The following is a 139,718-nucleotide window of genomic DNA, read 5'->3' as shown; positions in this document are numbered from 1 at the left end:
TTGTTTGATTTGTAACGATTTTTTTATTAGGTTTAGATTAATATCGAATATTAAATGTATATATTAAATTTGGATTGAATTTTAGATCGGAATATGAAAAAAAAAAAAAAATCGAATCGAATTAAATTATATATTTTTTAAATTTTTATAAAATAAAATAATTATTTATATATAAATTTATTTAAATATAATAAAATTTTTATTAAATTAATATATAAAAAATTAAAATTTAAAAATTGATAAACCGAATTGAATAGATAAATTTTGATTCAAATCAATTCGGATTTTAAAAATTCAAATATTATATATTATTTTGAATAATCGAATAGAATATAATTTAATCTAAACTATTATCAATTTTAAATATGAGTTTTTCTTTTTTTTTTTTTTGGGTGGTAATATGAGTTTTCCCTCTAATTAAAGCAATTTAATCTGAAAAATAAATGTTTGATTATGATTGATTATTTTCATAATTCATAATCTAGTTAATTTGTTAGGTAATTTTTTGTAACTTCTTCACTTTAGTTTCTTGATTAGTTTCACCATCACTAACGAAAATGCCATGTCTGACTGTCTTGCTCATGCATGCAATCAAGTAAAAGCTTTTTCACTGTCTGAGTACGTACTTAGTTCTGTACCAACGAGTTATTATGTTACATTAGATAAATATTCGTCACAGTAATTAACATGTTTAATTATTCAAGTGATCAGAGAGGGAGGAGGTCCGGAGATGGAGAGAAGGCAGCTGGGGTGGTGCAGATGGAGCAGCAGGAGACAAGGGCAGACATAGGTAGCAGGAAAAATGATTACATGGCGAAACTAGCAATCATATTCCATTTTTTTTTCCAAATGGGTTTTCTAGAATTTATGAAAAATCCCTTTGTGAAATCATAGTCCCTGTAAGAAGGATATGATTGTGTATGAGAGATAAAATAGTTGACCATGATTTTCTCATTTTCCTACCTGTGGCCATCAACAGAATCATCATGAAGAAGAGACTATTTACTTTGGAGTTTTTCATTTTCTTTTTCCTCATTGCCTGTCTGTCAAACTTATCTGACACTTTGACTGCTATATATATATATATATCCAACGGTCATTGATGCTATAGCTGATTTACTTTTTCTTTACCATGAGAGCCAACGGTATTTGAACAGATATTGAAGCGGATGATTAGAGCCCAAGAAATTTCTCTGGTCTCTTTATCTGAATTCCATATGAGTTTGTTACAAAATTTCCCTTATTATATGAGGTCCTGTCCTTAATGTCAAATATGGAGAAAATGCATACATCTTCATGCCCCAGGTGGTGGTTCAAATAAAATAACTTTTTGTGCGCGTGTGTGTGTGTGAAAATTCCCAGGCAAATAGGTTGTTTCAAGTCTCGGACTTACCCAGGTTAAGGGAAAACATGCAACTCAGAAAAGCATTATTATTTGCATTCATTATTAGCACTAAAGGAGACCATCGGTAAACTTAAATGAAATTCTTTATATGAAGTTCGAGAAAATTTCTACTAGGAATGATTAAATAAAAGTTAAAGTCGAAAATTAAAATTAATAAATTAAAATATCTCATTACATAGATTAAATGTGCATATTTTGATATATATATATATTTGATAATTATTTTTAGTAAAAATATTGACAAAATTTTTACTATTAATAAGCATTGATCAAATTTGAATTATAAATAATATTTTTAATAATTTTTTTTATATATTATTAATCTTCACATTAAACTCTATCAATTTATCAATTTAAATTTTTCATTAAAACTGATATTATATCATTTTTAAGAAGGAATTTTATAAATTTTACTTAAAAAATTTTATGCAAGTTTTGCCCCAAAAAACCATAGTGTTTGAACTCAAATCGACTCATAAGAACGTGAATCTTAATGGTAAATAAAACACATTTTTTTATATAAAAAATCATAGTTTGAAAATAAAAGAATAATTGTAAGTGTTGAAATTCAACCTCTAAATTTGAATGTCACATTTTAATCAAACACATATTTAATCACAAAGTGAATAAAAAAAACTTTTACATTTTTTGTGAAAATTTCAAGCTCTAAAAAAATTAAAAGGTTATCACATACTCTTTTAAGATGTATTAAAAGATAAAAAATAATATTATAAAAATAAAACAATCTTTTAATATCGCTTTTAAAATTTAAAAATTTTATCAAAATGAATAAAATAATAATATTAAAAAAATTACCTAATACATATGATTATCAAGAAAATAATTACATTCCCTTAGTTCTTTAGGTTACTTTTTCTTTTATCTCTTGAGAATGAAAAAAAAAAATCTATAATGGAATGAGCATGGTCAAAACAAACAATTTGTTTACAAATTTTAACTTTGATAATACAACAAAATGCCATTAATAGTAGTTGATCTTTGCTCAGTCCAATCAATCTTAGCCCAAAGATGATTAGGTCAAATCTTAACCCAACACCAAATATTAAGCAGATTCAGTCTTATAGTCCAAAGGCCGTAGCCCAGTTCACTATTGCTTCCAATTTTTATGTTTATATTTATTTATTTATATTTAAAGTATATCGAAAATAACCTCCAAAGGTTCCTATCATAAAGTAATTTCAACTATTATAAATATATTAATTAACATTTTTATTATAAATATATGACTTATCTCTCATCCTAGTAGATTGTATATTATACTGATTTCTTTGCTTTTAATTAACTTTTAAAAAGACACATTTATTATATGATTAACGAAAATTATATAAATTATTATTTTAAAAAATAATAATTAAATAAAAATTGTTATCATAATAATTATAAATCCCGTTACATAGCATGGGTATGGTTCGAGTTTATTTTGATTATTGCATGTTTATTCATTAATTAATAATTTTTAAGTACTACATTTCTCTTTTTTTTTTGGTTAATGAAATATGGTCAACGACGAGTCACCCGTCATTTTGGCCAAAAATAACGTAGATTGTCAAGAAAAGCGGTCAAAAACCAATTCTTTCCAATCGAAGGTTCCTGTTCGTGTTCCACCTATTTTAATTGTCGACGTCATATGTTTCGGTGCACCCTCGATCACCGAACATCTCCCCCATTGATTTTCTGAATGTTGCCCATGGTTTGAAACCGTAAAGAGGAGACAGAAAATAAAAACCATCAATAAAGAGACTAAACGCCCACAATTTTTTACACCGTCTTCATCGGCTTCTTGATCCCCTTTTCAAATTCAAGATTTTCAACCATTTTCAACACCAAAATCTTCTCTTTAAATATCACAACAGAAAAAGCCCAGTAATTCATCACCCTTTACGATTCTATTCTGGAAAAGTGCTGTCTGTTCCGAACTTGCTCTTGTTTTGTTTTCATTGCAGGACACAAACAAGGTTTTTCAGGGTTTTACCAATCTGGGTTTTTTTTTTTTTTTTGTATTTTGTTGAGAAGGTGGTAGGTGGTGGAATCAGAGGTAAAGAAGAGCAAGAAGAGTGAGAAAATGAGGTGGAGATGGGTGATCGGGGCTTTCATTACAATTGTTCTTGCTATTGCTTTGGCTTCAAGGAGTACACCAAAGATCTCTCTGTTTGGGCATACCAACAAGTCTTGTCATTGTTCTCAGGTTTCACTTCCTCTCTCTTTTTACTGTTTCGCTATTTTTAGGGGACTTCAGAAAAATGGAAGGCATCGTTGGAATGATATGAAAAAAGAAATCTTTTTTTACTTTGTTTTTTGTCCAATTGGCGCGAAATTCAACTACCCATTTCTGTATTATTGTGATCCTATCCTTTGGTTTGTAAATTTCTTGTTAGTGTTTAGATGAATTTGTTAAAAGGTGATGCGGTTTGTCTCGTTTTGTTTGGGCACTAAGAAAATGATGGAAACTTAAAATGAAATGAAGAGAAAGAATTTTTTTTTTACTTTCTGTGTTCAATTGATGCCAAAATCAAGTACCCTGTTTCACATTTATGTATGCTGGTGATCCTACTTTTCGACTTATGAACTTCTTAGCAGCTTTTATATGAATACATTGAAAAGTGTTGTCATTTGTGCTTTTGTTGAACCCCTCTTTTTCTTTTTTAGGTTGAATGATGAAATGGTTGACTTTTTGTTTGTATAGCAATGACTTTTTTCTTGAATTTGTGCAGGAACACAGGTATAGCGGGATCGTAGAGGATTGTTGTTGTGATTATGAGACTGTAGACCATCTTAATGTGGAAGTATTACATCCATCGCTTCAGGAACTCGTTAAAACTCCATTTTTTCGGTACTTCAAGGTTAGGTTATTGCCCAATGCCCATTTTACGATGGAATTATCATGTGAATGTCTTATTTTATTATTTTGGAGATAATTTTCACAATGTTGATGTGGGAACTGGAAAGTTTTCCAGTTTCCAATATTAATGGTTATTATTACAGATAATTTGGGGGATTACCAGATAAGTGGTACGGCAAATAGCCAGTTTAGCAGCCATAGCCTACCGTTCAGTAATTATATATTCTGTCTATGCATTTAGAGCTCCATTTCCATTTATCCAGTATATTTTTAATGCAATACTCATACTTGCATTACTTATAGAGTGAAAAGGAAGCATTTCGAAGATTTATGCATGGAATGAAAAATGTCACACTAGTTTAAGTTGTTGAGAAGTCTAGTTATTATGATGCTTATGTGGGACAAACTTAGGGCATAAGAATATGTTCTCATTTAAAACCTTTTATTTTAATGTATCTTAGCACGACAAGGTTATTTCATATGCTGTATTTGAAATTCATGCTCTATTTTAGGTCCCCACCTGATTTTCTTTGAAGCCTAGATTTTTCTATTGTCTTGGGCAGGTCAAATTGTGGTGTAACTGTCCATTTTGGCCTGATGATGGTATGTGCCGTTTGCGGGATTGTAGTGTTTGTGAATGTCCAGAAAGTGAATTCCCTGAATCATTTAAGAAGCCCTACCATCGTGGCCTTCCATCAGATGACTTTAAGTGCCAAGAAGGAAAGCCTCAGGCTGCTGTTGACCGCACGCTAGATAGTAAAGCTTTTAGAGGGTGGACGGAAACAGATAACCCCTGGACTTATGATGATGAGACAGATAATTGTGAGTCTGAATTTGTTCTTGGCAGTTCTGACATACTTCAGTTTTATTTTTGACCTGTTTTTATGTATTAGATGCTCTCAAGCTCAGTGCTTATGTCCTTCCGAATGATAATTAGAGTTCTTTGCAATAAGTTAAGATTCAGTGTTGCTTTCTTGGCAACGCTAGTTATGATAAGACTTGCAGTGAGAGCGGTGGTGTTTTAAACATTAATATTCCAAAAAAATGATCCTGCAAATTATTTTACAATTTCATTTTGCAGCTGAGATGACATATGTGAATCTTCAGCTGAACCCCGAGCGCTACACTGGCTACACCGGTCCATCAGCTAGAAGGATATGGGATGCTGTCTACTCAGAGAACTGTCCCAAATGTGAGTTCTCACTACTCCTTTTACATGCGTGTGTGAATGAAGGATGCCTAAGCATTTTTTGTATGTTTAGAGGCATTATGCCCTTATCTTCATAGCAATTGATTTAGGAGTAATAACTAAACGTGTCGAATATTCCTTTTTTTTTTTTTATTGTTGTGCTGCATTCTTTCCTTGTGTGCTAGATTCTACCTTATGACATGTTCATTAACCTTGCGGCTTATGGAGCTTGTACAGAGTTTTCTTCTCCTGATCAGAACTTGCTACATAAAATCTTTATTAATGTTGATATTTTTGGAACCAAGTTTAGCCGATGATACAAGTGTTTCAGGCTTTTGACTTAAATCTTCCTATTCTCTGTCTCTTCTCTGTCTCTCTCTCTCTGTCTCTCTCTCTCTCTTGTACACACTTGCACACTCACTTATGTACTGGGTTTTCTAATGCCTGGTAATGAACCTCCAATGAACAGAATTTAAATTGATTCTATTTCTATTTTGAGAACTTATTAATTACCGTGGTAGGCACGCTTGTTGTTCTTTGAGTCCGCTTAGTTACAATTGTCCTTACTGGAAGATAGGAATATTCTGATGAGTTCCCTTTTTTGTCACAAAAAATTTTTATTTATTTTTACTCTGATATGCAGATCCAGCTGAAGAGTTATGCCAAGAAGAAAAAATATTGTACAAATTAATTTCTGGTCTTCACTCATCTATTTCGATCCACATAGCTTCTGATTATCTACTTGATGAAACCACAAACTTGGTATAAATTCTCAATTTCTTGTAACTCAATACTTGTCTTTTGCTCATTTATAAACTTGATTAATAGGTGCACAATAATGTTACAAAGATCTAACATTGTTTCTTTATTTTTATTTTCCTTATCAGTGGGGCCATAATCTCAAATTAATGTATGATCGGGTTTTAAGATATCCAAATCGTGTTGAAAACTTGTACTTCACTTTCCTCTTTGTCCTTCGAGCTGTGACAAAGGTGAGTAGCAAGAGTACATAATGAATCTGTTTGTGTACTTAAAGAGCCTAGCATAAAAGTAGGCAAAAACAAAAATACATGTGGACCAAGTACTTGATAAATCTATATTTACTTGTCAAGTATTTATTTATTCTGGTGTTGTTTTACTAGAACTTGCTTGATGCATTTCAGGCAGCTGATTACTTGGAACAAGCTGAATATGATACTGGTAATCCAACTGAGGACCTAAAAACGCAGTCCCTGATGAGACAGCTACTTTATAATCCAAAATTGCAAGCTGCATGCCCGCTTCCATTTGATGAAGCTAAATTGTGGAAAGGACAAAAAGGACCTGAGCTGAAACAAAAAATACAAGCACAATTCAAAAATATCAGGTTTCTCTAATTTCCTCTTTGGCAATGCTTGTTAAAAGCTGCAGTTTCTTATTTCTGCATTACATTATTTAACATATAAACGAGAAACCATATTTACTTAAAACAAATTTGTGTTGGCACATTAAGACAAGTCTGAATTCATTCAAAACTCGACTTTCTCAAGAGAAAATGAACTATGAAATTGTGTTTTCACCTTCTCTCTAGGTTCTTAGTAAGCTCACTAGCAGAGAAGCTTTAACTAACTGTTTCTTCTTTCTCTTTGATTTTTGACCTTTGATATCTGTGCCACTAATTTAAGAGGCTTATTGCAATGGTGTAACAATTGTCATTGGTTTTGCAGTGCCTTGATGGACTGTGTAGGGTGTGAGAAATGTCGACTTTGGGGAAAGCTTCAGGTTCTTGGTCTTGGAACTGCATTGAAGATTCTGTTCTCTGTTAATGGAGAGGATCACTCGGGTCAGACAGTAAGTATCCTACTTTTGACTTTCAATTTTCAGCTCTAATTTCTTTCTATTGGATGATCAAACATTCAAAGTTGCTTTATTATCAAGGATCCTTTTCCAACTTTAGTAGCTAGAATTTTTGCTTATACGAAATGCTTTTTAAGTCTATGAAATTCCAGGGATTCTGACGTACAATATGGTATCATATATAACATGTGCGGTGAAGTCCTAGAAACATCTAAAGTAACTTCATTTTCTGTTGTTTTGCTAATTGTGCAATAACGCAAAATTCCTTTGTTGAGAATCATCTATTTGAATATACACACTAAAATATTTTCATATTGCTTTGAACTTGATGAGTCCAGGACAAATAGTAGCTATGAGCTTCTCAAAGTTGGTATATACATGGCTAGTTCAATCTACCAGTTCAATTGGAACTGGTTAAATTTGTCGCAGGAATGAATGCTATTTTGGGTTCACCGTTGTGGTTGATATGTTTTCCATCTTGTTTATTGTGCACAATTTATGTATATATTTTCAATAAAATGGCCTATGCGAATGCCATTGTTTGAACATGGAAAATGGTTTTGATCCCTACAAAGATCATTTTTTAAGTTATCTCTATGAAGCTGGTGCTTTTATCATCATATTGTGGAATATATCTAGGTTTCCGTTGGCAACTAGTTGTAAGTTTATTTGTCCAAAGTACATGTTATTTCTTCTTTTCATGGGTATAGAAGTTTTCATTCACACTGTTGTTCATTTTCTTGACCCTTAGTTGCAATTGCAACGGAATGAAGTGATTGCCCTGATGAATCTACTCAATCGACTATCGGAGTCTGTAAAATTTGTCCATGAAATGGGCCCGGCAGCTGAAAAACTCATTGAAGGAAAGATATCTTCTCCTACTAGGCTGAATAGCGTAGTGCAAAGGATATGGGCATCAATTGTTAAGATATAGGTAAGACCGTAAGACAAACTTTTTTTGACGTCCTGGTCTGTGCAACGGGTTTTGCCTTACTACATGTCTGTAATGTCTGTAATGTCCAAGTTATTGACGTCCTGGATTTTGATTTTGCCTTGCGGCATGCGTTTGTGCTGCTTTGCAGGTGATGATAACAAGAGTATGGCAATTCAACTGCAAAAATCCACATATTCCGTTCGAAAGATAGATTAGTGTGTTGGAGAAATATAAGCGTAGAAAGTGTACAATGAACTGTTTTGCTATATTTGCAGATTTTGAAATCTCATGCAAACAAAACTAGAAAAGTACTATAACAGAGAAATTGAAATTATCCTGAGCAACTGGTTTCGAGGTCATCATAATTTGTCTATTGTGATTATCTTCGTTTATTTTAAGATTTTTTACTAGAAGGTAAAATTCAGTGCATTGAGTAGTCTTCACAAGTATGATGTGTGAAAGTTAATTGTCTGTAATTTTACACAAGCTAGATCTCGGAAACTGTATTACAGATTATGATTTATGAACCGAGTTTATAAGGAAATAAACCCTTTTCTAAAAACCAAATATAAACACTGTTTTGAAAGTTGATGTTTTTGCACCCTTATATTTTGCTTCATGAATGGTACATGTATTTATCATTCAAAGAATAAACTTTCATCTCTTCTCTCTCAAATGTATAAAAGAAAAAAGAAAAAAGGTAAATCCTTTATTACCTTTTGGCTATGAAAGCAGAGTCCGTCCATTCCCAGAATGCTTGGGTTCAACCAATTCTATACATGATAATCGAATAGAGTAGAACATAGATGCTCTAGAGTTATGAGCCTTCTTTTTACTTTCTGTTCATTTTAAAAGGGAAATGAAAGATAGCCTCCTCGTTTCATTGAGATCAGCTTATGCTTTCAAGCAGACTATAACAAATCATCAAGAAAAACATGCTCTGCAATTCCAATTTGGATCTCACATGTTAGCAAATTTTGAAGCAGTAATCCATGTAAGACGGTGGATAATACCCTGTTATCAACTCTGGATGAAAGCACATCGACAGTTAAGAATGCTATTAGATCGACTGTGATACAAAGTGCCGACACCATAAATGTGATTGCGTTTTAGACAATGAAGTAAGACGTCCTTATGTTACATAAAATACAGAACATTGATGAAAATTGGAAATCCTGATTGGTCCCTGTTGTTTTTGGCCTCTGCTTGCTCATGCAGGCGTCTAGAGAGATATTTCTTATGTGGATGCAGGGAAGTAATAAAATCCCAGGGCCATCACATAATCTGCAAATAGGCATACGTAAATTGTAAATCTATTTGTCCACTTAAGAAAAATGAGGATGGGTATTGCTGACAACTCAACAAACTGTCAATTGGGCAACATGATGCATCTTGAACTTGCATTTATAAATTCAGCAGAGCTAAAAGCACAATGTTAACGGATATAACATTGTGTATAATAAGATTAGGTTCGAATCTTACCATTTGCTTAGCGAGACTTCTTTAGTCGTTTTGGGGGCCTCATTTTCTCTTTCTTCAAATCATCAGGACTTTTAACATCGATAAATGGCTGCAAACAGTGAGAAAATGATTATGATAGAGGAATACTACTATTACTATAAACATATAGCCACGAAAATCCTCATATTATAGAATGAAGGAAGAGGAATGCATGCTACAGTTGAACCTAGAGATCCAAAGACCAAAAAGCAACTAGAATAATTAATTGTAGTAAGGTGGAAGAAAATCATATGTTTAGAAGTTATGAATTTTGCTCTATATTTATCAAAATTGATGAGAAGAAAGTGTTGCTCAAAAGGTACATAAAGGATATACCTCGTCCCACTTTTTCTGAAGCTCCAGAAGTTCTTGACAGTATGCAAGGCATTCTGCATGGTATACAGCAGCTAACTCTTTTATTAAGGCCTTCCTCTTGATGATGCCAATCACTGCATAAACATATATATTTTTTGAGAGATAGTGAAACACAGAGAGTCAAGGTTCATAGAAGAAATTCATTAAAAGCCTATATCAAGGATAATCACGAAATACTAAAATCCTCCCTAGCCAAATAACCCTAAACCCATTAACAAAGCGACCACTCTGGTTGACTAAAGGTATGTTTACCGACAACCCTTGCTCTCATCAACACCATAATAGCTTTTATTTTCAACCATTGAAATTGAAGTAATTGAAATGCTTAAAATTAGCATAAATGCTTATGAATTTAAACCAATGTTAGCTTCCTTTTTTTTTTTTTTCATGAAGCAACTGGCTGAAAGAATTAATCAATCACTAGTCTTGAAAAGGCTCAGTCCTTAGCATAAAACTAAGGTCACTTCTCAAACAGATTAATACCTAGGTTAAAGCAGTAGAATTAAGCCAATCCAGATAGCACCAGTACACCAAGAGATAATTTCAACAAATAATTAGAGCTAAACTGCTATAAACACACTTCAGAATCGATTACTCAGCACTTTGAAACCAAAATTTAGAACTCTACCAACACAGCATCATAGAAAGCAGATACCAAAAAAAAAAAAAAAAATCATCACGATATCTTTTCTCAAAATTAAAAACCAAGCAATACCTATTAAAAATCACTCCTTTTAATCCAAATCGACTAACCAACAGAAAACCCAAATTAACAATGTAAACCCATAACAGAAAACATGAACCAAAGGAATCAAAACCCTTAAATGAAAAAACAAAGAAAATCCACAAAGCAAAAATAACAGGGAAAAAAAGTTACTTCGACTGGGATCGAATGGAGGAGGAGGCTGATCTGGCTGAGAAGCAGGAGCAGGAGAAGGCTGTTTCCGTTCTTGGCTCATAGCTTGGTGTTTGAAGATTGGTTTTTTGGTTTGCCCAGAAGAAAAGAAGTTTAAAAAGTTAACCCAGTCCAAGGTTTCTTCTGTTATTACTATGCAGAAGATGCCACATAGTTTCAGAGCTTTGCTTCTATTTATTTACTTTGTTTAGTGCTTTTTCTGTTACATAGTTGATGGAACAATAAGAAACCAAAACTGATGAACTGGGTTTTTGTTTTTGGATTCTCAATTTCGGCTTCGGCCTCTTTAACAAAGTCCACATTTTTTGCAACTCCATGCTCTGGTCTAGTCCCTGTTTGAGCCTGGAAATAACTACGACAGAGGTTTGGAATGTTAAAAAAAAAAAAGAATATTGAAAAGAAAATAAAAAAATATTTTAACCACAAAAAATTATAATATAGAGCTCAATGCCCCAATCACCTTTGCTTACGCCTTGTCATCAATATAAATGAAAAATTAAATATTCAAATAAATAATATCATTTTTATTATAAATATGAAAAATTATTTCATACTAAAACTTTTAAACTCTATCGTTCTTCTTTAAATTTTATTTATGAAGTTTGAAGTTCCACTTAGTATGAAAAATAAATTTATAAACATGTTGAAATTATTAAATAAAAATATATTATACGTACTTAATGACTAATCATTAGAAAATAATTCAAATATTATTTTTTAATAAATAAAAAATTATACATTAATCATTAAATTAAATATTTGATTGTATTAATAATTGATATTTTATATTCTTTGATTTGCAAAATTTGAGGTAAATAAAATTTTAAGTCTAAATAAAAATATATTATATTAGATAATTTAAAATAAATAATTATAAATTATATATGCGATAAAATTTTAATAAATAATCATCGATAAAATTTAAATTAAAATTTTTTTTATTGAAAAAAATAAATTTTAACTTACACCCAATCATTTATTGATATTAATATTTTATATTCAATAAAAAAGGTATTCACGTTTTGATGTTTTGATAATTAACGATACCTACTTAGGACTTTATGAAAATTGTTACTGTGATAACTAACAAACTATCTTTTTTATTTATTTATTTTTTTGCAACAACTATTGTTGTTAACTAAATGCAAATTTATTTTTTGTGTTACAGCAATTATAGTATTTTTTAATTAATTTTCAAATAATTTTAAAGAATTGACTTTACCCTATTACACATACTTAAACCCAAACTATAAACCCTTGCATCTCACTCTTCCTTCCGATCCAAAATCCCCAACGCCACCGCCATGTCCCTTATAGCAGGCTCCTACGAACGTTTCATTTGGGGTTTCAAACTAAAACCCTTAACCCATGACCCTTCTTCTCAATCCCTTGCTCTTACCCAACTCTTCTCCTACCCGTCCCACATCGCCCCCATAACCACCGTAGCCGCCGCCGGTCCAGCCGCTGCATCCGGCTCCTCCGATGATACCATCCACATCTACGACCTCTCCTCCGCCGCTTCCCTTGGTCCTCTTCACCACTTTTCCTCTTCCATCACTTCCCTCTCCTTCTACTCCCCTCCGAACCTGTCCTTCCCTCGTAACCTCATCTCGGCCTCTGCTGATGGCTCCATCTCCATCTTTGACACCGAACCCTTTGTTCTTCTCAAGTCCTTCAGGTCCCATAAAAAGGGTATCAATGATTTGGCTGTTCATCCTTCTGGGAAGCTTGCTTTGAGTGTTTCGCGTGATGGGTGTTTGGCTATGTCGAATTTGATGAGAGGGAAAAGGAGCTTTTGTTGTAGGTTGGGAAAAGAAGCGACGATCGTTAAATTTGATGGCAGTGGAGAGAGGTTTTTTATGGTTTCTGAGGAGAAAATTGGAGTTCATTTGGCTGAAGATGCTAGGTTGTTGTTTGAGTTGGAGAATGAAAAACGAGTTCTTTGTGCTGCTCCTGGAGAGGTTAATTTTTTTTTTAATTTTAATTTAAAACTAACCTTTTATATAGTTATTACAATTGTTGGTTCATGGGTGAGGAAATGGAGGAAAAGGATAAATTTTGGGTAGAAAATTTACTGCTTTAAAATGTCTAGAGAGTTATATACAAATGCAATTGTGTTAGGAATTGAATATTTTGGTGGTGGGCTGGTAGTGTTTAGGTGTTCTATTATTGGTTGATTGAATTGAGTACTTTTTGATGGTGTTCTGCATAAAAGTTGATAGAAGAAGAGGTAAAAGGTTAAAAGCTACAAGCTCAATTCATTCACCTTGTAGCTGAACCATTTTTTGGTACAAATCTACTGCTTTATATTAATTGGCAAATAAATTATGTTAGTAGCGTCTTAGAGGATTGAATAACGTGATTTTGATGGAGCATAGTTTTAGTTCAAAAAGGAGCTGTTTTTTGAGATGTCAGAATTTTTCCAAAGCTCAGTGAATTCACACGTAAAGGAAGAATGTTATAGTGGATGAACTTCTAAGATGCTGGTGTTGCTTAATCTATGATTCTGGCAAATTTCTCTCTTGTGCTGCTTGTTCCATACTTCCATGATGCATGTTTATTGTTCTTTGGTTATTTATAACTTGAATTCTAAAGGCATATTATGATTTTGCCAGAGTGGAATTTTATATACTGGTGGTGAGAGCCGTAGTATTACAGCATGGGACACAAACAGTGGTAAGGTTGCTTATTGCATCGAGGATGCACATTCTACCCGTGTAAAAGGAATTGTTGTGCTGACCAAAGATGGCGGTGTTGATGATGATCCATATTTAGTGGCATCTGCATCATCTGATGGGTTTATACGTGCTTGGGATGTTCGCATGGCCATCAAGGGGAAGCCAAAACCATTGGCTGAGGCTAATACAAAGTCCAGGCTGACTTGTCTTGCTGGATCATCTGTCAAATGTGAGTATCTGCTTGCTCTTATATTCTTATTTATCTTTTCATCTGTCTAGTAAAATTATGGCCTTGCTTATATCTTTCATTGCCATCAATGTAACCATTCTAATTGTATCTGTGTGCTGTTGAAAATGATGGAATAATCTAATCTGAAATTCTTATGGGAACTTATTTTGGTGTGATTTGCCTCCTGGGTTCTATTAACTGCATTTCGAGTGTAAATATATGCAGTATTTGTGGTTCTTTTACTTCATAGTAACTTGTTTATGTTGACAATGATAGAAGATTATGATAATGAATGAGTTCAATAATCTGACTTTTTCTCACATTATTATATAAAATTGTGGTTATTCTGAATCTCTTGCTTGCTTTACTATTTATTGCAATTGCTATTCAATGATTCAGTATATCTCTCTTTGTCAGCTTCTAAACGACCACAGATTGGGAATAGTGCTCCTAAGGAAGAGGAGGATGTGGCAGAAGAAGTATAACAAATTGTGCAAGTGAACTTGACCACATAGAGGGGGTTTAAGACAAGTTGTGCAAGTGAACTTGACCACACAGAAGGGGTTTAAGAGCTCTCTCATGGTTGCTGAAAAGCTCCTGTCAGTATTGGGCCTTTTTGATCCAACGAATTAATTTTGACAATTCATCATTCTGTTCATATTGATTTTGAATCTTATGTTGTATCATTTTAATTTTAGCTAAACCTTATAAGCAAATTTTCCATTATTTATATGCATATGATTGAATATGAAATCAAATTTAAGAAGTGGAGGTTAAAGTCTAATCACTTGGAGGAAAAGGGTAGCGAGAGAGAATCTTTAGGGTGGACTGTGAAGAACAATCAATATCGGTCCCCAAAATTTTGCATTTGGTCTTAAAACTGAAACGACACAAAGTAACCATATTTGGTTGTTCTAGGTATCAAATCATCATGAAAACAAATCCACAGCATCTATATAATCAAAACAGTGCGGCATTTATGTGGGAATTGCCATCTCTTACAAATATCTCCAATAAACACTATCAGCTCACTATGGATCTCGTTCCAATGATTTGGTTTCATTCATATGTGAATAGAAATGCTGTTTATGCAAAGGGGAAAAGCATCCAATGTTTCCCAGAAAGTTACATAGAAGAGAGAAGCCGCCTCTTATCTTATACTTGCTTACTACACCATGCCCAAAGCAAAGTACTCATCCAAAATCAATCAGCAACTCTGACCGAAACAGAAGAAAAGCTCAGCACATAACAAAATCAGGGAAACTAGCATCAGCGATTCAAAGCATTGAACTAGTGTTTTAAGGGCAGAATTTCACAAGAATCCTAGATACAATACACATGCCTTGTGAATTGTTGGTGGTATTTGGAGTAGAGATCTAAGATTAACCATTTACCATTGTACAAAGCACACTGTTTTGTACCCCAAAATGAATAAAATCCAATTATCAATGAAATACAGGCTCTCGGCTGTTCTCAGAATGGAGCTGGTCACCCCATTCAGCCAGGTTAAACCTGTAGTTATTCAATAAGGAAAGCAAACTAGTCCACTATTCAATATGGAAACCAAACTAGTACACTATTCAATCCCCTATCGATCTAACTCATTGAATGACCTCTACATGTAGGATACTCACAATTTTAGGCAGCATAATAAAATTTTGGAAAAGTAGGTACTTATAAAGGAATGAAAACCATAAATCAATACCAAAAGCTATCACTGAAGTTCTAAAAGAAAACACACCTCCTAGGCACATGATGCTAGGAACTTGGGAAGAGCTTCAGGCATGTAATTTCTCATTGTAGGTTCCCCTATGAAAATGATGAAAGGCTGCCAGATATGTCTGACATTTGAAGCAGCATCAATGACAGCAACGGATATCCTGAGTATTTCAAGTTGGCTTACATATTGAAGTGAAATCCATAAGAAACCATGGAGAAAATTTACTACAAATGAAAAAATCCTTATCTTAGATGGCTCATAACAAAATGCACCAAAAAATGCCAGCTGATGAGTTGAACTTGTTACTGCTTCATTTTCTTCCTTGCTCTAACCTGTTTTGTGGCAATATCTTCGGTGAAGATTTTCATGCAACATTATAAAAGTTAATTACTTGTGATCAGCACTTTCTAAAATCTATTATGAATACCATGGTGGACGAAATGAGCATTTAAGACACTTCCCCTTCACTGTGATCTCTGAACTCCTTGATTGAAAACTCCAGGATTCCTAATAAAGCATATATATCATTTGCTTTTGGATGGGATTGATCAGCAACACGAAACTCATGTACGTGTCCATTTACTTGTAGCCAGCTACAGCCAGGGGTTTTCTTTACTCCTTTCTCTTTAAGAAGTCTCCTCATTTTAGCAAATTTATCCCACTTGCCTGCAGCCGCATATATGTTTGAGAGTAAAACGTAATTTCCAGCATTTTCTGGTTCCATTGTTAATAGTTTCTCAGCAGCAGACTCCGCAAACTTGGTCTCGGAGTGCAGCTTACAGGCACTCAACAACGGGCCCCACACTCGAGTATCTGGTTTGAATGGCATTTCTTTAACAAGTTCTCTGGCTTCATTGATATGTCCAGCACGCCCTAGTAAATCCACCATGCAGGCATAGTGTTCTTGGTTTGGTTGGCAACCATACACTTCCCTCATCTCCTTAAAAAATTCCCGACCTTCTTTAACAAGGCCCGAATTGACACAAGCAGTCAGTAGCCCAAGAAAGGTAACTTGATCCAGTTTCAGATTCAAATGCTTCATCTGGTTATACAACTCACAACATTGTGACCAGTCCCCATGCTTAGCATGAGCACTGATCATCGAGTTCCATGTTATGATATCCTTACCATCAATTTTTTCTTCATCAAAAAGCTTTCTGGCCATAACTATGCATCCGCATTTTGCATAACTGATAAGAAGTGCTGAATTAACAGATGACAGCAAATTCAGACCAAACTTCAATGAGTATCCATGAAGGCATTTTACTTGTTCTAGTGACCCTATATTCACGAATGCAGGCAAGATGTTGATAACTGTTATGAAATCAGATTTAACTCCATCTGTTCTCATCCTGGAGAAAAGAGAAAGAGCATCAAGATTCTGATTATGGTTTACATATCCTTTGATCATTGAGCTCCATGAAACCACAGTTTTTATTGTTAGACTTTCAAAAATCTTTTCCGCATAAATCAAACAATCACATTCAAAATACATATCAATAAGAGAATTATGAACCGAAACTTGATAATCCGAACCGTTTCTCATCACATGAGCATGTATTTGTTTGCCCCATTCGATAGATTTCAACTGCCTAATCGAGGAAATAGCAGGAATAGCAGTAAACATATCAGCTCTAAACCCAGAGGTTGCCATGCACCTCAAGTTTTCAAGTGATTCCTTGGGTTTTCCATGTTGATAATAAGCAGAAATCATTATATTCCAGACAACAAGATCCTTATCTGGCATCTTCTCAAATAACAATCTTGCACTTTTCAAACTACCTAGTTTTGAATACATTGACAACAAAGCAGTATTCACATACAAATCGTTACTTAAATCACTAACTAGAACCAAACTATGAAGAGCTTTTCCTGCACCCAATGAACCTAAGTCAACACTTGCCCCCAACAAATTAATAATAGAGACCACACTTCCACTTTGAGAAGCCTCAAAAATCAAACCTTTCCAATAACCCAAATCCTTAACAGGTTTTTCATCAACCACCTTTTGCTCAAATCCACTAAAGCCACTGTAGAACTCCAACAAAGCATTACCCACAACCTCAAATGAATCAAAACCCAACTTTGCCAACTGCCCATGAACCATTTTTCCATACTCAACATCTAACAAACAAGAACAAGCTCTTAGAACAAAAGGGTAAGTCTTCTCATCAGGGAAAATGGATTTTTTTGGCACCATGTCCTTGTACACCAAAAGGGTCCTTTTATATTCGCCCAAAGTCGCTAAATTTCTTAAAATTGTGTTGTAAAGATGTGAACTTGGGTTGGTGATGGAATCAAAGAGTTGCAAACAGAGGTTAAGCATGCCAAAGTTGGCATAGGAATCAATGAGATGAGAGGAAACAGTTTGGTTCTGGTGGAGGCCATGGAGGATGAACCTTGCATGGATTTGTGGGAGATGGCGTGGTTTCTTGCATAGGTTTAATAGAGAGGAGAAGGTGCTGCTGAAAAGCCTTGTTTGAAAGGCGGAAAAGTGTGGGAATTGGTGGGTGAGAGAGCTGAGAAAATGCCTTGACCATTGAGCGGGAAGCATTGGAAATGGATTTTGGAGGCCATGGCTTTGCTTTTGTGTAATTTATAATTACTACTATAATTTTCCTCGCCAATATTTTTTTCTTTTATTTTCTTTATTTATTTATTTATTTATTATTTGGTTTGATAAATATAGAGAAAAAAGTATATGAAAAATACCAAAAGAAGGAAAATTTAAGAAAAAAAGTATAATATATAAAACAGCTTTTCTCTTTGCCTATGGGAAGATTAACTTACTTCAATATAAAATTAAAAAATTTTATATTTTTAATTATTAAATTTAATAAATTCAAAGGTAAGATAATTAAGCAAAAAAAAATTAATTTCATTTCTTGATATGTCAAAATCAATAATTAAAAAAATATGAAAATTTATTTTTAGTAAGTTGAACCTTCCTCTACAGTTCAAAAAGATTCCAATTTGCTTGTCCAAAGCAATCTTTCACTCCCGCTTCAATTAACGAATAAAAAACCCTAACTTTCCACCCATATTCAAATCTCTCTTCACATTAGGTGAAATTATCTTTTTTTTTTGTTTCATTTTTCGTTTAATTTGATTTTCCTCTCGTTTTCCAGTTCTTTTTAGCTGATCAGAGCTTTAGAGATCGACGCAAGTTCGACTTTCTCGGTACGATTCTTCGTATTCGTTGTTTGGTTAAACGATAAAATGGGAGAGAAAAGAAAGTGAAAACAAGTTTTATTTTTTTATCTTTTATTACTTAGATCATGAACACATTAATGTCAAAAAATAAAAAAAATACTGAATAAAGGTTATCAAATCAGATTTTTCTCTATTATTTTTTTATCTTTTACGCTAGGGTTTTAGATTCAGGATTGGTGAAATTATTATAGGTTTCGATTTGTAACTTTATGCTTTATTTGGTTGCTCGGAAATTGCAAAACAAGAGATGTTAGATTCGGAGCTAAGATTAATATCTATTTGATTTTAATTGGGGCTATACTTGGGGTTTTGTAACCTAGTAATTAGGGAAGAAAACTGAGAAAGGAAAGAAAATGGAATGTGGGAATTAATACTGTAAAAGGTATGTGTCCAGAGAAATGTTAGAAGTGAACTGAATAACGAAGATGATGAAATGTAGAATGTAGTTGAATTATCTTCCATCATAGTTGAGGTTTAATACTGATTTTTTAAGTAAAAGTGCACAACTAGAAATAAGGATTTTGTTTCTGGTTTGGCTTGTGTAAAGGGTTGTGCTTTATTGCTTTTATTATTGTGTTGTCATATAGGAACTCAGAGGTTGCTTGAAAGGATTGCGCTATTTAGTGGAGTGGTAGAACATCGCTGCTGAGATTCAGAAATGACGAATACAGATAGAGAGAGACACAGAGAAAGGGAAACAGGTTTTTTTTTTTATCTATTTTAACTCTTGTTTTCTTTCTGGTCTTTGAGGCTTTTAGCCTTTTACTTCATACATTTGTTGCGTATGGTTTTATTTAAATTCATACACCGATCCTCACACACTACCAACTAGACAGATGCAGAGTCATGAATACACATGCCTGCCAGTCTTTGATTCATGAGCTCAAGCTCCATGTACATGTGAAAACTTAAACAACAAACATAGCTGATACAAAATACAAGTCCTTTGTTCTTTACATATGTCTACTACTTGCATTTTGTCTTTGGGTGTGTTCATGCAAAAGTAAGTCAGTAAATTTGTTCATCCATGTGGCTGTGGCTGTGTCTGCACTTGCACTGCTTTCCTTGCATACAACCATGTAGTGTTGAGTCTTTTCTACTTGGGGAGTTGCGGCAGTGAGAGTAGTAGGTGGAATGAGGGTGTATTTTTTGAATTGGCTCTCAATAATCTCCATTAAGCAAAAAATTATCTGTTATATGTTGGACTAATCTTGGTTAAACTTAAAACTAATAAAATTGAAATGAATTGATTGTTGTGCTAACATAAGATGATTGGATGATATGTAGACAAGCATAAATACATATATGTAGATGGGTCTGCCTTTCATTGCACCTTTGGCCCCATATATTGGAAGTACTTTATTTTTGAAGTGGTAGCAAAGCTGTCTAGAATCATCTTCTATTTTATTTTGTTATCTAGGACTCTTTTTTGGTTTCTGTTTGCAACTTGCTATTTAGTCTGGTGAGCAAATAAACATTACCTCATTAATATTTTGTTGGTCTTGTTATGGTTGTTTTACAGCTTTTTATCTCTTTACTCAGCAAAGGCTTCCAGCTTGCAAACCTGTCCTTACTCCAGCATGGGTGAGAGCATGACAACACTCTTTAATACCTGAAATTTTCATTCATCTCTGGCTAGTATTTAGCTTGCAGTTTGGGATGTTGGCTGCTTTTAATGCTGATTATTATCTAATTTTATTGATGGATGTCATCTTCATTTCTGCAGGTTATTACAATATTTTTGTTTACGGGTTTCATTTTCATTCCTGTTGGCCTTGTTACTTTGCGTGCTTCTCGTAGTGTAATTGCCCATTCTATGGCTCTTTCATCTTATGTGGCTATTTATTATAATTCTTTTTCAAGCATCCATTTTTATATTTAGAACATACATGTGAATAACCATTTTTCTTTGATTGGTAGGTTGTTGAAATTGTGGAACGATATGATACTGAATGTGTACCTGAGCCATTTAGAATTGATAAAGTTTCATATGTCCAGGACGACTCAATTCCCAAGAATTGTTCTCTTTCCTTGAAGGTAATACTTCCTTTCTGCATTAACTATATCTTCAGTGTGAAAATTTTTGCTTCCTTTTCAAGTGTTCAAATATACCTTTAAGTTGGTGTGGTCATTTCAGTATATTCCCCCGACCACCTGGAGTTGCTATCATAAAGTGTCTTGCATTTCAATCTATGCCAAGCTATATCTTCAACTATTTCTTTCTCAGTCATTACAATGCATTACACTGCAGTAGAGACTGTCAGCAACTGAGTGTCTCTTTCTTTCTGGAAAAGTACAAATTCTTGTCACAAAGCTTTTAAATTTACTATGAACTAAAACCTCTTGTTACCTATAGAAGTGGAGTTTATTGGAATTTTGAAGGGTAATTGAACTAACATATAGCCTTAAAGCATTTTTTATTCCTAGCTTGACTTCTTGTTGCTCTGCTGTGCTGTGTCTATCAAACTCAAAATAGTTCATGAATTAAATTAACTTTCCTTCTTATGAAATTAAATTTACTTTTGAGGAAGCTTAAAACATTTTCCTTTTACTTTTTCCTTCTTTTAAAGTATCCAACTGTTTGACTTCTGGTCATTTCTGCACTTTTCTGTAGATAGTATTTCTTTCTATCCTTTTACCATATCCTTAGTAAGTGAATTTTATTTTATGGAATGCTGGGAGAAACAGCTACTCCCTTCTAGTATGGGTGCATTATTCTTAGTAGAATACCATTCGTTAATACACTTCATGTGACTGGTTTTGGTAACATTTCTTTGTTTATATACTTTTAAGGATTGTGTTGAAAACTTTGATTCAATGTTGAATGCTTGTTCCTTTGTTTTTCTTTTTCATATTTGTTTATTTTGCGACTATATCTTCTTTGTAGGTGAGCAAGTACATGAAAGCTCCAATTTACATTTACTATCAGCTCAATAATTATTATCAGAACCATCGACGGTGCGGGCTCTTTCACTTGATGAGTCTAATGCTTTAGCTTGATCAACATTAATAAATTGATCCATTGCCATTGAATTGTTTAAATGAACTATTAAGGGGTTGTTGCATTTCTTTTGCTTTTGGCAGTCCATTGACCTTAAAATAATTATTCATGTTTGAGGCCCTGCTTATGATTTATTTTCCTTTTGCCTTAGTAGTTTACTTATTTGTTATTTACAATTAAGCTAAATTCCAAAATTCTTGGTTTAATATCCTGTGTTTCTTCAATTTGCACTTCATTGGTTTAAATATTTCCCAGGTATGTCAAAAGCAGAAGTGATCGGCAACTCTTACATGGATGGAAGTATCCTGCTACAAGTTCCTGTCAACCTGTAGAGTTCAACAATAATCAACCTATTGTTCCTTGTGGGTTGATAGCATGGAGTTTATTTAATGATACATTTACATTTATTCGTGAGAGAGCAGAACTCAAGGTCAATAGGAAGAACATTGCCTGGAAGAGTGACCGGGATCACAAGTTTGGCAAGACTGTATATCCTTTCAATTTCCAAAATGGAACCTTGATTGGTGGTGGGAAGCTGAATCCAAGAATTCCTGTAAGTATTAGCTCTGTCTAGAGACTTTTTACTAATGTCTTTCTGATTCTTTTGTCTAGCAAAAAATTACTTATTCAATGCTCAAAATATGTTTCCGAAGTAACCAACTGGCAGATATCCTGAAATAACCACTTTTCTTCTTTTCATTATGTCAATACAGCCTTTTCATTTTTAGTTATGTATTCAGCTAAAGCTGGAGACATGCAATAATCTTTTGGGTTTGTTTCTCTTGCTTTTTGTATTTTGGGCACCGGTGAATGGATGCATTATAGCTAAGCGATCAGGAGGATCTTATTGTATGGATGCGTACATCTGCTCTCCCTAGCTTCCGAAAATTGTATGGGAGAATTGAAGAGGATTTGGATGCAGATGATGTTGTAGCAGTCCACCTAATGAACAACTACAACACTTACGGTTTTGGCGGTAAAAAGAAGCTTGTTCTTTCAACATCAAGCTGGTTGGGGGGAAAGAATGACTTCCTTGGTCTTGCATGTGTCTTTGTTGGTTCTTCTTCTCTTATCCTTGCCATTGTCTTCATGCTACTACATCTAAAATCTCGAAGGTAAAAATTCAAGAGGTAATACACAACAATTTTGAATTCTCTATGCTTTCATCCATAGACTTACCATTATCTGGAATTCTGTTTCATTTACAAAATGTTAAGAGTTGCAATATTCTCTGCCTGGATATTCCCTTGTTTTCAGGTTTCTGAAAATGTTGTATGACACATTGTTTTTATAATGTGTTAATTAGCCATAATCTTTCTTTTTGCAGGCCTTATGGGGACCCGAGTTATTTACCATGGAACAGGAAAAGCCTTTCAGGGTGATTCAAGAGATGAACTGCCATCTTACATTTAAACTTCAAGCCAGTGAGTTCAAACTGTAATTCGGATGAATAGTTAGGAACAAAGGCAAGAGAAAAATGCAGTGTCAGTCAGCTGGTTATTTATGTTAATAGCTCGACAAAGGAATCATTATCAGGCCAGTGATATACGTGACAAATCAATATCAGATAAAAACTCTTTGAATTTTCCTTTACGTTGCATACAATAATGTTAATAAATACCCCTTTTCTCTGCATATTAGGGCTGATGTTAGGTCTCCAGTCCAAGTGGCCCTGCAAAACATGATTGGCTTTTGTTTTTCTGATTTATTATCTTATCTTCTCTTATATAGTAAACCCAACTTGTGAAAGAGACCAGAATCTACCACAATGTGTAGACACGTGCCGTAGTGTCCACTGCACGTGCCTCTATCCCACCAAGAGAAAATGAAATTTCAAAAAATAAAAAACCAAAAAAATAGATGTACCCAAATACTTAGATCAGTGAAAGAGCTGAAGCAAAATAACAATCTTCACTGACTGAAGCCGCGCCTTCCAAGTGGCTGCTTTCTCAATTTCTGTCAAAAACGCGTTGAAACTTCAAAACAGCAGCCAGTCGTATTTGCTGACTTTTCGTCATGTTTGCTAGGGAAATTGTGGACCGAACATATTTGTATTGGTTGATGAAGGTTAAGAGCATTGCTAATTATTTGGCACTGTTGGCACTGTCCATGAACTCTAACCATATAATTTTGTTGCAAATTTCTGCGTCCCAGGGTCTCATTTATTTCTTCCCTAATCCTTATCCATAAAATTATAGGTTGAAATTTGGTTTGTTGAACCTTACAAGGATGGACCAGTAATCTTATGGAAGGCATCCAATTGCCTCTTCCTTGGGGAACTTTCCATTTCTTGTCTTGATCAAACTGATGATGTAAGAGCTAACCTATTCAAAGTAATTTAATATAGAAACATACCCACAAAATGGTGTTTGACAAAAATTGACATTGAATCCCCAGTGAATTAGAAGGGAAAGCTTATGGTTGTTAACTTGTTATCATAGGGACTAATTCTAAATTGCACCCTTAAGAAAGGGAAAAAAAAAACTACCCAATAAACGTCAATTGACATATAAAATGATCTAGAAGATTTTCTTCGACCAACGAAATCTTCTTAAAAGATAGGATCGTAGTCAGACAGATCCTATTTATATCCCATGAAAATCTGTTTTCATTTTTGAAGTGCATATGAACTTCTTTTACGTGTCGTTTGGAAAATTAGAAAACTGTTAGGTAAAATGAAAAATAAATAAAAAAAATAGAAAAGACAAAGTCAGAACCCAGATCATCGCTCACGTGGGTTAACCTCCATCTTTAAATATTCTTGTCTGTTGTAATCTGAATTGCCCAACAACTTCCAGTCTCTTTCCTTGATCTTTCCTTATTTTAAGCACTGTAACACTTCTTAATCTCGCTCTATATAAACGCTACTTTGATCTTCAAACACTCCCCAGCCAATTCCTCGAATATCAATATCTCCCTCTAGAGCCCCCCTAACAATCTCCTTTAACCACCAAAACTCATCATCAAAAAACCCAATCTTGATTAGCTTTTATCATCAGTTTTAAAGATGATGAAAGAGGTGGGATACAAGCAAAACTGGGGTGCAGTGGCACCTTCCCCTCTCATTTCCCCAAGAAAATGTTCAACTTGTCCAAGGCTAGAGACCATTCTTGAAGAAGGGTGTGAAAATCATACAGTTTTTTCAAAGAAAGTCTTCCTTTTTCTTCCCGTGGTCTTGTCTACCGTTTTCTATTTCTTGCTAAACGAAGATGTGTCTCTTTGTGCATGAACCTTCCAATGTTTTTGCTTGAAAGGGATTTGGAAAACAGTGGCTCTGTATGGATGATCTTCAAACAAAGGCTTGAAAGATAAAGAGTTTTGGGCTCATGATCAGAAGCATGGAAACGGACAAGCAAAAAATTCAATGCGAGATTAATGTTCAATAAGTTTATAGCATTGTAATCTGTGAGAGTATGAGATTCAGATGGGGTATATAGTGTTTGGTGGGTAAATTTTCTTTGGAATGTTGCAAGTTTGTAAATCGTGTTTTTTTATATCAATCCAAACATCTCCTAGTCTCTGGTTTTTGAAAATTTATTATTTTAAGAGCATTTACCCAAAGTTATTGTGATTACCTGTTAGGATGTTGAAGTATTGAATGACAATAATGGTTATCATCCATCAAAATTTTTTTTTTCTTGTATGTTTTAAAGGCATGCAGCCCACCAGCCATCAAATCATAAATCTAATTGAAAGCATAGTACCACATTTGTGGAAAAATTAAATGGAAGGTTATTTTTGGGATACTAAAAAATAAATGAACGAACAAATTTTGAACTTGGGGTCTTTTTGGATAAGTAATGTATTTAATTTTCTTTTGAAAAAATTAAATGGAAGGTTGTTTTCGGATACTCAAAAATAAACGAATGAACAACATTTGAACTTGGGGTTTCGCTGAATGAGAACCAAACAAAATACGCCAAGGTTAGAATTGTGTTTCTCCATCCCCTTTCCTGCTAAAGGTATGAAAACTTGGCCTAGATAAATTTAGTTATTCCAAAAATATACTGCAAAAATTGGGCATCTGAACTTCTGAAGTATATGTACAAAGCCAGGTTGAAGAATCCAGATTTTCACCATAGAATTGAGCTAATTCTTTTACTTGCTTTTATCTTCCCCTAGACTTCTCCATTTCAATCGTTTTTGACATTTAGAAAATTCCTTAGAGCTAAAAGATCATTTACTGACATGATCCAACTATACATTTTCTTATGGCGGCAGGCCCAGTGGTTGCTTCTAGATGCCACTTAAAAAATTTCAGCATTAGATCATTGTATGACGACTCTCTCTTGACCTGGTTTGCCAACCTTGGAGCCTTGGAGATTACTCCAAGTTACAATTAATTTCCGTTTCCCCTTTTTCATAGTTAAATCAGAAAGGAAACTTTTACTTTGAAACCTTTTTTTTATTATTGTCCACTATAGAATTTTCCTGTGCACAAGACAAGGAATCTCACATTATTTTGACACCAAAATCATTAATTTCGGAATGGAATTTCGTAGTTTTGTGAAGTATGACTTATAACCACTACCATCCTTTGGATATGATTTTTGAGATTAAAATTCCTTATGTTAGACATCTTGAATTGTTGTGTTTGATTCTAGTTCTCTCTTTTGCGGCATATTCCCTGCTTATGTCTTGGCTTTGGCTTTGTTGGCATTTCTTTCTCCTTTTTCTGCTTCCTTAGCTGCCCTGCTTTTGTGGCAGCAGGAGATTATCCTGCTCCTGTTGGATTGAAGACGTTCATTTATCCAATAAATAAATAACATGAAGAAAAGAAGTTATAGTATTCCAGGGTCAATTGGTTTCTAAAGGACTGATTACGAGAAAAAAGGATACAAAATCATGAAACCTGAAACTATTAACTTTGAAGTGTACAGAAAGGGAACTTAGCATAATTTGTGCTAGCAAGCTCTACACATCGGCTATTTCTTTGTCAATTGATTTCCATTTTTGTGTTCCCCATCTTTCAAATTCCTCCCACAGATGTTTTGATGTCAAGCAGTGTACCGATACAACAAAACATAGAAGGACAAAGAAAGCAATACAGGGAGAAGAATAAAGACCCTCTTTGGCACGCGTACACTGCCACATTCCTCTTCGACAATGGTCTCCAACCTTGGACAACTTGAAGGTTTCTGGTGAGATATCAGAAGGGCCGGTGCCATTTCACCCAAGTTTTGCATGTATCTAACGTCCTTCGCCATTCTTTGTATGCAACAAAAGCTTTTGACGACTCTTTCTTCTGATGCAAAAAGGCTTTGGAGAAAGAAAATGACTCTGATCAGGAAGCTTTTATTGAGCAATGGAAATGTTATTGCTCAAGAATTCCTTGGGAGAATCACTTGTGAAAAGCTAGCAATTATATAGTTTCATTAGGAGTTATCAAAACAGTAGGCGGTTGGTAACAACATTAGATTAATCTATAATGAGCGCAAAGGCCAGATAAGCTATGTCTTGAAATATAGGGACAGATAAAATTCAGACTGACAGAAAAGATAATTGGAGACAGCTGCTAAAATTAGGGCACCAGAATTTTAACTAAATGAATTAGAATAGGAAGAATCTGGTTTAATTAGAATATTACCTACCAAATTAGGACATGGACTTTAACCAAATGTGCTTGAGTATATTTTCCAAGGGACCCCATGTATAAACACAGCATGAGTCGTTGTCAAATAATAAAGTGGATGACTGTCTCAAGGGACTCCTTGCATATTATCAAATGAAAATGATAAGCAAATCTCAAATGGATGGTCTAATTTTTTTTTTATTAAATTTGTTTTTAGTTTAAAAAATGAAAGGTCTAACGACACCATCTTGTTGAAAGAAACTAGGACTTAAAGCAACCCTGATGATGGTCTAACAAAAAAAATCATGTTAGACCGGCAATTTTCTTTTGATGATTCATTTGATGAATGATTAATTGGAAAGAAAACAGGAACAAAAGTTCTAACAATCATTCTTTTCATAAAACTTTTTGTACTCTTAATAAATTGGAGAAAGTTAAAATTAGCATTGCAGGCAAACGACAAAAGTGCTTTTATATTGCTAAACAATTAATCAACTACCCGGTTTGCTTTCAAGAGCAATAAACATAGGCAGCTTAATTTCTAGCAGCCAAAATGAATTGGAATTTGAATCAATATTTTGATGAACTTGGAATGCGAATTGGTAGATAGGTATTAAGGTTAACCGTGCTCCTTTGAATGAAAATGTTCATTTAACCAATAAATAAATAACAAGAAGAAGAAAAGTTAAGAGTATTAAGGTAAATTGTTTTCTAAAGGAATAATAAGGAGAAAAAGGGATATATAATCATGAAAGCTGAAACTATTAACTTTAATATTAAGTGTACAGCTTGGGAACTTAACATAAAATTGTGCTAACATGATCCAATATAGGCTGTTTCTTTCCCAAATGATTCCTTTTTTGTGTTCCCCATCCTTCAAATTCCTCCCGCGGAGGTTTTGATGTCAAACAATGTACCTATACAACAAAACATAGAAGGACAAAGAGAGCAATACAGGGAGAAGAATAAAGACCCTCTTTGGCACTCGTACACTGCCACATTCATCTTCGGCGATCGTCTCCAATCTTGGACAACTTGAAGGTTTCTTGTGAGATATCAGAAGAGCTGGTGCCACTTCACCCAAGTTTTGCATGTATCTAATATTCTTCGCCATTTTTTGTATGCAACAAAAGCTTTTGACAACTCTTTCTTCGAAGGCAAAAAGTCTGTGGAGAGAGAAAATGATGCTGATCACTGATCAGGAAGCTTGTATTGAGCAATGGAGATGTTATTACTCAAGAATTCTTGTGGAGAATCATTTGTGAAAACTTCGAACTATATAAAGTTTCATGGGGAGATATCAAAACAGCAGGCAGTTGGTAACAATGTTAGACTAATCTATAATAAGCGCTAAGGCCAGATAAGCTATGTCTTGAAATGTATAGAGACAGTTAAATTTCAGACTGAGAGCTAAATTTAGAACATTAAATTTTAACTGAATGAGTTAGAATACGAAAGAATCTCCTAAAATCAGAACATTACTGACCAAATTACAACATGGATTTTAACCAACAGTGCCTGATCATATAGGATAAAAACAGCATAATTCGTTGTCCATGTATATCCAATGAAAATGATAAGCAATCCTAAATGGATGGTCCAAAATTTTTATGTTACATTTTGTTGTTAGTTTGAAAAATGAAACCCTTAACAATTGTTTTTGTTGTGGATGAATTAACAGGACATTATCTGGTTGAAAGAAATTAGTACTTAAACAGTGCAAGTTCATTGCTTTTGAACAAGAATCAATGCCATTCTTTTTGCAAGACTTTGATGTTGTTGTACCCTTATATATGGTCTCCAATTTAGGAAATGTAAAGCATTTCTGGTATCATTCTAATTATTTTTGAGAAGCTTTTCAGTGATAATTTCTTGTTTGGAGTTGTATATATAGTACAAATTGAGTTGAAAATGACTGAAAACATCTGGCTTGTAAAGTTAAAAGTCTTGAATGTCATCTTTGAAAGCGAATAAAGTTCATATAGCTAGAGGGTGTAAATCTTATAAAAATGGTGAAGAGAAGTGAAAGAAAGGGAGAATTTCATCAGACGAGGAATTAGTGGCCAAGAGACGTTTGAAAAAGTCTTGCGGACATAAGAACTTGCCTAAGAAGTGAGAACAAAACAATTACTCAATTAGGAAAGGCTGGTCTTAAAAACTAGAAAACCATTAGTTTTGGCTGGATTTTGATTCCCAGTTTTAGCACTTGTTGTTCACTAAACATTATCATTGATGAAAGATTAGTCATAGATGTAACTATTAGAAGATCTATTCTTGAGTAAAGGATTAATGTCATTGTAGTTGTAACCATGTCATGAGCTACATGAGTTCAGATTCCACCAGCACTTGTACTCAAAATTCACATGTAATTTACATTGTCCAGGTGTTCATAAAATTGTTTCCATTTTTTCTTTTATTGGATGAATGAAGGGAAAATGGAATTGAACTCATAAGTCATATTTGACCCTGTTTAGAACACCCTGCTTAAGTTTTGTAATGAAAAAAGCAATCAATCAACTGTATCTAAGAGAATTGGATTGCCATATTGCAGAACTCGTTGCATGCATTTTAATGGGGTATAGCTTTTGAGTTTAGTAGTTAAAGAATGGGGAAGATAGAATATTGCAAAATTAATCTGAAGTAAACCAATTAAACAGCTTTGCTCATTGTATTTATTTTATCACCTCAGGATTAGTAAAGTTTCAAGTCAATGTTGTCCTGTATCAAAATCAAAACCTTTTCTCACCAACAATCGGATTGAAGCACTCCAAGGAGGAATAAAGGGTTTTACCAATTTCATATTCTTTTTGTAATGATTCCAAAAGCAACCAAAATTAAAACATGTACAGAAGGAGAGTAAATGCAAACAGAATTAAATATGAAAATTTATTAAATTTTCCACATCAAGCAATGTCACTATACAACAAAACATAAGAGAGAATAGAGAGAGATACAGGAATTAGAAGAAAAAACAGAGTCTTCTGTCCAACCCCAAAGTTTAATTCAGACCCTTCTTCAAAAATAGTCTCTAATCTTGGACAAGTAGATGGTTTCTTGTGAGAAATAACAAGGGCTGGTGCCTTTTCACAGGTACTTTGCAAGTATCCCATACCGTTCACCATTCCTCCTGCAATTACCAATATTTTTCTGAATTCCCTGTTTTATGCTTGATTTCTGCTGCAACCAAAGCCTAGGAGTAGAACAAAATGATCAATCGTGGCAGCCAAGGATTATTTGTAGAAAAAAGTGTTGGAAAAATCTTAGAGAGGAAGAAAATTCTGGTTTTGGTTAGAGAAGTGGTAAATTGATGTGTTGGTATATATAGAGGAAGTTTTGGAGAGAAACAAGGAAATGTGAGAGAAGGTTCGTTGGTTCATGGATAGCAAATCAAAGGGCGGACCGAAAGCCAATGTGACGACCGTTTGAAAATGTCAAAAGACAAGACAAAATTTAGGAAAAAGGGCAGTTTTGGTTTGGGGCATTTTAATTTAACAAGTAACAGTTAATCTAGAATATCTCTTACCTAAATTTAACTTTTGTTTTTGGTAAAAGCAGTAATTATTAATTAAGGTCAATGCAAAAAAAAAAAAAAAAACACTGTACAATTAAAGTTTATTTAAATTAAAGAACTGGGCCAACTGGCTACATGTTTTTTTTTTTTCTTTTTTTTCATTTTGATGAAAAACTTTAGGTTTTTACAAATTCTTTTTGGTAAATGATGTATCGTTGGGAAAACAAACAATAATGAAAAAAATCTGAAAAAAAAAAAAGAAACAATGAAAAATAATGACTATGTTCAGGATTAAAATATTTTAATCTTTTTTAATTTTTTTCTTTTTTAAACAATTTATTAGAAAATATTATGATTTCAAATAATTAAAAAATTAACAAAAGATTTATATTTTGTCAATCAATTTTTTTATTAAGAAAATTCAAACTATACACTTATGTAAAATAAAATAAAAAAAAAAACAAGTAATATATATTTAAATAAAAAAAAAATTACCCAAGTCAAGCCAAGGAAATTTTCTAATTAATAAAATTGAGAAATTTTGGCATAATGTCTTTCAACTTTTCTTATTTCTTCCCCTGTTCTGTTATATTAAAATAAGATTTTGAATTAATCCTTCTGTTCTATTTTTTTTGTTTTTTTTTTTTTTTTGCATATATTAAAATTATTTTTTTTTTAACATCTAAAAATCTTATTTTTTATATTTTAAATTTATATTTTAAAATTCTTTTTACTTTTTGACATTAAAAATTATCAAACTTTAATTTTATAAAATAATTTAAAATTTAATATTAAATACATTAAAATCAATTTTTTTCTTAAATTTCATGAAATTTAATATATGACAAATAATATGAGACAAAGAAAATATTATTTTGAATATTATATAATAAGAAATAATTCTCCTACACGATAAATTCTATCTGACATGATTCAAATTCTCATACTGCGACAATATCATCTCAAATTTTTTAATGAAAGGGTGTCCCCTTGGAAACAAAATTAAAATCTTTGACCAATAGAGAAATAACATGAGTAGATGAAAATCCTTATTCTTCATTTTCTTTTTCCATGTAGCTTCTAGCAACATGAATTACATATGATCCTTCATTAGTCACGTTCCAATTAACAGCTATCATAGCTTTTTTTTTTTTTCCTTTTTTCTGAAAAAAAAATGATATAATTATTTATATGTACTTTTATAAAATTATTTTTGTGGCAGGCAGTCATGGGTTCGTGAGTATCTCAAAGAATTGGTAATAATATGTATGTACAAAAACTAAAAGTATTCGTGCTTGAAATCCTTCATAAAAATATAATCTACAGAAACAGGTTTTGCCACAAGCTAATTTATTAACATATTAAAATTTTAATTGATCACTAAATATAATTAAAAAAATTCGAAGAATATGTGTCATAATGCAATTGGTAATTTTTTCACCTTCTAAAATGTTATTTGAACTTAAAATATTTACCCAAAATTTATTCTATTCCTATCAGGAGAGTTAAACAGAAAGTTTCTAATATGGATAGAAAAATTCCCATGTTAAAAATTTATTTTAAGGTTAAGATAAAGGTAGCAATCCTTGACATTACCTTAAATTGAGGAAATTTAATTTGGAGATGTTCCAAATAATCAATAGAAGTGGATTCTTGCTTTCTCTTGGTTATGGATGAAAAGTGATTCACTAGCAGGGGACCATTATAAACTTGCCTTAGCAAAGAAAATTTGCTGCTATTCTTGAGTTCACTTGAAAATGAGCTACAGAGGACACCTTTTTTATATCTTCTTTGTCCTTTTGATTTAATCATATGCTAGGAAGAAATGATTTTTTCCTCTTTTCATCTCCATGTTCCTTAATCCTTCATACTTACAATAGGGCAAGCTTTAATCCTAAATTCATAATTCTCTTACCACTTGCGGGATTTATTCATGTGATTAAGTGGTTTAGGAATAAAATTTTCACTTCAAATCATAACCTTTTACTTCAGATGCACTCTTCAGAACATAAGAGGGTTAAATTGCATGACAGGACACCTTTAGCACGTTACAGTAGCACTCAATACTATGTTTTGTTGGAGACAAAGAATTTATGATCTCTGTAGACGTAGCAAGCATTAGCCAGTAGCTAGCTAGCTATGCTTTGCCCTTCCAGGAACAGTCTAGCTAGCTAGAGTCACTCGTCATGATGGGTTTCCAAGGGAAGGGCATGTCAGATGCTGACATCTTTTTGACCTTCGAATTGTAATCGGACATGTAACAATATTTATGGAGCATTGAAAATTTGCACCTAGAATTGTTTGGACATGAAACTGCCAATCATCATTGGTGGGATTGTCACTCTCATTATGATTAGCCTTTGGGTAAAAGAAGGAAAGAAAGTTGTTTTGTTGTCACATTATTCAATTTAATTTCTTTGGGTTAACTATCAGAAAAAAGAAAGTTACTACTAATTTTTTCCTTCTGTCCTTAATCTGGTTTGGAGTTTCTAACCATTAAAGAACAACATAAATTGAGGTGTTGGAGCCCTGTAATGTAGGCTGTAGGCTGTAGACTGCATATATTTATGTTGTTTGGTGACAGATGAAAAGAGCAACTGCATGCTCATTGAATTTCAAGATATTTCTGAACTTCTAAAAGGAGACACACTTCTATATCACTCTTCATTCCTTTTATTTGTTGGAAATTTTTGAAGAGTCAAGAGAAGTGGAAACTTTAATTATCAATATGTAATTTACAGGTGTCTTAAACTAAATGTGCACAAAAGAAACTAAGCAAAAGGCCATAATGCAGGGAAATGAAGACAGTAACAGTTGAAGACATCTGATTGCATCAGGCCTAACTTCAGTCTAACGAGGCTTTTCCCTTTTGAAGCTGGGGCCAGGGGAGTGCAAAGGTGCTATGAGGTATGGACTATCAACAAAATATGAATAGTCACTGTTGCTTTTGTAGTATCTGTCAAAACAGAAAAAAAAACACATTGGTTTAAATGGCATTTGCTTTTAGTCTAATTGTGAAAATATTTTCATTGGTTACAAATTCACATCCCCGGAATTGAATTTTCCATTATAAGCAATCTGTCTTTAATTCGTTGGGGTACTTTTATTTTCTGGGACAACATTGATTAGTCGAGATTACTGCAAGGAGTTCATGGAATCTTCAAAAAAAAAAAAAGAAACAATTGTTTGATCTTTCTTTAGGTTTAGTTCCTACTTCTCGTCTTTTTAGGCATAATTAAAAGAAAAGAATTTGGTCAACATCAACACAAACAAAAGAAAATATACCAAGTTCAATATTCCTCATTGTCTTAAAAGATCAACCTAATCCATTTTTGAGTGTGACTTTACTTAGCCTGTAAATTATAGGCCTTTGACTTCATGCTCAGGTTTTGAATAAACTCATGGTCTTACTTAAATTTCTGAGTTCTGACATTGGGACTTCATCATTTATGATGGTGTTTTTGTTCTTTTTGGACAAGTGAAACTTCCATATATTCATACAAATCAGGAAAATCTAGATTCTAGCAGCAAAAAGGCTACTAAAACTGAGTAAAACATGACGAACAACTAATGATAGCCATCTTTAATGCTGTGACAATCAATTAGTAGATAAAATCACTTTATTCGGTCCCCACTGCTGATAGAGTGTTCTGTTGACTGGTTTATCTGCAATATTAGCTAGCTAGACAATCAAGCTTTATCTTTACTGCATCAACCATCTGCCGTCCATAGCTCTAATAGATTTATTTTGCCAAATTTTTTGAATCATGACCTACTGTAAACCTGATTTCACATTCTGTAACTCTTTCTTGCATAAATTAAGATGTTACAGACAATAAGCTGGCTGAGTGTTCCTACATACTTAAAACAGATTTCATGAATTCGAAAACTTCTGCCCTTAAAAAACACCCTGCTTCACAAAAGAAAAGACTAGTTTTGAAGGGATCCCTCATGGCGGAACAAGAAGAAACTTTCTCTCGATGGTGCAGGGAATGCAACAGGATGAAGAGATATTGATTATCTAATATTTAGTTAAGACAACAGTCGTCGAAGAAGATTAGATGTTACAGCTGATAGATAACAAAAGTTCTAAAGAACAAGAACAAAGATCACTTACGGTACATTGTTTATTTAATAATACTTGGTTTTCCACAAGCATAAAAACGGCTAGCCAACAATTAACTAAAAGCAAAGTCACCTAATTCCTGAAAAAGCAGTATCACAAAAATTTCAACCCAACATAAACAATGATTTGAGATGGAAAAAAAAATTCATGGATTACATCAAATGTTTATGTTCAAGGCTATGAACATCACTAAGCACACTTGCAATTATGGCTGTATAAAGTCAAGGGCTTCTTGACTTCTATAAAACAAGTCGATAACAAAGATGTCGATGATGAATTTTGGGACACCTCCATGCTAATTTCCTCTTCATTTTCTTCTTCATGAATGGTTTCCAATGTTATGTGGATGTTGAGCCTCGGCACGGCAATAAAACGACCGGGCACGACGGCAGAGAAGGGAGTGAGAGGTGGAGTGAGTGCTGGAGTCCCAGCCTTGGGAAGGCAGAGTGTTTCTTGGAGAGTGGTGAGTGAGAAGATGTCAGCCATGAGGGAAATTTTTTGTACGGAGACTGTGCGAATTATGAACTTTGTTGGAGTAGAGGGAATGCAACAAACGCGGAAATTTATGCTTGAATTATATAGAAGTTGTAACGATTACATACCCCTTGATTTTTAGATAATAACATTAATGCCATTCAAAAAGGTGTTGGCTCTTTATTAATTACTTTATCTGTTGTCTTAGTATTTGATTCAATAATAGATGTATTTTTTTATTAAAATAATAATAAGAGTTGGTTGCAATTGAATCAAAGTGTGGTTGTGATCTTTAGCTATTAATGCAGCCAGACAGAGACAATGATAAGTTTGGATTCTTCCATTTTTTGCCGAGACGGAAAATGTGGGTAATTTCTTGTATAAAAAAAAAATGTGAGTAAAGATATATACACAACTCACATTCCCAAGTAAGATTCGGAATTGAAACTATATTATGTCAACAATTTCATAAAATTGAATACCAAATCAAACTCCTTTTTTTTCTAATTCCAATTAGACTTCCATATAAATTGGGAAAGTTATAGAAAATGAAAGACCTTTTTCTATTAGTTACATAATTGCAAGAAACATTCCCCTCCTTACATGTTTTGGTCGGAATTTACGTGGATGAGAAGAAGATTGACTTGTAAGTTCAAATCCATTTGCTCACTATTATACAAACAATTTTTTTTTTATATAAAAAAATTGTGTTGTGGATATAACAAAATAGATTATAAGTGTTAGAATTGAATCTCAAATTTATTTATTTTTTGGATAATTTTGATTTTATTTATTTATTGTTAATAACATCTCCTACACTTCGCTTTAACTCGTACAACCTATTCATAACTACTTCTTTCATTCTTTCTATCACTTGCTGTGACGTCTCCTCTACTTGCTTGAACATCCTTTGTTTCCTTTCTCTCCATATCAAGTAAAGACTAGCATTTTATGCCACACGTAAGATGATTGAAATCAGAGCCCTCCCCTTTAGCTTTTTTTTCAGCCCAATCTAGGTCGGCAGCCCAGCACTCAATTCTCCGGTTGATCCTACATATCTGCAGTATTTTCTTCCAGACTACTTTAGTATAGACACAGTCAAAAAAACATTTGATCCCTCGGCTCATCCTTTCCCTCACACAAGTAATATTTGCTCTCAATCCCCATACCCCATTTTCTCAACCCGTTCTTAGTTGGGAATCTGTTCTGAATAACCATCCAGATAATTAATGAATTCTTAGGAATATGGAATTTAAACCACAGAATCCAATGCCATCCAACCTCCTCCCGCTTTGATTTGATTGCATTCCAGATTACTTTTGTCGAGTAAATGGCCATACTACTACACCATTGTTTATTTTGATAACTTGTTGGGCAATTTGCTACAGTTAAAGAAACTCAAATTTATTAATATTACTTTCAAAGATGAATATATAATCTAATTGAGTTAAATTCGGATTTCATTACACAACCAACTTTCAAAAGGGTTGGCATTAATAATTGAGGATGGTTTTAGCCACGTTGGAAACAGGCGTCGGCAACTAAAAAGAAGAGTTTTGGAGTACTTGCTTTTTGAATTAAATGCTGATTTTGGAGTTATGCACTTTTTTTTTTTTTTTGAAGTTCACTTTTTGAAATAGGTCTTTGTCAAATTCTTAAGGCAGGCTTTCGATCTGATTGAAACATTTTTTTCGTCCCATTTTGCTTTCATGGTTTGCCCTGGTAAACACGGTGCATGTGATCGATGCGTGTTCAGAAGCATATATCAAGCCGTGATGGTGGTTGTCAATGGACGAGATGAGAAGGGTAGTGAAGTGGAGCCCGGATTTTGTTTCTTCTTTCTTCCATTTTGCTTGGAACATTTACATTGATCGAATTTTTTTAAATTGTTTTTTTATGTGTGATCATTGGCTTTAATTCCAATTAAAAAAAGGACATGAGAAGTGTTTCAGTTAGATTAATGTAAGTTTTGTATTTTTTTTATTTTTAAATCAAAATATTAAAATTAAACATATTATTTTGATATAAGTTAATTATGAATTTAATTTTAATCTAATGATAAAAATATATATAAAACTTACGCCAATATCAATAGATTTTTATTTCATATATATCTGCAGATATATATATATATATATTAATTGATACTAATGTGATTAATGCATATCACATAATTATTAAGGGTATTCAAAAATTAATTATTAATCTCGAGGCTCATGATTGTAACTTGTAAGTTTACTTGTATTTATAGTAAAAAAAAATTTTATATAAAAATATATCATTTACAATAATTGTATTATAATAATTAATCAAAATTCATAATTGTATATGATTTATTAAAATATTATATAAAATCTATATTTATAAATAATAAATTTTTATAAAATTTTTCATTGTAATTGAATAATCATAAATTTGTAGTAAACCCAAAAAAAAAAAAAAAAGATTGCAGAGGAAAGGTTCCCTATATTCGAGTACTCGAGATCAGAGGAATTGGAGTTCAACCTCTCCTTCGTAATAGAATTGGCATTAGTTTTTTTTAGTTTTTAATACTCTGTCTTTAATTTTCATTAAAAAAAATGTTTGAAGTTTAATTATCATATAATACTCTCTTAAGAGAACATCAATCACTGACGAATTTAATATTTTTTTAAGATCTCTACTTATAATTTGTATTATCTATAAAATTGTTTACAAATTTATCAATTTTTTTAATAAAAATAAGTATTCAAAAAACTTTTAAAGATGTCCAGAGAAAATTTTTTTATTTTTTGTTTTTCATCTTTGAATTTGTCCATTAACACCTTAACTACTAAATATGTGGATCCGCAGCTCTGGCAATAATATAATAGACATCCCTCGTCCATTTCTTCATTCTACCCTTCTTGTTTTCTGTTAGCATAACAATTTTTATTATTTCTTGACAAAAAGTTTTCTTTTTTCAGTCACACGTCTGAACTCCATTTACGTTTTATAGGACTCCATTAATCTTGAGAAGAAATAAAAAATTAATCTTTTTCCCATCATCTCTCATTAATTTGATTGAATCAATTATGAAAAACCCAAACTGGTCCTTCTGCTCCTTAATCAGTCAAAGAGAAACAAAAGTGGAAAAGTGGGAGTTGAACCTTTACTAAAAGGCCGAGAAGGTTACTCTTGTCGCCAGATACATCCTCATCGTTATCATCACTCATTATCATCATTATGTCCACCTACGTAGACTTTTTTCCAACATGCAAATACTAGGCTTGAGTTAGCCGCCTGAGGCCTTGCATCAATGCGTGTATCAAGTAACAAAATGCAGTATTCAAACTTGGTCTTTGAACAAGAGAATTCATGCACCGATTATTAAATACGTTTCATAAAAAACCAAGTTTATATAACTTACTAGTTCTTTTATGGTGTACTCAATTGAACGAATATTACAATTTCACCATTCAATTACTAGTATTTTTTTTTTTTTAATTTATGATCACAATCAATGATCAGACAACCCCTATCCAGTTAAGCACAATCACTTTCCATTCTTGCTGTCCTAGTATAATCTTCTTGGATCCATCTGTGTAGATCATACATCAATCCGACCGATGCCCCAAGTGAAAAAATGTTTTAAGTAAAAAAAAAAAAAAAAAGAAACAAGAAATGAAGACATACCCCACGAATGATGATTACAAATTAAAAGCTAATTCCAACCAGGCCTAGTTGTGGACCCTTAATTATTGCGAGCTGGAAAAGCGATGTGGCTGTTGATGCCATGGGTAAAAGGCTGTAACTTGTCAAGACTTTAGACTCCTAAGAAATAGATGGGTTTGTCTCAAGAAAAAGCATCAAATTTATGCTATAATTTAAATGATTGTAATGTGGCATCCGTTTTTAAAATTCGCTTTTAGGTTCAACGCATGTGAACTGTTTGGACCACAAGAAAATTCATTGGTAAGAATGACTTTGAATCAATTTTAAGTATATAAGCAATTCCTTCAATCTTTCTCTTCAATGCAACTATCTTCATGTCTACAATCTACATAAGTAGAAATTAAGAATGTTCAGCAAATAAAGCCCCTATTTTTGCTTTATATTCGACATAAACTGAGTGTAAATTAGAAGGAAATTCTTTTATATATTTAAGTACACATGATTTTAGTAGCTTTGAATGGTTAGGGTTTAATGGCATATAGATCAAGACCAGAAGATAAACTTTTAGTCGTGTGCTACTAACCAACGAGTTTTTAAGGGTCAAGGTAACCTTAGCTGTATTCGCTGGCTCTGTCACGCTATGCTCTGGGTCTTAAATGCAAAACTTGGAGTCATGTTTTCGACGTCTCTATTTGAAACTCTTTTTTGCAAATTCCTGATAATTGATAGGGTGGGCGGCTGCTCTTACCCTGACAGGTTGCAGCCCTTTTTGCCCTTTTTGGTACGGATCAAGATCAGCCCCAAAAGTCTGCATTTGGTGTATTCTCCAAGTGGACATATGAGGCGCTTTGCTTTCAGTTGTTGCCGTGATAGATAGGGTACAAGTGAGACAATACAGTGATGGCTGGCTGTACTGCATTTGGTGGCGTTTTGTTCAAACAACAGTAGCAGAAGAGAAAAGTGGGCTTTTGTTAAGGATCCATCAGCTATCAGGCTCTGTCGTTGGAATATGCTGCTGGCGCGTATGGTGGAGAATTCTTCTTGAGCCTCTCAAATTTAAGATTCCATGAGATGAAACTACGTAGTTCAACCCAAAACCATGAGAAGAAACCAGTGATTCACCGTCCAAACAATCCTTTAGCAAATATTTTGAAATCTGCTTTCCATGTATCAAATCAAATTACCTTGTACGTAAGAAACGCATCTTATTTAAACCAAAAATAATATTAAATCCAATAAGAATTACTTTATTCTCAGCACTTTTGATTCGGGTGACACATTTCTCTTCAGTTAAAGAAGAGACCTAGATATGCCTAATGATTTTTATATCGTTATGATGAAGCATTTCCGATAACCCCAAAACATTTTTATACAATATGTGCAGCACTTCATAATAAAACTAAAAAGTTTCAAGATAAAAAATTCTTTTAATATCCTTCCTCCTAGTTGCCATATATTTTGACATGGAATACGAAACATGATTAGACATACTTAACTGAAACCTCGGTCCCATGGCTTAAACCACTTCTACTTTTAATGCAATTTCAGTGAGACTGCCCGTCTAAAAGATGTTTAGATGCACTAACCAAACTGGCATCTTTGAAAATCACAAATTCAGCACATGAATAAAAACAAACAATAATGTTGGAACAAAACGTAATATTGGATTCAAATACTTGAGATTCTCTTACAAGCAGACATTAAACTGTTTGTAGTTTTAAATAGTCATCCTAAAAAGGCTCTGCTAGGAACTAAAAGGAAACTGCATCATTTTACAGACAGAGACACTCATTCGTACCCTAAAAATTAAAGCTTCATAAAAGCACAGCATGACATTACTAATCATTCAATATTTCGGAGGTGGCTGCTGGGTTGGCAACAAACCGAAACGTTTCTTCAAAAGAAATCTTTGTCTTGAATATTTGTCATCTGGGGAGAAACGAGCTGCACAAAAGTTCATAAAAGAAAAAAGGTCATTAGAAAACATAAAGTCCATGGCACTTTCCAATAAGATTTCTATGCAATTTTCCAAAAAAAAATAAATAAATAAATTATGCCTTGATCCTACTACAAACTTTGAAATAACCAGAAAAAAAAATTCATGTAACAGCCTAACATGCCAAGCTAATGTTATCAGCATTATAGTTAAGAGACATAGTCGATACGATTTGATACCAACTTGTCAATAAAAGGAAAAAAAACAGATAGCTAATGACAATGTGGTGAGAACAATACTAATTCTCTACCAAAATGGAACTTCTTTATTGATTTTCACACCAAAACAGACAAAATAAATATATACTGATCAAATCAGCTTACAGAAAGGAATTTATATAGGTAATGTTAAAGTAGCCATATGAATTTGTTTAGGTGCATCGATAGACCAAGTCAAACACAAAATGTATAAGAATTTCTAAAAAAGCGACACTTAATCAGGAAGACCATCAAGAAAACCAAAAAGACCGAAAAACTACTCCCCTTGTCCCATTTTCCTTGTCCATCTTTTCTTTTAGGGATGTGCCCAAATTATGTTCTATTTCCATTTTTGAACATCTAAAACTCTTATTTTTTATGATTTTTTTTTACTTTTTGACATTAAAATCATGGAACTTTAATTTTATGAAAAAATTTAAATATTAATATTAAATATATTAAAGTTAAAACTTTTTCTTAAACTCCGTAAAAGTCAATTCATGACAAATATTTTGGGACAGGGGAGTATAAAACTACTATTAATCAGTGTCTGTCAGAAATGATATAAATATATCAGGCCTTATTACCTGGATGAGCAGACTGAGTAGGCATCCCCAGTGGTGATTCTTTCTGCATACAAAATCCATACAAATGTAAATATAGAGAAATTACAGGTGAAATATTGATCATATATAAATTAGAAACCTAACATATCGCTAACAAGAAGATAATAAGATGACAGCCAGACATGATATGACTGCAGGAGAGAGATTAAAACCTAATCGTAGTGTCAACTTTCACATTTAAATGCATTTCTCAGGAGAGTGCAAGTTTATTCAGCCACCAACCAACTCAATTATTATGGAAAAGAAATCCTACCAAGAAGAAAAAGTCCTTGACATTCCACAGAATAAATCTCAGCTACAGTACAAGTTTAAGATCAAATTAAACTAAAAACTCAGCTTTGAATTTTTTTTTTTTTTAAGAAAGGGTTATAACTTATAAGTTCCAAGATTGCAAAAGGCTTTAGTTCATTACATGCAAGGTTGTGCTTCCCACAATCTCAATCGCCATAAACAAAACATACAAATTTAAGGAATTAACACAAACCTGAGATGATTTGAACTTTTAACTAATTATTATCAATAAAAAAAAAAAAGAAAAGAATGGGATTTTACCTTAGTGGTGTAAACTTTGTCACCATTCTCATTTATGTAGAACTGGAGATACATCTTATACAAACAAAACGAATAGCAACTGTAAAAAGAGAGAAAGATTAGAAGTTTCATGCAATTAAAAGAAAACCCAGAAAGAAAAACCAAGTATACGTAGGAAATTGTGAATTTGTTGATCGGAGCCGCACCTTCTCTGTTGGGGGTTGGAGAAGCAAACAAGGACAATGAAATGTGGTGAATTTGTTAGGGTTTTAGACTTTTAGTGAGGTGAGTGGTGATTCTGATGGGCCATTACAAGCTTAAGAACAGCTATCGATGAAATTGGGCCATTAGTATAAACAATCGAAACTCCTTCTATTAATTTAGGCTGGGCCGAATGCATTATTAACATTTTATTCGACGGTGGAGAATTGTAGTATATACAAAACCATTATCTGAACAATAATTATTAATTTAAAGAAAATGAAAGTTATTTCCCTACGTATAATTTGTACGTGGAATCAATGGTTAGAGCTAAGGGGTACCTAAATGCATCCAACTTTTTTTTTCTTCACACTTTTATTTTTTTATTTTTTAAGTACAATTATTTAATTATATTTCTCTTAAATTTTCAAATATTCATATCTAATAAATTTTATAACTTGATAGGGAATTTTTAAATGCATCTTATTTTTTTCACATCTTCATTTTTTTTTATTTTTTAAGTAAAATTATCAATTACCTTTCTCACAAGTTTTTTTATATTTATATTCAGTAAATTTTATAACTTATCAAAAATAAATTTTTGATAAATTTTATAACTTATTATAAATAAATTCTCATAAACTTTTTTGAAAAGTTTTGTAATAAAACTTTTCATAAATCTATTTTCATAAAGAAAACTTATAAAATTTTTAAGAAAAATTATAAAAAAAGGATTTTATTACAGATTTTTATTTATTGATGTAATAAAAAATTATTGTTGAAAAAATAATAAATTTTAAAATTAATAAAAAAATTGATTTTATTATTTTAATTTATAGAAAGAACAAAATCTTATGAAATTATAATTAAACATTTCATCTATTAATATTATGAGGGATGATGAATAAACTATAAGGTTTTATCAACATTTAAGAGCTAAAAATCTTTAAATTTGTATAAGTAATACTACTAAATACTATATAATTTTTTTAAAATATAATATGTTAATTGAAAAAACCTATCGTAATAAATAGATTGATAGATTGCTCCAAAAAATTTCAATTTAATTAAAACTATTACAAAATTTTACTAATCGATACAAAAAAAAAAAAAGAAATAATGAATTTTAAATTTATAAAAAATTATATTTATTATTTTATTTTTAATTTATTTAAAATTTCATAAGATATTTTTTTTCTAAAATCAAAATAGTAAAATTAAGTTTTTTCATTAATTTTAAAATTTATGATTTTTTTAATAATTACTTTTTTAATCACACCCAATTAATACAAATTTCTAATAGAATTCTCTATTTTTTTAATTTTTCTTAAAATTCTAATTTTAAAAAATAATTTTTGAAAAATTTTATAGCTTATTGAATATGAATATTCAAAAACTTTTGAGAAAAATAATTAATAATTTTACTTATAAATTTTTTTTAAAAAAAAGCAAAGTATGAAGGAAAAAAATTGAGATGCATTTATAAGTAGCCTTAGAATTATGAAAAGACAATTTGCTCATTTTTGGGGAAATCATTAGTTTTGACAGTTTGGTTTTCTTTACCCTGTTGCATCTTCACTTCATTTTATCAAGGAAGCATGAAGAATTGCAATGATGATAAGTGGAAGTGATTTAAGGTATAAATCAATAAAAAAAAATGATTTTTATTTTGCTGTTTCATGTATCGTTTTAAAAGTAAGTTTGACTTACGTGAAATCGTATTGGGGCATTTGGTGAGATATATATGAGAGTTCATGTAAATACGGTCGGCAAACTTAATTATCGAATTTGTTTTAAAAGTAATTATTTTGTTGTCTCATCTAAAGAATTTATATTAGGTTTAGGTTTCTAACTAATCGTACTGTCGTATAAAGTAAATAAAAAATTTATCTTGTGATTTATATATAAGATACAACAAATTAATAATATAAAGATTGTATATATAATATATAAGATTTTTTTTTACGATTAAAATTAGGGGAGATTTCAACAAAAATAAATAAATAAATGATAATTTTATAATCAGCTTTTTCCTCTCTTTGTCTCTTTCACCTTAGTCTTAGAAAACACTTTTGAACAAATACTTGATTTGAATTAATTTTATGAATTTGATTCGCTTACCTTTAAAATGAAGAAGCTAATATCGGCTAGCTTTCCATGTATGGTAAAAATAAATAAAAAAAAAAAAGTTGTTTAAATTATTCTCTTTTGTTAGTTGATATTTACGTTCAACTGATAATTTAAATTTATTTTTATTTATATATATTTAATGAGTATGAGTAATTTTGATATTTATAATTTTAAAAAATAAAATTTATTTTTTAATTTATTTTATTTTTATCTTACACATATATATAATTTTTATAAATATATATTAACATATTTTTTAAAATAAAATGTATATTAGTTCTAATTAATCAAATAATAATTTATATTATTTAATAAAAAAACTATTTATTAAATATATAGAATATATATATAGAGTATGAATATGGGATATATATTATATTATTTATCTTCATTTTTTATAAAATTTTTAAAATCATACACATCTTAACAACATCTCATAATATACTATACATTTTCATTTTTATTCAAAAGAAATTTAATTTTTTACTAAATATAGATAAAACTAATATCTCTAATTTTAATATGGATTTTGACTTTTAAGGATGCAATTAAATATAATTAAAATATAAGAGTTTATCTTAAGTTTTAAAAGAATACAAAAATTTTTTTAATATATAAACCTAATTTAAAAAAAAAAATCTCTTTTTCACCTTAAGATTCGTTGGATAAAGGCATGTATCCCTTGATGGTGTTGATTCATCTTTCTTCAAATAAAAAAAAAAAAAAGTATCATGATCTCTTTTTTTTTTTTCAAAAATAAAAATAATAATTTTAGCTGTAACTAATTAACTCAAGCGTTTAATATAGTCTATAGATAGATAATGTGAGGCAAAATGTCCTATCCATTTTAAAAGCAAGAAAGGCCTTTAAAACTACTAATCTCATGTAATAACGTGCTAAATCAAAACTTTAATAATATATAATAATTACGTGTTAAATCAAAACTTTAATAAAAAATAATAATTACCTGTGAAATAATAATTTTTTACGCCAATGGGCAATTGTAATTGTGCAGCCGACATTTGAAAGTAATTGACTACCGTATGCAAAACCGCTATGCCTGCATTAGAAGACACCAATCAGAATCTCAAATTGATTCCAGTTACCACATGGTTTAAACTTTTTCTTGTTGGTACTATGAATCTATGCCTTATCCCCACTTTTGATCCTCCACTTTCGGTGATTAATAATAATAATAATAATGACGACGACAACGATGACGAGAATGATGATTGTTTAAAAAAAAAAATAGGTTTTAATTTAGTGACAAGAAAAAATTTTAAAAATTTTGAGATTCTAAATTTAAATATCATTGTGTGATTTTTATTTAATTTTGTAAATTATAATTTATTATTTGATTTGATTAATTATTTAATGATTTTTTATATATAAATGTAATATTTATTATAATTATAATATTTTCATAAAAAATAAACCATTATCAATATTTATATTTTCCTATAAATAATACTCAGCTACATTGAGTTATAATTTTTTAAAATTTTTATACGTAATTATAAAATAATAAAATAATATTTTTTGTAATTATGATAAAAATGTATTATAATAAAAATGTTACTATTTGCAATTCAACAATTACTCAACACATTCCTCTATTTTTAACATTTAATTTTTTACTCAACACACCCCACATTCAAAACATAAAGTTTTCTAAAAAAACACCCCATCTCCCTTTCTCTCATACCCTATTTTTTCTCTCTCTTCCCAACCAAAAATCTAAAATGACTTTAAGTTCAATTAAACTAAATTCAAATGAAATTTCACCAATTTAAAGTTAAAAAGCACAAAACCAATGATAAATTATTTGTTCTTTCTACTTTGTTGTTTGATTTTGTATTTAATTTTATAAAATTTTATATTAAAATATTTGGATGTGATTCAAAACTTTCAAAAATAGATTTTCAAAAATTTTTAAAAGTTTTCAAAAATAGATATCAAAAAGTCTTTAAAAACTTTCGAAAATCCAAAGGTTTTATAAATGGATGTCAGGAAAAATGTATGAAAGGCAAAATGCTAATTTACTAATGGTTATTTAAGTAATTTTATTAAAGATTAAATTTGTAATATAATTTTTTTGAGTATATTGAAAAAAAGTTGAAATGCAAATAGAAGTACTTTTATAATAATTTTGATAAATTATAATACGAGGGATATTTTTATATTTATAGTATAAGAGATATTATAGTAATTTTGATAAATGATGATAGGAGGGTACTTATATAATTATGGTTGTAATAGTATTATATTAATCTTTGCCAATTATGATAAAATGGGTATTTTAATAAATATGTTAAGATGGATATTATAATAAAATTGTTAATTATAGGAAGAAGGGCATTACAGTCAATTTGGATGCATGTAATTTAATTGTCAAGTGATTAATAGGGTATTATAATTATTTCTAAAGAGATTAATTTATATTATTGTATGGATGTTAAAATTTAATACATAAATTATGAGGCAATCAAAAGAGTATTTTTATAATTATGCTTAAAAGGTATTATAGTAATTTTGATCAATTACAATATGAGGTATATTTTCATAACTGTGATAAGAGAGGCATTATATGAAGCAATTAAAATTTAATTTTTTGTAATTATTATTAAAGGGTGTTATAATAATTTTAGCAAATTATAACACTATGGGATATTTTCATAATTATAGTAAAAGAACATTTTCCTAATTTTAGTTAAAGGGAATCATAATAATTTGACAACTTATAATATTAGGGATATTTTCATAATTATGATAATAGGGCATTTCGTAGTTATGATTGTTGGGTATTATAATAATTTGATCAATTATGATTAGAGGAATATTTTAGTAATTATGTTAAGAGGGATATTATAATAATTTTTGTTAATCATAAAAATAGGGGTATTACAGTTAATTTGGATGTATGTAATTCAATTGTCAAGTAATTAAAAGTGCATTATGATAATTTCTAAGGAAATTCATTTTATATTGTTATATGATGTTAAAATTTAATGCATAATTATGAAGCAATTAAAAGGGTATTTTCATAATTATACTTAAAGGGTATTAGAAATTTTTTTATTGATAATAATATGAGAGATATTTTTATAATTATGTTTGGAGAGGTATTATATAAAACAATTAAAATGGGTTGTTTTGTAATTATGGTTAGAGGCCATTATAGTATTTTTTACCAATTATATTATAAGGTATATTTTTGTAATTACGATAAGATGGTATTTTCGTAATTATGATTAGAAGGTATGATAGTAATTTTGATAAATTATAACGTGAGGAGTGTTTTTGTAAATAAGATAAGATGGGCATTACAATAATTTTGATAAATGATGGTAAAATGACATTTTACCATTATAATTGTAAGGACATTATAATAATTTTGATCAATTATGATGAAATTTGAGTATTTTAGTAATTGTGTTAAGAGAAATATTATAATAATTTTAGTTAATTATAAAAAGAAAAGCCTTACAATTAATTTAGATACATATAATTCAATGAAAAGGGTAAAAAAAGAAAAGTAAAAAAGAAAATTTGGTGCAAATGGTTTCCGAATATAAAAATATAATTTTACAAATATTAATTTTTAAAATTTAACCAAATTTATTTATTTTTTTAAAAGAAAAATAGTGTTAAAAAAAAAAAGCAAAAAAGGTCAAGCACAGGTTAACACGCGGCACACTAATAGATGATAACTGTTCATCCATAAATTATCATCCATAAATTATCAAAATTAATGTTATGGAATTATCAAATAAAAAATAAATACCAAAAACAAAAAAAAAATGAAAAAGAGTGAAAAAAGAAAAATAAAAAAATAAAAATGAGAAAAAAGCCCACAAAGGGTATTACATTGACACCCCATACTGAATTTAAATATAAATTTATGAAATTAAGGTAAAAAAATAACTTTATTAATATAATATATATGTATAAAATTATATATATATATATCTTAAAACAGTTTAAGATAAAACATCTTAAATATGATTTTAACTTGAACTAATTTCTCTTTAAAAAACTCAACCTGTCTTAAAATAAAATATTATAAAAATTTATAAATATTAAAAAAAAGAAAGAAAAAGTAAATTAAAGAAATTTTAAAAAAGAAATGAAAAGGAAGAAAATAACTTGACATATATTGGTAAGACAACAAAAGAATTTAAATTTTTTAAAAATATTTACTAAATATAAAATAATAGAAAAAACAAATACGCAACATACCTAAATATCAAATGAATTTTATAAAAAATAAATTTAAAATCTTGAAAAAATAAAAAGAAAAGAAAAAATTAAAAAAAGTTTGGTGTAAAGTAGGTTCTGTTTTTAAAAAATAAAATTTATAAAAAATATTTATTAAATGTTTTAAAAAAATAAAAAAGAGAAAAAAATAAAAGAAAAAAATGGTGACATTGGATTTTGGTAATGTACTGTAAAATCTTAATTACTTTTTCATTTTAAAAAAATCCAAAAAGGTCAAAAAAGAAAAACAAAAGGAAAAGTTTGATCTAAGCGGGTCTCAAACATAAAAAATAAAATCTTAAAAATTATAATGTTTAAAAATATTTATTAAATAATGAAAAAACTAAAAAAAAAAAAAAAAAACTCTAAAAATAACATAGGATAGTAAAAGGAAACAAAACTACTGACCGTCTATCACGCAAGTATATAAATTTTTTTTTATTTTTTATTTAAAAATAAAAAAATTGAAAAGGATAAAAAATAAAAACAAAAATGAAAGTTTGATATAAGTCGATCCCATATATAAAAATACACTTTTTAAAATATATATTTATAATTTTAAAAAAATTACTACTTTTTAAAAATAAAAAAGAAAAAATATACAAAGAAAAAATGGAAAAAAAAACCAAAAAGCAAACAAGTGCCAACCATAGCTTGACATGTGGCATTCCTAAATAAAATATATATTTTTACAAGTTTAAAAAATATTTATTATTTTTTAAAAGAAAAAAGAAAAAAAAAAGAAGAAATGCAAAAAAAAAAAACCGACCATTGCTTGTCACGTGGCACCCTTAAATATGTAGCACTGTGTATCGTACATTTCCAAAATGTAATTTATGGATAGTAGTTATTAGTTTATTTTCCATAATTATACCTCTTAACGATTTAATACATTTTTTTTAAATTTAAAACAACAATTATCACACAAATATATTTTAAAAATCAAACAAATATTTATATGTAAGTAAAATTTTCACTAAAAGTACATCATGTAGCAAATAAGCAATCTTATGCTATTTTACATATAAATTGTTTGAATTCTTAAAACAGAATAAACATAATTTTTTTCACTTGAGCTTACATTTCGGTAGCACCAACAGGAAGTCATCGATTTTTTTTTAAAGGGAAATAATGAGCTTCATTAATCAAGTTTGGTTACAATCTTCACAAAACACTTCAGAAAACCGTGCTAGGGCAATCCTCCACCATGTATTCATCATTTGCAGTATGTAGGCCATAATGTGCTAGCTTATGGCCACCATATTCCAGATCTTAAAATATGCATTATATAACATTCTTGAAGTATGGACATCCTCCACCTAGCTTTTTCTATAATGGTTCCAATAGGAAATAGATTTTGCTCTGTTCCTTTGAGCTTTGTAATCACAATCAAGCCGTCTCGCTCGAACATGATTCTTGTGAAGCCCATGTCTTGTGCAAATGTTAGAGCTCTTACTGTTGAACTTGCTTCAGCCTAGAAATGATTGTTAACTTCATGCATATCATAACGTATAAATATAAATTTATAACTAGATAAAAATTTAAAGAGTCATCACTAATATTTTATTAAGATATAATTGATCATTTAATAAATCTATCGATTTAAAGAACTCCTAAATTTAATTAAAGATCCGTAAAAAAATATATTTTGATTTGCACTTCAAAATAAAATTTAAGAATTCGATTATGTATGAAAAATGTTATAATATCTTCATAACGCCTATCTTAAGATAGTGTCATTTTATTTTAAATTATCCTAATAATTATCTTGATTCTAATGATATTTTATTTAAATATTTAAATATTAGAAATAACTTATAAGATTTCTCCATCAATATATTAGAATTCTTAAAAATACTTCTCACATTCAAGAGTATTCAAGGATTTCATTTATTTTTTTGAAAGGGCTATTTTGTCGAAAAAATTTAATCATTTATTTATTTATTTATTGTTAAATTTTTGTTTTATTAAAAATATATTTAATTCTTTCACCTTTTGGGTCAAAATTAGAAAGATTTTTTCACTTAAAAATTTCTTAGATAATCATCAATTTGTAATTACTAAGAATTTCATATTTAGAATTTATTTTTTATTTTATGAGTTTTATTTTAAAATTTTTTATGATTTAAGCCTAATTTAGATATATCTTATAAGTTTCATTTATAACTTTTTCATCGTTTTGGCCAAATTTAGAAATATCTTTCTTAAAATTTAGTCACCATTTATTCATCATTTATCATTTAAAAGAGAAAAATAACATGACAATTATTTTTTGAAGTTTATTTTAAATCATTCCACAATTTAGGATGAATTTAGGAAAAATTTTTTACCTAAAAATCTTATGGAAATTTAATTATTTGTGATTTTTCTTAAGATTTCATCTTTGGATAATCATCATATATTTTCACACCAAAATTTTTTAAAGTCATATTTTTAATTTTTAATTTAAAAAGGAATACAATTATTTTTATTTAAATTTCATATAAATTATTTCACAATCTGGATTAAATTTAGAGAAATTCCTCACCTAAAATTCTTAAAAAATTTACAATTTAAAATTTCTAAGAATATTTTCATTGTAATAATTGTTAATTAATTTCCAAGAATTTTATTAAATTTATTTAAATTTGATAATAAATTATTATTATTATTATTATTGAAATTTTATCTAAAGTTTTCTTCTATTTGGATTAAATTTAAAGCAAAATTTCTCACATAGAAATTTTTTAGAAATTAAACATTTATAATTTTCAAACTTTCATCGTTGGATAATTATTATTTATTCTCAAAATCTTATTAAAATTTTATTTTATATTTATTATAATTTAAAATTAACTTCCCTTAACAAATTTTCTTAAAAAAAATCAAATGAAATATATTACAAACAAATAAATAATAAAAATGAAATAAACAAAACTCATAAAAAATAAATAAAATGAGAAAAAGAAAAAAAAATAATACCAAAATACCATAACTCGACTCGGTGACTGGAGCAGTGCTTGGCTGCAAGCATAAAACTAACTGAAAAAGCTTGGGAGAAGAGTCAGCTTGACTTAGACGTGGGTTGCTGGATTCTGAGATTGATAACCAAAATTTGGGTAATTATACTAGAATTTCGTCAGAAAATATGAACTTGATTGGAAAATTCAATCAATTTCTATAAATTTTTAGAAATTTTGCAGAAAATTCCTTTCTTGTGGACTTCAATTTTTCAAATCTGTTTGACCTACTATCTTCCGTGAATTAAACTCAAAACTACTCCTAAAACAAAATTAAAACAAAATTTTTACCTGAATCAAAATGCTTAATTATTGCCAAACTCTTGCTCTCACATTTTTTTTTTTTCTTTCTAGTTGCTTTTTGATTGTTGTGTCTTTTGTTATGTGATTTAAAAATCTATTTATAGGGCACAACAAGAAAAATTTTAGATTGATTTTAACTCTAAAAATTAAGATTATCATGAAAAATTAAAATTTATCTTTAAAAAATTTAAATTCAAATTTAATCATAATAAAACTACATTATCACTGGCCACTCCTCTTTAATTTATAGACATTCATTCTTTTTTTATTTTTTTTCTTGAAATAACTAGATAAATTTTAAAAAATTAGATAAATATAAAGAAATTAAATAAATACAATAAAACAAAACAACAAAAAAGTAAGGTAAAATAAGTAATAAAATAAAAAAAAATATATATAAACAAAATAAATACACAATTTTGACAATTAAGATTGTATCAAATCTGAACCCAATTGATTTGTGACTTTGACCCTAAAATTAAATTAGGCATTTAGACTATAACTAAATTGGGTATCTACAATTCATGCATATTGTTGCTGCCCTGAGAACTTCACATTCATGATCTCTAGTTACGATCCCTGTACCTCCTCGTCTTTGACTATTAAAGGCTCTATCAAAGTTTACACTTACCGTCCCAGCATTCGGTGCGGTCCACCGCCATGGTGAGGTCAAGTGGTTCTCTTTCCTTGCTTGCGCGTTGATGAATTCTATTACGTAACTTTGGATGAAGGGTGTAGTATCTTGTAGGGTTTTCCAGCGTCCTTCATGCATTTCTTTATTTCTCTCTATCCATATGGCCAAAAGGTTGTCATGAATAGTTCTAGCTGCACATTATTGAAAGAGTTGCACGCCTAATGAACCCATGTTGCAGCATCAGGTAAGTTACTCCAATCATCTAGGTTGAGCTTCAACTGCCTTCACACCCCGCTGGCGTGCGGGCATCTAAACCAGCATGTAGGGCTGATTCCTTTATTTCACCTCATCTGAAGCATGTTTTAATGACATTTAACTTTCAGCATAGTTGGTATAATCTCATGACAAAACCGCCACCCCATCACTTTGATTTTGGGATGAACTGCTAACACCCACAAATTTCTCCATGTTGACCAGCTACTATTGTTCATTTGCCCAGCACCGTTAGCTTGGAGCTATTCTTCTTCTAGAAGAAGTTTTTACCCGCTTTTGACGGCATATACTCATTTGTAGTCGTAATGCCAAACTAATGCATTAAGGCTTCCCACCTTACTGATCGACAATGCATAGATCGTAAACTAATGCATTAAGGCTTCCCACCTTACTGATCGACAATGCATAGATGGTTGTAGCTTCAGTTTGTGTGAAAGTTTTGTGAATCAGCTCTCTATTCCAATACATCAGGCGGCTATCAATTAGCTGGACAACTAAATTGTTTTCGTCCATCTCAACTCCTAGAGATTGTATCTTGAATGCATGGCCAAGTTGTAAGGAGCCATTTATTTCTCCATATTCGAATGCTGTGTCCATTTCTCACCCTCCTTCGCATTCATCTTTTTAACATATCCCTAACTCTTCGTACGCTCCTCCACGTTCAAATCAAAGAATTCTTGTTGTCTGCTCAAATGAATCTTCAATCTAATTCAAATCAACAATTTATTATATCTTCTAAAATAATTTTAAATATTTAAAATGTGTTTGATATATAAAATTATAATAGAATATGATAAAATAATATTATAAATATGATTTTATTAAATAATATTATTTAATCTTATATTTGATATATGAAGCATTATGATAAGATAATTTATTTATTGATAAAATTATCATTCCTAAAAATTTATATAATTTAAATTATTAATATAATTTTAAAATGTATTAAAGACAAATTTATTATCATAAATTAAATTTTTTTTTCACTTAAAAGAATTGAATCATTTCTTACTAAAATAGTGATTAATCTTTTAGAAATCTTAATTTTTTTTACAATATAAATAAAATATAATATAAGAATATTATCACTTTATCATATTCATTATTTTATCCATCTAATGCAATCATATCTGATTATTTTTAGATTAACGATGAATAGCATCAAGAAGAGAATTTTTTGTGAAATTCTTAACAACATTTGTGGTTATTGTTGAGTCTTGATGCATATTTTTCTTCCTACACGATGCTCTGACAAATGCATCTCAAATTTACTTCAAACACGTGCAACAAATAATTAGAAAGGAAAATGCTATGTGATTTTTTATGTTCAGAAAATATCATGACATGACTGTGGTTGAAGTTTCCTACTTGAATATTCGGTTCCATAATAAATGCTTGTAATATATTTACTCCTTGAATTAAATTAAAATGTTCCTTTTTAAAAAATAAAAATATAAAAATAAAGGAAAATAGCATTATCGTTGGTCACACCCGCTTTCTCTTTGTATTTATTGTGGGTCAATAGTCAACACCAAACATAGAACAATATTCCAAATAATAAATTATTAAAAAATTGAAAGGTATACGGTGGACTTGTAATTGTTAATGTTTAAGTTTTTAATATGCTTAATTGCTTAGTGCATTTGACAGTAATTTAGGAAAATTGTAAAATTTTTTTGGTTTAAAATAGAGATTTCAATTTTATTTATATTTAATAAAAAATTTGATTTTTACTCTCATGATGGGATGAACATTATATTATGAATGTGAAGATAAATATAATTTTAAATTTTTATTAGATATAAGATGAAGATGAATAATATAACATTTATTTTATATTTGTACTTTTATATATATTTATATATAATTATTAAATAAATTTTTTATAAAATAATATAAATTATTATTTTAGATTAATTAAAATTAATATATTTTTATTAAATCAAAATATATTAATATATATTTATAAAATATTACTTAAATATACAAGATAAAAATTAAAAAATTAAAAAAATAAAAATTTTAATTTTTTTTAGCTATAAAAATTATTTATACCTATTATTAAATATATATAAAAATAAAGATTGTAATAGATTTAAATACGCATTGAGTATCGATATAAAAATATGTATAATATAAAATTTTTAATGATGAAAATAAAAGATATTCTACTTTACCCATTAACATTTATAGTTTAAAACAATCATGAAAAAGGATTAAAGATAAAATACAAGTGTATGAATCACTTAAATTAAAAATAAAATTTACATTCAAAAATTATTTTTGACACATAAAAATAATAAAATATGATTTTCAATTTAAAAATCTGATTTATAAATATAGTTTAAAAATTAATAAGAAAATGCTTTGGTAATTCAATTGTCATTATTGTGGATAAAATAAATTTATTATTTTTGTATTTTAAATTTATCGCAATACTTTTTTTAATAAATCATTACATTAAATTCTTAAATCATATTTTTTTTTATCGTATTTGTTCAGACTCAAATTTTTTTAATCGCAATAATAATATTAAATTAGATTTACTTGTCAGGTTCGGAGATTTGTAATTTTTACCTCTCCAACTGGTCCGATAATTACACGATTATTAAAAGCGCCAAAACCTTGTAAAGACTGTGTCAACATCGTAAAGTCCAAAGATTACACTTTATATAAATTATTCTCCAAATGACCTTTATAATTTAGTCAATAATTTATTTCTCGACAAAACCTCCGTGGATCTACGTCCCTCATTCGATTTTTCCAACCTAATCTCCCTTGAATTTCTTGCAAATCAAAATCCTCCGAAAGAAAAAAAAAAAATTGAAGAGTTGTCTGGTACTATGATTAAAATTCTTTTTTCATCAATTTTACCCACGTGAAAATTTGCTAACGAATTCAAATCTCTACGTTCTTACTTCTAACCTTTCTCGAACCGATTTCTTCGCCGTTGATTTATCCGTTTTCATTGATACCATGTCTGATCCCACCGTCTTTGCTTCTACTTTCCCTCTCTCCAACATTTTCCCCTTAATCATCGAGCCATAAAAAAAATTTCCCGTTCTAATCTTTATAAATAGGATTTTATTTTCTTGAATTCGTTTTTTTTTTTTTTTTTGAGGAAAAAAATGAGGGTGGGTAAGTCTCAGGTATGGCAACCATGCAAGAAGAAGAGGTGTTTGATTAATTGCAAGCTTTAGAAGCAACAGAGCGAAAGGAGGATTTTTTTTTGTTTTTGAAAAAAAATAGGGAAAAGAAATTTACGAGAAATAGAAAGGAATCGCAGAGAAAGTGATGGCAACTCGCACGAGTGCAGGGAGCAGGACACGAGTGGGGAAGTACGAACTAGGGAGGACGCTGGGAGAAGGAACATTCGCAAAGGTGAAATTTGCGAGGAATATAGAGACCCAAGAGAACGTAGCAATCAAGATTCTCGATAAAGAGAAAGTTTTGAAGCATAAGATGATTGGTCAGGTATTTTTTTTAATTAGTCTAATAAATTGCTTTTGTAAAAGTAAATATTACTACACCAATTAACTGTTGATTTGATTTGGTGAAGTTTTTCTTGATGCCGAATCTTAATTCTATGTTAATTTGAATTTTCTTTTCTAATGGTTAACTGATTCGTTGATTTCCTGTTAATTGAACTATTTGCCTATTATCTGTTGCTTGAATGATTTTTCTGGTCTCTTTGTTTAGATTAATTGTTTTAGCTTTGGATTAATCAGGATGCTTAACATGGTTTGACTATGTAATTTCATTTTTTTGACAGTTTATTTTTATTTACTATTTTGTTTGGTTTTGATCCTCTTTTCTTTGGTTTTCTTATGACTTAATCAACAATTGTGAGAATATGATGATTTAGTGATTGGTTGGGGGACCAAATAGGGGGTAGTTAAGGATTAGCAAACAAATGGAGTTTTTATGTCCAAAAGTAAGAGTCAAACTTAATTTGTCAAGAAGAAATAATCTTAATAGTTTCTCATTTGACTAATTTTGGTCCTGCATAGTTTTTTTAGAATAAAAAGATGATCCAATGTTTCAAAATCTGCAATTTTTCTATGCTTTATGCGGAATAGGAATTAGCTTGTAAAAGAAGGTATAATTCAACTTAATAAGTCAATGAAAGACGATTAGTTTTTTCTACAGGGTTCAATTACCCTCCGGGCTCCAGGTTGTTGGAATTATACATGTATTATTTGTGAGCTTGACTTTACTGTGCAATCTAATGCTTTGAACTAAAATTAGCTTATTTGAATGTCTATCATTTGGTTACTCCATATTTTACCAAAAAAGAAATTATTCTTTGAAATGGTAATATAAGTTAACAGTAAAATAATAGTAACTTTTTTCCTTAAAAGAAATTTTTTCTTTTTTACTTTTTAAAAACTTATTTTTGAACTGTTACTACACCCCTTGATTTTTCTCCTTATTCACTGTGACGGTTAGATGGCTATGCAATTTATATTCTTTTTTACTTTCAAAAACTTTTTTTCCTTTGAATCTCATTTCTGTTTTACCTTGTCTATGCTACATTGTTCTTTTTCTTTGTCCTTTGCAGATTAAACGTGAAATTTCAACAATGAAACTCATTAGACACCCAAATGTCATCCGTATGTACGAGGTTTGGCAAAAAGTTTTTCTCTGTATAAACTTAATGTAGTTATTTTGTTTATCTTTATGCATTTCTTCCTTGTATCTTGTTTTTGCTCTTTTTAGAATCTGACTGGCAGTTTGTCAGAAGAGGACTCCACTTAGCTTTATAACTAGTATCAGTATGTCTATGCTTCTTGTTCACTTCCAGCAATTTTCTTGATGTAGGTGATGGCTAGCAAGACAAAAATATACATTGTTCTGGAATTCGTAACTGGTGGTGAACTTTTTGACAAAATTGTAAGATAACGCTTGTACAAATTCTGTGTTTTACTTTGGGAAAAGTAAAAGTGCTATTAGGAATCAAATCTCAGTTGTTCATCAGTGTTTGAATACTGTATATTAATCTGGCATTTTGTCCTGCTTATCTTCCTGTGCCAGGCTAGTAGAGGGAGGTTAAAGGAAGATGAAGCTAGAAAGTACTTTCAACAGCTTATTAATGCCGTTGATTATTGCCATAGCAGAAGTGTTTACCATCGAGACCTGAAGGTGAGGGTTCTTATTTTCATTAACTCTTTACCTTTAACAGTTAGATGTGTAAATTTCTTTGATATAGCATAACTGTATTTTGTAATTTACAGCCAGAGAATTTGCTGCTGGATGCTAATGAAGTTCTTAAAGTTTCAGATTTTGGTTTGAGTGCTTTACCTCAGCAAGTTCGAGTGAGTGTGCTATCTTCATGTATTATTATATCTCTCTCTCTCTCTCTCTTAATGATAATATTTTCCCAAGATTTTAAATTCATTATGGAGTACTTTTATGGCCACTTGCTCTGTCTTGTCTTATACTACCATTTTGTCCTTTCACTTGAGTAAAAGATGACATAAGTCCAGTTTGCATGTGCGGCTTTTCTCTTGCTTGAGTGCTTGATTTTTGTGGGTCACAAAAGAAGATAGTAAAACCCAAGAGCACATTTTATTTGGTTTTTCCATTGCTTACCACATTTTGGATGGCTATTTATCATGCAGCTTTTTGTAATATAATGGTAAAACATTTTAAAACTGATTTATCTTATCCTTTTCATATAGGATGATGGGTTACTTCACACAACGTGTGGAACACCAAATTACGTTGCTCCAGAGGTACATCTGCTCGTTGTTTCGTACAAAATTCCTTTTCTTTATGCTCCATTAGCTTTTCTTTATTGTTTTTGTTCTATCACATTTTAGGTGATCAACAATAAAGGCTATGATGGAGCTAAGGCAGATCTTTGGTCATGTGGTGTGATACTCTTTGTCTTAATGGCTGGTTACTTACCTTTTGAGGACTCCAATTTAGTGGCTTTATATAAAAAGGTGGTTGTTTTCCTTAATTTCTGTCTCTCAAAGTTCTTTTTCCTTTTACTTCAGAGTAAAAAATTTTGCTTAGCTGTTATGTGTTATTTCTTATTAAGTCATCATTGACATAAGTTAAAGAATCAAGGGGTGCCATGTTCTGGAAATAATCAATTTCTCATGATAAATATTGATTTAGATCCTGTATTCCTATTGTTAGCCATTCTTCATTTCCTCGACCAATATTGTTATTTTAAAGGATAAATTGAAATATTTATTTTCGAAGAAATATAAATTGAAATATTAAAACTCTTAGTTATTGGTGGTTGTTACCATCACTTCTTGCGCAGAGGTGGTTTTAACTAATAGCCAGGTAGGACAGTACCTTGGAAATATCAATAAGAAAAGTTCATGTGCACACAAATAAGCACAGAAAAACAGATGCCTGTCGTGTTTGTATCCACGCACAACACTGTTTTACTGCTGATCAACCTACTTGCACTTAATTTTTTATTTGTCTTCTACATTTAAAATGCTTTCTCTGAAGGAGTTTCCTATGTGATTGCAGATATTTAGGGCTGACTTCAGTTGTCCTCCGTGGTTCTCCTCAAGTGCAAAGAAATTAATCAAGAGAATCCTAGACCCCAATCCATTGACTGTAAGTTCTTGTCTCTTGCCCTTTGCCCATGCTTTCTTTCTTTCTCCCCATTTTAAAGGTTTATTTTTTTCTGGTGGTATTTTTGAATTCATTTTGTGCCAAAGGTTGCTTGCCTTATGTTCTCTTTAAGGCTTTTTTTGGATATAGTTTTCACTCCTTGTTACTTGTGATTGAACCAGAGGATAACAATTGCTGAGATTATTGAGAATGAGTGGTTTAAGAAAGGATATATGCCACCTAGGTTTGAGCAAGCTGATGTTACTCTTGATGATGTGGATGCCATTTTCAATGAATCAGGGGTAACAGTTGTGTTTTTCACATATGGAACGTGTTTTTATTGTGTTGATGCAATAGGTTGAGTCTCTGTACATGATTTTGGTAGCAGGATTCTCGAAACCTTGTTGTCGAACGGCGTGAAGAAGGGCCTGTGGTACCTGCTACCATGAATGCTTTTGAACTTATCTCAACTTCTCAGGGTCTCAACCTCAGTAGTCTGTTTGAGAAGCAAATGGTATGTTAGCGATTTATATGTTACTTAGTATGTGGTTTAATATGTGATATATTAAGCACAAGATGGGAAATTGAATTATAGAACCTTTGAGAATCTGACACATTTTGATTCATCCAGTGAAGAAAGCCCCATTGATTGGTAGCCAGGAAAGATATCTCAGATAATTTTCTTGAATTACAGAGTGGTTCATAAATTATTTTAGCCATTTTGAAGCATGTCATTGATAATTCACCTGTTATATCCCAGTATTTACTGGTCCTTTTTTGCAGCAATTGAAAATTTAGTTTTTGAGGATGCAGCCTGGTTGAATATTTACTGATACAAAAAGTTTACTGTCAAATCTGATAGAATATGTTGCATAATGTGTATGTCTTGGGATATTATGTGTTAACTCATGCAATACATAACCTTGGGAAGTTAAGGTGGTTGCAATTTCCTCTGATTACAGGGACTTGTTAAACGGGAAACAAGATTCACATCAAAATGTTCTGCTAATGAGATAATCTCAAAAATAGAAGAAGCTGCAATGCCCTTGGGCTTTGATGTGAAGAAAAACAACTACAAGGTTTAATCCCTTCCGGACCTCTGCATTTTGACTGCTTTTAATCTTCTTAAGAAATTTAGATGAATTAATTTAAAGTTAATGTTTAAGTGAACAAATTTCCATCCTTCTTGCTTCCTTATCATGATTTTTAATCATTTATTAATAATTTTATTACCTGTTCAGTGAAGCACTGATGCTATATTTTGATGGACACTGATTGAATTTTAGTTGGTGCTTGTCACCATCCTCATATGATAAGGATTGTTTTGGTATCAAGTTCTTTCGAATAGAACTGGAGTATTGCATATCCACATTAAGCACTTGAAAGTTCTATTTCTTTGGGTCTTGTTGGCTGAAACAGAAAGATTCATATGTAACTAAATTGAGATGATATGTAGTCTCTTTAGAACTTTGACTATAAATCAGTAACTAGATGTTGGACAATTTACTCATTTCTGATGGGTTCCTTTCTTTTACCCATCTCAGATGAAGCTTCTAGGGGAAAAAACTGGACGGAAGGGTCATTTGGCTGTTACAACAGAGGTACCTCTCTTTCAGTCTTCATCTTTGGGCATAATTTCAGTTTCACCTTATTAAAAGTTGTTTGAACATGGTTATTGGTGATCTGGTCCGTAACCCCTGACCCTGCCTCTTTCCTTTTCAGATTTTTCAGGTGGCTCCTTCACTTTGCATGGTTGAACTTCGAAAGTCTGGAGGAGATACGCTGGAATTTCACAAGGTATTAGACCTGATGTTAGTGCTGCTGTGTTGTTTACTCATAAAAATGCTCTACCATTGAATAGAAATTCTAGGCCTCTGTGCTGTTAATACAGTGGATACTTTCATTTACTATTTTGCTGATAACCACGGTCACTTTATCATGTAAAACCACGCAAAGCATGTCAGTTTGATGTTCCATTTATATTACCTTGAATTCACACTCTGCTTTCTTAAATTTACAGTTCTATAATAATCTCTCTACTGGGCTAAAAGATATTGTTTGGAAAACGACAGATGAAAGAGAAGTGGAAGAAAAGAATGGTTAGTATATTGGACTGTTTAGTTGAGCATGTATCTCTTTTGCAGTGTCAATTACCTATCATCCTATGATTTTTGTTCTAAAGAGAATCTAGATTCAACATATTTTTGCGGCAGGACTGAAAATTAGGATTGTTAATTCCATGAGCTAAGTGGGATCTCATCCCCCACTTTGGGGGAAATATGGATTGTCATCTAATCTCTTCAGTCTCAACCCTTTTGCAAAATATTTTAATTGCATATAGGTATGAATTTAGATTATGTTTGATGCATAGGATTATTGAAAGGATAGGATGATAATCATCCTATATCATGTTTGATTTGTAACTAAAGAGAGGAATATGGATTGCGAGGGTCAATATCCTCTTGGCATAGGATTATTCAATCCTCTCCAAGTGGAGGATTATTTTTAATCCATGGGAGTAAATTTATATGTTTAATTATACCCTTAAAAATTACATCAATAATTTAAATTGTGTAAACTTTGAGGAAAGATAATTTTGACAAATAAATAAATTATCCTATCTTAATCCTTGCATACATCGAACATAAAATAAGATGACATTATTTAATTTAATCTTATTTATAGTATCATCTTATCCTATCCTATCATAATCTTATGAATCAAACATTACCTTAACGTGGATGGCTTGTAGCATGTCAGCATTTTGCAGTTAGGAGATGTTATATTCTGTTAGAATAATGCAAAAGCAAAATAAAGTGTATCAAATTTACCTTCTATTTAATCATATAGGTTGTAATGGGTCTTGTTTTTATCTTTATCTAACACAGATTTACACTAGAGAAATGTGAGAGATTAGTGACCATAAAATTTCATTCCCAGCATGTCCTAGTGGCCGTAAAATTGGACTCTTGTATTTTTAGCTTTCTTTCATGGTTTTCCTTGGATGATTGCAGGGTCGGCAGCTGGCTCTACTTCATCCCAATGACGTGCATTTTCCAAAATGAACGTCGGTCAGTTCTCTTGGGCGAAATTCAGAATTCGGTTACCTTAAAGGAATATTTATCTTGTTTTTTCTTGGTTGTAACTTCACCTTTTGCAAAGCACCGTATACATGTGCCAGCTATGCGTTTGTCTCTGCTGGATGCTGTGATTCAGAAAGAACTTATACTATATATCATATTTGCTATGCTGTTTGGAGACCGAAATGTACCTATCAATTGAATTTATGAATAAATAAAATGGGAAAAAAAAAGAGAAATGTGGCTGGGATTGAAATAAGTCGTTTTTAATTTCTTCCCTTTTTTACCCCATTATCTTCCCTATATAACAAGGCAATTGCTTTTAACAGGAAAGCCACCAAGTTTTGACTCCAACGTATAAAAAATATGTAAAGCCTTTCTCTCTCTTGAAAAAAAAAAAAAAAAGGCTTTGGAAGCAAGATTAAAGCCGATTTAACTTGAGGGCCTAAAAAAAGAAGTGAGGCCCGGGAGGCCCATACAATTAGAAAAAACCTGGCCCATCCCCACACTGAAAAAGAAAACTAATGCTCGTGTTATGCGCACCTGGCGAGTTTGTAAGACTCGCTAAAAAAGGCTCGGGGGGTTTCGACTCAGTTGGATTGGTCTCTGTTTCGAAATTATTACGGTAATATATTTCTTAGGCCAGAAGCGGGAGGAGCGAAGGTGCTTCAATGAAAGAAGAGGTTATTAGCTCTGGTGGGACCATAGATCCCGCTCCTGCCGCGAGGTACCAATTGTCATGTCTCTCCTTTTACTTTCTTTTCATCTCAATTCTCGAATTAGGGTTTCCTTCTTTCACAATCTTTGTTTTTTTTTTGGGGGGGGGTGAAGATAGGGCTTTTGTTTGCTGTTTCCCTGTGTGAGTTTTAGGGTTAGGGTTAGGTTTGTTGGCTGTGTTTGGCAGCTGGGAAAAGCGGGTAGAGAATAAGAGTGGGAGTTACAATTTAGGTTAATTGTTTTGCAGAGTGAACAGTGATTGAGATTTAGTTAAAGCGAAGATTTTTTGGTTTCTGGGAAAGTGAAGGACAAGTAATGCGGGTTGGGTGTTGGGTTGGGCTACAGATCCTAATTTTGTGCTGTGGCGCACTTTCTCTTGAACCCCAAAAAAGAAAAAGAAAAAGAAAAAATTGAAAACAATGAATTAAACTCAGTTTTTGTTTTAACTAGGTCACTAGGTTTATGTATATATTTCAGTAGACACACTTAATCATGGCTCTCTATGGAACTGAATAGATTGTACTCACTTTTATCCCTTCTATCTTGCTTTTTTTCTTCTATTGGTCAACCAAACTGGGTTGCTTACTTTTATCTCTAAAATTATGAATTTTGAAGGTGGAAATTTTGTGCCCTTTTGTAATAAGCAATAAGGACCTGAAATAAATGAGGGTATTTGTTCTGCTGCAAAAATTCTTGCCCTAGTTTCGAGTGATGTAAAGGAAGAACTGAGTCGAAAGGTCATGATGATCTAGAAAAGATATTATTCATCATTTCTATGGTTGTTTTGTCAACGTGCTAAGTACTTAATTAGCCCGTTTTCTGGTTATTTTTGAGGAGTGGGGGGAATAGAGGATGGAAACTAGGTTCATGTCCATTATGAATGTCATTTCATTAGCAGGAAAGTTGTTTCCTGTTAAAGAAACTGACTTATAAGTGACTTGTTAACTAACAATATGAGGAGGTATGGACATGCCAATTCGTTCATTTATTCATTCATTTTATATGAAATAGTCATATTTATGATACTTCATTAAGAATTCAGAAAAGAAAGATTTATGCTTCTTGTTCTTTATCAGTTCTGCTGGGGCATCCTCACCTGCTGTTCCAGCAAATGTTGGAAGTGTAGATTGGTCTGGTCATGGCCAAAATTCCAAAGCAGCTTCTCAATCTTGTGTTGGATCCCAAGCACCATGGATTTCACTCAGTACTAGTGCTGGTGGATCTGCTCTTGGATCATCAAGAACTTCATGTCGACCATGGGAAAGAGGGGATCTTCTCAGGCGTTTGGCTACATTTAAGCCTATGAATTGGTTTGGGAAACCTAAGGTACGCTCTTGATCTGGTACCTCCTTAGTAGAAATGTACTATTGGAGTTTGCATTTTTTGACATGTTTTTCTTTCTTGTATGTATGTTGATCTTTGATATACATCACAGTTGGGCAATTGCCTATCACAAAGGACATCATGGATACGCTTTTAAATATAAACTTCTAAGTTTTCCCTTGGAATTAAAGTGATTGCATTTGCTTTGAGTCTAGTGCTTAAAAGATTCAGTTTTCTTTTAGTTATATGCTTAATACGATCTTAAGGCAAAGTTTTCCTTTTAATATTAAGTACAGGTTGCAAGCTCATTGGCTTGTGCTCAGAGAGGTTGGATAAATATAGATGTTGATAAAATTGCATGTGAAACATGTGGGGCATGCCTGCATTTTGCTTCCTCCCCATCCTGGGCTACTTCTGAAGGTTAGCTGCTAAAATCCTATTATTTCTTTTTCTTTATTTACAACCACCATATTGTAGTGTGACCATCATAAAAACTCAGGCCTTTCTAGGTATTTGATGCTTTGAGATATGCTTAATGATATATAAGAAAATAGATGAGCAACTGTGTGATAAAAGGACAGAATAAAAGAACTCAGTTTTTGGACAGTTATGTTTATCTTTTTCCTTAAATTAATTGTGCTAATAGGAAACTATTTTTCATTGCCTGTCTATGGAATGGTTTATGACAATAATTTGACATTACTGTAGCTAAGAACATAAATTACAGGAAACCTTTATGTTTGTGTCTTTGTATATGTTTCTAAGTGGTTGATTCTAAATACTTGCTTCTGCTCTCAATCATTTTCTTTTTATATCAGCAAGGGGAATGGTGAATTGAACCATTTGTGTTTGTTTGAGTCATATTTGATGTTGCATGAACTTTTACTTATTATGGTAGGTCAATAGCTATAACAGTTGTTCTGGTTTAGGTAACATAGAAGTGGAACTGAACTGTTTTGGGGGTTTGGCTGTCATGAAGTTAATATTGGATGGTGTTTCATCTGGGGGGTTGCAGTGTTCAAGATTTTGCTAACAGTACACTGCTAATGATACACTATGCTTTGTTCTCTTTTCTTTGTATTTTTTCAAATACTATTGATATTTATCTTCTTTTTGGGGTGGTTTTCGTATCCGAAGCTGAGGATGCTGGTGAGGCCTTTTCCAAGCAGCTGGATGTTGGACACAAAGTTGCTTGTCGTTGGAGAGGAAATAGCTGTCCAGAAAGCTTGGTCCAATTCCCTCCAACAACTCAGTCTGCTCTAATTGCTGGATACAAGGACAGATGTGATGGACTTTTGCAGTTTCAGTCTCTTCCTGTAATAGCTGCATCTGCAATGGAGCATATGCGAGTAACTCGGGGTCCACAGGTTGATCGCCTTCTGTCTCAGATGCAGAATTATACGGCAGAGTTTGAATCTAGATCAGAGACTATACCAGAACTTGATAATGCTCGAGATGTTGCATTTTGTCTATACTCTCATGTAAGATATTTTAATGCTTTTTTAACTGCCGGTAATTGGCAATGTTTCAATGATCTTATGTGGTTTATCTTTTTGCAGTCACAGAAGCTCATAAGCTTGTGCGGATGGGAACCAAGATGGCTTCTAAATGTTCAAGACTGTGAAGAGCATTCTGCTCAATCAGCTAGAAATGGATGTTCTTTTGGCCCTAACACAGCCCAGGTCCATATTTCGCAGGATCCTGGACCAAGCAAAAATGCTCTTGCTTCTTCAGCCAAGGAAACTGGAAAAAATAAATTGGTAGTCGTGGAGTCTAGATCTGAATTCAGATTGTCTTTGTTAGATTGTAGCTTATGTGGTGCTACTGTCAGGATATTGGATTTTTTTACTGTTCCTCGACCTGCTCGTGTTGCTCCCAACAACATTGACATCCCTGATACAAGCAAAAAAATGGGATTGACACGTGGAGTAAGTGCAGCCAGTGGAATTAGTGGTTGGGTTGCTGCTGATGATCCAGAGAAAGAACTGACTGAGGACCGCGATGAAGTAGGAACAACCGATGAGAGAAAATTGATTCAAAAAACAGATGTTGATTTGAATCTTACAATGGCTGGGGGTCTGTCTTTTAATCAGTTGAGTAAAACAACAACATCCAGAAATATGAATGACGGAGACATGGGGCGAGATCTAATGATTGGGCAACCATCAGGTAGTGAGGTTGGTGATCGAGCAGCTTCTTATGAATCATGGGGTCCTAGTTCTCGCAAGCGAAGCTTGGAAATAGGTGCCAGTTCAGATGACAGGCTACAATTACGCCCACAGCAGGCTGATAGTGTTGAAGGAACTGTCATCGATCGTGATGGTGATGAAGTCACTGATGGCAAACAATATTCTGCTGGGCCTTCAAAACGTGCTCGTGATTCAGATATTTTTGATACTTACTGCTCACCGTATCCAAGAGACTCCTCTGATGCAGGTCCAAGCCATTCAATGGGTTTTGAAACTTATGCAGATGGCAATAGAATTGCTCTGTTTAGGCAAGGAAGTGACCATGTTATTGGAATCCCATCAGCCAGAGATTCAACACGTGCATCCTCTGTCATTGCAATGGATACTGTCTGCCACAGTGCAGATGATGACTCAATGGAAAGTGTTGAAAATTATCCTGGAGATGTTGATGATATCCATTTTCCCTCATCTAGTACATATGGCCACCTTGACATGAATGACACATCAGAGTTGAATTATAGTAATCAAGCTCAGCAGAGTATTTGTTTCCAACCAGCTGCTGAAGCGGTTCCAGGTGAAATGGGCATCAGCAGTACAAATGATGGTGAGGAAATTTTCAATGCTGAAACTGTGACAGCTCATGCTAGGGATGGGCTTAGTTTTGGAATTAGTGGGGGGAGTGTTGGTATGTGTGCCAGCCATGAAGCTGAAATCCATGGAGCAGATGTCTCTGCACGTAGAACAGTTAGTGTAGTTGGTGATATAGAACCCAGAATAGAAGATGCTGAAAATCAGGGTCAAACTGGTGAATCTGCTCCAGATCCGGGATTGATGGATGAGGTTGTCCCTGATGAAATAAATAGGGAGGATCCTCACGGTGACAGCCAAGAAATGTTGTCTCGCTCTCTGGGAAGGGCTGACAGTGGTTCAAAAGTTGATGGTTCTGCCAAGGCAGAGTCTGTCGAAAGTGGTGAAAAGATAAGCCAAAGCTGCAAACTAGTCCCAGATTACAATGCTCATCCTTCTCTTTCCTGCAATGCTAATGTGTACTCTGGCAATGAATCACCCAAGAAAGGGGTAAAAAATGCTGGAAAATCATCTTCCATAAACAATTGTCCATACCCAGACCCAGAGTCAGATTATGCTGTCACAAATGGGATAGGTAAACTCTATGTGCCTTACTAGGTAGATCCAAATCATAAAATTTGCATTGAATTAGTTTTGAGGCTCTTTGGGTAGTTTGGCACTCTTATTTATTTATTTATTTATTGCACTTCAATAAGACATAAATAAGACAGAAAAAATAGTTCACCAGAAAACTGGTTGTTAAAGAAAATCAAGATTCCCCTCTTTGACGCCCTGGTATGCATAAATTTATTCTGTTAACCATGATTTTCGTAAGTTTGGTATCTTTATTTTTATAAAGGTTCTTTTCCTACATTTTTTCAGATTGTCTTGATTTTTGAAATCTGAAACTAATGATATACTGTATATTGTACTGAATACTTCTTGGATTGAATCTAAAATGTGGTTGGGCTTAGGGTTGCTTCGAGAACTATGAGCTCTAGGGTTCTGAATTATCTGATTTTGAACAACATTTCCATGGCCTAGTTTTTAGTAGATTGAAAAACTTTAGCATCTATGCATAAAATGACTACTCGGTTTGCGTACTTGTTTTTGTCAGGTAAATTATATATCTGTTATTCTGTTTGCTAATTAAACAATAAGTTTGGTTTTACTACTTGACCTACCGATTGACGACTAACAGCTTGTATTGCATTTAGAATAATAACGCTGCAGGTGCAGAATTTAACCTTGTGAGTGGAACAGTTTGAAATAGCCTTTTGGGAACTTTCTGAGATAAAAGTCTGCTGTGCATTTAATTGATATGATATAATTTTTCTTCAAACTGTCATTAGTTTTCAGTGGTAATCCCTGTAGTTTGGTTTGAAATTGCTTTTATTCAACCTGCTGAAGCAATAAAAATGAGCTATTCTTAGGATCATAAAGATTTGTCTTCTGGGCCAGAATTAATTCAATCATCTGGGTCATGTTCTTATTCTTTTGATTGCTAGATCTATACGTAATTAGCATTTAGCAGTGTACCAAATGTGCGTGGAAATGTGTACCAGTTCCAATTCTAACTGATATTTACCTTCATTGACTTGACTTCCGTTTAACCATGTCAGACTTTTAGCTTTTGTTGGAACTATGTGTTTCATTCAACTGTATGAAATTTCGAAGGTGGTGTTTATTTGTTTGTGGTTCTCCATCTCTATTTCCCTTCTTTTTCTCTTCTGGATCCCTTATCAGAAGTACTTGATTTTTAGGGCCACCAAAAGGAGAAAGCAATTATGAAGAAGCTATAGAATTTGATCCAATTATTCATCACAACCAGTTCTGCCCCTGGGTGAATGGAAATGTTGCTGCTGCTGGCTGTAGTAGCTCCGGCTCCAGCTCCAGTGCTGATGTTATTGCACTTTGTGGATGGCAGTTGACCTTGGATGCTCTGGATGCTTTGCGATCACTGGGGCATGTTCCTGTGCAGACGGTACAGTCGGAGTCAGCAGCATCATTGTATAAGGTTAGTTGTCTTAAAACTAAAATATGGTGGATCTGGGGCTTAACTTTTGTTTTCTTGATTGACCAGCTTGTAGAATGCTCTCATGGATGACTAGAATACATATATATTTTGAAGAAAGTGGATGGCCTAGCTAATCCCTGGAGTAAGGTCTTGAAATGGTTCCTGTTCTTGCATGCATGGTTTTGTTAATTATTTGCTGATCTTATTGATGTGTCCTTGCCTTCATTTCTTGGTAAAAAGAGTCCAAGGTTGTGAAAATCTTCCACTAAGATTAACTTCCAAGCTATGACCTAATGCTTTATACATGATAATCATGCTTTGATGAGGCATTTAAAGATTTAATCTATGTCGGTTGTGGTACTTTCACTGCTCCCTCATTCAGTTAGTTCATATTCGTTTAAAACGAAGCAGTTAGCATACCTTATGCAAAGGAGAGTGACAGAATTTGGTAGTTCATATTCATTTAAATCAATACTGTTGTAGCAGTTATTATTTCTTAAGCAAGGGGGAGTGTAGAGGTTTTTATGCAGGTTATCATATAATTAATTATTGGTGGTCATTGCTTCTACATGGGTTGTCAGATTCTGGTTAATAATGTCTTTGATTGAAGTTGTTTTAACTTCTTTTCTTTGGCAAAGAGCTAACTCCTGTAGTATCTAGGTAGTTATGGTTCATGTGTGCTCATTCGACAATTATAGGAGCAGCTGCGACAGGCTACTGGCACCTCAGATCTGCTTGACACTACTACTCTAACCCTTCTTTTCCACAACTAATTGTTGATTTCCTTATGCAGGATGATCACCAAACTCCAGGTAAAAAGATCCTTCAACGGCATTCTATGAAAAAAAGTCACGGGCAACATTAAGAGTCAAACATGAAGTGTAAAGACACATGCAATGGCTAGTAAGTACGTCATGTAAAATGATTAATTGTAGCTCCCTCTAATCATGCATCTTTCTCCATGTAATTAGTTTTAATTTGATTTTTGATCATCTTCCTAAAACAAGATTAGGATAGATCCTTTTAGGTATGGAACCAATTTTAGTTAGGAGATGGGCCCAAGCCTGCATTTACAATATGAAAAACTAATTGAAAAAATCTACATTTTATACCATTCCAAATCTGCAATGTATGTTATGTATAAAAAAAAATCAGAATAATTGATCTTAGGTTGACAAAACTAGAATAAAGTTCTACTGCAAGGGGTTGTGATTATTTGTGGGAGCTTTCATTTAATTAATTGTTGGTTACACAGCTGTTACAATCATTTATTTTTGGCAGGTAATAAAAGTTCTTTACATATCTTTGATTGTTTTTAAGGGGGATTTTGACTATCAATCTGATTGTACCTTAATGCTCTTATGAGAATTCTGGTATAATTTGAAAGTCAAGATGCAGTTAAAAAACTTTTGATTTTCTGTGTAATAAATCAATGAAATAAGTGGTTTCGAGCTGAAGTTTTGAAAGAATGCAGAATTTAGGTTATTAATGCCTATTATTAGACAAAAAATTCAATAATCATGGTCAAACCCAAAAGAGTACAAGAAAATATAATGAAAACATAGAAATATATTTTAGCTTTATGCATTTAGTCTCCCAGGGTTAAATATAGCAACAAATGCAGCCTTCTTTTGAACTCCAACAAAAAATGAAAAATGATGTACACAAAAATAGGAGTTTAATTGGCATCCCAAAGTTAAATACCTGCTACTGTCAATAACACATGTAACAGTCTTCTAAATTCCAAAAAAAGAAAAAAAAATTTCACCGGTACATGCCAACATAGTCATGATTTTATAATATCAAGAAAGTATGATGTTATTAGTTATAACATACTTTTGTGCTTTGGTCTGTAAAACACACAGTAAAACAAGTAATATCCAATCCTTATATTGCAAATGTGATTATCTCCATGATAGAGGTTTACTTGAAGCATGCAGCAATGTAATTATGACTACCTTCTGGCCTTCATCTATGCCAATGTCATGTAGGATGGGATAGCTTTCAATGGTCAGAGCAAAGTGGAAGCTTTTTCAGTTGCCTCGGTCAATTCTTACTTCTGTTCTTATTAAAACCTTATTTGATGGTAGAGTTTGTGTTGTTCGAGTGAGATACTTGTCTATACTGCATAAATGATCTTTTTGCTTTTTTTAAGCAGGTTCATCTGACTATTATGAGTATTATTATTCACTTGATTGGTGATGTGACAGTGAATATTACTGTTAAGAACAAATGTCTCTAGTTCTACAATTTTCATTTGGGATTCTCATTTCATGGATTGGAAATCTTGATGACACTGCTAATAAGATTAAGATTTCTGGTAATGTCGCTAAATGATAGATACATAAGACAAGCATTTGGATTACTGTTTGCTATTACGTGGCATACTGGATGGTTGTCTTAATTTTTGAAACTTTTTTTTTATTCTAATGTAGTTTATTTTGCTCCACCTTTTTCTCGGCCATTCTTTTTGCAGTTTTTTTTTTTTTTCTGGCGTAATGTATTTGTAAGTTTAGCAGATGTGGCCCGAATCAATGAGCTACAAGAATTCTTCTGAGTTTGATTTTTATTTTATAAGATTTTTAATGTTGATTCTGGATTGAAATACATGGTGAATGTAAATTTAAGACAATGTAAGGGCAAAAAGCAGTTTTCTTTCTTTTTTTATCTTTTTCTTCTGCTGGGTTTTGGTTTGTTTAATCGATAATGGGTACACTGCAATCTTAGTTGGCTCAACCATCTTAGTAGGATTTGAGTTTGGCATGGTGCCGACGTGGTTTATCTGTGCTTAGCACCCAACAATGCCATTTTACTCTTTTACTTCCTTCAGTTACCATTGGCCTACCTGTTTATAGTCGACTCTTGATCTTGAACATGGAAGTTTGTTCACAGTGACAGATGAAATCATGATGTGAGGACATCAGATAAAACTCACAAGCGTTCTAGATTAAAGAGTTTTTTTTTCAATAAAAAGCTGATAATATTTGTGTATTAGGTTTATCTGCCTTTTTGAAGCCTGTTTTGATTTTATTTTTAAAGCAATTATGATGATAGAGTACCTTTGAAAGTGGCGAGTACGAAGTAATAGGATGGCCCGAATCAAGAAATTGTTATCTAAATCTAAAAGAAATCTGTCGCCAGCCAATCAATTTCAACCCAATCGCCACGTGTTATGTCACATGACATACAAATAAGACCAATAAGATCAGTTTTCGGACAAGAAAGCCTATCTTCCTGTTTTTCGACCATGTCTGCGGCAGCTGCAAGTGCATTACAATCTTCTATGTGCGTCTCTTCTCAGAAGCCATCATTTGCCCCTATAGATTCCCAAGAAGCAAACACCCTCTTAGCAGCAAAACCTAAAAGCCTCCTTCATAAACACCCTCTCTATTCATCAGCTCATCATAATCTGTCCTTCCAAATCAAAGAGAAAATCTTATGCCTTGAAATCATGGGCATCGACTCAGGTAAAGCACTCTCTCTTAACCCTTCTCTGCACAGCACTTCCCTTGATTCCCTCCGTTCCATAATTTCCTTCCTCCAATCTAAAGGCATTCACCAAAAGGACTTCGCAAGAATCTTTGGCATGTGCCCCAAAATCTTAACCTCTAACATCAGAACTGACCTTAACCCAGTTTTCAGTTTCCTCTCCCAAGACCTTAAGGTCCCAGAAAACAACTATAGGAAGGTCATCAATAAGTGTCCAAGGTTGCTTACGTCAAGTGTCAGAGACCAGCTGAAACCTGCTTTGTTCTATCTTCAAAGGCTTGGATTTAAAGATTTAGAAGCTTTGGCTTATCAAGATCCTGTATTGTTGGTTTCTAGTGTGGAACTCACCTTGATATCTAAACTGAAGTTCTTGGAAAGTATAGGGTTTTCAACTAATGAGGCAAAAAGTATGGTATTGAGGTGTCCAGGGTTGTTCACTTTCAGCATAGAAAACAACTACAAGCCAAAATTTGAGTACTTTAATGACGAGATGAATGGGACGTTGGAGGAGTTGAAGGAGTTTCCTCAGTTCTTTGCTTTTAGTTTGGAGAAGAGGATAAAACCAAGGCACATTGAAGTCATGCGAAGTGGCGTTAAATTGCCTTTGGCTAACATGCTAAAGAGCACTGATGAAGAGTTTAAAGAGTTGCTGAGACAAGGAGGCAATAGCTGATGATATGTGATTTTCTTCTTTCTTAAACCTTGTTTCATATGTAAATTTGCCAATTTCATCCAGTGCATTGTAAATGAAAGACCCAAAGCACTAAGATATTGCAATGGAATGATTTACTATGCTTTCTTTTTTCTTTCCTTTTCTGTTTTTTCCTCAATCCACATGTGGAAATTTTTCTTATGATAATGCAGTTGAACAGCATCTGGGTTGTGATATCTAATGGGCAAAAATTTAAGAGCTCAAGTCTTAACGATTGAGTGGAATCGGAATAAGAAATTAATATTCAGTTTTTACATTTTACCAACACTATCGAAATATATTTTTTTATTTTAACTGTGAAGAATAATGAATTCTTTACAATTTCCAGAAAGGAAAATTAAAAAAAAAAAAAAAAAAAGACCCATAGATTTTGACTTCTAATAACCTCATCCTGCGTTTTTTTCTTTTTTTTTTTTGTTCAACACACCAATGGCAGAAAGATGACGATTCTATTTTCTTGGCTACTTTCTAGGATTTCTGGGACTCCCAGAAAAACCTTGTTTGGCTGCCCTCAACACTGCCAATCTCTTTTCTTCTAGCACTAGTTGTCACTCGTCCACAGATTCTAACCCAAAGGTAGGTTCAAAAGCTTAGCTCTTTCATCATTTTATGGAGCAGCAACTGGTTAATTAGTTTGAAGAATATGTCATTTTAATTTTCTTTTGTCAAGTATTATGATTAAAATGAATTTTTTCTTTCAATGAAAGGTGCCATTATCGATTATCTTCAATCAGTGGAAAATTTATTTTGAAGAATCGTAATCTGAGGTTGAAAGTTGATTGTTCCACCTCAGTTAAAGATAAAAAATTAAGTCCAGAGAAAGCCTTTTGTTTTCTCTTTTATGGGTAGATTTTGTATTAACTATTTATTCTGGATGCTGTTTTACAGGAAAAGCTGACCCGTCAATCATCTTTACTTACTAATTTAAATCTTGTGAGTTTGGTTTCGAAGCTATAGATCATTCCATTTCGTCGAAACCCTTTTTCAGGGTGCTTACGTTGGCGAATCAATTTGGTTTTTTCCAGTATCATTATTGCATAATTTATGATATGGTGAAGGGAATCATAACTGCGCCCATATTATTTGCAATAGAAGAGTTTCCTCGGTTGCAAGCTGTCATCGTGTTTGAATTTCCAAGGCGGTGCTACTTAAAGCAAACAAGTGAATATGCATTTACTTTTGTCAAATTTTATACTGTGATTTTTAGATCATACGCTCCTGAGCACCTATGGAAGAGCCATGCAATCCACAAAGGTCAAGAGAGTTTGCTGCTGCAGCTATTGAATCTCTGCCTGAAAGCAGCAGCATATGGATGCAATGAAGTCAAGGCGGGCACTCCTTAATCTCACTCAAATATTCACCACGAGGAATAAATGACAATAACCAATTATAGCTTTCTTTTTTTAATGATTATTTCATAATTTTAATGCTAAATTAGAAAAAGGTTATTATCAAAAGTACTGTTTTCTTCAGAATGGAATGAATTTTTAAATAAAAATTTTTACTTGAATTATATTTTCAAATTATGTTATAAAGTTAAAAAAAAATAAAAATCAAAGCGATTATCCAACATGATTAGATAGAAAGCATATAGAAGCAAATTCAAACATTTCACTACCCGTAAGAGTCTTTTTTTTTCCTTTGTCATTTAGAAGTGAATTAATCTAATTTCATTACCTTACAGTTTTTGCTATTTAGTATTTTTGTATTTTTTATACATAAAATTTAAAAATAACAAAATAAATTATATATTTTTCAATGACTTCTAGAAACATATAAGGTATTTTGAAACTAACTTTTTGTATTGATATTTAGACTTTGTCAAAGTCAGGGTCGACAATCCAACCCGTTTTCGACGGGTTTCGATCTAAACCGATCTTATGAGATTGGTTTTTTTTTTTTTTTTTTTAATTTGAGTTTCGGGTAGGGTTTGATCGAGTAAGATTAAGAAAAATCGGGATCGAATTTTAAGCAAATCGATCTGACCTAATCTGATATTATATAAAAAATATTTTAAAATTAATTATTTAATTTTTTATTTATATATATTTATATAATGATATTTTTAAATATTTATATTTAAAAAATAATATTTTATATTTTAAAAAATATTATTTTATTAATTTCGAGTCGTATTGGGTCGGATACAGTTTATATAGTATCGGATCGAGATCGGGTATAAAAAAACAAAAAAAATTTCGGATAAAATCGAATTTAAATTTAATAACACAAAATCAAATCGAATTCGAGACGAGTAAAACTTGTCTTAAACCTGACCTGATGTCAATCCTAACCAAAGCCCTGTTATCTTTTTACGAATAAATTTTAATGAAATTGATTGAATTGATAATAATCAATTATTTATTAATATAATATTTTAATAATTTATAAATTTAATATAAATTATAGTTGAAGATTTGGAGTTTAAGGTCCCTAAAATTTGTAACAAATAAAAACGTGAATGGCAAAAACTTAGGAAAAATCATATTTTTCTTTTTTTTTTTTCATACACCCAAATATTACACCAAATCAAAATCAAATTCAAAAGTCTTCTACTATTACTACTAAACTAATGAATAAATAAATAAATGTTAAAGAGACTTCTATTACGTTTTATAGTAATCATTTGGGATTGATAGACCAAAGATTGGTTAGAAAAAATTAAAAAATGAAAATAGGTTTCAACTTTCAATTACAAGCAAATGAAAAACAAAAGCAATCAAAGTTTTTTTTTTTTTTTTTTGGTTACGTGGCTAAAGCTGTGCTTCGCAATTCTGGAAGAAAAAATAGGTCATTAACTTGTGTGCCGGTCTTCTGCTCTCTCAACACCTTAAGCGAAGTTGGTTTGGCCGCGCTGCCTATCATATTACCCAAAGATTTTCTATCAATAAAAAAGTTTTAAATTTTCTGAGTTTTTCTGTTTGGGTTACTGGCAAAGCAGTAGTTAGAGAGAGACGGGTGAAGATGTTGTTTTGTCGGGGATTTTCTCGGATTTCTACAACTCCCAGAAAGAGCTTGTTGGGTTTCATTCTATCTCGTCCAACTGAACCTTCTCAATCCCTTCTTTCTAACCAATATCTTTACTCTACTATAAAGGTAATAACTTGACTCTACCTCTCTTTTTTCTTCAGTCTTAAAACGCTGGAAAAATGTAAGTGGCAGTTGCTCCTTAATTTTAGTTGTTTTAAAGTATAGTTTCCATTTTTTTTTCTGGGTTTTTGGTTGTTGTTCATTTTGTTAATTAATAAGAGTTCATCTATTTCTGCTCTCAAGGTATGCTAACTGGGAAATGGCTCAGGTGTTCTGTCTGATAAAATGGCACGTTTTTTTTGTTGGGTTTTGATTCCTTGCCTTGGGGTTCAATGATTATTCCTTAAAGCACGTGTTAGCTGTACATTTGAAATACAATGGTGTTGTGGCTATGCCCGGCATGAATTGATTCGGTGGTCAAAGCCACTTCTTTTCAGTCAAAGTAACATTGCTACTTTGAATTTGTAGATTGGTAATAATCAATGTGTCCAATGGGTTATATGATGACTGAATCAAATAATTCACCAAGAAGATGCCTCGGAAAGGACTACATTAATGTTCTGGATGGATTTTTGTGATAATAGATATTTTACAACATTTCTCTTTCTTTCTTTCTTTTGCCCAATTTATTTTTAATGAAATGTATGTGACAGGAAAGAGTGATTGTAAATCTTGTATGTACTGATCATTTATCTTTCTTTTTTTTTTTTTTCACTGTTTCTGGGGATTAGCAGGTTTGTGGTGGTAGAAAAGCTTTTTCTTGGAGTTTGCCTTCATTGCTTGGTATTGGACGGCAAATTCATCACAGCAGCTCTGTAATAGAGGTTATGATTTTATTGTTCTTTCTTCTAAATATGCAAGTGTTTTTTTTTCATTCCCGAATTTCTCCCTTACAGTTTTAGAACAAGAGACGTGGTTGCCCAGGGACCAGATTTTCTGTAGTTAGCTTCTGCAAAACAATCCACAATCCACAAGTGTTTTAACATTTCTAATGTTCAAGGATGAAACAAGTTCTACTACTTCAGCCTTAACTTCATTACTTTTCCTTCTGTCAAATTTGTTATTGTTAATTGTTGGTGCCTGTTATCTCTAAGAGCTACTTGTTTGTTTACCTCCCACCTTTCCTGCTCTCTTGCTTTTCACCCTTCTTTTATCTTATCTTTTTTTACTGCTAAATTGAGATGGCAAGACATTTCCTTCAGGAACAATTTGACCCCTTTTCACTCGTTGCCGAAGAGCTGTCACTTGTCGCTAACAGGTTACGGGCTATGGTTGTTGCTGAGGTATCTTGCTGTTCTTTCCATGTCTCTTGAATGAAGTTTATTACATTTCCTCATGTGAGAAAGCAAAGATTTTTCTATAATGAGATGAAAATTGCGTATTCATCTCAATAGGTTCCTAAGCTTGCTTCAGCTGCTGAGTACTTCTTCAAAGTGGGGGTGGAAGGAAAGAGATTTCGTCCTACGGTAATGTACTTTTACCTGTATGGTAATATTGAGGTTGCTGGCCTTTTTCTTTTTGCAATTTGTCATCATTATGCAATTTTTGCTTTGACTGTGGGCTCTGTTATTGCTTCTAGGTTGCACTAGGCAAGGGAACCATCCAAAAATCTATAGATGAACTATTCTTGTAGCATGCTATAGGCACAGTTAGTTCTTGACTCATTCCAAATAAAAACCCATTTGACTGAGGCATAAACTTAATCTGTTACTTTTTATCAGAGAAATTTGTTTTATGCACAAACTATTTTATGAAAAATTAGGAACCATTCTCAGATTGACCTAGTTTTGAAATTATAATTATGATTACTTTCCAAAATGGTTATTGTATATGTCCTATGCAGGTTTTGCTTTTGATGGCTACAGCTTTGAATGTTCATTTACCCGAACCAGCTGCTGCCAGTGTAGGAGATACCTTGACAACTGATTTACGTACAAGACTGCAGTCTATAGCTGAGATCACAGAGATGATCCACGTCAGTTCCTCATTATTTAAAGAAGCACTGAATCTTCTTTACTATTCCGTTCAGTCTAACATGATTATTTCCTTATCCAGGTTGCTAGCCTCCTGCATGATGATGTCTTGGATGATGCGGATAAAAGACGTGGTATTGGTTCATTGAATGCTGTAATGGGCAATAAGGTACTTTTCTTTTCTCTTTCTCTTGCAATGTGCTGAAGAATTTTGTAGCCTAAGTAATTACAAAACTTTTTCTGTTTGTTTATAATACAGTTGGCTGTATTAGCTGGAGATTTTTTGCTTTCTCGAGCTTGTGTGAGCCTTGCTGCTTTAAAAAATACAGAGGTGCTTTCAATTTGTTATTATTATTTGCGTGGTTTGTGTGATGAATTTGACTAATGTAATTGTAAATTGAAAACTAGTTGCATTTACTGGCTTTAGGTTGTATCATTACTAGCAACAGTTGTGGAGCATCTGGTTACAGGTGAAACCATGCAAATGACCACTTCATCTGAACAACGTTGTAGGTATGCTTGTCTATGACTGTGTACCAATATTTCGACATATTGTTACCATGTTTTGTTACTTTATAACTGCTTTTGATTTAATTACTTGGATGTCCAGCTAGGTGTAGGCCCTGTGGTAGCCAACATGGTAGTGGCAAGCTAGATTACTGATTAACATGTATATATGATATCATATGTTTATGCTTATCTTATCATGAGTTATTTAAGTGAATGATAGTTACAGCTTACTGTAGTCAAATGTTACCGCACTGCAACTTAAAAATTTAGGAAATTTTCTCTAGTAACTTGTAAATAATACTAACTTTAAATTTTAGACTCAGTGACCATGTTTCAGTACAAACTGTTTATATTTGCAGATAACACCTACTTTCTTAGTTATAGATTGTTATGGAATGTGTAACAGTGCTCTATGGGTGAGAATAATTCCTTTATTTCTGTGTCTTATTATGCATTTCCATGCTAATGATTGCTTATGGTAACTCTGTCTTGTGCTGACTTGAATTTTAAGGATCTTTTGCTTGTAGTTAACTGAAGCTAGAATAATTTTTATGATGCAGCATGGAATATTACATGCAAAAGACATACTACAAGACTGCTTCCTTGATTTCAAACAGTTGCAAGGCAATTGCCCTTCTTGCTGGGCAAACAGCTGAAGTTGCAATGTTGGCTTTTGAGTATGGCAAAAATCTGGTTTGTAATTTTGTCTATATCTTCAACTCATCATAAATTGCAAGATCTGTTGGGGGATTTTTGTAAGATTACAGTGCATGTTTCCCTGGAAATTAGACCTGAATGATGCTTAGCCCTGCAAAACCTCAAGTGACTAGAACCCCGCTTGTTGATAGAGAATTGGTGTTAAATATGTAAATCATTGTAAAACCCTAACTCCTAAACTAATTAATAAGTAAATCAGTTTAGAAGTTGTCTTTATATGGGATGGAGAGCAGTGCAACTAAATTTGGGATGACCTGTTATGTTAGTTTCAGACTATGGTTGGTTAAAAGGGCAAGAAAATAAATATATCTGAAGATACACTAATCCTATAACAACTCAATTCACATTTTTTGTTGTCCTCTTTGCAAAACAAAACCCTCAGTTACTCGATCCAGTTTGATTGATTTTATGTCATAATGGATGGGTGTGGCTTAATGGTTTTTGTTAAAATTGCCAACTTGTTTCTGATTACCACATGGTGCACCAAAATGCCAAGTGGTCACTTTATGCAAAAGTATAATACTAGATAGTTTTAAAGCCATAGAATACCATATATTCCTTAAAACATGGACCAATTGTGGAGCAACCTACTTTAAGTATTAGCTGAGCTGTAGACCAATCAACATAATATTGGTATCCTTTATCCTTGTTCCGTGGTTTATATTGTTTATTTCTATGTGTTGTTGTTTGGTCTAACTATCCATTTTTTGAATTGCTTTCACCAGGGATTGGCATTTCAATTGATAGATGATGTTCTTGATTTCACTGGCACATCTGCGTCCCTTGGAAAAGGTTCTCTATCTGACATCCGACATGTAATTCTCTATCCTTGATGCCTTAAGCAAATGTTAAATTGCTGTGAGCTAGTAATAGCTTATGGAAGCATATTCTGTAAACCCATAGGCAGGCAGACTTGTATAATAGTTCCTTCTGCATAAATGTATTTACTCCCCTTGTCAAATACATTCTTTTTCTATTTTTTCCTTTTTATCAATTGTTTGCTCGCTAAAAACATACAAAGTAGGAACCTTTCTGTACTTTCTTTGGTCAATTTGTTCTTACCGACTTTTGACAAGGGCTTTCTTTTTAGTTCATTCTAGGTTCACAAAATGCTTCTGAATGGCATAAATAATGATGAATATATCAGTTCATCACAATCATCTGGTGTTTCAGGGAATTGTAACGGCTCCAATATTGTTTGCCATGGAAGAGTTTCCCCAGTTACATTCTGTTGTTTATCAAGGTTTTGACAACCCTGAAAACATTGACATTGTAAGTACATATAATTTATTTATCAAGCATTATATGTATTTGATGATGTTAATCTTCTATGACGCTTAGGCCTCTGCATAGAATTTGTGAATTTACCAATTTCTCCTTCTTAAGGTATTCTTTTACTCTTCACAAGATCAATGATCAATAGAGTATATAACTTGTGTGGTTTTAAGTGACTAACATCCTTTGAACTGTTCACTTGATTGAAATTTGGTTTTTATGCCATTATATTTGTGCTTTGTACGTCTGAACCAACTATGTTTTTGCAATTATATGAACCTTTATTTTGTCGAACTCATTTGACTTGATCTATATCTGAAAAAATATAGGTGCTAGAGTACCTTGGGAAGAGTCATGGAATACAGATGACAAGAGAGCTAGCCATGAAGCATGCTAACCTTGCTGCGGCAGCAATTGATTCTCTACCAGAGAGCAATGATGAGAATGTAATAAAGTCAAGGCGGGCACTAGTAGACCTTACTCAAAGAGTAATCACAAGAAACAAGTGACATGAGAGATAAGACTATAAACTTACACCAATACATAGGGCCACAGGTTCTGCTTATTGTTTTAATCATTGTTCCTTCAAGGTGAGGGGAAATCATCCCTCATATTTTCATCTATTCCGTTTCAATTATTACAAATAATAATAATTTTTCAGTAAATTTTAGATTCTGGGTTAAGACAATGCACTATTGCAGACTGTTGCGGATTATGTTGAAATGCTGTATCTTTATTTAGTTATCTACTATTACAACCTGCAAATTGCTTCTTTTACACATAGTTAACCTGTGTATGTGACTATGAAAAGAAAACCTGACCTTCCAACAATGAATGCTTAGCCTAAAAGAGACAAGCTTTGTTTTAGAGGGGGGAGATTTCATTTATGACGTTTTTTTCACTTGCATCAGAATTTTGGATTCAGATACAACAATAATTCAGAGAGGCTTCTTCTGATAGCTAAATTTTAAAGATATATCACTATTTTAGGTGGTGGGCCCTTGCATGCTTGCTGATGGTGCACCGACCTATGCTGTGGTGATTCATGATTTTAGCGTCTTCATAGTTTTCTTTTAATATGCTTACTACTTTGCAACTCTGATTCAGTGAATAGGAAACACAGGAAAAGTTGTCTAGGAAGAAGAAAATGCAGTAGAAGTTAGGGGCATGGAGCTTTTGATCTGAGATACTGATTCAACCTCGGAATATCAAACAACATTTTCAGGTTTTTTTTATCTTGAAAATTTGTTTACTGAGGTGATCTCTTTCATAGGGATTAAGCCTTTGCCATGTACGAATGTAAGTTTGATTAAACTGTTGAAAATATGAAACCAAAACAAATCTCAAGGGTTGCTCTTATAAGACTTTCCTGATCAGAAGAAAAACAGAAACCAAGGAATAGGGTATATTATAATTCTTCTAGTTATTTTCGTATAGCATCTCGATTGATTTTCTACTTATTGGGTCATCCCCTAGGAGTAGAAGGTAGCCATCTTCAAAATAACAAACAACCATACAAAATTCTTGCATATATGATCCATTGCAATTCTTACTATATCTACCAAATTAACAGTAATAAATACTTCTTGCACGTTCCCTTGCTTTTTAACCCTTTAACAGAGCTCTCAATCCTTCGAGTCCAGGGACTCCTCTTTTGCTCCCAGAAAGGTTCCAAAATTCCCTGCATTGTGGACTAGATGAAGACATCTTGGGAGATGAATGCAGCCCATGCATCCTACAGTCATATATATATATGTATAGCACCGTATTAAAGCTTGAATTTAGACTACAGTTGCAATAAGTTTTGCATCTTCAGAAAGCTTACTGGAAAACCCTCTTTGGATTTCTTCACTAGAAACTTTACCTGGAGAATGGAAAAGGCCTTCTCTGCCACGTATTTTTGTGAAAGTGTTGCACCTCTTTGTTGCAGTTTGTCTGGGTGAAGACATAGCCTGGCTTTTTGATAAGCTTTTTTCACTTGTGAGCTTTCTGTAAGGCTTGTTAGAGGGACCATCTGCCAGCCGCTATTGGGCCATAGAATCTGAATTCATGTTCATTCAACCAATTAAAAATCCATTCAAATGTCGCCCTGCAAATCAACCAAATCCTTGAACATGGAAGAAGGTTAATATCTTACGTGATGAAGTGTTGAAAGGAGCAATCGAATGTTATTTTCCTTGCCAGATGACCAAAGCTTAACATCTTCATCCAAAAGCCCCATTTTAATCTGTAGTTTTTATCAAAGGAAAATGTTACGTATTGATCAAATGTCGTTCATAAACTAATGAATAGAAAGAAGCTACAGTGACGACTATGCCTCAATTTAAGCTGTTTGAATATATATCTGTTAGATCCTATTCCTGATTTTTCTAAAAAATAAAATTTCTGAAAATGGCCAATCCTGTAACATCACAACAAGGCTCTAGCTTACCTGTTCTTCTGATCTCTCTTTTTCTTCTGCTTTCGATTGCCTTTGTTCTTCCTGCACATTAAGAAGTAGAAGGAAAACATATCAGTCAACATTGTTTATATTTAATTCTTGTAGTTTTATATTAACAAGAACTAAGGATTTCTTTATACCAAATCTTGCTTCTCAAAAGGGGAAAAAAAGTAAAAGACTACTTTACCATGGGAGTTTGCATTGTTCCATGGCCATCCATTGGCCGGTCAAATGATTCATTTGCATTAGACCTTCCTGCAAACCATATACAAAATTCTGTTACCTTGTGTTTCAATTGAGCTTCACAATAAATATTTTCAGATCAGACTCCAATTCACAATCTCACCTTCTGTTTCAATTGGCAGGTTTTTTTCATGTTCCCTTTCAGAACTTTGAGTATTGTATCTCTCCTTTGCCCAAGCAATTGCTTCATCAATGGAAACTGCTTCCCCAGTACCCTCTTTAAAATCAGAATTGATCTCAATAACATAAGAACTCATAACTTCATCTTCATCTTCATCATCATCATCATCATCATCTTCTTCTTCTTCATGTTGCATTGAATCGCTTGGGACTCCAACTCTTGCCTCAGTTTGTTCCTGACAAAGTGAAGAGGCAGGGGATGAAGGGGAATTAAACTCCAAATCATCTGCTGATATTTTGACACTTCGAAATGAATGGGGTTCCAAGCTAATGATTTCCGGGGAAGTGGCTCTTCGACAGAATCCATAAAATGATGAGCTTCTCATCAAGTTGTCAACATTGTTGTACTCATTTTCCATATAAGGACTTTCATTATAGAAAGAACGACTGCTTGGAAATGCTGGCATCCCTTGGTGCTTCGCTGCCGCTGGTTCTTGATCTGCCATCATTTTTGTTGAGTTCCATCTGCATGGAACATTGATTGGCCTACACCAACAAAGTTCAATGTTTTTAGCTACAAACCAGAAAATTACACTTCAATTAGATCATTAGATATAATCCAATAAATCTTTTCAAGATTCAAGCAAAACCTGAGATAAACCTGACCGTATTATCAGGAAAAAATTAGAAATGGCTAAAACCATAGTCTAATTACTGAAAATTTTGGGTGATAAAACTTTGTCAGGAACTATAGTCCTTTCAAGGTTCGGTAAAACTAAAGGCATCGTAATAAGACTAATACCCGGAAAATGGAGATTTGAAATTTCAGTATTTTGATTCGGTTTTGATCGGTATTTTTTATTTGATTTAGATTAAATTTAAACACCAAATATATATTAAGTTTTAATCGAATTTTGGATGAATAAATAAAAATAAAAAAATAAAATTGAATTCAATTATATATGTTTATTAATTTTATATGTGTTTTAAATTTTTATAAAATAAAATAACTATTTATATTTAATTTATTTAAATATATTAAAAATTATATTAAAATAATTTATAAAAAATTAAATTTAAAAAATTACTGAATAAAATTTAAATTGAATCTTTAATTCATATATGAATCAAATTTTAAAAATTTATAATTTATATTATTTTAAAAAATTAAATCGAATTATATTCAAACTATAAACGTCAAGTCAACACGACAGAATCAAAACAGTTGAAAAACAGTTAAACAGTTGTTTAATTTTTAAATTTAAAAGCAGGCTGACTACCTGAGCTTTGAAGCAAAAGACGACAAACCGACATCATCTCCGGCCGCCGGCTGGAGAGGGCTCAGCTCCTCCGAACTCAGCACCGAGGACGAGTTTGACTTTGCTTTCGAATTCGACCTTGACCTTTCCCTCGACCGTCGGATATTATAATCCGACCCGAAAATGTCACTGTAGAACCCTTCCCTTCTCGCCGGAATCCTAAATTCCGGCAAGATCCGGCCACCCTTCACGGAATGAGACGAAACAAACTCCGGTGTCCGGAAAACCTCTTCGTAAAAGGATGCAGACCGGTTGAAGTCACCGGACAATTTCCGGCAGAGCACGCTCCGTGGGGGACCGCCGAATACGTCGGAAAAGTCATCTGTGTCAGGGGCATGATCAGCCACCATGGTAAAATGGCTCATTGAAAAAATGGTGTTCTCCATGGATTTTCGACGTGGGAGATTTTGGGTAGTTGACATTCCCATGCACATTCGCCAAGACTCGTCCATTTAACTAGGAGAGCAGTTCTATAGCAAATTAAGCTTTTGCAGAAAAAGAAAATGAAGTGAAGGGATTTGAGTTCTGGGTTTTGGAAAAGAAGAAGTATTATATATATAAAGGAATGAAAGTGGTATAGTGAAAAACGAAAAGAGAAGTAGCTTTTAGAAAAAGTTTAGGGTTATTTTTTTCTTTTTAGTGATTGAATTATGGTGAAAGGGATTTGAAGAATGATGATTTTGATTAGGGGAAGGTGATGAGAGGGAATAAGTGGTGGACTGGAAAATCATCGAAGTTGACACACATACACGCCTGCTTGCCTGGAAAAGCTTGTTTCTTTTGTTTGTGGTTTTTTTGTCCCCACATTGAAATTATATGTGAGCTCTTTTTTCCTTTTCTCTTTTTTTTTTTAGTTTTTTTTTTTTCTTTTTTGTTGTAAAGGTGATGCATTTTGATCCGGAAATAAAGGAAAAGGAAAAGGGGGATTTAAATTTGTGAAGTTGCTCTTTACTAAACTTGTATTTAAAAAAAGGGTAAATGGGACCGTATAGGTATATAATTAATTATCTCAACATACTTTTTTATATTAAAGTCTCTTGATACTACAAAAATTTTTCATCTTTAACAATAGAATTTTTCGAAATAATTTATATAAATATTATTGTAAAAATATATCTTTAATAGTATAAAGATCTATTTAGATGAACGATAAGATTGATTTTAAAAAAATTAAAAATAATGATAATTAATAATGAGATTAATTATTATAACGATAAAATTAGATATTACAACGTTAAAATTAAAATTAATTATAAAAAATTTGTTTAGATAATAAAATAACAATAGTAATGAGATCAAATATTGTAATAAAAAATAATAATTAAAAATATTATATTAAAATTTATTATAATAAAGTTTTTTATTCACTCAAAAACATTAACATATATTTTTTATATTAAAAATGAATATATATTTAGTGGTAATTATTAAATTACTTATTTTCTTATTTATGTATTTATTTGTATAATGAATATACATAAATTATTTATTATTTTAAATAATTAATCAATTAATTAATTTTTTAAAACAAAAAAATAAAAAAATAAAAAGAGGTAAAATGAGAAGAAATTAGTTATGGTGAAGGGAAGTTTTTTTCAGTGGAACTTGAAGGTCCAATCACCGACCATTGCTACGGTCCAATGAACGTATCTCTACCGTGTTGCAACCTTGTTATCAAAATGCTGCATAGATCTCTATTGATACAATTTTTTTGACAAACACTGGTGCTTTTGAATCCAAATGCACCCTAAGCGGTGTTGTGTTGTAATATATTTGTTGCGGAGATTTACATTTAATTTGTAAAGTATTATTTATTTTAATTTAAAAATTTTATGATTTTATTTTATAAAAAATATATCATAAATTTAAATTTAAGTTTATATATATATATATATATCATAATTGATTCTTAAAATATTTCGACGTGAAATTGAGATATTATAAATTTTTTCGTTTAAAGTTTAATATCTTCATCAAACTCAATATAAAACACATAGATTTATCAAATCATACCAAGTATTGAATAAGCCCAATATAAATCATACATGATTACAAAATCACATAAAACGTTAAGATTTTAAAAGCAATTTCTATTATGTAGTAGTTAATTCTTGTAAAATTTTAAAATTGACTCTTACAATATAACATTTAACCATTGATAATCACTTTAATATCATTTATAAAGATTTACATCCGATCTAAGAGATAATTTTGATGCGAAATTGAAACTTTATATTGGTACTAATTAATTAATACATTTTGCAAGAAAAAAATATGTACAACATTGTTGCTAATACTTTTTCTAATGTTTCAATATGTAGCATGTTATAGCAATTTACATATATTTGCATGTACATATATATATTTTGTACAAAGAAAGTTAGAGCCTGTAAACAGAAGAAGCAATGTACGGTTAAGATTTAAATTTTAAATTAAAAGATTATAAATCATTTTTTAAAAATGAATATATAAATCAATAGAATTAAATTTTAAATTAAATTTTCATAATCTTTTGAACAACATAAAAAAATGCTATATTACAATAGGTGTTGTAAATTATTTATTGTAATAAAAATATGCATAGACGTTGTTGTAAATATTTTTTGTAAAATAATTATTTGTAACATTTTAAGCACTAAACTATAATTAACTATAGTTGCATGAATTGCTAGATTATTCCAACATGCCCAACAATATAATATATGGCTAGCAGTACCATAAAAGAAATTAAAGAAAACATAACAGTATTTTGGACATTGGAGTTGGACTATTATTTTCCCTAATAAAACCAATTTAGAGGATGAAAGATTGATTGAAGTTGGACTATAATTTATATAAACATTAAAAGAAAAAAAAAAAAAAAAAAAGAAACCCATAATTTTGTCAATATTTGGCTACCCCATATAATGTTAATGAATCATCGGGAACGAAATGATTTGAAGCAAAAGGAATCAAGAAATCGTGTCCATTACTTTTTTTCACCTTTAGAGTACAACTTTTTAATTTCCGTTGAAATTCCAATCCCTTTCTTTTCATTTCTTTCATTCAGCAGTTTATATTTGGTTATAACAATAGAATCATATTTTTATGTGCATATATATATATATATATATATATATATATATACATATGAACATACTATTTTTGAAATGATCGACGAAACTTTTTTTTTATACGTTTTACGTGTGTTAGAGAGCTAGTGAGAGATCAGAGTTGGAAACTTTTGAAATGTGCCATAGGAATGTAAAATTGTAATTAAGAACAAATTACTCTTTAATAAAGATCAGATAATTGAGTGACTATTTAGTAGTATCGAAATTTTAAGCAAATGATAACTGTTTATATATGTATATATGGAAATTACAGTAAATCTTCTACAAATTAAATAAAAAATATACTAATAATTACAAAAAAATGTTCAAAATATAAAAATAAGACACTCAATGAGAATTAATTAATTAATTAATTAAGATCGGGAGATGATATCTGCTTTGATATCATTAATTATATATTTTTTCATATTTTACCTAACGATATCTCAAACTCTTTAATTAATTAGTATTTGACTGATCAATAAATTAGAACCGAAGACCATTCATCATTGATTTTTTTGCTATGTTTTCAGCTCCCTTCAAGCTTGCTAGGTATTAGCTAGGGACCCCCAAACCCTCCAAAAGAAAGGTTTGAAAATGGCCCAGAATTATATCAAAGCAAGCGCGTTAAAGTAGAGAGAGATTGATCAGATGAATGAGAAACAAACAAAACCAGTCGAGATATAATATAAGAGCTACCCGGGACCTAGGCCTCATTCATCAATCGCACAAGTGTCACATGATTGAAATGTACCATACATAATTCTTGTTATCACACTCTGCCAAAATGCCAAATACATTTCGACATATATATGTAACCAACGATGAAATAATTTGTAGGAAACTAGCAAAACTTTCAACGGGCCCAAAAAAAAAAAAGTTGCTCATACTATAACTCATGCTACGATAGGCCATTTTGGTAGATATATCATTATTATACCTTTTTGATCATTTCATCTTTCTTGAAATTTTGAACGTTCAATGTGCATCTATCAAATAAATCCTTGTTAATTTCAAACAACAACGTCGATATGGTATTTTCAAGCTGTCTTAATCACTTAGCACTGGCTAATTGCTTTTTATTTATATACTATATAGACCTTAATTTTCCTATGAAATAGTTTATTAGGATCGTGGAGAAGCGTAGGGTAATTTTATAGATAAATCATTTGTCTAATTATTGCATCTAATTGTGGAAATGGTTGAATGTTAAACTACTGCTTCATATAGCCTGGATTAGGTAAAAAAATAAAATGAAAATTATGATGATCAGGTGAGGCAGAGTATGGCTGATATCTCAGTAGCAGACAATGCATGCTCTAAGTTGATTGCCATCAAAAGCTTTTTGCCTCAAAACCGTTTACTTTCCAACACAAGTCATCATCAATCTTGAACCAAAAGATAAGTATTAATCACTCCCCAAGACTCTGTTTGGTGTTAAAGAAAAAAAAAGAAAGAAAGAAAAGAAAAGGGTAAAATTAATAACCCTGCTAAATGATGAACATCAAAGATGGCATAATCCAATATCAATGTCTTAATCTATAGAATAATCCAATCTACTTACCAACAAAAACTGCACATTGGTTTGCTTTAATATTGAGTTCGTTGGTCCAAAACAACGGCCGATGACAATTTAGGCAACCCTTCCGCATAAATGTGGTGCGGGAAGGGAACATTTCTATTCCAGAAAAAACGACAGAAGGGAAATAAAAAAGAGAGAGAAGCTGAAGGTGAGATTTTATATATTAATCATAGCTAAATAAAAACTAACGATCGATTTCTTTCAACAGTGCTCAGAATTTTTCCAGTAATCAATCAAAGAGAACACTGAAAGATACGAGCAAAGATGAAAAAAATGTCTTAAAAGTAGTTCAAGTTCAGTGGCTTCTAGGGAAGAGTTGCGTCTGCTGGTTTTTCACTATGATTTTAATATGATGAGATTCTGGAATTTAACTCACCTAGAAAACCCGGAATGTTAATATATTCGTCTCTTATAGTTTCCATATCTAGCAAAGTTTGGTTTCCATTATATTACACCAAATAATGTTTGAAACTGTTACTAAGAAAGGTAGGAGAGAGAGTCAGAGTCAGAAACAAAAATCAAACGTCGGAGTCTAATCTCGTAGAAGGGAAGGCCATGTCAAATCAGAAAGCCACTAAAACAATACCCAAATGGAACATGGATATGGAGCATGGACCTTGCTTAAGGCGACTATGCATGAAACAGGGTGATGAGATTGATCTTTTTTGTACCCAAAAAAGCTGGTGTAAGTTGGCACGTGAAGATACTACAATGACAAATTGGCAAGTTGGCAATAAGAGCAAAAAAGAGTGGACAGTGCACTAATCTAAACCGGACACACCCAGCCAATAAACAGGATAACGAATATCGGGATGGGGTTGATGAATGAAATTATTGGGATGGGGTTGTTTTGGTCTTGGAAAAGACGAGGAAGAAGAGGGTAGTTTAGATTTTTCTGGATCCAAATACGTACATAACTTATGTTCCCGAAACGGTAGGCAGCACCTTGGTTATTTCTCAATTCTAAGACATCATGGGACTTAACCTAAAATATCTCATATCATAAGATAAAGAAATTTTAATCCAGGGTAAGGCTTAACCCAAGGTTTAGGCCTTCAAAGTTACAATCTTATCGTATTTCATTTAAAAAAGACATTCAGTTTTTGTTAGTCAAACAATTGAACTCCAACAAAGCACAGTCCTGTCTTAAGAGTGAATTTCACAAGGGAAATAAATTTCATTAGTACACCAAAAAGGAAGTGAACAATAGAACCTTTGGCAGCTGGATAGGTCGGCCATGAAGCAGACATGTTAGAAGGTTCCATATGGTGCCTTTCGACATAAGATACCCCTTTTGATATATCCAATTGAAATGCTAAAGCAAAAGCGAGTGAAAGCCCCACCATTTTCTTAAACCAGGGCTCCTCCACCTTTGTATTTCTCCTTTTTCATCTTTCCAGATTGTTTGGCTCCTTTAACAGGGAGATGCCTTCAATGAGTAGTTGCAAATATCGAAGCCGTATGGTTTACTATCATAATATGATAACTTTATTTTCTTTAACTAACAATGTACCACTGACAGGTCAAGAGTGGAAGAATATCAGTCCCCTCGAAACCAAATCCTTAGCAATTTCCGAAATATCATTGGCCAGTTGTAATGCCATTGAATCCCTCATGAGAAACTTGAGTACTTCAAATTCTGCGACCAGATCTTGTGGCCACAAATTTCACTGATTAACATTCGTTCCAGTGCTGACCAACAGGATTTGCACGAACATCTGAAGATCAAAACACTGCATTTGTTGCTCTGACTCTGATTTTCCAGAGCGATTACCTGGTCATTTCAGATATGACCACTTGGCTCTGCACAGAACCTGCTTTCCTCTCGCTGACCCTATTTCAATTAATTACATCCCAAGACAGAAATGAAAACACGATGTTCACCCCATTTGAATTCATAATTTCCTAAGACAGAAATGAAAACATGGTGATTAGCCATGCAAGAGAACAATAAGCTTTTTCCCTATTTAGGGACCTATATCAGGGAAGTGGACAATGTTGTTATGCAATATCCTTAATTGGAAACACTATACTTTAAACATGAGCTCGCAGATGGGCAATAATGAAGGGAGTTATGCTGTTATGTTTAAGATGTCATATGAGTCCACACCACCAGTTATGCAGAAAATTTGTAGCCAGAAATAGCACCTCAAGTAGCAAAGATTTATTACAGTTTCTATCAGGAATTGTTCGCCATAAACAAACTGTTGATTGCAGATATATATAGCCTTGTTCCATGATGGTGTCAAAACAATTATGAAGGATCTATCCCCAAATCTCTTAATCACGTTACGCCAAGAATTAACTGCACATACAACCAAACAAATAAATAAAACAAAGCACCTAGATACTCTTGCATGTTAGATCTAACACATTTTGACTATGAAAAAGAAAACTGTAAGCAACAGCTGTTATTTTTCTTCACCGTTTACCATCTATCCAGACTCGATTATTGTTGCACGAACTCAAAGATGAAATTTTACCAGTTTTGCTTATTAATTCATTTGTCAATATTTGGATAAAACTTAACAAATACAATAACATTCAAGATGGAAAAAGAAGCTGGGTCCATCATAATATCCTACCATCCCTGCTATAGAAATTTCTCATGTAAACAATCACTTTACCCTTCAACCATCAACATTATTATACAATTGCATTGAATCTCTACTTTCAAGCATCTGTTTTCAGCTGCTGCAACGCTTCAAAGTAATTTGGCTAGAAAATGGTTCATATAGTTATGTTTGACATTTCACATCATTTCTATGATATGACATCCTAAAGTTTAAAATTAGCAGCTCTAATATAGACATCATAGGATGTACCAAACTTCATTAGCAGCTCTAAAACATACAATGAATATTAATCTTGGCCCATAAAATTCTAATGTTTTAATGTAAGTGATTGGTCAACTAAGGATGGAAATAAATGAAGGTATTACCATTCACTTGCAATCTACCCCAACACACCCCTACCCAAAGAAGAAGAAAGAGATTGGGATTACCATTTTAAAGCCACTGAACTTCAAAGAGAAAGTTCCCAGAGTTATACAATTTGAAATATGGCATCAGAACAATATCTACAGCAGTCTGATATTAAACAGCCTCATTAGCCAATTTTATTCACATTGAGGTGAAAGGCATCCGCGCTCAACAAACCGTAGCATGAGGTTATCTGCCTCCACAGATTTTCCTTCTAACACGAGTTGCTTACTCACCTTCTCAGATAATTTAAGATCAGGAATCAGATTTCTGTTGAACATTCGACAAGCAACTTTATATGCAGATAGAGGCATCTCCCTGATCAAGTAAGTTTCCATAAGCAAGTTACAGGTGTTAATATTAGTTCTGGATGCTGTTCTCAAAATCCTAGCCAACAATTTATCAGCCTCCTCAAGGTTTCCAAAACTACAAAGCTTTTCGATAACTTGATTATACACTGTTTTGCACTTCTGCCTAGAAAGCATTTTTTCCAACAATTTCAACAGATCTTCCACCCTACCCATCTGGCAATATCTGTGAATGACTGTTCTGTACGTAACAGGAGTTGGATCCAACCCCTTTTTTAGCATCTTAATGGTAAGATCAGTTGCCTCTTTTATTCTACCATTCTTTCCAAGTGCATCAATTACTGTTGTATATGTGACTGCATCAGGATGTTTGTTGCTAAGATACATATCATCAAGCAATGACAAAGCAGCCTCCAGGTCATCCTTTTGACAATATCCATGAATAAGAGTAGTAAAGTTTACAACATTAACAGCACAACCCTTATTCAGACATCCCTCCAAAAACATTTTAGCCTCATCCATTTTACCCTCTTGACATAGTGACTGAATTATCAAGTTAATTTCAACCGGGGTTGGGAAAAATCCCTTGCTAACCATCTCCTTCACTACATTACATGCCTCAGATAATTTTCCTTCCTTACGCAGTCCATGCATCACAACACTATAACTGATGGCATTTGGGGTCCATAACTCTTCCTCACTAACATTCATCATCTCTCTTGCCTGTAATGAACTCCCATTCCGACAAAGACCAGTTAAGAAAGCTGTATATGATACAGTGTTGGGCTTGCAGCCATGCTTGTACATATGCTGTAGCATTTTTTTAGCTTGTTCCAGCTTCCCAATGCGACAAAAACCATCAACAACGGCAGTATAAGTCACCACATCAGGACTGCAACCCTTTGACAACATTTCATTCACAATACTTTTTGCCTCATTTATTCTTCCCTGTTTACAGTAAGAGTGAACTATTGCACTATGCCCAACCTTATCAATTTGAAATCCTCTCACTTCAGCTTCCCTTAAAAATTCAAGAGCCTCATCTGCATAGCCATGCTTGGATAGCATATGGATAAGAGTGTTATAGGTAACCTGGTCAGGAAACAGATTATTGTATTTTGCCATCTTCTCCATTAAGTCCCTCACTTCATTGACCTGTTTTTGCTTACAAAGGAAACTCATTATGGTGTAATAACTAACTTTATCTGGAGAACAGTTTTTAGATGACATTTCAGCAATCAGCTGCAAAGCATTTTCAACCTGATGCACAGTACAGTATCCCTTGATCAAACAGTTATAAGTGACAACATTAGGAATAATTCCAACAATTTGCATTCTTTCAAAGAATCTCAGTGCCTTCTCCAACTTATTTGCCATAACCAAAACATGGATTGCAGTATTACATACAGCCAAATTCAGCTCAACTCCAGCCTTTTGCATTAAGGTCAATACCTTCATTGCATTCCTCAAGTTGCCAGCCCTACTATGTGACACCATCAAATAACCAAATGCTTCAGGCCGACACTCAATTCCCCTACGTGCCATGAGCCGAAGAACCCGTTTAGCACCTTGACACAATTTAGTCTTACTAAGGATCTCAAGCATTACATAATATACAATTGGGTTGTGACGGTACCGCCATTGCCTATCAGCCCAATAAAAGAACTGCAAAGCAACACGTTCATCATCCTGAGAAAGCAAAACAGCACAAACTTGACGAGGTTTGAGACTTCTTAGCAGGTGCCTCAGGTCACTTTCGAGCTTTGGATTCCAAGCTGATCTAAGTTGAATCAATCTACATATCTCTCTCACCAAAGGGTGCCTAAATTCATCTTCCTCCAGCTTAACTCTCCAAACATCCTCTGTTTGCACGTGATGTCCATTACACGAATTCAATACCATAAAACTATCACCATCATCATGACAATCATCTCCTTCTTCTTCCACTGCAAACTCATCAAAATTCAGGTTTGGATTCTTTTGACACCCATCATTATGATCACCAAATAAACTCAACTCCCCAGAATCCTGGACACTCATATCTCTAAATTTATCATAATCACCATTTTCATCAAGAAAATTATCTCTTTCCGCACAATGAACACCAGAATCACTCACAGCACGAGAACCATGACTGAAATTCCTTCCTGAAAACGATGAGAAATATGCATTAAATCTAATATAGGCAAATGGGTAATCATAAAACCTGCTTGTGGGCTCACAAGAAAGCTTTTTGGGAATAAACCCGACCTTAATACAACAAAAACATGTATGAAACTGAAATAAACCAATACATTTACAAGGTCGGGCTAGGGTTCTTTGAATTCTATGATAAGAAAACGAACCAGAGCGCATTTGTACGAAATTAACGGGAAAAAGAGGAACAGATATGACCTGGGAAATTTTGTATGCTTGTGTAGAATAACTCAGTGGAGCTTGTCCAGCTTCTTCAAAGTCTTTCGTCTGCGCTGCCTTGAGGTTTGATGATAGAGGCTAAGGGAATTCTCTTTGAACTATTCTGGGCCCAGCCCCTAGAAGTTTAGGTATGCTTTAAGGCCATTAAAGTTTTTGAAGGCCAAGCCCATTAAAGTTTGTCACAAAAGAAAATGCCCATAAATAGTTTATCCGATGGTAAGAAATAATTTTATCTTTTATTTTTTTTAAGAATCAAAACCGCTCTTTTTATCTCTTCTCTTTCAAAAACCAAATTCTTATCTACTTTTTCTATTTCATTTGAAGCACCCTCTCTTTCAAAGCTCGGCAGTCATTGAAAGATAAAAGCTGAAAGTTTGAATTTTCAACCTCCTTATCTGATAAAAAAAAAAAAAAAAAGCTAAATGTGTTGGATTTTTTAGAACTAAGATGTCGTGCAAGGAAATTTCTGCGATGTCTGATGTGCTACGCCAACTTGACTTTTCTCGTGCAACTGCAATCATAATTCATAAGTAGCTGAATAAATGCCGCGTGGCTAAATAGTGCATGGGCCGGAGCCGTTACAATTCGCGGCGAGATCTTCCTTGTAAATATCTTTCACCTTTCGTATAATTCCCTCCTCGTCCCTTTTACGCATTCTGTCCCCGCTCCTCTCTCTCTTCTTCTATTAGCATCTCAAACTCAAATTTCCAAATCAAAAAAAAAAAAAAAGGAAAAACAAATATGGAGAAGCAAAATCCACTCCAAAATGGAAACATTGTTGATGTTAGTTTATTAGCCATCAAAAATGGTGATCAAGGTGGTGATGGATCGGCTCTGATCTTGCTGGGAACCGGCTGCTCCGGTGCCGTCCCCAACGCAATGTGCTTGATCCAGCCCACCGATCCTCCCTGCCACGTCTGCTCCCAATCCCTCTCCATCCCTCCCGATCGTAATCCTAATTACAGGTCACCCCCTTTTCTCTTATTTTTCTAAAATTTAATCATCCATACATTATCTGAACTTTTTCGTGCATTTGTTTTATAAGGTGATAATTTTCGGTTTAGTTTCTTTAAAAAAATTAGTGTTTTTTCAAGCTTTGATTTTGAAGCTTTATTTTCAGGTGTAATACTTCTTTGCTTATAGATTACTGTTCGAGCGATGGTTTACACAATTATATTATAATTGATGTTGGCAAGACATTTAGGGAACAAGTTCTTCGGTGGTTTACTTTCCATAAGATTCCTCGAATCGATTCCGTGAATTAAACCTTGGAATGGTAGTTATCATTGAAATTTGGTATATTGACTAGTGGAATTCCAAACGAGTACTAATTTTTGTATGAACTGCAGATTATTTTGACTCATGAACATGCTGATGCAGTTCTTGGTTTGGATGATATACGTGCCGTGCAACCACGTAGTCCTACTAACGATATTGATCCCACTGCCGTTTACCTAGCTCAATATGCGATGGATAGGTAAAATATGAAGTTTTTATTCTTGGGGTCATTGTGCATAATACTTTTCTAGCCCTAGTTATGCAGATACATTATCAATACATATGTTGTTCACATTTTTTATAATGTGGGAAGTTATTGCTTTAACATGCTTTAAGTAGCCAAGTCGAAAGTTTGGTTTCAAGAATTAGAATTGAAGCTTATTGCCCAAACAAGTTGTCAATATAGTAGAAAGGATGTGTTACAGTTTTATGGCAACCTTGGCTGATGTTTACTTTGTTTGTCTCCAAACAGCATTGTCACAAAATTTCCATATTTGGTTCGGAAGAAACTTAGAGAAGGCCAAGAAGTAAGGCGTGTGGCACAGCTTGACTGGAAGATAATTGAGGAGCACTATGACAAACCATTTGTTGCATCAGGACTAAAATTCGTTCCGTTGCCAGTTAGTCTGCTGTCTGTTAAGATAATATACCATCTCTGCCATCTCTATCTTATGTCTAAGTGCTTGATCATATGATTGATATAGGTGATGCATGGAGAAGATTATATCTGTTTAGGTTATCTTTTTGGCGAAAAGTGTAAAGTGGCATATATATCAGATGTCTCACATTTTCCTTCAAATACGGAGTATGGTAGGTGCTACCTTTAATCTTTTTTCTTGTGGTCACACATAGATTTACATCTTGAACTCATATTTTCATTTTATTGGTGATGTTAAATGTGGAGATGAAACTTCTATCTGCTACATGTCATCTTGAGGAGCTTGTCAATGTTAGCATTGTAGGAATATATGTTTTAATTTTTTTACTCAAATCCTTTTCATATTACTTAAACAGATGATAAGCCTTAATCTTAGTGAGAGAGCTGTCCTGCACATTTCACAAGCAGGAAACTTTTTTATGACTTGAATCAAAATTGCAAAAGATGAGACGCTTACAGATCATCCTTTTACTGAGTCTTCTGATCTTCTTTATGTTGAGAGGGATTTGGTGAAAAGAAAGCACATGTTCTCTCACTTCTAAGTTTTTGGTGTTCTAAATCTTGTTTTTCTGAATGATTTGCTTGTGACTTGAGTTTTCGTGGTAAATAAATTATGGCATAAATTATGTTTAATCAGAATATTGGGTTTGCAGTTATTTCCAAAAATGGTGCTGGACAATTGGATCTTCTGATATTGGATTGTTTATACAAGGTCTGTTACTGACTTGGTTCTTTCATTTTTATGCTGTTGACTACCTGCCTTGATTTTTTGTTGGTGAATTGTCCAGGACTGTTAAGTAGAGAAATCTTTGGCAGAATTTGATCCATGCTGATTGTTAAATAACCGGTATCTGTCTAAATGTCTGTGCTGCCGTGCATCTTATGTTCTTACATCCTAGTTTGGTACCATAGATGATTACTTAATATGGTTGATATGTCAAGTGAGGTGGAATTCGCTTCTAGGTTACCAATAGTGGCCTGTTGATTTGTAAGAGTTGGAAAAGAGGACATGAGGAAAGGGTAATTTTGTCTAATATTGGTATTAACTCAATTTCAGCCACCTGACAATAGTAAAAACTATTATAGAGCTATAATGAATACAAACAACAATCGCATGGTTTGATATAACAAAATTTTGAGAATTAACTATCTATGTTACCTTAACCTAGCCTTTGAAGAGCTTAAGGTTGTTGTGTTTTTCTCCCTAATCAAGAGGATGATTAAGATCTTTATATACAATTTACTCTAGTGCATTTGAAGTGTAAATATTTCCGCTTAGTCTGATCATGGTTGGGTCTAGGGTCGGCAAATCAACCCGAAACCGTCGGGTTCCGACCCGATCCGACTATTTTAGGGTCGGATTTTTTTTCAAAAATCGGGTTTAGGGTCGGGTCGGGTCGGTTTTATTTTTTTAAAAAATGTCGGATTCGGGTTGGGGTCGGGTTTGCATGAAATCCGACCCGAAATATTTACCAAAATACCCTTAAGATATATATAATTTTTTTTAGGGTTTCTGAATTTTAATTTCTTTTCGCCGCTCTCTCGCCTGTAACGTCAATGATTCCAATTCCTTCTTTTGCTTCCAAACCTCAGGATCGGTTTCAGCCTTACTCTTCTCACATTCCAAAACCCTATTCTCAGTCGTTAGCTGAAAAACCCTATCTCGTCATTCTCCTCGGTCAAATCAACAACTCACTCTGTCACCCCTTTTCCTCCATAGCTAACTATCTCTTCATTGTCGCTCTCCGTAATCAGATCACCAACTTCATGATTCTGACTCTTTAAAACCTTAACTTCATCCTCAAGTACAAGCTTTGAGGCTTCTAATGTCCTAAATCTAATTCAAGTGCTTCACAGTCACTTTTCCACTTTAGAACCTCCAATTCCAGCTCCAGAAACCTTGCATCGGCTTTCTTTTTTTAACAATTACTGGAATTACGGAAACAGTGGTAGGCAGAGAAGGAGACAGAAACGTTGGTGCTTTAAAGATTAAATTAGGATCGGGTCGGGTAAAATTCGGGTAAATAATATTTAAGCGGGTCGGATTCGGGTTTTTCAGCTACAACCTCCGAGCGGGGACGGGTCGGGTATCGGGTAGAAGCATTAAAGCATCGGGTCGGAGGCGGGGAAAGTGAAAAACCGACCCGCCCCGCCCCGATGCCATCCCTAGTTGGGTCACAGATTTCTTACTAAATTCATTTGATGAACTTGTCTACTGCAATTGTAAATTAATCTTCCACTCTATTGTTTATTGCATATTGAATGATTTATGATTGTCCTTTCAATGATATTTTGCTTGCTATGTATCTTCTTCTCTGAACTACTGTTTTCTGCATACCGGCAAGGATCTCATAATGTTCACTTATGCTTACCTCAGGTTTGTTCGACATTTTCCAATAATTCTTCATTTTAGTTTTTTGATTGTCACTAGCTGCTCATATTCCATCAACTTATTTTTTCAGACTCTTGAGGCTTTAAAGAGGATATGTCCAAAACAAGCTCTATTAATCGGAATGACTCATGAATTCGATCACCACAAGGACAATGAGTTTCTTATGGAATGGTCTGAGAGGTACATTGGTTTCCAATTACTTTACAAATTTTATGGCATAATTTACCTCAGTTTCTTAGAAAGATTAATGAAAATAAAAGAAACTGGTATCTGATGGTATTCTTCTTATCTTTATGTAGGGAAGGAATCCATGTGCAACTTGCACGTGACGGTCTGAGGGTCCCCATAGACCTATAATGAGGTGAAGCATGTCCCTAGAAAATCGTTTTAAGGCCAGATGAGAATATCCTGCTCAGGGTCTAATTTATTATTTTTTCTCTCTCTTGTTCTTAAGAGGAACCATGTTTCTCACTTTTCAGACTTCTTGCAAATTGTCATACGCATGTCATGTTTTCCAAATCAATGGGATACCTTAAGGTGTCTGATCCATTTCTTCCTTAAACTAAATAAAACAGAGAGCACAAGCATTTTCCTGTGCAACTGCTAGTAAACTTCATTAATAGTTATGAAAGCTATCAATTAAGCTCTTTGCTTACATCTTCACGTCCTACAGATGAAAAAGAGCACACTAACGAATACCTTTTTCTCTTGTTTATGCAGGTTTACGCATGGACCGCAAAAACATTCATATTATTCCATCCCATTCGATGGGAGAAGAGCAATTATATTCTGTGCAAAGTATAATTATTTATAGCTTCAGTAGCTCGGTTTTAGAGTTTATCATATAGTAAACAATGTCATTAACATTTTCACAATGAGAAAAGTGCAAGCAGAAAGAATTCCTGATGTTCTTGCTTGATTACACGAAATTTTTTTCTCTTTCTGCTTTATAGCAGTTCTTTCTTCAAATGCTTTTAGTGAATCATTGAATAACTATAACTTTTACTTTGCCTTTTTAATTGAGTTTGTTTTTAATATATTGATAGTGTAATTTTTAATTTCACAAGTACGATTGTGAAGTTGTTATAATTTTTTAATTATTATTATTATTTTTAACTATACCCTAAATTGCATATCTCATCATGCTAAGTTCAAACTTGTTATTCATCTTGTAAGATTTTTTTTTACTTTTACTTGCATCTTCTGCATAAGCTATTTGTTTCAAAGCTCATACGTGCATATCTGAGTGGATAGCTGGTTTTTGTGGCCTGAGTTGCCTTTTGTTGCTAGCGTTTCAGATCAGTACAACAGTTTTAAGCACTAGAAACATGAAAATTTATGAAAAAAATTCTTGTATTTGTCAAGATAAGTCTTATAATCATGACTTGCATATAGATCCTAAGTATTAATCTAGTAATATTAGCATAAGTATAACTGTAAATGGTTTAATAGATTTAACTTCTTCTTTCTTTCATAAATTTTTTGTAAAAATTGATAATATTGAAGATAAAGTAGATATGCTTGTAGAAAAGATGAACCAAAAGCATGTTCCCCCGAAACATCTACTGATTTTGGACCACTTTACTATGGCAATATTATGATGAACGATGACAAACCCTCATCTTCTACCTCAGCAAAAGCGAAACAAGAACAACTTGATTTCGACTCTTATAAATATATTATTGAAAATTTTAAATTAAAAATAAAGCAAAGTAATGATCCGCAACAACGGATTGATTACCTTAATGCTATAGAAACTCTTTATGAAGAACATAAAGATCTGTTTCTTAAATATAAATATCATTATATGCTCAACTATGATACAACCAGTATCAGTAGTGAAGAAACAAATAGTGATATACTTGTGGTTCAAGTTCAGGATTGTAAAAATCTTTTATCTCTGTGTTAAAGAATGTAAAGTTTGTTCTTGCCAACAGTTATTCTGTGGAAGAAACTATTTGAGAATAACTCATAGGAGTTCAGTCGTTTGGATCTTGAGCAAACTGTGAGTATTCTGGTTGAATCCTCATGAAAGGGGGTCGATAAATAAGTTGTTGGTAGAGATATAATCATTGGTTAGGATTATTGTAAAAGTTAAATCCTTGTTTAGGATTTGTAGAGATCTGGAGTTTTGGAGAAGAAGGAGTAAAAGATGAAGAAGAAGAAGAGGATTTTTTACCTGATTTCTTCTTTACAGTTTTACATCCACCAGTATCATGGATTGGGTGTTTTCCTCGATCCATGAGGTCTACTTAGGAAGTCTGCAAGGAGATTTTTGTCTACGTTGATGAACTCTACCTGAAAATGATAAGAACAAAAAAATTTGTACCACCTAATTCGCCTGAGATTATCAAAAAGCTTTCTATTTTGGAGAAAGTTTTTGACTGCTTGGTTTAACTTTAAATAAAACTACTCATGCTGCTAAATTGGATTGGATTCCTTCGATTACAGCATTTGCAAGGTTTTGAAAACGGTGATCCATTAAAACAGCTATTATAAGAATATCCTTTGTGGATAAAAATAGTGGTTTAATAGTGATCAAAATCATTCTTATATGGATGTATTTGACCTTTGGGTATTTAGAAAGAAAATTGTTTATTTTTTTTTTAGTAAAAAGAGAAATTTTTACTGAACCTTGTTTAGTGTCAGTAGCAACTGTATCACCAGATAGTTTTTCTATATGACGTTTAGACCAAGGTTAGAATTTTTTAAACCAACTTGTTTTGTAAATCTCATCGGGTTTGATGAGTTGTAATTCTTTAATTTTATCATCAGAAATAAAATAAGTTTTTCTCATAATATTTTTGAGTTTTATCATACCTTATTCGGTGGTAGTTGTTGTACCCGTGGAAGAGGAAATTGAAATATTATCTGTGTTAGATTCAGTATTCAGCATAAAAATAAAATGAGATTCATCGTCAGAAGAACTATAATCAGTTTCAGAAAAAACTTCATAATAAATTTCTTCATCAGATAATTCATCAGCAAAACAAATTTGAAGAAAACTTTCATCAAGTTTTTTGATCATTTTCTTCCCACTTTTTCCTTTGTTAGGACAAGTATTTGCATAGTGACCTTTTTCATCACAAAGAAAACATTTACAAGGATTTTTAAAAGATTTTTGCTTTTTTTTAACAACAAATTTACCTTTTTTAGGTTTAAAAGTTGTTGTAGGTTTCCATTTTTTTCATAAATATTTTCGTTTTTTCTTAAAACGAGATTTCTTTGAAAAATATTGTTTATTACAACCAAATTCAAATTTATTTTTCAAAATCTTTGTGCATTGTTTATACGAAAGTTTAGATTTTAATTATTTTACAACTTTTTACTTCAAACAGTATTCTGTTACCTGATTCTGAATGTAATAGATTCTACAACCGAGAGTATCATATAATTTTACACCTAAAAAGAATAACACATATATTATACTTACCACTCACATTTCAAAGGATCTTTTGAATTATCAACCCCTAGTATGCAGCTGACCAAGTGGAACCTAGTATTCTATTTTTCAATACGATATGCATTTGCGTTCAAATATATCATACTTACCATTTACATTTCAAAGGATTTTTAAATTATTAACCCCTAATACTCAGCTGACTAAGTGGAACCTAGTATTCTTTTTTTCAATACGATATACAGCTGTGTTCAAATATATCATCGTTATCATATAATTACAATTAAATACTACTTACTAGTATTATTGATTTTTTTCCTCCAAAAGAATATAAAAATTAACAAATCCCAGCATCCAAAATTTTAAAAAATTCTTTGGTTTGCATTTTCAATTTGCAAAACAGATTTTAATTGTGATTTAGAGATATGTTTTTTTTTTAAAAGAAAGAAAGAGAGGAAGTGTAGAAAGAGTCAAAACAGAAGACTGTTAGACTACGCCTAAAAGCTTGTATTTTCTCGGGGCTTTCAAAATCATTTTTGGCAGTTTTCCTAGGAAGTAGGCAAGGTAGACCAGGCAAACTCCAATGATTCATTGAATTTCCTCTTTCATTTTTCCAACCCCCCAAGTACGATACCAAACTGAAGTTTCTAGCTCCCCCTTTGGTTTTTGTTTTTTTGTCCTTTAATCCGTTCATTTCAAGTTATAAACAAGAAAGGAAGGTAAGAGAAAAAAATTAGTCACAGGAGATAAAAAGAACAACAACAAAAAAAAAAAAAGCTATGGCTTGCTTTGTTCCTTTCAGTAACAGAAATTTGGATGGAAGTTTTTTTGTGTTCAGACAAACAGTTGTACTTGTCGATGAACTTGTTGAGTCACTGAAACAGTTCTGTCTATGCACTGAAACTCTTGGTTGTGTTCAAAGCTCTATATTCAAGAGTATCCATGGTAATCTGGTAAGCCAAAAGCGAACAACTTCTTTTTAGCTTTCCTTTTTTTTTTTTTTCCATGATTCTCTTTTCAATACCAAACTTTGCTGGATTTTGAAGATATTTCAACTTGGCTTGTTTTCTCTTCAGATCATATGGTATGGAGGATGGACGAAGAAATCTACTGAAAACAAAGAACTTTTGACTACAATCCTTGTAAGTTGGATTGCTCCTGGTACTGACTCGTATCTTTTGCAATAGCAATTGTTTTAATTCTTAATTATACCACCCTGATCTGTTTTTCTCCAGCTATCAATGTTATCAAGTCTGTCAAGCATGGCTGTTCTAGTTGAACATAGCTTCTTTGATGCATATGCTGGAGAATCAAAAGATGGCTCCAATGCTGCCAAGTTCTCAACAGGTGACATAGTCTCCATGAATGTTATTGCATCTTCTACAAGTGACCTAAATGATGTCACCTACGCAAACTTGGCCCTATTCAAGTCACGCTTCTTGAGGATGGAAGGGGCAACAGCAGGAGTTTGCTTTAAATGTCAGAGCGAGCCAAGGGTAGCATCCTTTTACGTATGGAAATCTCTTCTATTATGTTATTCCTGGATCCTTACCTCGGATTACAGGAAAACAATGCTGCCCTACCTCGATCGTTTTTCCCTCAGTATTAAGTATGACATCTTCTGGGTTGTCTATGTTAGCAGTGAAAATGTTCAGAACTATCAGATTCCCACTCAGCACCATGTACTGGAAAATGGAATAGAAACCAAAAATTAATGAAGGACGGATCATACACGATTAAAGAACTTTTCTTGACAGTTTTGCATAGATTTTGTTGATGTAAATGATTTGTTACATGTACAACCACAAGTAGTATAATCAAGGGATTTAGTCAGCTAATTGTAGTTAGATTATGTGTAGAGCCCATATACATTGTCAATTGAATTCTTGAGAAATGAATTTAAGATTTAACATGAAACACTTTTGCAAGTTTTACTATTACCAATGCTACCAAGAAACAGGAATCAAAAACTGCAGCCTGGAATATGAGATTCAATGGACTTCCACGTCTGGTGTATGAAAGAAAGAAGGCTTCCCTTCTCATCATCATTCTTTATTCGAGGAAAAAGGTTACATAGAAAGACCAACGGAATAAGATGAATTGCCTTGACCATTGTACCAGTCACAGATACCAAGGACTCGGAATTAGTATAAGGAACGATTAACAAACATTTTTGGTCAAAAAATCTGAAAGGTGGAAGTGGAATCTTTTAGCTGCAGCTGCACCTGACTTGATAGATTAGAAGAAACCACGGGCTAAAAGATGGCTTCACCCAATCAGAGCTTTAGGGCCTTATTCTGTGCTCAACCTCAAGCCTACCAAAGCCCACCCAACACTAACCCAGTATCCTTCCCTTGTCTGTCTCGCTTTTAGCAGCCTATTTTGCAGTTATGTTCCTATGGGAATTAAAGGTGTTAATCTTCTGAGGCCATAATAATGTCAAAAAGTATATTAGCAAGCTAGTCCCACTCTGCAGCTTTTAGTGGAATCACTTGATCGAGCTTGTCACCCTTGCCAAGAATGAATTATTTCAGGTTTTGTACGAAAAAGCTTCTTTTTATTAAGTAAAATTTTCTTTTCCTCGGATTTTCTTTTCCTCTTATGGACACAATGAGAAAAGATTATGACCTAAACTCCAACCTTATCTGATATGATATCCATATTTTGACAGGAAAATTAATAATAATTATCATTACATTCTTCAAACTAACAGTAATTAAGAAGTGGTTGTTTCTGCAAATCATAGAAATTGGATGCTCAAAGTGCCAAGATTCCAATTCAGTTGATGGTAATAAAGTCTTAAAAATGGTTTGTTGTCATGAATTCTTGTGTCAGAGAAAACAAAAGTAGCAACTAGAAATAATATTTTTTATAAAGACTATTGCAATCTGAAAAGAAAATAAAAAAAATTGTAATTTCTTTTAGCTTAAAGTATGGGGGACTTAAACAGGAAACTGAACCTAATTTAGGAACCAAAGAAGGAATGGAATCTGCAATTTTTCCCCTCTTTATTCACAAAGTTGTAATGTGCACATTAAGTTAGATGGTAAGCATAAAGGTGTAAATGATACATTAATACTCGCAAGTTATTCGGGTTCGATTCGAAAAAAATTCGAATTCGATTCGATTATTGTCGAGTCGAGCTCGAGTTCGAGTAGTTCGACTTATCGATCGAGTCGAATTCGAGTATTCTTATATTTGACTCGAGTAACTCGCGAGTCTAATCGAACTTTTATATTTAAATATATTATTTTAATTAATAAAATATTTTGAATCCGAGTTCGAATTCGAGCATGAATAATCGAACTTTTGTCGAATATACGAATCGAGCTTATTTTTATATATTAATCGAGCTTAATCAAGCGAACTCGAGTTTGAAAAATAAAACTCAATCGAGCTCGAATCGAGTATCAAACCTCGAGTTGTGAATCGAACTCGAATTTCTCACTATTCGACTCCGTTCGACTCATTTACACCCTTAGTAAACAGGCAAATGAATTAGCACTTCAACCTTTCAATTAACTTGATGTACATATGAAGTTCTTTTAATATTGATCAAGATTAATATCCTATCCCCATTTATTTAAGCTTGAACTTGGTTTTGTGATCAACATCAGAAAAGCTATCAATCAATTAACTGTTGAATCACTTTAAGCCACCCTGCTGCCAGGTTTCCTGATTAATCAACATCAATTGCCAAGCTTTTGAAGGCAATCAAAAACCTTTGGTGGGTGAGATTTCCATAATTCTAGGTACTTAAACAAGTACATGTCTACCAATAAATTGCACGACCGACATTAAAGGGTAATTGAGAACTTTGAATTGCTATACCTTCAACAAGCTTTTTATATCCATCTTTATTTAAGTCCTTTCCAAAAGGTCCTATTCCATGGTTGACCTTAAAGCTAAACAAACATAAATTAGTGTCTGAAACTTTTGAACAAAGAAGACAGATTTACAAACCAAAACTTTCAAAGATTGGAGGAAAAGTTGACAAACCAAGGGACCCATATGAGAAAGATGAAAGATTATCCTGCTCATTGGCCATTTCAGTCAAACACTTTTTTTTTTTTGAACAAGTCCAACTTAGCAATTCCCTCCATTGTCATGTCCCACGTTCTATGGAATTTCCACAACAAAATCAAGTTTAAATGAGAGCTGTTGTTTTTTATGTAGGCACATGTAAGGGGCTAAGTCTATACCATGTTTTGAAGGTTGGTCTAAAATTTCTCCAATTAGTTGAGAAGTTTGAAAAAAGTTCGGATACGTTTTATGATGAACTGAATGAAATAGGAGGGAATATGGACAAAGGTCTTTTTGGTATGCCATTAATGAAAATTTGGACTGTCCTACCAAAATAAATTCTAAAAAATCATTAAGTTACAGGTTTGACCAACGTTTTTCAGGCATTTTTCCAGATTTGTGAACCAGATTTCCCTCCATTCAAAGATTTTTTGAAATAAAACTATGTTTTTCTTTTTACTATCCTTCCAAATTCCGGTCAAGAAATGCATTAACAAATGTAATTAAAAATAAAAGAATTTCAAATTTTGCAGCTACAAGCAAAAAACCAAAAAATGGCAGAAAAGCAAGATCAAGCAACCAGCTGCAATCCTGGTAGATATAGAACCCTGTCAATTTTTATGAGGTAGACAGAGACAAATTTTAAATATTTAAGATAGGTAATAATTTTTTTCATTCATTAATGAAGAGGGTACATGTCAGGAAAATTTGCAGTACTTGAAAAAGGATCAAGTTTGAGGACTATAGTACCAGATTAAATCTAATATGTTAGGAATCAGCTGACAAAAATCACGACAAACTCAAAAGAAAAAAATCATTTTTATAAGGTAATTGCAAAATATATCAAGCTTTCAATAATGCTATAAGGCTTTTTTTCAGTTAAATTTTTAAGAACCCCCATTCTTGCCATGTGAAAAATATAGTCAAGAAAGGTAGTCCAAGTCACCCTGTTCACAGATATTACACTCCAAAGGGCCGGCCAGCCAAGGGGGTAAGAGCAGGACCTGACCAACGATATCGATGCCATGCCATTGCCTACAAAAGACGGTGGACCAGTCACAATGGGAACATTACATGTGAACAGATCTCCAAAACCCACACACCCCATTCTTTAATTATGACAGATTAGTATAAAGAGTGTTTTTTAGGCAAATTCTTCCAATAGAAAATTAAAGCTTATCAAGAAAAAAGGATAGCCTTGTGCTTCCTAGGGGATTAGGACCCCCATCATCAAAATTATCATAAGATATAGGGTAGGGGACCCTTCAACTTTAATCCTAGGGCATTGAGCTACTACAAAATTATACCTAGTGGATAACGTAATTACTTTTTGTTGAGTTTAGCGCCTTTATAACTCCTAAACGGTGCACATCTGAAAAAAGGCCTTAGAATCCTAGAAGCTATTTTCTTCCAACAATGGTATTGGGACTTTGGCTTTTATTTTTTCTAAATTACAGGTTAGATTATGTAGCCCATAAACATTTGATAGAGAAAAAGAAACCCTAATCTTATTTCGTCCAGGGACTTTTTTCATGGCTTATAAAAATCATTTGGTAATTGGTTCCATAGCCCCATCAACTTGGAAATTTGTTAATTTGTTTTCTAATGTTACATCCAGTCTTATGACACTGTTATTGTTGGAAAGATATTAAAAATCTCTCATCCAACTATATTTATTGGATTAATCCTATATCAACAGTCTAAATCAACATTGATAATGAAATTAATGACAAAGAAGTCACCCTAATAATCCAAATTATATCCTATCGACTTGGTAAGCATTACCATCAAAATGCTTTTTTATTCTTATAATTAGTAACATTTAGTAAATGAATTGGATTAAAAATTTTTGACTTTATTGGTGTCTTGTTCTAAACCAAAAGGGCAAGTATAAACTGTTTTTTATTTTCTTAACCAGAACATCCTTAATAATTTATATGAATGCAAGTTTTTTTCTTTTTCTTTTGCATGGTATAATTTTATTCAAGTTAAACATTTCCTTTTCAACCCGTGGAAGCATGGCATTAAATATAAAAAAATATTTAACAATTACTTATTTTTTAATAAAAAATGGAATATTCTATATACCCTTCAATTGGCTAAGTTGGGACAGTTCAATGATGAATACTCTGAAATTTATTTTAGCACATATCTCGAGATCATTAAAAACAAAACGTATATATGTAGTACTAATATTTATTTATAGTAATTGATAAAAGAAGTCTTTCGGCCAATCTAAGACCTAGCAACATTTGTGGAAGGAAAAATTAATTTGGAGAGGCCATGGGCAATGGGTTAGGTACTTAGCCCTATCATCAATCTTTAAATTTCATTATTATTATTATAGGCCTAAGCAGCATTAATAATGGGGATAGGTGTTCCTTTATCTCTCTCAAGCTATAGTTAAAATGGATTAGTTGATGCCCTAATACCAATAGGGTTTAGGGCAGGGTGTCCTTCGTTTATTTCAAAGGGTCAAAAAATGGTTTCACAAACAATTATAAAATTCTGAACCCTCTCCTTCCCTTACATCTGACACTGTCAATGTTCTTTCATTCATTCACCCGTCACATGCTTTGACTGCTTACTTAAAAAGTGGAATATTTAGCTACTTTCCCTCGTTCTATTTTTCCTTTCTTTTTCTTACTATTTTGGTTTTTTTCCAAATTCCAATCATGTGCCTTTGAAATAATCGTCAAAAACTCTGCGAGGAACTCAAAATTCTGAGTAGTATAAAAAAGTTTGTTCTTTGTTATCGAAGTTTAATCAATTGATTTATATAATTATTTTTAAATAAAAATATAAATAAATAAAATTTTTGATAAATTATGTATAAATATATTTAATTTTTTTATTAATTTTAATAAATAATTTTAAATAAATTTTTATAATCATTTATTAAATTAAATGAACACGAATAAATATTTATTTAATTTATTTATATTTACAAATAAATTCATTTAAAATTCATTCGTTTAAGATTTGTTTATGATTCATTTATATTATTTTATTATTTAGTAATAATAATAATAATAAAATTAAATTTTTATCCTTAATTCTAATCTTATTATAATTCATCTATATTTGTTTAAAATTTATTTATTTAAATTTATTTAATTATAATTTTTTATTACTTATAAATATATTTATTTATATATATTTGTGAACATATTCGTTTAACTTAATTAACTTGAATATAAATTGAACGTAAACATCTTATAATTTAAACAAACCAAGCTCGAATAAATAAAAATTTTTATTATCGAAGCGAATCAAGCTGAAATATTTTTAAAAATAAACAAATAAATCATGAACATATATTTATTCGTTTATATTCAATTCATTTACATATTTACTTTTAAAATACAATATTTAATGAATATGAAATTTGAATTCTAACACTTACAACTCATTTCCTTATTCTAAACTGCAATCTTATATCTATACAATAAATAATAATTGTCAACTATATTTCAATTCAAAATCATATCATATTTAACATTTAAAATGATTTTAAGATTAAAAATATCTTTCTAATAATTCACACATAATTGAATCATATCTATCTTGATAATGACTGCAAAGATTAGCATAAAAATTTACTTAACAAAATTTTTTATCCCATAAAAATTGATAACATGAAAAATTAATATATTTTATATCATAAAGTGAAAATTGTATATTAAAATATATTATATTTTAAGATTAATTCTATAAAAAATTATAAATATAAAAAAAAACTTTGACAAACGACTGCTGGAACTCAATATAAATAAAGAAATTCCTCTTTGTATAACGAAATAAATTATTATTCTCTATTTATAGAAAGTTCGGATTTTAAATTTTATAAAAAAAAATTGTTACATATGATGGTGTTTTAATTTGAGGATAAATCAGTGTCAAATTAATGGGTTTTACATTTTCTATGTATTAGTTTCACACTCTTTTCCAATTTTATTTTATGATTAATTTTTTTAACAAATGGATTTATTAGATTTAATGATACATAATTGTACTCATTGTATAAGTAAAATTTCAAATCAATTTGATAATGTTATAGAAAATACTATCTTTTTAATATATATTTAATTAAAAATTTTGTATCAAATAAATAAGTAAATATTTTTAATTAATTTAAAATTTAACGTACATAACTCATATATAAATAAAACATGAAATATAATAATCAAATTAAATAAATATAAATTATATAAAAAAATTATGAAAGTGTATAAAATGTGTAAGATAATATTTTTATTTTAATATTCTTTGTGTGTTTGTGAAATTCAAAAAGATTGTATATAAGATACGTTTTAATGAATATTATATTTTTGTCTATACAAATATTTATTGTTGAAAAAAATTAGTAGGCGTGGCGAGATTAGCGGCGTCGAATTCCGCCCTTCACTTTTTCTTTTAGTAATTTTTAACATTTAACATATACAAAAAATCGTGTCTCATGCAGGAAAATTTATTTTCAATATGTTGGCCAATAAATTTAAGATTTACACCCGACAAAATAAAGCGTGCTAATTATTTTAATTTTTTAGAATTGTAATTTTTTTTGTTGAAAAAAAATTTAAAACGAGAGAGATTATCTTAGTTAAATTAGTGTATCTATTAAATTTTTATTTATAAATTTTTTAAATTTATAAATTATTTACCAGCAATGGATCATAAAAAGATTCGAATCTGAATATTAATATATTCAGTATTTACTTTTTATCATTTTTATCAGCTCTTGTTGATTAATAATAAATTTTCATAATTGCATTAAAACATTGGAATTGAATATTGTCTAAATCAAAGTTTGTGAGTTAATTTTAGCTGTGTAATTATTTTAAAGAATATAAATTTAAAAATTTATTTTTAATACATTAATAAGATAATTTTTAACTTTATACGTGAAATTAAAATCCTATCGCAGGCTTTTTTTTATAATTATTTTTTATTTAATATATTAAAAAATAGTATGTTTATATGTACATAAGTAAATTTAATAATTTTTAAACGTAATTAATTTTTTTAATACAAGTGTATATTAATTTTGTTATCGATAACTGATTATTATTAAAAGATTTTTTTGAGGCTATCGAGTGGGTACGAACGAGGTTTGGTGAGAAGTCATGTCAATCACATTCCTATCTCATTTCTCAACAACTGGAATTTAGATTAGATTAGATTTACGCTGCAAAAATCTTTGGACTTTCATCAAACCCTTATTGGCCAATTTTTGAACTCTCAACCACTCTCTGCTCCGTCTTCTTCAGATTTGATCTCAGTTTGTACTTTCCTGCACTCCCTGGCGTCATCTTTTGCTTCCATTTTACCCTTCACTTGTCATTGGTCAAAGCACAAACTTTTTTTTTTTTTGGCATTGTTTTTAAAATGATAAAACTTTTGAATTTTGCTGGAGTTGTTGTTGATGTAATATCAGTAGCAGGTATTAAGTCCGGCCGCTTGATAATAACACTCACTGGTTGTGTTGACGGTGTTTTTGAATTGTTTTGATTAAAAAAATTTAGAAAATCAAATCCCCAATCACTTTGTTGTGATTTTATTCTTTCTTATCATAAATTGTACTCATTTATTGATGGTACTTATTTTTCGGGCAAAACATGGATAATTAATACGGATAATGATGAACACTCATTTTTCGTCCGAAATTCAATTTTGTAAGCAAAAAATGTAAAAAAAAAAAAAAAACCTTAGTTGTCATAAATAATGCTATGCACGTTGGTCAAACATTGGAATAGTGGGGACCTCCCAAAAAGGAAATCAGTCAAACTTTTCAGTCATTAATACTAAAGAAAGAGAATAAATTAAAATGATTAGACTGATTAATTGATATGTTTCAATCTGCAATTATTATCATTTCATATATGATTTAGCTACTGTTACCCTTTTTTTACATTACTTGATCAGTTAATCCTCTAATTTCCTTTGATTTGTTTGTCTATGGAAAATAAAAAACAAGTAAAAATAAAAGAAGATGTTTATAATTATGTTTTTTTTTTTTTTTTAGTGTTTGCGAATTTTGTGAATGATTGATAATGACCCGATTGCTGTTTTAGAAGGCAATGGCAAATACTATACAGAGCAAAATGAAATCCCACTTTTTCATTATTGCAGTTCTTCAATAGCCAACGGTGGTCTTCATCATTTCCGTAATTTTCTTTGTCTTTTGTTGAAAACAGAAAGAAAAAGAAACCAGTTTTTTAGTGTTACTTTAAAGAAGTTCAATTACTACAAAGAACAAGTGTTTGTAGTAATCGGCAATTTCTCGCCTAGTTTTGAGTTCAAAGGTTGAAACTATAGAGTAACGCTGAGCAGGAGTTTCACATTGGTCGGCCCACACTGATACGGCCACGTCAGGTGGACACCACGGAGTGATGACGTGGCGATATCAGAAGGGGACGATGTAGAAGGTTTGTAATGGAGGGGTGAAGTGAGAAGAAGAGAGGATCATGATTTGAAGAATGGTCATAGGTCCTATGATATACACATGTCGGCTACAAAACACTCAAAATACAGACTCTGTCATGTTTCTTTATTCCTTCTATCTCTGCTCGTTTAACGTAGAAAGTTAGAAACTCTACAGTTAGAGAAAGAAAGAAAACTGAAGTGTGTTTAGAGTCTTATTAGAGTTAATAGAGACAGAGAGAGATCCAATGGAGTATGAGAGAATAGACAAAGTTCAGGTAACCATTTTTTGTTGTTCTTTGAGCTTTTGTATGTTAATGGAGGGGGGGGGGGGTTGAAGTTTTGGCTTATGAATTGTTAATGGCAACTTTCTTTTAGAAAAAGGAGTTTAAAATGTGAAATGAAAAAACGAAAACTTGGCTTTGGGTGTTGAATGGCTTTGGTTCTGATCCGGGTTTTAAACAAATTTCAAAGTTTAAAGTTTTTTTTTTTCTGTTCTTGTTTTATTGAATTAAAAGTGAGGAGAAACAAATTTGTGGGTATTGAGTAATTATGAGTTTTTTGCCAAAAATTGAACCTTTCTAGATGATGGGAAAGTGGGAATTGATTTCCTTGCTTGTTTTTTGTAGAAAGTTGAATGCTTCCCTTTTTTTTAGTTGGTTGTGATGGGAAGGTTTAATTTGTTTGTATCACATTTTCTTTTTATTGATGGAAGCAAAAGACTAGGTAAGTATCATGATTTTTCTTGTATTTGATCATAGTTTAATATGGTACGTGGCCTTACTAAAATGATTTTAGTACATTGATTATACATAAAAGGGAAGTTTGTGGACTTAATTTCTTTTCTTCATTTGAAATTGAGTGTGAATTCAAGTTGATTTCTTTTTTCCCCTTTTAAATTGCTGTTTTGATCTATACTACAGAGTGGTATTTCACCAAGTAAATTAAGGATGAAGCTGATGGGGCCTCATCATAACAGAAAGAAGGATGGATCAAACAGCAATTCTTCTAGGACATCTCCTTCTAGGATTCAGGATGCTGAGTTTGTGAACAGTCTATTAGCCTCTAAGAATGGAGACTTTGATGAGGAAGGTTTGTTACTTTCTCTCCTTTCTTCATTATAATAACTCGTATATTGGACTTCTTTCTTTGCCTGAATAAAACAAGCAATTAGAATATCTGTGAATTTTCAATCTGGGTAGAAATCTGCTACTTTTGAAGCTCTTATGGTCTGTAAATTAGATATGGATAACATTTCTTTTGAAGTATTTTTTTCCTTTTTTGGTTGAAACATACTAGCATTAACTTCGCTAAATATGGTTCCAGTTGTTTCTTGGCCTGGTTTAGGCAGGGAGAAGATGCAATGAGCAAAGTGTTTTTTCTATATTTGCATGCTGACTAACACATTCATTTGAATTGCAGTTCCCAGCTTAGATGTTGCACCAGCTAAAATATCCAATGAGGTAGTGCTTGATTCCAGCCTAAATGATCAAATTTCTAGCCAAGCAAAGGAGTCACTGCCAAGGGAAAGCATTGAAGTGGGTCGTGCTAAATTGCAGCAATTCTCAATGACTGATAATGGTAATTCCAGCACAATACATCCAATGAGGAGACTAGAAGATGAAAATCTTGATTATGATAGCAATGCTAGTTCATCAAGCTTTGAGTTTCATAAAGGGGAGAGAACAGTACATAATTCCATGACAAGGTCATACGCGAGACCTATGTCATCTAAGTGGAATGATGCAGAGAAATGGATAATGAACAGGCAAAACCTGCAAGCTACTTATGCTAAGAAGAATGCATTTCACAACCAAGCTAATCGATTTCCCATGACAAATATGGTGAGAGTTGCTCCAGAGTCTGCAAATTATGATCAGAGGTCAGCTGTTAATCATGTAGCTGACACAAAGAGGGTAGATTTCTGTCAGCCTGTTGTGCAGATGCCATTCGAGAAGTTCTCTTTTATTCCTTCTGGAGCTCATCCTATTTCAGTGCAAGCATATGGAGGAAACTTATTAAGTGATCAGTGTCCTCAAAGTAGGGATTTGAGGGAAGTGGCTCAGTGGGATTTATCTTGTACAAAAAGTTTAACAGAAGATACAACAGGTAAATTTGCATATTGAAGTTTTATATATTTTCTGTCTGAAAAGATGTATTAGTGGACTACGTATTTAGTGGTGCACTGTGCATCCAGGTTGATTGTATACTCAACTATATCATTTGATTACCATATTGAGCACTTGCCTTATAATTTTATTAAGAACACTGAAATGTTTGACTCACATGCAACAGATTGAGCCATGGGGCTGGGCAACTGCTGCTTTCAGTCTTCTGGTCTCCAAATGGATGCTATGAATTGAGTGAAGGGTTTACGAGGGTTAAGCTATTATAATTACATATGCATATGATGATTTCTTATATGGGCCTTGAAATAATGTGAATTGATGGGATGGATGGTCAGCTATCCCTGTGGGGAGCACAAATAAGGGATTTCGAGCTCCTTCGTATCCTTTTTTTTTTTTTGTGGGGAGGGGATGTGGAGGAGAATTTATAAAGTTTGGTTTTTCTGCCGTCACAACATTGTCAGTTTATTTTTTTAATAAATTTCAGACAATAGTTGCAATTGCAATGTTAGTTTCTTTTCCTCCTACCCTCAAATGGCTTGAAACCATTTTTGTATTCTTTACACAATATATTGATCATAGTTTTTCTATTTAATCTTTATCTCATGCCTTAAGATTTGGCCTTGCAGTTATTCCTGCAATACGATCAGTTTCTATGAGAGATATGGGAACAGAAATGACACCTGTTACAAGTCAAGAGCCTTCTAGGACTGCTACACCTGTAGGGGCAACAACCCCACTCCGAAGCCCGGCATCTTCAATCCCGTCTACTCCCCGCACAGGGGCACCAACGTCGACGCCTTTGGACCACACTATAGATGATGAGTCACAGCATCCTCCTGATAATGGCAAGAAGGAATTGTCTGAGCAAGAAATGAAGCTCAAGACAAGAAGAGAGATTGTAGCCCTTGGTGTCCGGCTTGGCAAGATGAATATTGCTGCTTGGGCAAGCAAAGACGAGAAGGAGAACAATACATCTTCAGTTGACACCACTCATATGGAGGAGCTTGAGCAGATTGAATATGAAAAACGAGCAGCTGCATGGGAAGAAGCTGAAAAGTCTAAGCATACAGCAAGGTTCTGATATGACCCGATCCTTATGCAATGTTGTATGCTCATAAAACTATTTCCCATCACTTTACTTTTGCTGAATGCATATTTCAATTTCTCAGGTATAAGCGTGAAGAGATCAAAATACAAGCATGGGAGAGTCAGCAGAGAGCAAAACTAGAAGCAGAGATGCGGAGAATAGAGGTATATGAAATCCCTTTTCTGATCACATGCTCAAGTAATTCTTCTTATTTGAAGATTACTGATCTCTTTGATGGCAATTGGTAAAAAAAAGGCTCAAGGAAAGTGAACCTGGATAAGAAATTAGTAGGAAAGGCAGTTATGTTCATCTTAACCTCTAATCTTCTGACATGATTCGATGGAAATGAACCCTGAATTATTTTTTATTTTAGGTTGAGATTATGCAGTTAATTAAGTGCCATTACAAAATCTAATGCATTTGACTCACAGTCTTTGTTTAACCAGAAAGATTGCAATCAATCATATTATGTGACCATATGCTGAGCAATAAGTACTGGTAATAATTATATAAATCTTTACTTTTCAGGCAAAAGTAGAGCAAATGAGAGCCCAAGCTCAGGCAAAGATGGTGAAGAAGATTGCCATGGCTAGGCAAAGATCAGAAGAAAAACGAGCTGCAGCCGAAGCCAGAAAAAATGGAGATGCGGAGAGAACTTCTGCTCAAGCAGAATACATTCGCCAAACCGGAAAAATGCCATCATCTCATTACATGTGCTGTGGTTGGTTTTCCTAAAATATAGTAAACAACGAATAAAAGCAAAATCGCTCATACACTTACTGAGCCAAAGTAGCATCTCTTGTACCTTGTTTTGAGTATTAGCGACGATGGTCAAGGAGTGTTGTATTTTATAGAGTGGTCTTTAGCTTTTTGTGTTACTTGGAAAGATGAAATGAATAGTGCAATTGATGCAATTAATGTTAATGCCAATAGGATTTTCACACCAAGTTTTCAAGAAATTAAAGAGGATCGATGTTTTAGTTGTGTCTTAATCCTTTTTTTATGCGCCATGTTTTTTAAGTTTACCTTGCCAATGGCAATGACATTGGGCGGTTGGCCATTTTCGAAGGGGAAGCACTGAAGCAGTTGGTCAAAGTCAACCCAACGGGGCGGAAGTGGGGACTGTCTCTATGCCCCATCTGCCGAACTCATTTAGTCAGCATAATTTTTGGTGCTGAAGTGTCCGTACATGGTTTGGATCGGCTCCATATTCTTGAAGAGTTGGGCTTCTACCCAGCCCCAACCTCTCAAAAAAGGACTAGACCCATGTCAACCAAACTCTCCAAACTATTTTCCTAGACTTGACAGGATCTCTGCCCTGATCAGTACAAGTTGTTGGGTTTAGCATATTTTGGCTCCTGGACTCGGTTGAAAATTGCCTGGGAATTGACTCTGGCTGTAGCTTTGGCTTCAATGAACATTTGATCTAATTCCAATCTCTTTTAGTTCTTTGTGTAACGGGTTAAATCTCCTTGGTAATAGTGAAAATACATCAGTAGCTCCTTTCTGATCTGTTTGGTTCCTTTTTGTAGTTTCTACAGTCTTCGGGGGTTTCAAGTTCCCACTGGTGCTAGCCGAGCGCTGCAATAGCTTTCTGTTTCAGGCCTTTGGAAACCAATACCAATTAAAACCAATACCAATTACCTAGCAATTTCTGATTCATGGATTAGGTTTGTAATTGTATCAAGCATATTCTTTTAGGAACACTTTCTACATCAAATTTCCCTCCATAGCTAATCCTTAATCTGTTCTTTGGGTGAATTTTGTTTTGCAATTGTACCATGCATTTCTTTTTATAAACGTTTTTCTTTTCTTTTTTTTTTCTGTTTAAGAATGCTGCTGAAAGTAATCAAGTGTAAAAAGAAAAGAAATGGCTTTTATGCGTAGGAGTTGATGGATTCAGACAGCTGAAACTGTCAAAAATAGAAAAGAAAAGTGAAAAAGAACATAAAAAACGCATACATATGAACATATTTTTAATGAAATTAAACCTGATATACTATGTTCGTGCCCAGGTTTACATAAACCTTATAACCGTAAATTGTAATATACCACAAACTTCCATTACTCTCCAAGGGTCCTCCAACCATCAAAATAGCAGGGCTTGACTACTAAAAGATTGGCTTAAAATCCGACTGATCCGTCTCGGAGTACAGAAATGCAAGGGCTGATCATAAACTATCTTTTAGGACTCAAACCAGTGGGAAAACAGCCTACGTACTTCATTCTTCCCCACATTCATGGAGGGAATAAAAGGAAACTGTTATTTATGAGTTCATGACCAAGTGCCAGAGTAATCGAGTAGAAGGAATCTTTGAAAAACCATTCTCCCTCACCACAGCTAAAAGGGAATCTTCTAGTACTTGCTTGCACGAAACACATATAATTCATACGTATTAAACGAGTTTAAATGTTCTTGTATTGGTTGGTTCAATCGGTTAAGATTATTTTTATTTTACGAAAAGATCATGTGAGTTCGAGTCTTATCGATAGTTATTTATTGAAATTATCTTGAATACATGATCTGTAATCATTTATCTTAGATTATCAAATACAATACATCTTACACTAATACAAAAGACTGAAAAAAAAAAAAAATTGTTACGTGCTTGGCAGAACATGGGTCAAGCAAAAGCCTTTGATGCAGTTTAAGATAAAAGGAAAAAGGACATCCACCCAAAACACAAAGGGCTTTGAGGGGAGGTTGTTGGATGGCCAGCCAAACCCCCTTTAATTTTGAATTGGTACTATTATTGTTGTTGCGGTGCCCACCATTTGTCACCATTCCATCCCTCAAACTCAAGTCCTGTCTATTATTGTCAAATGCCCCACAACATGCAATCACAAAAACACAAAGCTAACCCTTCATTTCCAACTTTACACTGTAGCCACTCAGTCCCATAAACCCCAAAAAGATACCTCAACTAATATCTCCCTTTTTATCTCTCCCCACCCTTCTTTTAAATTCATGGATTTCATCCTCAAGTGGAAATAGGAATGTGGTAGAAATTCCCATAAAATTGGCTGTTGTGGAGATGATGATCATCAAACATGTCCACTCTAGGTGCCATCATTTATCAGTCCTCAAAAACCACGGCGCTAGACCTTTTTTTTCCCCGATACGTTTGAAGGACTGGTCTCACTTTCATCAAATAGGTGACTTGGGTCGAAGTGATGGCATATGTTTTCCCTTCAGGTTGGATATTGACAACCAAGCAAGGTTGATGAGCTGATGATGATAGTGAAAGTGGGGATCATGTTCACTTTCCAAAAGTTGGAACAAAACAAGAAAAGGGGGCCATTCTCACACTAATGGAATGCAGTATCGGTTGGTTTTTGACAAATAATTAGTACAAGGACCCATCACATGGCTCTGGGATTATCAGCCATCCAATTTCATTCCAGAGAGGAATTTTCAAAACTAGGGAAACTTTAAAAATAGTTCAACATCAAATTCATTGTCGTTTGTTTTTTAACCTTCACCTCACAATAAATTGACTACTCAAGAATGAGTGGTAAAGGCAAGACTTCACAAATATTTCATATCCTAATAAATATGGCTTATACATATTTCAATAACATAGACGACAAAAATCTCTTATAATTACAGTATTAGCATATATATATATATAAACTTCAAGCTAGAGCTAGGCAGCTCTTTCCACCTTCTATAAAAGGGTTGCAAGAGACGCTAATATTACAGGAGAAAAACAATATCTTAACCGGTCAAATTGTTCAGTAATCCAAAGACCCCACAGAAGCAATACCGGAGCTCAAATTTCTAGACTCCTGCCGGCTTACATAGTCATCACAACCGCCGTTAGAAAGCCTCTGAACTGGGACAGAGTTTAAAAGCTCCAGGCCTTGTTTGCCCATTTGCTGCACTTCCTGCGGTGAAAGTATCTTGATACACCAGACACTGTTCACAAACTCCCTGGTGGAAGGGTAAAAAAAAAAAAGGAGAAAAATAAAGTCCAGAATTAGCGAATGAAGAAGCAAACATGTGAAAACCCGAAATAGATTTAAATACATGCACCCAAAGAACTCAATACACCTCCTAGAGACCGAGAAAAATATCCATACAATAGTAGTAAGGAAAGCAGAAACTTACGGCCAGGGATCATCACCAAGGAGAAGAACGTCATTCTCCCGGTCAACGAATACAAGCTGCCAGCCTGATCTCAAAGGGTCCTCCAACAGGCCTTCAAGGCCAAACATGCGTGCAAGTTCACTCCGCAGCTCATTGTAGCTGCTGAATTTGGAGATATCCAATGACCTCCCAAAGGACCCTGATTTATAAACCTGTTCCATAGGAAAAGCATTCACATTAATTACCAAGAATCAACATAATTGTCTGAAAAACAAAGGACAACAACACTGTTAACAGATCAAACTTGCAACATGTAAAAGAGAACCAAATTCACAAACCAAATGAAACTCATAACAACATCCAAATTCATTAATCTAGAAGTATCAATTAAAAACAAAAGTCAACTGACCTTAACAAAGGTTCTAGTTTGTGGGTTTCCTTGGCCCACATTTTCTGGAGACTGCAAGATTCCCGATTCATCAATGTAACTGGAAGGTGTCATTGCTGTATTAATTGAAAACTCAGCACCTGCAGTACTCATGTAATTAGAAGAGAAGGATATAGTAGCTGAGTCACTATCACTTCCAATTCCCCTAAGGCTTGACATCCCATTTTGCATTAGAAGAGATGAAGGTTGATCTATATTAACACCAAATAAGAGATGGCTCTGTGGATCGGTGCCCCCTTCTTGGTCGATCGAGCACTCCTTGCCAGGAAATGGTGGCAATAATATAGAATTTTGAGACGTATTTGTCTGGACTGGTCCCAACTGTTCCACCTGGGGCATAACACACTGTGGAGATCCAGATGAGAGAAGTTGAACAGCAGCCCGCTTGGATGGCCATGCAGCAGGAGTTAGTACGGGGTTGGATCTAGGGAAGTTGAGCAGATTGGATGATTCATCTTGGGGAAAAGAGCCCAAAAGACTATGCAAAGGAGAGACAATAGGGCTGGTCACAGGGTTCACATTTGAATCAGAAAAACTCCGTTGTTGGCAGAGTGAAGGTATGGCTTGCAAAGGTGATGACTGGGATTGAGAGGCTGAAGCATACTGTGACATAGCAGACACTGCACTAGAAATCTGCTGATGGTCAACCAGTTGCTGGTGTTGCTGTGACAGTGGATGCTGCAGCTGCTGTTGGTGTTGGTGTTGCTGTTGATTATTAAATGAATTCTGGTGCTGCAATTGTTGCTGAAGAATATGTGGCTGAGTTTGAGCCTGAGCCTGAGCCTGAGACTCAGACTGAGACTGATGCTGGTTGTCTTCAACACCCTGAAGAAAGGCCTGAGGCTGAGACTGCTGCAACATCTGGGGCTGCATTAAAACTGCAGGCCTGTAAGGTAGATTTTGGGGTTGCTGGAATTGCAGAAGGGAAGCAGTAGCAGCTTTGGAAGGATCCATTGCTCTCATCTCTTGCAGTGCAGCAGCAGCCATAGCTTGGTACATGTCAGGCTGCAAACCTGGTATGGAAGCATCCATCCTTGGCTGCATCCATGGTGTAACTCCAATCCCCTGAACATTCAGAGACTGCATTCCTCCATCAGCATCTCCTCGCAGCCACAAAAGTGGAGAATTCATGCCTAGATCATTATCCTTGATGCCTAAGAGCAAGAGAAAGTCAAATTAAAAGGAATAAGGATGTTAAAGAATTAAACACACAAATAAAAAGAAATAAGTTTTTTTCTTATTTTCAAATGCAACATGAAGGAGAAAAGAGAAATAAAACAGATAGTTAAAGCTGCACAGCCATGGATTTTGGCAGCAGACTAGCGTACCATGGAAAGAAGGTAATCCTGGTGGCCATGGTCGCTTAAGCCTTAAAGCAAATGGAGATGGATACATGGGGAATGTTGTCAGTGGTTCAATCTCCCACAAGGAGACTCTTGGCTGCCTTTCTCCAGCTGTTGATTCATCCCAGCCAACCTGCATGAATAAGTTAAATTCCACAAAATCTCATCACCATCTCTAGAAAGGCTAAAACAACAAAATATGCAAGATTCTCAATATACAAATGATAAAAGCAATCATTCTCAACATGCCTTCACTGATCGCCAATGTGAATTTGGCCACCGAACAGGATCTAAATCACTTATGCCAGTTATTGTGCCCATGTATCTGAAAAACACACAACCATCAGATGCAAAGTCCACAATGATCACAAGTAAACAAATGAGATGGGGCACAAACAAAGAAAGAGAACAACGTGATCTGTAGATGATCCACAAAGGCATTAGAAAAGAGCATAAATAAAACAGCACATATAATTTTAACATATAGAACAACTGCAATTTAATCTTTTGTAAGGAAAGCCAGTCAGACAACAATCCACTGTTAAAAGAATGATAATCTAATCATTTACAAGGAAATCTATTTTAAACAGTGAGAATCAACTATTAAAAATGAAAACATTTGAAACTTACCGACGAACACTTGATTCTTCTGTTTCAAACAGCATTCTAAAACGCATACCAACAGAAACTCGAGTATTATAGGCAGCTTTGATATATTTTGCCAGAGGTACGACAAACTCTGATGGACTAGCCCTGAATTGAAGGGGGATAAGTTTAGATGGGCTCAGAAACCACTAGACAGAACAGTTTAATGATTATTGAGATGCATGGCAATAGCACAGTACCTTGGGTTATAAAATATAGTGAAGCGACTATTTGTGGCAGCTGCATGAGCGGCAGCAGCAAGAAGCCCTAAGTGCATGCTATCACTTGATAAAACTGATGATGGCATTACAGTTTGAGGTCGATTAGCTCGTCGGATACCAAGAAGTAATTGATTTTTTTCATTCCTGTCAAAATAACCCATATGTTGGTTTGGGCATCAAAATATTGAAAATCTACAACAAATAGCATTTTAAATAGCAAAAACAGTTGGAGAAAAGGCACAAATCAAGAAAGAGCATTCTCCATATTGCACCATTGACATAACATGTGAGCAGAAGAAATGGTTCTCAATAGGTCATTGAGGAATATTTTTAGCCCAAAATTCAACAAATGACATGCAACAAACAAATCTCATATCAAGTTTTTTCATAGAAATTCATCAATGTTTCTTTGGCTAAGCATTTGAGAAAAGAAGGACAAATGCAAGTACCATAGCTAGAATTCTCAAGATTTTTTTTTTTTGCACCCAAGAATGCCAAAACTCAAATAAAGAACAGCAAGAATTATCCACTTGGACATGAGAATGCTAGACAAAAAAGATTAAATCTACTCTGTCCTGCTGCAAGTAGAGGCAAACTAAAATGGAAGAAAAGCCAGCTGCCTACCAGATGAAAAGCACTGAATCACCCGCAACTAGTCTTTTAGCACTTACAAACACACTCCATCCTGTTGTCAAGAGGTGCCTTTTGGGCTGACCTGCATGGGACAAATCAATGACTGGTAGTTAAATACGATTATAGTGTTAGGGCAATTAGATTGTGGGAATTAAACCACTTTATGGCATACATGACAAATAATGAATGGTAGCCACAATTATAATTAAGGTAGTGTCCATTGTCTAAGTGAAATAATAAGTTAAAGAAGCCATTCTCTACAACTTTACAATGGAATATGAAGTTGAAAATTGCATCCTTGGTGGAAAAGATCCATATTTGTAGAGGAAGAGGGGATTCTTAATAAACTCACCCCGAAATATATGCCTAAATTTCCATTCATTATCATGCAAGTCCCTTGCAATCAACTCTTGAGCTGGAGGCAGCAGGGAGAAGTCCTGCAGACAATCAATAGCATAAAATTAGAAATAACTCATTGCAATTAAAAGCACAACAAGACATCAACCAATGTGGCAACAACAGTTTACCAGTGGAGGAAACACTTTTTCAGCTGCTCGGCGAGGAACAGAGAACCCTCCATGAGTGCTTGTGTCACTGGCTGTTAATGTTTTACAGAAATAATTTGTTGGCTGTTTGCTGGGAGTGCCCAACTCTACTGGTAGGTAAGCCTCCTTTTGTTCTTGCTGTAAAGCAAGTACTCTTCAATACTTGAAGCAATCAATAAGACCAACAAAATAACAAGAGAACCCATACAAAATAGCATACCGGACTCAGTGGCTGCAACATCATTTGTGCGTAAACTTCATCTGTCTCAACATCTGCCTGAAGTTGACAAATTTTGAGGCTTTAGAGGCAACTCTATAGACATAGCATCAGAAAACCAAACCAAACAAGCCTTACATGCATGGTAACATTATGGAGCTGACAAATAAGTTGTGGAGGTAAACTTGGGTAGTTAGGTATGTGGGCATCCACTTCCTTGTTGGTTGATGCAGCTACCTACAAAGAAAACCACCAATTTAAGCATCAAAAGCATGTTTGGTTAGTGAATAAAACGTCTAATTAAGTACAATAAAACCACCGTAATTGGAAAAAACCAGATTGCTATCATAACTAATATATTTCATATGCCCATGACTATGAGTTACAGTCAGGCCATAGCAAAACACAATATAGGGAAAGGGGGAATCCATTGCCAACACCTTAAATTGTTTCATAAGAGTTTTACAGTAAATATTACATATTTGAAACATGGCATGCACTTGCATATAATATAGATACTAATAATCAGCAATTACTACTCAAATGTGTACTTACTTACCAATCCTTGCCAAAAAGAAAATAGTTTTCAATAGCTTAAATATAAAGAACCAACAAAAAAATAACTGGATCTGCATAGCATAAACACCAGAGGGGACTCAAAATCTAGAAGAAAGCCATTACAGCTCCACCAAAGAGGGAAAGCACACTTTCACAAATGCATGGATCATCAATCAATAAAGACTATAGTTTAACCAGAATTACATTTGATAGAGCTCCACCTACAGTTCCCTATGATCCATGACACAAGCACTTATCATAACACAGAAAATGGTTCCCACAATATACAATAACTCCTTTTTCCATGGAACCACGACTTGTCATTTATGATCTCTCCTAACAAGGTGGGCTGGGAAAGTTGGGGGTCAACAATCTGAGTTTCCCAGGGATTTTCAACAACCAATTCATGTATATTGCAAGTTTTAAATTTTGGTTTGAGAGTCTGATAGGATGGTAATATGAGGAAATTATACAAAATTCCAGGCCAGCAAAAACCCTGATTTTACTTTCTAGAAATATACCCATCTGTCCATCTGATATTTTAAAAAAATGATCAAACTTAATCTAAAACGATAAGGAGGGGCTGCACAGGCAAATGACCTGGAGTCAGGAGGGGCTGCACAGGCAAATGACCTTACAGTAAGATGATATTTAAAGATCACCCTTACTCATTTACCTTCTTTCAATTAATAGTAAAAGGGCAGCAATGATGATATGCTGCAAAATAACTTTTTCACTTTTTCCTCGGCAAAGATAGTGAAACAACATTCATAATTTATTCTTCACGAAGCAAACGGAAGAAGATACACACATACCATCTCCAATACACAAAATATGCTTCAAAATCCATTACTAAGAACAAGCTAAATCAAAATTCAAGCATACCAACCTGTTCGCTATGACCCTGTGGGAAATAAACAACCCTACTTCCAACCGGAGGTAGAGAAACAAGAGGACCCGCACATGCATGCCAAAGTTCAGAGTTCAGAACTCTCTTCTCTCCTGCAAAGTCTATTTTGCATTAATTTAAAACTACTTCAACAAAAGTAAAAGAGAAAAATAAAGAAAGAAAAATATAACCTAAAGGTCAAGGGATCCCAAAAGATGGAAAATCCAAACTTCCAACAAGTATGGGTATGCAATACTATGCATTAAACTCCAAAATAACGCTTGAGCAGAACACAAAAAACAAATCCACATAAGACATGAAGAAGACAGAAATTCAGCAAGACGTAACCATATTAAACCTCAGCTTGACATAGAGATAGCGATTAATGAAATCAAATTAGAATGATGTTTAAAAAATTCTTGCGCACTTCTTTACCCCATAAAAAATTAAAAAAAAAAAAAAGAAATGAATTAATAAAGACAAAATTCAACCAACCAACAAATGGAAATCCGGCTATCCTCCTATGCATTTGCATTCAAGACTAGGTAAATCCAAATAAACTGGAGTTACTGATCTGGGGTTTAACAGTTTAACGTTCCAGCTTCTCCTACATTTTCTCAAGTCACAAACAAAGCCAATGGACATCCCAAATTCTACAACTATATGGTAATTTCAACTTCACCTCTCCCAAGGAACTCTATCTAATCCTGAGGAAAAAAAAAGAGGAAAAAAGCGAGAGAAACAGACATTCGACAAATAAGAAGCATACCTTCCTGACTTTGTGGATTGAAACCAGCTGAAGAAAGTTTCATTTTTTTCTAAATAAATTTAAAACACCTTTAAATCCCAAGTTTATACCTCAAGAAAAAGACCCCCACCCCAAAAACCCCTCCTTTAACCACACCAATTAAGCACCGAAATCCTCCAAAGGACACCCACACTCCAAAAACTTTCTTTTAACTCCTTTGTCTCCACAATATAACACCATGCAATTGAGCAAAAAGCTGACAATTTACCCACAAAGAAAAGACTTTAAAAAACAACACAAACCCACAAAGCCCCAAGACTTATTGTCCTTTTTTTTTTTTGGTTTCAACCGAAACCTGTTCTGCTACAAAAGACAATCGCTTTCAGCCTCATCCGCCTCCAACTTCTTCTTCTCCATCCAAAAACCCAAGTGTTTTCTCTTAAACCCAAACCTTAATGCTAAAACAACAACATAACCTTCTCTTTTTTATGTTCCAACACTCTAGCCCCACATTTCACCTCCCAAAAACAAAGACTTTTGATCCTTAAAGTGTGAACAAAACTCCAGCTTTTTTCTTTGAGTTCCTCGAAGCTTGTAACCACTAACCACAGCAACCGAAAAATACCGAATAGATCTCAGCTTGAAAGATAACGATTTTTCCAGCCTCTCGCCAATAAGTTTCTTTTTTTAACAAAGAAAAAGTCCAGATCTTTGTTCTCACTCACAAACCAAATAAAAAATGACGCAAAAGGTACAACCTGAAAGAATCAAGTAGTACTAGATAGGAGAACTATTACTATGATGCATTTGGGTTTTCTTCTCTCAAAGCTTTCTCTCGTTCGTACAGTCCAACTGTTTTTAGAAGAGGTATTGGGTATTTATAGATATGTTTTTGCAGAAGAATATGCTCACGTTTTATAATATGTATGGTCGAGGATTTTAAAGATGTAGAAATTTTTACTGGTTTATAAGTGAGTGGGCTCTTTTTTTTTTTCTCCAGTAATGGAAACAGTAGAGGTGGTGGTGACTACCGGCAGAGAAAGAAAGGGAACAGAGTGAGAGAGAAAAAGTTCCCTCTTCCCTGCGGCTTACGACTTGTACTACTTGCTACTCTTTGCCTTTTGCTGCTTGCTTTGCTTTGCTTTCTACTCTCTCTCTGTCTTTTCTTCTATTGCTTTGCCCCTCCAATCAATGACTGAACATACAATCGCCATTATTTTCTTATTTGGGGGTCTATTTTTTATATACCAGTGAAAATTTTGGGCAAAGAAAAAGTGTCCTATGAGAGAGAAAGTGTCAGATTTTTCTTACGGGGAAGGTTTTTGCTTTTTTTTTTTTTTTGTTTTTATTAACAGTACGATTCTGCGTGACTTGGATCATATGTTTACCTTAAACACTTTTTTTTTTAATTTATTTTAAGTGAAGTTATTTATTTATTTATTATTTTAATTTACAATTTTTGAAATATATATTTGATAAGTAATAAGTTATATATCTTACTAAAAATACATATATAATAAATTATATAATTTATCAAATTTTTATATTTAATAAATTAAAAAATTATATTTAAGTTTAAAAAATACTTGAAAAAAACATTCTACATTTTTTATGTTTTCGATATGTAAATTTAAGAATTTTTTATTATGTAAATTGAAAAGTTTTTTAAAATTTTTTTATTTGAAAATTTGGAAATTTTAAAAGTTTCAGAAATATAAAAATTTTAAAAATTGTGAAAAAAATAATTAAATAATTTATTTAGAAATAATTTAAAGACGAAAAAAAAGATGCGGTAAGAATTACCCTATTTTTTAGACAAATTTTGGAGGTGATTGAATTGCCCTTGAACCCTTGAGCAATTACTAAGGAACCTTTTCCTTTTAAGTCATTTTTCTAGTTTAAAAAAAAAAAAAAAAAACCTTTAAAATTCAGCATTTGCATGAACGATTATGCAGCACTGTTCATGAATAACTTGCACCTTTGCCTCCTTTAAATTCAAATGGCCCAACATAAAAGCCCAACTACAAAGACCAATGATAGTACTAGTTGTATTTGTATGTAAGTTTCTTTTATGGCGTCAGAAGCCAAATTTGATAATAAGAAATGGATTTTGTTTTTTAAGAAATGTTTTTAAAAAGAAAATTGAGATGATGGGAAGTAGTGAATTCAATATGAAACAAAGGAGAAGATAAAAAGAAAATTTATTTTAGTTTCAATTATTCACATGAAATTGTTTGTGTTCTTACAAGGATAGGGATGGTTCGATCACTATAAGGAAAATGATGTATTAGCAGCAGTTTTGTAACAGTCATTCACTTACAAACATCGTTAGCTTTCATTTTTTTATAAAATTTAAAACGTTTATTATCAAAATGCTACTAAATTTTTAAATAACGACGTTGGTACTTATAAATATCACCCAAGACTAAATATCAATGGCGTTTTTAGATAAAAACGTCTTGAATAATTTTTATTAAAAATTTTAATGAATAGTAAAAACGTATTTTTGACAAACAATGCCTTCAATAATCACGTCATAAAAAATTGTATGAGATTATTGAAGGTGTTTTCCACAAAAAGCACATTTAATAACTTGACAAGCAAATTTCACAGGCTTATAAAATTATTTAGATCATACGAATGTTTACCATCATGTTGTAGATTCAATCCCTCTCTTTTTTTTTTTTACACAAATTATTTGTAATTGATTATTTCAGACGTTTTCTTGGTAAAAACGCCTTCACTAATTGCTTTAAAAAAATTTTTAGACAATATTGAATGCGTTTTTCGTAGAGAGACGCCCTTAATAATCCATAGGCTTTTTGGCCTATAGATGCTTGAAGGCGATTTTATCCAAGAAACACCTTCAAAAACATTTTAGTTAGTATTATTGAAGGTGAATTTGGTATAAAAATGCTTTCAATATTTTTTATTATAGATGATTGAAGGTATTTTCTTGCTAAAAATACCTTCATTAATCCATCAAAATAACATATTTGATATTGTATATGTGTAGTCATTTGTAGGTTTATGTTCAGAAAGACGTTTGCTATCAGTTGTATATTTATGCCCAGAAAAACTTTTGCTATCAATTGTATATTTATGCCCATAAAATATTTGATTTATATATTTGATACTATGAATTACATTTTAGAATTTACATAATGAACATTGTTGTATTGCAATATATTGACAACACATCCGAAATTAAAACTAATAACGTTGCCATATTAATATACTTTTTTGAAATAATCATACTCAGTAATTTATTAAGTACACATAGTGTATTCATATTAAGTATAATATTAATATTAAACCAATACCCCAATGTACAAACTTAAAGTTTCCATTCAACATGGCATGTTAAAAACATTATAACAATTTGTTCCATATATATTTACATTTAACCAACAATGTTTAACCTGAAGGTTTATCAACATTGATAAATGATAATACACAATCACACCATTCTTTACAGATTTCATTCAATTCCTCTTCCGAGAATCTTTTTTTACCATCCCACTAAAAAAAAAAATCAAAAGTAAATGTTAAAAAATGAGAACATAATATACTTTTATATTTTTTAAAAAATATAAGAAGTTTATGAAATTTATACTAACCTTGAATGGTGTGGTCATAAAATCATGTAACACTATCTCTCGCATAAAATGAAGGACATAATATCCATATTCAGTATTATCGGGTTGACAAAGTACTTGAAAATTAATTTGAGTGGGTTTAAAAAATATTTATCTACACAAACTCATAAGAAATTGTATATTTCACATTTACCTGTAATGACATCCATTTTGATTTTTTTATCTTCTTATCGAATGCAGATATTACCCTAAATTGAAAAGAAAAATTTTACTTAATACATAACTAAAATTACTTATGAAGAAACAAAAGATATATAATATAATAAAGTATAATACCTATTTGTAAAAGTTTGAATATCAGAGTTAAGCATCATCGTTGGATTAACTGAATTAAGTAAGTATGGCGTTAAGGATTTGGTGTCAATCATAATCAGCACCCAATGACGACTGTAAAATAATAACAATAATATTATCAGATTACGTATCTAATCAGATTTGGGTGAGGTTGGAGTAATTAAGGTTGAAATATAGCTTACTGCGTATTATACAGGAATAATAATAATCAACCGATCTTTTCATGCATAGGATCACATGATTAGCACGATACGCGACTATGCCACTCTGCTCACTAATGAAGTTAAGGTCAATGAATCTAAATCTGTTAATCAATTGTCTCCCCTTGACCTCTCTATATAAGAAACTGCACGATAATAATCAACACTACTAGTTAGTATTACACTATAATATAGATTACTACATATTGAATGTGCATATTTGTATTTATAAGTTAACCTCATATAAGCAACGATATCAATAGTTGATAATTCATCCGGTTCATAAAATTTTTTAACCTTCTCCACACCAATGTAAGAAAATGATGGTTTATCAAATAACATTTTCTCAAACTCAATGTTTATGAAATTTTTTTTGGATAAATGCTCCAGCGAATATTTGGATAACTCATCCATGAAAATCTGAGCAAGGATCATACTGTGAGTCTGAATATCATGCTATAATATTTAATGAAATATAAGTATTAAAACAAAATCAATAAATATAATAAACAAATTAATATTCAAATTATAAACAATATCATACTTCTTAGGTGGTAGCAGAGGACAGGATCACTTCCTTACTTTCAACGGAAGCTTCTCGTGTGGGGACGATGCTATCAGGTCGGCCTACTGGCATAACCTGTTGCATTGTTACCAACATGGCCTCCAAAACAGTGAGTTTTTACTATTGGTCATTAAGGCGTTGCTCCTGGTCATTAATTTATTGCTATTGTTGCTCAATTATTGCTTCATATTGTACATTTTTTATTCATGAGATTTTTGGCTGTTTACCAAAAATTATTGATGGCAAGATAAATTTACCAACCCCACAAATTCGATCAGGCCTTTCTTTAGCGCCTAATGCTAAAGATAAAGGATCTTTGCCATACTGGATTGTCACTTCACCAGATTTGATTTTAGTAGCATAATCATCTTGAAAGATAATAATCAGTTAGGCTATAACAATAAATCTATACAAGCTAGTATACAGTCATAGATACAACCACAATACCAATCATACATTATATCAAAAAAATAGTTATACATACAATTTTTTTTATCATTTTCTCGATTGCTTCATCTCTAAATGATCCATCTTTCTGTAGATGTTCTTATTTTTAGACATCTTATCTGAAAATTTTTGTGCTAAAACTCACTGATTCTTATTAAATTATAGCAATAAAAGAATCAGAATTAGAGCTCACTGATTTTTTTTTGTGTAAACAATTTTCTTTAAAACCCACCTTATTTCACCTTATATCAACCTCAACTACAAATACTCTTGGGTACTATCAACGTTAGCAGCAGAGTTTTAACATTCAAGGGCTTTGGTAGTTGATAAATTACTTTATAATAAGGAGTTCTTGTTTTGTATAAGTACTGGTCTTGTTATTATCTTTTGTTTAAAACATAGTAAACTTAAGTATTATACATGTTCATTTTCATATACATTATTTATATACATTTGGTCTGATAATGTAGCAAGTACTAAATGGATAAGAGTTGAATGCAAAAGTTAAGATTAAGTCAATAGTACAGAGATTGAGTGAAAATTTTTTTTCATTTTGCATTTGAGAATACAAGTGAAGATAATATGATATTATGCCTATGTGTAAAGTGTGCTAATATCGAGTGACAAATACGTCAAGTTATTTTTGAATATTTAATTTGTATTAGATTTTTATTAGGATATGTTAATTGATATTTTCATGAAGAGTCTGTACCGTCAAAATCTTCCATTAGAGTTTTTTTAACTTCAAAGGCTCCCCAACAGCAACATGATCCTTTTATAGGATATGACATTGAAGACATGTTACGAGATGCTTTTAACATTTATAACAAATATTTTCATAATTTTTCTCCCCAAAATGAAATGTTTAATCAGTCCAATATTGAAATGCATGAATTTGATGAACCTGAGATAGATGTACGTGACCAATAACCTAGAAGAGAAACATCAAAATTTTATAGGTTGCTTGAAGAGATGAATAAAAAACTTTTTGAGGGATCGAAGCATTCAAGGTTATCTTTTTGTGTTCATCTTTTTCACTTGAAATGCTTATGTGGATGGATGAAAAATTCAATGACTTTATTATTACAGTTTATGAAAGAAATATTTTTTTTTACAAAAATTTTTGAATCTTGTAAGAAATCAAAGAAGGTGATAAAGGATTTAAGTCTCGAATATGAAAAAATTTATAGTTGTCACAATGATTGCATGTTGTATTGGGGGGATAAAAAAATCAAGAATCTTATCATTTATGTGGTATTTCTCATTGGGTAGACAAAAGCCTCAATAAAAGGTTGAATGATATGGTGATGAGGTATGTGTCAAAAGAAAGCCTGTTAAGATTTTACACTATTTTTCATTAATACAAAGACTTTAACAACTTTTGATGTCTTTCAAACTTGCAGATTTAATAAGGTGGCATCATGAAAAACGAACGAATGATGGATCATTACGGTATCTTATAGATTTTTTGGCATGAAAATCATTTTATTCTAAGTTTTCAGACTTTACATCTAATCCTTGAAATGTTATGCTTGGACTAGCATCTGATGGATTCAATCTGTTCAAAATGATGAGTACTTCTTATAATACTTGGCCAGTTGTATTGATTCTTTACAATTTGTCACCATGGCTTACTATGAAACAATGATCATTTATATTGTCTATGATAATTTTCAAGGAAAAAGGTCCGGATAATGATATATACATCTACTTATAATTTTTTATTAAAAAGTTTAGGCAATTATGAGAAGGAGTTGAGACCTATGACGCATCAAAAGAAGAAAACCTTAATATGTGTGTTGTTTTATTATGGACTATCAACGATTTTTTTACTTATGCAAATTTATTTGGTTAAAGTATAAAAGATCATTATGCTTGTCCATGTTGTGATACACAGATATGTTCGATGTGATTACTTAATGGTAGGAAGTTCTGTTTTATAGGACATCATCGATGGTTAGATGATAATAATTGATTTAGATTTCAAAAATATCTCTTTAATAAAACTGAAAAGTTGAAGAGATCGCCTTTACCCATTAATGGGTCTAAAATCTTGTTAAAGTTAAAAGATATCAATTTCACTTATAAAAAAATGACTTCATCAAGAAAAAAAGTAAGGGACATCTTTGAAGTTGGTGATAGTCATACAGAAGTTGGTGATCTTGATGTTCAAAGTGATAAAAATGACAATTAAGCAGATGACTCCAATGAGTTTGAGTTGTGAAAAAAAAGAAGTATATTTTTTAAGTTGTCTTATTGGGAATATAATTTATTATGCCATAATCTTGATTTGATGCACATAGAGAAGAATGTTTGTAAAATTTTATTGGGATAATTTTCAATGTGAATAGAAGATCCAATGATGACTTAAAAAGTTTGCTTGACCTAATTGATATAGAGATTTACCCAGACCTTAATCCAAAGTTGCTTTCTAATGGCAAATATCAATTATCTGCTACTTATTTTAAGATTTCTAAAGTTGAAAAAGATGTATTTTACAAGGTTTTAAAAAATGTCAAAGTTTTGAATGACTATGCGTTAAATATATCAAGATGTGTGAATCTGAAGGAGTGAAATTTTTTTTCATTGAAGTCATAAAATTATCACATTTTGATGCAAGACTTACTTTCAATTACTTTATGTTCATAAATGTCAAAGTAAGTCACTTCTGTGGTAATTGAATTGAGTAACATATTTAAATCTCTATGTCAAAAATGTATAAATGTGAAAGAGCTTGATAAATTTTAAGATCGAGTCGCGATTACTTTATGCCATTTAAAGAAGATCTTCCCTCCAAACTTTTTCACTATTATAATGCATTTGGTTATTCACTTTTCATATGAGGTAAAAGTCAGTGGGCTAATTTATTATCGATGGATGTATCATATTGAAAGGTATTATTTGTTAATAGATTGATTATATTTTTATTGATGATCAAGCCACTTAACTTATAATAATATATGACTAATATTTTATGCTATAAGTTTTTAAGGAGGTTAAAGTCTTATTGTCACAACAAACACTATCCGAAAAGTTCTATTACTGAAGGATATTTAGCGAAAGAGTGTATGACATTTTGTTCTCATTATTTGAAAGATGTTGAAATAAGATTAAATAGACCATTGAGAAATATTGGTATACAACATACAGACTCTGCCTACAATTATCTTTTTCAAAGTTTTAGACAACCCATAGGCAAAACTGAATTAATGGAGTTAGATGATAAATCTTGAGCACAAACACATCGATATGTTCTTTTTCATCATGACTCAATTGAATTATTTCGCACGTAAGTTTTGTAGCAAAGAAACAATTCATGAAATTAACATAATTTATTATCTTTTTTTTGTATTGTTAATACTTTTTCATGATGCTTTATAGTGAGTATAAAAATAATTTGAGAGATCTTGTATATTATCAACAATCAAACCCTCGAGAGCTTTATAAATTATTCACTGAAAACTTTCATGAATAGTTAGGAGTAACTGTAAGTAATGTCATACTTTCCATTATGAGAAATCTACATAAAATGCTTACGGTATAAATAACATTAATAACATATATATATTTATTCAACTTTTATAGGTTTAGAGTGGAAGGCTTGTTAATGAAGAGGTGAAGTATCTTTCACACGGTCTGAATCAGATTGTGAAACGATACAAAGGTTTCATCATTAATGGATTTAGATTTCACACTAAATTCCATGAAAGATTTAGAAGTACATAAAATTCAAGAGTTATTGTGACTTCATCAACTACTAGCTATGCTAGTGCCAGGGACATAAACCCTTTAGAGATAAATGTTGACTATTATGGCATGATTAATGACATCATTGAGTTGGATTATTATGACAAGTGAAAAGTTATCTTATTTCGGTGTGATTGGGCTAGTGTGAATAATACAAGAGGTATTAAAAAAGATCAGTATGTATTAACACTTGTGAATTTTTCTCGATTAATTCACACTGGACAACAACTCATTAATGAACTTATATATTTTCATCTCAAGTCAAACAAGTATTTTACTCTGAAGATCCCAAAAAATTAGGTTGGTTTGTTATTATTCGAAACACACCTAGAGACTTATTTGATATGGGGTTAAATACCAAAGATGATGTTGAACATGAAACTAAATATTATCATTTTGCTGAACAAAACTTGGATGAAAATATCTCCAGTACCTATGCTCAGTGGGTCCGTCAAGATGTTACTGAATATATTTATGAACCATGAAATGGTGCATCTATAATTTGTAATTCAAGTGTTTAAGACATAATGTAGTATTGGCTAGTATATAAATAATGTGACATTCACTATTGTATAATTATTATATTCTAAATCATACATTATCTTTTGATTTAATTCAATCGATATGTTCTTTATCTATTGTAGGTTTTGATTTCTTAAATTGTCAATGTCTTTATATATGTTGTAAACTAATATTTTTTCTATATTCGCTTTTATGATGTAGGTAAACTACAATGCAGAAGAATAGGTTGAAAAAAATATATATCAAAGATATTAGTTTAGAACCGTCTACGACACCTGTAGATATTGGCTATGGACTAAATTTTTTTAAAAAAAATAAACGTATTGTCGAATCTAACTCCATTACTTCTCACCTTTCAACTGATATTGAATCTGGTAATACGAGAGGTATAAGTTTAGATAGTATCACATCAATTGATTATGCTTTAAATTTGAATGCAGGTATGATATACTCAAATTTTAAAATTCGAGTATAGTGATAAAAGTATTGTTATTTTATAAATATATTTATTATTTGTTGTAGTTGATAACAATGGTCATCGGAAGACCAGAGGTCGAACAACTTTGAATGAATTGTTTGCACTAACTCCTAACAAGCATATTATAGTGTTTGCAAACTTTGATAGGCAATCAATTGGTGAAGAGGCTCAACTATTTGTTGGATTTTTAGGCATGGTAGCCCATAATGGAATGAAATTATCTATTCATTATGGAACATGGCATAAAGTTTCAGAAAAAATTAAGGTCGATGCGTTAAACTTTATTGAGGTATTAGCATAATTAATTAGATATAAAATTTTTTTTATTTTATATATTGTTTACTTATTCTAACTTTTTTTGTTGTAATATTACAGTCAAGATTTGTACGTAAAATACCAACTTCATTTGTGCTTAAGTCATTAGGAAAGAAATGAAAATATTATAAGCATAGTTTGAAGAATAAGTATTTCAATCGAAATACTATTGTAGAGGCGATGATGAAAAATATGTCCTGTAATGTGATTAGGTGGCAATATGAACAACTGATTAGATTTTGATTCTCAAGAAAAAAAATGTACTAGTTTATAACTTTGTACAGTATAATGAAATGATGAGAGTGTTTTATGGTTTAAGTTGGTAATATTTATATTTCTATCATATACGTAATTATTTTTTATGATAGGAAAGAGAACAAATTGAGACTGATAGCAGAAAGCAACAAAAATATAGCCACACAAGTGGATCAAAATGTTTTGCAAGAAAGTAAAAAGAAATGGTAAGTTTATGATAATAAACGTATTCCAATGAATGAACTTTTTCAGCCATTAAAGGGTAAATATGTAAATTAATAGTTATTGTTCTATTTTAATAGTTTTGATAGTTTTAATACATGATATTAAACTTATCAAAAGTTTTAAACTTAGTTGACACAGATGATATATATGAAAAGTCATTGTTTACGTATATTTACGCCTTTAATACAGATTTGTTGTGATTGTTATATTTTAACAGTTTGGATAGCTTCAATACTTTATATTAAACTTGTATGATTGATTGAACTCTGTTTCTACGGTTGATATGGGAGAAAAATTTATCGTTTATGTCTATTTGGGAGTATTTTTGCATATAAAAGGTAAATATACAAATTAAACTTTTTTATGGCTTTCAACATATTGAATGGCTTCAATCCTTGATATTAAACTGGCAGAAAATAATTGAATTTGGTTTTCATGATCGAATGTGTGAAAACCCAAAATGATTTTATTGTTTGCGCATGTTTAAGACTATTGTGTTGTTATGGGGCCCAAATATAAATATATGAGATTAAAATTATTCGAAATTAAGTTATTATTTTATTGACAGGCTTGATATACATAAATAAGTTACGGTTGATATGTATCATATAAAATAAAATATATTTTTGTATAAGAGAATGAGATGGTAGGTACAATTAAACGTGTGAAACTTTTTCGCATAACACACACAAAAAAAGATAAATTTTACATGAATATCAAAACACAAAAAATTTGGTAATTTTATCATCTATTTTAACAGAAAGTAAATATTTACTCTTTTTAACATATAATCAATTAATCATTAAATTTGATAGTTGTATATGACAAATTCACAGGAGAAAACGAAAAAAAAATGATTGCTGAGATTAAAATAGCATCTGATGGTTCTCTCAACTTGCAAGAAATGAAAAATTGAATATTCATAGAAGTTGTTAAAAAAAAAAGGCTTGGACGAGTCCGAAGCCTTGGATTAGGTCCAACACCATCTGCCTACTATGGACATAGCTCTCTGTAATTTACATTCTTAGCAAGTCAATCTTTGCGAGACATTTCAATTTTGAGAGGAGAGTTGCAACCTATGCAACAACGTTTTCAGCAAATGAAAATAAAAAGAGAACAGGAGCGTACCAAAATTGAGGAAGAACGTGTAGAATGGAGCAAGAGCATGCTAAATTTCAGCAGTTGCATGATCGATTCGATCATCTTATGAATTTTATGCTACAATAATTTTCAAGAAATGATCTTGTGCTCTACCAACTCAAGTATTATATTTAGTAAATA

General features: G+C 32.4%; 16 protein-coding genes and 1 pseudogene across 39 annotated transcripts; 11 read left to right on the top strand and 6 right to left on the bottom strand.

Annotated features, from left to right (window-relative positions):
• Positions 1-3,018: 3,018 nt before the first annotated feature.
• On the top strand, positions 3,019-8,583 carry LOC111274835 (endoplasmic reticulum oxidoreductin-1-like). The gene is made up of 10 exons (XM_022859776.2): positions 3,019-3,611; positions 4,138-4,266; positions 4,829-5,087; positions 5,347-5,457; positions 6,098-6,216; positions 6,342-6,446; positions 6,618-6,820; positions 7,161-7,284; positions 8,042-8,224; positions 8,373-8,583. The coding sequence occupies exons 1-9, from the start codon at positions 3,489-3,491 to the stop codon at positions 8,222-8,224; spliced, it is 1,356 nt and encodes a 451-aa protein (XP_022715511.2). The 5' UTR covers positions 3,019-3,488; the 3' UTR covers positions 8,373-8,583.
• A 636-nt stretch (positions 8,584-9,219) lies between these two features.
• On the bottom strand, positions 9,220-11,193 carry LOC111274836 (uncharacterized). The gene is made up of 4 exons (XM_022859777.2): positions 10,977-11,193; positions 10,061-10,173; positions 9,707-9,794; positions 9,220-9,508 (listed from the first exon to the last, which is right to left on the bottom strand). The coding sequence occupies exons 1-3, from the start codon at positions 11,056-11,058 to the stop codon at positions 9,714-9,716; spliced, it is 276 nt and encodes a 91-aa protein (XP_022715512.1). The 5' UTR covers positions 11,059-11,193; the 3' UTR covers positions 9,220-9,508; positions 9,707-9,713.
• Positions 11,194-12,252: 1,059 nt separating this feature from the next.
• LOC111274832 (uncharacterized) lies at positions 12,253-14,658 on the top strand. The gene is made up of 3 exons (XM_022859771.2): positions 12,253-12,976; positions 13,631-13,922; positions 14,340-14,658. Exons 1-3 carry the CDS (start codon positions 12,320-12,322, stop codon positions 14,405-14,407), a joined length of 1,017 nt encoding a protein of 338 aa, XP_022715506.2. The 5' UTR covers positions 12,253-12,319; the 3' UTR covers positions 14,408-14,658.
• Positions 14,659-14,854: 196 nt separating this feature from the next.
• On the bottom strand, positions 14,855-18,271 carry LOC111274831 (pentatricopeptide repeat-containing protein At1g11290, chloroplastic-like). The gene is made up of 3 exons (XM_022859770.2): positions 16,070-18,271; positions 15,664-15,974; positions 14,855-15,138 (listed from the first exon to the last, which is right to left on the bottom strand). Exon 1 carries the CDS (start codon positions 18,194-18,196, stop codon positions 16,091-16,093), a length of 2,106 nt encoding a protein of 701 aa, XP_022715505.2. The 5' UTR covers positions 18,197-18,271; the 3' UTR covers positions 14,855-15,138; positions 15,664-15,974; positions 16,070-16,090.
• A 287-nt stretch (positions 18,272-18,558) lies between these two features.
• LOC111274833 (putative ALA-interacting subunit 2) lies at positions 18,559-23,591 on the top strand. Of its 4 annotated transcripts, none has more exons than XM_022859772.2 (9): positions 18,559-18,822; positions 19,443-19,556; positions 20,378-20,439; positions 20,582-20,656; positions 20,776-20,892; positions 21,743-21,813; positions 22,112-22,409; positions 22,682-22,971; positions 23,184-23,591. In XM_022859772.2, exons 2-9 carry the CDS (start codon positions 19,514-19,516, stop codon positions 23,236-23,238), a joined length of 1,011 nt encoding a protein of 336 aa, XP_022715507.2. In that variant the 5' UTR covers positions 18,559-18,822; positions 19,443-19,513; the 3' UTR covers positions 23,239-23,591. The 4 variants fall into 4 exon arrangements, with proteins under 4 accessions (XP_022715507.2, XP_022715508.2, XP_089611322.1 ...); XM_022859773.2 differs by having other exon boundaries at positions 22,682-22,986; XM_089755196.1 differs by lacking the exon at positions 20,582-20,656 and having other exon boundaries at positions 22,682-22,986.
• Positions 23,592-40,816: 17,225 nt separating this feature from the next.
• On the bottom strand, positions 40,817-42,842 carry LOC111318660 (H/ACA ribonucleoprotein complex subunit 3-like protein). The gene is made up of 4 exons (XM_022921533.2): positions 42,729-42,842; positions 42,544-42,622; positions 41,953-41,995; positions 40,817-41,116 (listed from the first exon to the last, which is right to left on the bottom strand). Exons 2-4 carry the CDS (start codon positions 42,595-42,597, stop codon positions 41,019-41,021), a joined length of 195 nt encoding a protein of 64 aa, XP_022777268.1. The 5' UTR covers positions 42,598-42,622; positions 42,729-42,842; the 3' UTR covers positions 40,817-41,018.
• Positions 42,843-56,026: 13,184 nt separating this feature from the next.
• Positions 56,027-63,243, top strand: CIPK23 (CBL-interacting protein kinase 23). 3 transcript variants are annotated; one of them, XM_089754965.1, is made up of 15 exons: positions 56,027-56,796; positions 57,884-57,946; positions 58,144-58,215; positions 58,357-58,464; positions 58,557-58,637; positions 59,004-59,057; positions 59,145-59,270; positions 59,818-59,907; positions 60,087-60,206; positions 60,293-60,418; positions 60,867-60,983; positions 61,449-61,505; positions 61,627-61,701; positions 61,925-62,003; positions 62,919-63,243. In XM_089754965.1, exons 1-15 carry the CDS (start codon positions 56,617-56,619, stop codon positions 62,948-62,950), a joined length of 1,380 nt encoding a protein of 459 aa, XP_089611091.1. In that variant the 5' UTR covers positions 56,027-56,616; the 3' UTR covers positions 62,951-63,243. The 3 variants fall into 3 exon arrangements, with proteins under 3 accessions (XP_089611091.1, XP_089611093.1, XP_089611092.1); XM_089754967.1 differs by lacking the exon at positions 61,925-62,003; XM_089754966.1 differs by lacking the exon at positions 62,919-63,243 and having other exon boundaries at positions 61,925-62,008.
• A 337-nt stretch (positions 63,244-63,580) lies between these two features.
• Positions 63,581-72,121, top strand: LOC111274827 (uncharacterized). Of its 7 annotated transcripts, none has more exons than XR_016333936.1 (9): positions 63,581-63,711; positions 64,778-65,027; positions 65,321-65,444; positions 66,162-66,505; positions 66,584-68,375; positions 69,544-69,797; positions 69,864-69,944; positions 70,591-70,700; positions 71,789-72,053. XR_016333936.1 is itself a non-coding variant. In XM_022859758.2 (8 exons), exons 1-7 carry the CDS (start codon positions 63,656-63,658, stop codon positions 70,660-70,662), a joined length of 2,892 nt encoding a protein of 963 aa, XP_022715493.2. In that variant the 5' UTR covers positions 63,581-63,655; the 3' UTR covers positions 70,663-70,700; positions 71,789-72,121. The 7 variants fall into 7 exon arrangements, 5 of the variants coding, with proteins under 5 accessions (XP_022715493.2, XP_022715494.2, XP_022715495.2 ...); XR_016333937.1 differs by having other exon boundaries at positions 70,591-70,704; XM_022859758.2 differs by lacking the exon at positions 69,864-69,944 and having other exon boundaries at positions 71,789-72,121.
• A 710-nt stretch (positions 72,122-72,831) lies between these two features.
• Positions 72,832-74,096, top strand: LOC111274829 (Mitochondrial transcription termination factor family protein). Its single transcript, XM_022859765.2, has one exon. It carries the CDS (start codon positions 72,970-72,972, stop codon positions 73,957-73,959), a length of 990 nt encoding a protein of 329 aa, XP_022715500.2. The 5' UTR covers positions 72,832-72,969; the 3' UTR covers positions 73,960-74,096.
• A 2,517-nt stretch (positions 74,097-76,613) lies between these two features.
• Positions 76,614-82,284, top strand: GPS1 (geranyl diphosphate synthase 1). Of its 6 annotated transcripts, none has more exons than XM_022859750.2 (12): positions 76,614-77,094; positions 77,763-77,852; positions 78,231-78,311; positions 78,423-78,494; positions 78,872-79,003; positions 79,084-79,170; positions 79,261-79,332; positions 79,429-79,514; positions 80,072-80,204; positions 80,954-81,043; positions 81,402-81,500; positions 81,833-82,284. In XM_022859750.2, exons 1-12 carry the CDS (start codon positions 76,963-76,965, stop codon positions 82,010-82,012), a joined length of 1,254 nt encoding a protein of 417 aa, XP_022715485.1. In that variant the 5' UTR covers positions 76,614-76,962; the 3' UTR covers positions 82,013-82,284. The 6 variants fall into 6 exon arrangements, with proteins under 6 accessions (XP_022715485.1, XP_022715484.1, XP_022715491.1 ...); XM_022859749.2 differs by having other exon boundaries at positions 76,753-77,094; positions 77,760-77,852; XM_022859753.2 differs by having other exon boundaries at positions 76,765-77,094; positions 77,760-77,852; positions 81,329-81,500; positions 81,833-81,974.
• Positions 82,285-82,772: 488 nt separating this feature from the next.
• Positions 82,773-86,410, bottom strand: LOC111274824 (Chaperone DnaJ-domain superfamily protein). The gene is made up of 7 exons (XM_022859748.2): positions 85,587-86,410; positions 84,290-84,852; positions 84,131-84,198; positions 83,935-83,985; positions 83,641-83,730; positions 83,368-83,544; positions 82,773-83,238 (listed from the first exon to the last, which is right to left on the bottom strand). The coding sequence occupies exons 1-7, from the start codon at positions 86,075-86,077 to the stop codon at positions 83,197-83,199; spliced, it is 1,482 nt and encodes a 493-aa protein (XP_022715483.2). The 5' UTR covers positions 86,078-86,410; the 3' UTR covers positions 82,773-83,196.
• Positions 86,411-91,327: 4,917 nt separating this feature from the next.
• Positions 91,328-96,053, bottom strand: LOC111274822 (Tetratricopeptide repeat (TPR)-like superfamily protein). Of its 7 annotated transcripts, XM_089755999.1 has the most exons (4): positions 95,983-96,053; positions 93,304-95,735; positions 92,448-92,604; positions 91,328-92,204 (listed from the first exon to the last, which is right to left on the bottom strand). In XM_089755999.1, exon 2 carries the CDS (start codon positions 95,626-95,628, stop codon positions 93,418-93,420), a length of 2,211 nt encoding a protein of 736 aa, XP_089612125.1. In that variant the 5' UTR covers positions 95,629-95,735; positions 95,983-96,053; the 3' UTR covers positions 91,328-92,204; positions 92,448-92,604; positions 93,304-93,417. The 7 variants fall into 7 exon arrangements, with proteins under 7 accessions (XP_089612125.1, XP_089612122.1, XP_089612123.1 ...); XM_089755996.1 differs by having other exon boundaries at positions 93,304-96,053; XM_089755997.1 differs by having other exon boundaries at positions 92,471-92,604; positions 93,304-96,053.
• A 250-nt stretch (positions 96,054-96,303) lies between these two features.
• LOC111274823 (putative hydrolase C777.06c) lies at positions 96,304-101,368 on the top strand. Its single transcript, XM_022859746.2, has 10 exons — positions 96,304-96,968; positions 97,124-97,259; positions 97,353-97,480; positions 97,754-97,901; positions 97,986-98,091; positions 98,593-98,651; positions 100,281-100,316; positions 100,402-100,511; positions 100,631-100,692; positions 101,052-101,368. Exons 1-9 carry the CDS (start codon positions 96,745-96,747, stop codon positions 100,686-100,688), a joined length of 1,005 nt encoding a protein of 334 aa, XP_022715481.2. The 5' UTR covers positions 96,304-96,744; the 3' UTR covers positions 100,689-100,692; positions 101,052-101,368.
• Positions 101,369-104,047: 2,679 nt separating this feature from the next.
• LOC111318658 (uncharacterized) lies at positions 104,048-105,648 on the top strand. The gene is made up of 3 exons (XM_022921532.2): positions 104,048-104,684; positions 104,808-104,873; positions 104,967-105,648. Exons 1-3 carry the CDS (start codon positions 104,511-104,513, stop codon positions 105,444-105,446), a joined length of 720 nt encoding a protein of 239 aa, XP_022777267.2. The 5' UTR covers positions 104,048-104,510; the 3' UTR covers positions 105,447-105,648.
• An 8,086-nt stretch (positions 105,649-113,734) lies between these two features.
• On the top strand, positions 113,735-119,091 carry LOC111318657 (Remorin family protein). The gene is made up of 6 exons (XM_022921530.2): positions 113,735-114,455; positions 115,101-115,269; positions 115,600-116,286; positions 116,933-117,380; positions 117,476-117,557; positions 117,922-119,091. Exons 1-6 carry the CDS (start codon positions 114,426-114,428, stop codon positions 118,126-118,128), a joined length of 1,623 nt encoding a protein of 540 aa, XP_022777265.2. The 5' UTR covers positions 113,735-114,425; the 3' UTR covers positions 118,129-119,091.
• Positions 119,092-120,826: 1,735 nt separating this feature from the next.
• On the bottom strand, positions 120,827-128,580 carry ARF6 (auxin response factor 6). 2 transcript variants are annotated; one of them, XM_089755680.1, is made up of 14 exons: positions 127,752-128,580; positions 126,983-127,104; positions 125,674-125,772; positions 125,539-125,595; positions 125,301-125,456; positions 125,126-125,210; positions 124,765-124,855; positions 124,120-124,284; positions 123,905-124,027; positions 123,524-123,599; positions 123,260-123,407; positions 121,893-123,085; positions 121,505-121,695; positions 120,827-121,327 (listed from the first exon to the last, which is right to left on the bottom strand). In XM_089755680.1, the coding sequence occupies exons 1-14, from the start codon at positions 127,792-127,794 to the stop codon at positions 121,129-121,131; spliced, it is 2,748 nt and encodes a 915-aa protein (XP_089611806.1). In that variant the 5' UTR covers positions 127,795-128,580; the 3' UTR covers positions 120,827-121,128. The 2 variants fall into 2 exon arrangements, with proteins under 2 accessions (XP_089611806.1, XP_022715478.2); XM_022859743.2 differs by having other exon boundaries at positions 126,983-127,095.
• Positions 128,581-135,544: 6,964 nt separating this feature from the next.
• Positions 135,545-136,234, top strand: LOC149511288 (uncharacterized; annotated as a pseudogene).
• Positions 136,235-139,718: the final 3,484 nt, after the last annotated feature.

This window comes from Durio zibethinus, chromosome 26 (assembly GCF_047325235.1).
Source record: "Durio zibethinus cultivar Kanyao isolate XHJ-2024 chromosome 26, ASM4732523v1, whole genome shotgun sequence".
In the NCBI taxonomy this organism is placed as follows: domain Eukaryota; kingdom Viridiplantae; phylum Streptophyta; class Magnoliopsida; order Malvales; family Malvaceae; genus Durio; species Durio zibethinus.
Note: the sequence above shows the minus strand (reverse complement) of the source record. Positions and strands in the feature narration are given on the sequence as shown.

Coding starts and splice junctions, on each gene's coding strand:
- LOC111274832 (XM_022859771.2), top strand. CDS start 12,320: ATGTCCCTTATAGCAGGCTCCTACGAACGTTTCATTTGGGGTTTCAAA. Junction 12,977..13,630: donor TTTGTGCTGCTCCTGGAGAG/GTTAATTTTTTT, acceptor TGATTTTGCCAG/AGTGGAATTTTATATACTGG. Junction 13,923..14,339: donor TGCTGGATCATCTGTCAAAT/GTGAGTATCTGC, acceptor TCTCTTTGTCAG/CTTCTAAACGACCACAGATT.
- ARF6 (XM_089755680.1), bottom strand. CDS start 127,794: ATGAAACTTTCTTCAGCTGGTTTCAATCCACAAAGTCAGGAAG. Junction 125,211..125,300: donor AAAAAGTGTTTCCTCCACTG/GTAAACTGTTGT, acceptor GATTGTCTGCAG/GACTTCTCCCTGCTGCCTCC. Junction 124,285..124,764: donor GATTCAGTGCTTTTCATCTG/GTAGGCAGCTGG, acceptor TTATTTTGACAG/GAATGAAAAAAATCAATTAC.
- LOC111274829 (XM_022859765.2), top strand. CDS start 72,970: ATGTCACATGACATACAAATAAGACCAATAAGATCAGTTTTCGGACAA.
- LOC111274822 (XM_089755995.1), bottom strand. CDS start 95,943: ATGCGCTCTGGTTCGTTTTCTTATCATAGAATTCAAAGAACCCTAGCC.
- LOC111274835 (XM_022859776.2), top strand. CDS start 3,489: ATGAGGTGGAGATGGGTGATCGGGGCTTTCATTACAATTGTTCTTGCT. Junction 6,447..6,617: donor TCCTTCGAGCTGTGACAAAG/GTGAGTAGCAAG, acceptor GATGCATTTCAG/GCAGCTGATTACTTGGAACA. Junction 6,821..7,160: donor GCACAATTCAAAAATATCAG/GTTTCTCTAATT, acceptor TTGGTTTTGCAG/TGCCTTGATGGACTGTGTAG.
- LOC111318657 (XM_022921530.2), top strand. CDS start 114,426: ATGGAGTATGAGAGAATAGACAAAGTTCAG. Junction 117,381..117,475: donor AAGTCTAAGCATACAGCAAG/GTTCTGATATGA, acceptor TCAATTTCTCAG/GTATAAGCGTGAAGAGATCA. Junction 117,558..117,921: donor CAGAGATGCGGAGAATAGAG/GTATATGAAATC, acceptor TTTACTTTTCAG/GCAAAAGTAGAGCAAATGAG.
- LOC111274827 (XM_022859758.2), top strand. CDS start 63,656: ATGAAAGAAGAGGTTATTAGCTCTGGTGGGACCATAGATCCCGCTCCT. Junction 65,028..65,320: donor ATTGGTTTGGGAAACCTAAG/GTACGCTCTTGA, acceptor TATTAAGTACAG/GTTGCAAGCTCATTGGCTTG. Junction 66,506..66,583: donor CATTTTGTCTATACTCTCAT/GTAAGATATTTT, acceptor ATCTTTTTGCAG/TCACAGAAGCTCATAAGCTT.
- LOC111274831 (XM_022859770.2), bottom strand. CDS start 18,196: ATGCTTCCCGCTCAATGGTCAAGGCATTTTCTCAGCTCTCTCACCCAC.
- LOC111318660 (XM_022921533.2), bottom strand. CDS start 42,597: ATGTATCTCCAGTTCTACATAAATGAGAATGGTGACAAAGTTTACACC. Junction 41,996..42,543: donor ACAAAGTTTACACCACTAAG/GTAAAATCCCAT, acceptor TTTTGTATGCAG/AAAGAATCACCACTGGGGAT. Junction 41,117..41,952: donor TACTCAGTCTGCTCATCCAG/GTAATAAGGCCT, acceptor ACTTTTGTGCAG/CTCGTTTCTCCCCAGATGAC.
- GPS1 (XM_022859749.2), top strand. CDS start 76,963: ATGTTGTTTTGTCGGGGATTTTCTCGGATTTCTACAACTCCCAGAAAG. Junction 78,312..78,422: donor GGGCTATGGTTGTTGCTGAG/GTATCTTGCTGT, acceptor TCATCTCAATAG/GTTCCTAAGCTTGCTTCAGC. Junction 79,171..79,260: donor ATGCTGTAATGGGCAATAAG/GTACTTTTCTTT, acceptor TTTATAATACAG/TTGGCTGTATTAGCTGGAGA.
- LOC111318658 (XM_022921532.2), top strand. CDS start 104,511: ATGGCTTGCTTTGTTCCTTTCAGTAACAGAAATTTGGATGGAAGTTTT. Junction 104,685..104,807: donor AGAGTATCCATGGTAATCTG/GTAAGCCAAAAG, acceptor TTTTCTCTTCAG/ATCATATGGTATGGAGGATG. Junction 104,874..104,966: donor AACTTTTGACTACAATCCTT/GTAAGTTGGATT, acceptor GTTTTTCTCCAG/CTATCAATGTTATCAAGTCT.
- LOC111274833 (XM_022859772.2), top strand. CDS start 19,514: ATGACGAATACAGATAGAGAGAGACACAGAGAAAGGGAAACAG. Junction 20,440..20,581: donor CTGTCCTTACTCCAGCATGG/GTGAGAGCATGA, acceptor TCATTTCTGCAG/GTTATTACAATATTTTTGTT. Junction 20,893..21,742: donor ATTGTTCTCTTTCCTTGAAG/GTAATACTTCCT, acceptor TCTTCTTTGTAG/GTGAGCAAGTACATGAAAGC.
- LOC111274823 (XM_022859746.2), top strand. CDS start 96,745: ATGGAGAAGCAAAATCCACTCCAAAATGGAAACATTGTTGATGTTAGT. Junction 97,260..97,352: donor AGATTCCTCGAATCGATTCC/GTGAATTAAACC, acceptor TATGAACTGCAG/ATTATTTTGACTCATGAACA. Junction 98,652..100,280: donor TATTGGATTGTTTATACAAG/GTCTGTTACTGA, acceptor TCTGCATACCGG/CAAGGATCTCATAATGTTCA.
- LOC111274836 (XM_022859777.2), bottom strand. CDS start 11,058: ATGAGCCAAGAACGGAAACAGCCTTCTCCTGCTCCTGCTTCTCAGCCA. Junction 10,174..10,976: donor TCCATTCGATCCCAGTCGAA/GTAACTTTTTTT, acceptor ATGTTTATGCAG/TGATTGGCATCATCAAGAGG. Junction 9,795..10,060: donor TTCAGAAAAAGTGGGACGAG/GTATATCCTTTA, acceptor CACTGTTTGCAG/CCATTTATCGATGTTAAAAG.
- LOC111274824 (XM_022859748.2), bottom strand. CDS start 86,077: ATGGACGAGTCTTGGCGAATGTGCATGGGAATGTCAACTACCCAAAAT. Junction 84,853..85,586: donor TCTTTTGCTTCAAAGCTCAG/GTAGTCAGCCTG, acceptor TTGTTGGTGTAG/GCCAATCAATGTTCCATGCA. Junction 83,239..83,367: donor AGGCCTTTTCCATTCTCCAG/GTAAAGTTTCTA, acceptor ATATGACTGTAG/GATGCATGGGCTGCATTCAT.
- CIPK23 (XM_089754965.1), top strand. CDS start 56,617: ATGGCAACTCGCACGAGTGCAGGGAGCAGGACACGAGTGGGGAAGTAC. Junction 59,058..59,144: donor CAAATTACGTTGCTCCAGAG/GTACATCTGCTC, acceptor ATCACATTTTAG/GTGATCAACAATAAAGGCTA. Junction 60,207..60,292: donor CCATTTTCAATGAATCAGGG/GTAACAGTTGTG, acceptor TTTTGGTAGCAG/GATTCTCGAAACCTTGTTGT.